The 136,949-nt window shown below is 51.8% G+C and overlaps 9 protein-coding genes across 20 annotated transcripts in view; 6 read left to right on the plus strand and 3 right to left on the minus strand.

Moving 5' to 3' along the window:
- Window positions 1-11,440: 11,440 nt before the first annotated feature.
- On the plus strand, window positions 11,441-22,183 carry SH2D2A (SH2 domain containing 2A; the record flags this gene model as incomplete). The annotated part of the gene is made up of 8 exons (XM_080648039.1): window positions 11,441-11,474; window positions 12,277-12,431; window positions 13,204-13,388; window positions 14,146-14,235; window positions 14,533-14,701; window positions 18,451-18,600; window positions 18,808-19,119; window positions 21,095-22,183. The coding sequence occupies 8 exons, from the start codon at window positions 11,441-11,443 to the stop codon at window positions 21,242-21,244; spliced, it is 1,245 nt and encodes a 414-aa protein (XP_080504165.1). The 3' UTR covers window positions 21,245-22,183.
- A 4,743-nt stretch (window positions 22,184-26,926) lies between these two features.
- Window positions 26,927-51,783, minus strand: PRCC (proline rich mitotic checkpoint control factor). The gene is made up of 7 exons (XM_080648067.1): window positions 51,050-51,783; window positions 39,566-39,613; window positions 36,774-37,340; window positions 34,225-34,320; window positions 31,897-32,040; window positions 28,888-28,953; window positions 26,927-27,355 (listed from the first exon to the last, which is right to left on the minus strand). The coding sequence occupies exons 1-7, from the start codon at window positions 51,506-51,508 to the stop codon at window positions 27,269-27,271; spliced, it is 1,467 nt and encodes a 488-aa protein (XP_080504193.1). The 5' UTR covers window positions 51,509-51,783; the 3' UTR covers window positions 26,927-27,268.
- Window positions 51,784-59,134: 7,351 nt separating this feature from the next.
- On the plus strand, window positions 59,135-68,515 carry HDGF (heparin binding growth factor). 2 transcript variants are annotated; one of them, XM_080649145.1, is made up of 7 exons: window positions 59,135-59,527; window positions 65,376-65,452; window positions 65,592-65,730; window positions 66,170-66,239; window positions 66,393-66,584; window positions 66,804-67,015; window positions 67,204-68,515. In XM_080649145.1, exons 2-7 carry the CDS (start codon window positions 65,446-65,448, stop codon window positions 67,208-67,210), a joined length of 627 nt encoding a protein of 208 aa, XP_080505271.1. In that variant the 5' UTR covers window positions 59,135-59,527; window positions 65,376-65,445; the 3' UTR covers window positions 67,211-68,515. The 2 variants fall into 2 exon arrangements, with proteins under 2 accessions (XP_080505271.1, XP_080505270.1); XM_080649144.1 differs by lacking the exon at window positions 66,170-66,239 and having other exon boundaries at window positions 59,144-59,527.
- Window positions 68,516-69,634: 1,119 nt separating this feature from the next.
- Window positions 69,635-72,942, plus strand: MRPL24 (mitochondrial ribosomal protein L24). 3 transcript variants are annotated; one of them, XM_080648284.1, is made up of 6 exons: window positions 69,635-69,716; window positions 71,530-71,772; window positions 71,853-71,948; window positions 72,152-72,255; window positions 72,487-72,617; window positions 72,713-72,942. In XM_080648284.1, exons 2-6 carry the CDS (start codon window positions 71,590-71,592, stop codon window positions 72,847-72,849), a joined length of 651 nt encoding a protein of 216 aa, XP_080504410.1. In that variant the 5' UTR covers window positions 69,635-69,716; window positions 71,530-71,589; the 3' UTR covers window positions 72,850-72,942. The 3 variants fall into 3 exon arrangements, with proteins under 3 accessions (XP_080504410.1, XP_080504411.1, XP_080504412.1); XM_080648285.1 differs by having other exon boundaries at window positions 69,687-69,852; XM_080648286.1 differs by having other exon boundaries at window positions 69,710-69,767.
- Window positions 72,943-73,755: 813 nt separating this feature from the next.
- METTL25B (methyltransferase like 25B) lies at window positions 73,756-80,575 on the minus strand. 3 transcript variants are annotated; one of them, XM_080649444.1, is made up of 9 exons: window positions 80,402-80,575; window positions 79,891-80,035; window positions 77,637-77,761; window positions 77,288-77,480; window positions 76,738-76,800; window positions 76,302-76,445; window positions 75,351-75,835; window positions 74,499-74,683; window positions 73,756-74,106 (listed from the first exon to the last, which is right to left on the minus strand). In XM_080649444.1, exons 2-9 carry the CDS (start codon window positions 79,999-80,001, stop codon window positions 73,976-73,978), a joined length of 1,437 nt encoding a protein of 478 aa, XP_080505570.1. In that variant the 5' UTR covers window positions 80,002-80,035; window positions 80,402-80,575; the 3' UTR covers window positions 73,756-73,975. The 3 variants fall into 3 exon arrangements, 2 of the variants coding, with proteins under 2 accessions (XP_080505570.1, XP_080505571.1); XR_013959513.1 differs by lacking the exon at window positions 80,402-80,575 and having other exon boundaries at window positions 74,499-74,613; window positions 79,891-80,231; XM_080649445.1 differs by lacking the exons at window positions 77,288-77,480; window positions 80,402-80,575 and having other exon boundaries at window positions 77,642-77,761; window positions 79,891-80,254.
- ISG20L2 (interferon stimulated exonuclease gene 20 like 2) lies at window positions 80,309-88,748 on the plus strand. Of its 2 annotated transcripts, none has more exons than XM_080649446.1 (4): window positions 80,309-80,619; window positions 81,201-82,049; window positions 84,668-84,868; window positions 85,713-88,748. In XM_080649446.1, the coding sequence occupies exons 2-4, from the start codon at window positions 81,315-81,317 to the stop codon at window positions 85,824-85,826; spliced, it is 1,050 nt and encodes a 349-aa protein (XP_080505572.1). In that variant the 5' UTR covers window positions 80,309-80,619; window positions 81,201-81,314; the 3' UTR covers window positions 85,827-88,748. The 2 variants fall into 2 exon arrangements, with proteins under 2 accessions (XP_080505572.1, XP_080505573.1); XM_080649447.1 differs by having other exon boundaries at window positions 80,593-80,674.
- Window positions 88,749-101,326: 12,578 nt separating this feature from the next.
- On the plus strand, window positions 101,327-106,941 carry CRABP2 (cellular retinoic acid binding protein 2). Its single transcript, XM_080648259.1, has 4 exons — window positions 101,327-102,230; window positions 105,485-105,663; window positions 105,879-105,995; window positions 106,466-106,941. The coding sequence occupies exons 1-4, from the start codon at window positions 102,161-102,163 to the stop codon at window positions 106,514-106,516; spliced, it is 417 nt and encodes a 138-aa protein (XP_080504385.1). The 5' UTR covers window positions 101,327-102,160; the 3' UTR covers window positions 106,517-106,941.
- A 13,109-nt stretch (window positions 106,942-120,050) lies between these two features.
- Window positions 120,051-129,562, plus strand: NES (nestin). Of its 2 annotated transcripts, none has more exons than XM_080648815.1 (4): window positions 120,051-120,134; window positions 122,786-122,910; window positions 124,876-124,949; window positions 125,194-129,562. In XM_080648815.1, the coding sequence occupies exons 2-4, from the start codon at window positions 122,792-122,794 to the stop codon at window positions 129,027-129,029; spliced, it is 4,029 nt and encodes a 1,342-aa protein (XP_080504941.1). In that variant the 5' UTR covers window positions 120,051-120,134; window positions 122,786-122,791; the 3' UTR covers window positions 129,030-129,562. The 2 variants fall into 2 exon arrangements, with proteins under 2 accessions (XP_080504941.1, XP_080504940.1); XM_080648814.1 differs by lacking the exon at window positions 120,051-120,134 and adding an exon at window positions 120,801-121,720.
- A 1,531-nt stretch (window positions 129,563-131,093) lies between these two features.
- The window catches only part of BCAN (brevican), a 23,448-nt gene continuing 17,592 nt past the window's right edge, over window positions 131,094-136,949 (minus strand). For 4 of the 5 annotated variants that reach the window (XM_080649266.1, XM_080649265.1, XM_080649268.1 and 1 more), the window contains one exon: window positions 136,656-136,949. This exon is cut by the window's right edge and continues 562 nt beyond it. The gene's annotated coding sequence lies outside the window, so the exon portion shown is untranslated. Of the gene's footprint in view, window positions 131,583-136,655 lie in introns of those variants that run through there. The other variant, XR_013959497.1, reaches the window with a different exon arrangement.

Consider the following 136,949-nt stretch of genomic DNA (forward strand, 5'->3'; position numbering starts at 1 on the left):
TCCCCCACCCCTGCCCTGACCCACTTGTCATTGGTAGCTGAAGCAACAGTGGCCCCTAATGGTTGCTGGCAGAACCACAGCTTAGAGGGGAAAGATGGTTCTCTCCTCCTTTGTGTTTTGGGTCTCAGAGAGGCCTCCAGCAGGTAGAAGGGAGGAGATGCTCCACACAGAAACTCGGGATCTGAGACTCACACAGAGCACACGGGCGCCCCTGAACTTGCACAGGCCCGGAGGGCCGCAGTGGGCTCAAGCCCTCTCCTCACCACCATGCCCCCTAACCTCCACAGTGCTGGACCCTGCATGCCCAGGAAGTGCAGGTCATCTGAACGTGGAGGGGTTTAAGGAAGGGATTGGATGCAGAAGGAAAGAAAGCTTCAGAAAAATTCTGTCTGTGCTCCACCTCCAAAGATGAGCAGGTGGTGGCTGGCCAAGAACTTTTTGGAGAAGGATGAAGGGATGCTAGAATACAAACTCTATTGCCAGCCATGTCCTAGGAAAGAAGGGGATTAACCAAGGTAGCAAGAGAGATGAGGGTTAGACTTCAGAAGGGACTTCCCAACTATACAGGGAAGTTGTGTGGAGGGGAGGAGGGTCTCCTCTCCCAGAGACAGCTGGAGAGAGACAATAGGTTGATCTGGAGAGGGAGGGATGGACACTTACCACAGAGGCATAAAGGGAAATGCAGAGGCTAAAAGAGAGATTCCAGAAACACCCTTCATGATTTCATGCTCTTAGGTCAGCTCCATAACACTGTGCCCCCTCCAGGTCCAAGGAGCTTGGATGGCAGGGCACCAGGTCTTAGATGCCCAGCCAGGGGCATCTCATCATTCTAATTAACTTCTGCAAAAATCATTTAGATGCCATCATGCACAAATCTCCCTTCTCACCCTCATGGTCTTCAGAAGAAAAACTTGAGAGAAATTTTTCTGAAGCATAACCAATTTTTATATACCTTAAAGATGGCAGATGAACAAGAATTTGTGTCCCCTGTGGGCATCGGGACTAGTGTAAAGACATTCACTGATGTCAGTGATGGTTCTGTCCATAAGGACAAAGTCGCTTCATCCCCTTGCCTTGCAGACAGTGAACTGAAGAAAGTCAGGGCAAAGCGATGTCTGTAGCTTCCTTTAATACGTCCCAAGAGCTATTTTTTCCTAAAGATAAATGATACCTACAAGTAATCTTATTTTTTGCCTTTATTTTTCAACAATAAGATTCATAATACTTCCCGAAACCTTTCCAGTCAACCAAATTCATAATGGCTCCCTTTGGGGGAATTTTAAAAATATTTTTATTGATTTTTAGAGAGGAAAGGAGAGCGAGAGAGAGAAAGAAACATCAATGATGAGAATCATTGATTGGCTGGCTCCTGCATGCCCCCCACTGGGGATCGAACCTGCAACCCAGGCATGTCTCCTGACCGGGAGTCAAACCATGACCTCCCGGTTCATAGGTCAACACTCAAACCAGTGAACCATGCAGCTGTGCCCTTTGGGGGAAATCTGACATCTATATAACTGATATTAATAAGAACAAGGAGGAAAAGGATGGAAAAAACACTTACTCCTTATAAGCACTTGTTTTTTCATATGCTTTCAAGTCTGCTTACCTTTTCTACTGAAGGACTTCGTTTCTTAGGTGCCAGAATGTATGTCTTCTTATGAGCTTGAGTCTGTCCAGCCAGTATAGGGTGTTGGATGGAATGATAGGGAGCAGTCGACCATGGACCTTCTCCTGCCTAGTGTGAAGGGTGCTGTGGAAGCTCCTCCTGGTCTAGAGGTTGTTTGCCTTTGTCTCCAACCTTCTGTTGGGGGTTAGAACCAGGGAGATGTCAGTACAGGGCCACGGCCCCACAGCAAAGGTCTCCTTCCTTCCTGCTAGAGGCTCCCAGGCACCACCCTGGGGCCAACACTGCCTGCCCCAGGAGTGAGAAGGTGGGTTTTGGTTTCCTCCCATCTCTGTGGGGCTGAGAGGCAGTGTCTGGCATCTCCTCACCATCCTTGTCTTTGCCCAGGTGTCAGAAGGTGTGAGCACCTGGGCCTTCTCCTGGTTGCCTGCCATGAGTAAGAGCCCCGCTGGGTCACTTGTCTAAAGGAGTCCCTAGTGAGTGGACACTAGTGGCATTACCCATCCCTGGAGAGGATGAGGGAGGATGAACACATACCAAATTAGGAATCCAGGCTGGTAAGGTTAGGATGGAGCCAGAGTAGAGGGTCTGTCACATGGTCAGAGGGGAGGAGAGGGCAGGTGGTGAGGCCTCGGGTAGACAGTCAGGAGCTTGAGGTCAAGTCCTCAGCTACCCCTGATGCTGACTGAAGTAAGGCCCAAAGACTGGGGAGGCAACGCAACATGCTCAGACTTCACAGAAGAAATCTGTCGCCGAGTGAAAGGTTTAGATTAAGGCTTCACAGACGGTATTTGCATCCGTCACTCCTCACGAAGCCACGGAAAGCTATATGAGAACAGTCCCTTTCTGTGCGCACTTGGTTTCCTGGTTTCCTGACAATACATTTCTAGATCTGGCATTTTAACCCAATCTGTGCAAAGGATATAGGTGACAACCCTCAGTCTGCTTTCAAAGGGTTTGTCCAAGTGCCTGTTTCATTTATGAATGTCTATTTGGTATGGATTTTTTATAAACTCTGAGCAGACTCTATCAGTTGCCACTGTTAACCACTTGACACTTTGGTTAAAACAGTTTTTCCTCTGCTGTAAATATGACACAGAATTAACAAGATAAAACATCTAAGTGCTTAAAGAAAACGCTTTCCTTCGCTTATGAAAACCATTATAGAAATAAAGCAGGATGTGGATATAATAGCACAAGATGACATTCTCATCAAATGAACAGGCACAATGCAGATTTCCTAAGAATGTTCACATCAAACACAGTGACTATGGTATGTTTCCTTATGGTATGGAAGAGTAAGGCAGATTTGTCCTTTATCGGGATCACTGAGAGTGAAAAAAGCCTTCAGATGAGAGAGAGAGAAGGGACCGAGGGACAAGAGAGCACAATTCAGCTTGTTTCCAGCCCTTGAGGCAGGATGGTGGTGGGAGGCGCTGGGCATCCAAGGACTGGCTATGTGATCTTAGGAAAGTCATTTTGCCTCTCAGATCCCTGACTCATTCTCTCTAAAGTGGATTTTAATACACACACACACACACACACACACACACACGTTAGAACTAGGAAGCTCTTTCCCAGCATGAGGGATTATTGATATTGGATGTTATTCTGAGTAGGTGGGGAAGAGCAGCACGGGGAGAGGGGCTCACGACCCGGGAGGGTATTTCTAGGAAAGGGAGTGGGGTGAGGGCCCAGTGGGGAGGAATGTGGGGGGAGACCTTTGGGGTATGATGGTCCACATTCAGACTGGGAAGCAAAGCTGGGCAGAGGATGGGGGGATGGAAAAGGCAAGGGGCATGGTACTGAGGAATGAGGGGTGCGTGAGAGCCACTATAGGTAGAGGCTGATCCTTCAGGGTCGGGAGGGGAGGGTACTCTCACTTTTTATGGCCCCAAAGACACTGCAAGCAAAGGGCTGTTTTGTTTTGTTTTGTTTTGGGGGGGGGCGAGGGCAGAGTTGCCGGGAAATCTCTGAGAAGTGTCTACTTTTCTCTACCTCCTGCCTGTTGTTTATTTCCCCAGACACAAAACGTGCTGCCAATCCTAAGTTCATAACAACCGACTCTGGCTCAGCCCCGAACATGGAGGAAAAACGTTCTTGAACAATGCACGTGGGTCAGACTCCGTGGTACCCAACCAGGTAGAGAGAGGGCAGAGCCAGGCTGCAGGCTCCGACCTCCCCGCCCCTGCACCTCCACCACCCACACAGAAAGGCTCCTCCTTTTTAAAGCAAACTGCTTGTTTTTCACGCTATAAATAATGTATGTGCTTTTAAAATCACAAAGAGAAGATACAGAGAAGCAAACATAAGACCTAAATCATCCAATCCCATCTCCCAGAGGTGCAATTACACTTCCAGATGTTTTCCTGAGTCAGTCCGTGTAAATGCAAACGATGGCACGCATCATATTTGTCACTTGGACACAACAGGTCACCGTGGCCATCTCTCACGGCACTGGATGGGCTCCTGCAGCATTTGTTGAAGGCTCTCACAATTAGATCACAACCACGTCCTTTCCACGGGGCTCTGCAGCTTACAAAGCGCTTGGTGCCCCTTATCAGGTTTCAGCCCGTGGCCTTCCTGAATGAATGCAGGTCTCTCCCTGCTGTGATTCTGCTTCCAAATGCGGCCAGCCCGCCTCCTCCGCCCTGCGCCCCCTCGCCCCCGGCAGTCTGTCTGCAGTCCCACCTTCATCCTTCCTGCTTCGGCAGCAGCGAACCCACCCTGCCTGCCATTCGGAGAGATGAACACGGGCGGCCCCTCGCTGCCATTGCACCGCATCCTGCCTGACTCAGCTGTCAGCCTCTGCCCTGCTGTCCACACTCTCTCCTTCCTCTGCCTCCCAGAGCAAGAGTCCCCAGCTCATTTTCTGGAGAATCTTTCTCCACCTTCTCAGAATTTCTTCCCTGCTGCCACCCTCGTTTCCTGTGCATGGCCCCTCCTTCCCTCTTCCCGCCCCCCCCCCCCCCCCCCCCCGCACCTCTGCTTACCTCCCCTCTCCTGTAAAATCGTGCATAAGGGACCAGCCTGGCACAACCTGAGAGGGAGGGAACCTGAGTGACCCTCTGCTCCCTCCGGATGTGCCCCGCCCCCAACACAATGTCTCCATGCTGTCTCCATGACCTTACTCACTGGTGGGGGGTGGGGACACACCCAAGAGAGCAAAAAGGCAGGTGGGTAAGAAGTCCTGAGGTGGCCTCTGAGCTTCCATTGCAGCTGCTCAAAGGGGGTCCAAACTCCTGTCTCCCTGCCTCTGTCTCTCCCACACCCCCCTCTGTCTGTTTCTCTCTCCTCACTGCCTCTCTAGCATCCCATCCTTTCTCTGACATTTGATTTGAGAACAACCTTGGTGACTGAGAGCTGCAGCCACTGGGGTGGGTGAAGGTGGGGACAGGGGCAGGGAGGAATGTCCTGTGCCCTGAATAAGCGCTCCTCTTTCATCCTAGGGTTTCAGTCCACATCTTTATCCTGGGAGTACCTCCCTTCTGCCCATTGGCACCATTGGCTCACCAGGGCCCCCCCATCCCCTCCCCACCCCGCTTCTCTCTCCTCCTCTGCGGTGGGAGTGATGACGACAGGAAGAGAAGCTCCTGGCCTGCTCAGTCCGAGAGGCCAAACTCTTCAGAGGTCCTGCCTTCCCAGGACGCAGACGAAGGGCATAGCTAAGCTGGGGCTGGAATATCTACTCAGTCAGCCAAGGGCTGGGCAGGCGGCTCCATCTCCTGGCTTTGGAGAAGGGCAGCTACCCCTGAGTTAGGGTAATCCAGATATCCAGGCAGCCTCACTCCGCCTGGCGTGGCCAGCAGCATCACCGTGCTGAGCAGCCCTCCATGAGCCCTCACAGAGCTCACTTCCCTCTGAAAGGCCCTCAGTGGCTCCCCAGTGCCAACCCGCTAAAGACACAGCTCCTGGGCAGGCTGACCCTTAGCCTCAGCTCTCAGCTCTCTGCCCTTCACACCCATCCGCACCCTCACTCACTTCGCTTCTTCCACCCCAAGCCTCCTCCATTCTCCTCCACCCCCGCTTCCCATTCATCCTGAAGACCACTGGCTCCCTTTAAGCCAGCTCTCTCCGCTACCACCTCCTCTCTGGAACCTTTCTTGACCTCTGTCCCCCAAACACCCTTACCCCAGGCGGGTGGACCACTCCTTCCTACTCCTCCTGGTCCTCCTGGTCCTAGTTTCGCTCCTGTCATCCCGAATTGCCTGGGCTTGTTTACCTGTGTATCTCTTCTGCCCTCGTGTCTTATTTTTCTTTTTTGCCCTTGAAACTACTAACACACGCCAGCACTTAATAGGTTTTCAATAGATGCTCAATGAATTAGTGACAGCAAACCAGCCAGGGGCAAAGAGGAACAAATACCGCCGTTGGAGCCAGATCGGAGCTGAATCCTAGTTCCACACACTTACTCGTCTGCTTGAGCAAACTGTTGATGATGTACTTCTCCTAGCCTCAGTCTGGCTCATCTGTCGAGTGGAAAGTCACTGCACACCCCACAGCACGATGCCTGACCCAAGACATCTGCAAGCCCTCCTGCCCCCTCGGGCGGCTGTGGGTGATGCGGTGACCACATGCGAGGACCTCAGCCTCCAGGGAGGCCCCGAGGAATCTGCAGGACTCGCTGCCATGACTCCTCCTCAGCCGCCATCCACACTCCGGACGCCGGAGGAGAGAAAGTGGGAACCTTAAGCCTCCACATCCCCTCTAGCCCTCGGGGCCCGGCCCCCAGAGTCCATGAGATCCCGAACTCTCCTGAACATATTGTCCTGACCCCCACGTTTCCTGGGGCCTTTGATGTCCTTAGCTTCACAGATTCCTCAGAACATCTGAGCTTCCTTGGGGTCTCTTGAAACCATGAGGATCCTCTACACTTCTCCACCGGCCTCCCTTCCTGATCCCCTCCAAGCAGTCATGGAACCTGACTCGAGTCACCAAGAACAAACTCTCTCTCTCTCTCTCTCTCTCTCTCTCTCTCTCTCTCTCTCTCTGCAGGCTCCTAGCCTACCTTGTCTCCTTCTCCCCCTACCTCTGGGCACTGCCAGCTCTAACCCCGGCATAGGCCAGCTGGCTGCCTGGCGCCGGCCCCCGTCGCAGCCACTCCCGCCAGCTCCGTTCTCCGCCGTGGTGCATGGTGTGACGCGCTCTAGCAGCAATTCAGCCTGAGAACTGGCAGTGCACACGCTCCCCGGTGCCCAGAGCAGGGACGAGGAGGAGAGAAGCGGAGACTGCAAACCGGTCCAACCCTGTGTGTTCTTCACACGCCCCAAGGCTTGGCCCAGACTGCCCCTGTTCCGAGGGCACCCTGTTCACCCTTGACCTCTTATCAAGGTTCGGCCCAGATGCCCCCAAACTCTTCCCTGAGCCTCCTTCCATAGAGGTGATCTTTCCCATTTTCCAGGTGAGGTGCTTCAACGTGCAGAGATCAAGTAACTCACCCCGAGGACCTTGGCACAAGGCGGAAGGGGCTGAAATACAAACAGGGGTGAGAAGCAGTCACAGCCTCAGAGAGGCTCCGGCTCTCCAAGTGACACTCGTCTGATGAAATGTGGAGACACACGTGAGGTTCCTGGCAGCCCAAAAGCCTGGCCTGCGTTTGGACAGGGCTGCCGTGGGATGGGTCAGCTGCACCTGGGACTGAGAAAGCCCTCCACTTGCCAGTGCTGCTGGCCTGGGCCCAGGCCTCCAGACAAAGAGAGAGTGATTCCATTTTAAAAGTGAAAAATGCTTCCATTGCAATTATCACAAAGTGGTAGGCCGTTTCCAGAAGTGGGCTGTGCAAAGCGTAATTCCAGCCACGCAGAGCATCGCAGAGCAGAGCCCTGGCATTTCAGGGGCTGCACTGAGATGGCCCCAGCCTCCTGCCCATCAATTAAATGGCGGGTGATGGAAAAGATGGCAATCTGTGATATGAAGTCGGACCACCTTGTTCTACTGCCCCCTTCCCTACTGCGTGACCTTGAGCAAGTTGCTTATCCTCCCTACCAGTAAGTCTCAGATCCACTGTCTGTAAAGTGGGAATGGTAATGAGCACCATCATCGGCCTGTTATAGGGTGTATGAGCGCATACTTGCAAAGCACTTGGCACAGTGCTTGCTCACAGCAAACACTCCCTCCTCACCCACAGAGCCTAGAAGTCCTAAGCGGAAGCCCCTAGTTGAGACTAATGTTCTCACCCTGCGACTGAAGCTAAGTCTGTTGGCCTTGATCTCAGTTCTCCTACTTGTAAAGTGGTGCCAGGTAATCCTCAAAAAACACAAGGCCAGCCCTTGGCAGTTATTTATAAAATAGTCATTTATCATACAAGGTAATAGCAGGCTATTGGTAAAGTCTAGACACAAAGGACGAACTGGTAAAAACAAAACCACATCAGTTTTGCTCCCTGACAGCAGATAGGAGGAGCAAAAAAGCAAAGAAAGGCATTGGTTCTATCCGTAGCGTGCATCATCCGAGCTACACTGGACACAGATCTCAGATGCCCTTGATCACCACCTCCTTTCCAAAAGCCCTGGTCTGCACCTTGCTGACAAGGACAAGATGTTGCACCCTGCAATTCCTAGCACTAAGAAAGGGGCACAGCATTCACTTGGCCTCTGAATTTTGGAGGCAAGGTAGGCTGAGCTTGAGAATACCACTTCCAACTAATTATTGGGAACACCGAAGGCTGCCAGTTTCAAGCGCATCCCAGATTCAGGTGCCCCTGCAGCCGCTCCGGGCTGTGAACCAGCTGCTCCGGTTCCTGGGCCTTGTGACCCAGCATGTCCAGTGGTGCTAGAAATGCCGGTGGCAGAGAAGGATGCTTTGTGGAGTCTCTGGCAAGTTCTGATGGAGAATTGCAGCACATCCCCTGAGGTTCTGGAACAAGGTCATGCCCTCTCTGACAGAGAATTACATCTGAAAAATAGCTACTGGTATTCAACCCGAGCTGTCCCTCATAAGCTGAATGTTATCTGATCCGGAGTAATAAAGTAGGACAAGCAAAGCAGGGACTCACCATGTGATACCTCTGGACCAGGCTGAGCTGCTCCATAATGTATAAATAAGTTGCATGAGGCATCGTCCCAATATGCCACGGTTGCAGGTTCGATCCCTGGTCAGGGCACATACAAGAATCAACCAATGAATGCATAAATAAGCAGAACAATAAATCAAAGTCTCTCTCTCTCTTTCTCTCCTGCTTCCTCTCTCTCTAAAAATCCTTTATTTTTGCCTTCCCTTCTCTTGCCTTTGGGGTCAAATTCATAAAATGTTCTCTATGACCAAGGTCCATAAGTTTAGTTCTTATGTTTTCTTCTATGTACTTTATTGTTTCAGATCATATATTCAGGTCTTTGAGACATTTTGAATTAATTTTTGTACAAAAGGACAAACTATAATCTAGTTTCATTCTTTTGCCCAGCGCCATGTATTGAAGAGGCTTTCTTTACTCCATTGTGTGTTTGGGGCTCCTTCGTTGAAAATTATCTGTCCATATAATGTAGTTTTATTTCTGGGCTCTCAATCCTGTTCCATTGGTCTGTGAGTCTGTTCTTTTGTCAATACCTTGCTGTTTTGATTATCATAACTCTGTAGTATAATTTGAAGTCAGATAGTGTGATACCTTCAGCTTCATTATTTTTTCCCCAGGATTGCTTTGGCTATTCAGGATCTTTTGTGATTCCATACGAATCTGACAATTTTTTGTTCTATTTCTTTAAAAAATTACATTGGTCCCTAACCGGTTTGGCTCAGTGGGTAGAGCGTCGGCCTGCAGACCAAAGGGTCCCAGGTTCGATTCTGGGCAAGGGCACATACCTTGGTTGCAGGCTCCTCCCTCGCCCAGGCCCTGGTCAGGGCATGTGCAGAAGGCAACCAATTGATGTGTTTCTCTCACATCGATGTTTCTCTCCGTCTTTTCCTCTCTCTTCCACTCTCCCTAAAAATCAATGGGAAAATATCTTCGAGTGAGGATTAACAACAACAACAAAAATGACATTGGGATTTTGATGATTGTATTAAATCTGTCTATTTCTTTGGGAAATATGGCCGTTATTTTTTTAAATATGTTTTTATTGCTTTCAGAGAGAGGAAGGGAGAGAGAGAGAGAAAAAAAATCAACAATGAGAGAAAAATCATAATCGGCTGCCTCCTGCACGCCCCCTACTGGGAATGGAACTTGCAACCCGGGCATGTGCTCTGACCAGGAATCGAACCCTGACCTCCTGATTCATGGGTTGGTGCTCAACCAGTGTGGCTCACTGGCGGGGCTGGCCATTTTAGCTATGTTGGTTCTTCCAATCTACGAACACGGAATAGCTTTCAATTTCTTTAGGTCTTTTTCGATCCCTTTTAGTGATGCTTTGTCCTTTTCAGCATACAGGTCCTTCGCGTCCTTTGTTACTCTTTCGGTTGCAATTGCAAAAGGAAATCTTTTTTTCATTCATGTTTTGAAGTTTCAGAAACTTGTTAGTATATAGGAAAACAGTGGATTTTTGTACATTAATTTTGTATCCTGCAAATTTACTGTATTTGTTTATTGTTTCTAATAGTTTTTTGGTGGAGTCTTAGGGTTTTCTATATACAGAGTCATGCCACCTACATCTTTTTTTTTTTTAATATATTTTATTGATTTTTACATAGAGGAAAGGAGAGGGATAGAGAGTTAGAAACATCGATGAGAGAGAAACATCGATCAGCTGCCTCCTGCACACTCCCCACCGGGTATGTGCCCGCAACCAAGGTACATGCCCTTGACCGGGATCGAACCTGGGACCCTTGAGTCTGCAGGCCGACGCTCTATCCACTGAGCCAAACTGGTTAGGGCGCCACCTACATCTTGAAAAAAGATCCTTTTTCTCTCTGTGTTCTTTGACACAGTCAAGGACCGTTGGCCTAAATCACAGTGAGATTAGGAAGAGGTCTAGATTCTATTCCAACTCTGTCACCAGCTTCTGAGACACTGAAAAACCCTGGCTAAGGCACTTCTCCAAGCTTCAGTTTTCCCTTCTGGAAAATGGGGATAATGTTCCCGGTCTCCTTCTCATTTGTGAGGGATCAAATGAGAGAGAAATGGGATAGGTCCTCTAGTACAGCAGGAGACACAAGCCCACGGCGAGACACCAGCATTGAAGTTATTAACAACTGCTAGTAGTGTTACTACTAACGACAGTCTGTCTGGTTGGAGGGAATTCTCCCTCCTTCCTCCAGGATTGCCTGGTTTGCCCTAACCCACTTCTGTATCTGTTGGAGGATGAAGCCAGGCCCCCTCCTCCCTACCCTTTGTCTCACAGATTTCGTATGACCTCAAAATGTCCTTCCAGAAGTCTGACCTACATCCTTCCTGTTGCAGCCCTGCCTGCTCCCCTCCTCATGTGTCCTAAGAACATACTTCTGAGTCTAAATCTCCAGGGAGTACGAAGCCTGAGCACCTTATAGGGCTTGTCTTTCTAAGGTTGATATCCCCACTGCCACTGCTCAGAGCAGAAGCTGAGACAGAGAGAGAGAAAGGGAAGTCCCAGTCTGGAGTGAGGGAGTAAAGAAAGAATCAGGGGGGATCGAGGTCAGATAGCAGTATGGACTTCCTAACACCCAGACACAGAGTGACTGACACAAACACCCACCACCACACCACCACGACCTTCAGCTGCCTGGCTTCCGGGGGAGGGACAACTGTCTTATAGCTTTCCATGACGTGGGTGCTCTGCTAAGGCTAGGGTTGTGGGTAGAGCGACATTTCCTGCCAGGGGGCAAGGGGGAGAGGAGAGTTGCTGAGTGTGCACACCTTTTGAGAGCAGACACACACCCGGCTCCTGGGCTCCTTCTTAGGCTGCCCCCATGGAGCTCCACCTGGCCCAGATAAGCCCCCAAGGTAAGTGTGATGTTTAAGAATGTGGGTGGGAGGGGACAACGAGACCCCTACAGGCTGCTCTCTCCTGGGCCAGAACCCTACCCCAAGCCAGAGCTGGCAGGGGGCCCACAACCCCTTCTCCTTCTCTGGGACTGCAGGTCCCCTCAGCCCTGAGAACAAAGGTGACAGGGTCTGCTGTGTGCTTCTTAGGGAGGAGGGATGGGGGAAGCCAGGGGACCCTAGGCCAGAAGAGGGGCTGCACAAAAGAGATCTGCCTAGCCCGGCCAGTGTGGCTCAGTGGTTGAGCATCGACCTATGAACCAGGAGGTCACAGTTCAATTCCCAGTCAGGGCACATGCCCAGGTTGCTGGCTCGATCCCTGGAGGGGGCCTTCAGGAGACAGCCAATCGATGATTCTCACTCATCATTGATGTTTCTACCTCTCTCTCCCTCTCCCTTCCTCTCTGAAATCAATAAAAATATACATTTTTTTAAATAAAGAGATCTGCCTCACCTCCCTGATTTTGGGACTGACTTCCAGGCCACCCGAAGACCAGCTGACATCCACCTTCTTTCCTGGTGCTGTTTCCCCAACAAGCCCCTCTGGTGCCTCAGCCCCTCTTCGCCTCATTGGCTCCATACTCCTCTTCCCTGATAAACTCCCCCCCCACACACACTGTCCTACCTGCATTTCTCCTGCTGTCATGACTGTCCCTGTTCTCCAGGTCTCTGGTCAGAGGGACCTCTAAGCCTGGGGGAGGGGTGGGCAGCAGAGAGAGGCAGTCCCTCACTGAGAGCCCCACTGTCCTCTTTGTGCTAACAGGAAGTCACAAAACCCCCACTCCAACCTTCACCACCTTCCACCCCTTGGACTTGACTCGAAAAAGCTGCCAGGTCTTGCGTAAGGAGACCAGACTCCAGGCCTTGCAGGCTGAAGAGGCCCAGTTCAGCCCCAGAGCCCCAGAGGTCCACGCTGCGGTGAGTGGGAACCTGGGGTACCGCTCCTTCATCTGCTCTCAAGCCTCCCATGGGTGAGGACACACAGATGGACAATGGCCAATGGGAGAAAGCAAGAGCGGTCTGGGGCTGCCTACAGGGCAAGGGCGCACAGAGAGGAAAAGGAGATGGGAAGTCCCTCCTTCGTGTGCTGAACTGCTCCTCTGTCCCTGGGAAGCTCAGCCGAGTCCCCAGGTGACCAAGGTACAGTGAGTGTATCAAGTCCTGGAAGCAGGCAATGGCATCTGTATCCGTGGCTTCTATTTGCCTGGCACATCCCCATCTCAGTCCTTCCAGCCTACCCAGTGGTTGGAAGATCCTCCCTGCTAACCTGCTCAGTCCCTCCTACGGTAGGGTGAGCTCTCCCTTAATCTGGTTTCTGGGGTGACCTCCGGCATCAGCTGTCTTCATCCTCCAGGCCAGGGTATGACTTCCTGTCCATCTGGAAGACTTCACCCCCATTTAGGCATAACTTAACAGCTTGCTGCTACTGGTTTAAAGGCCAAGAGGGAAGTAGAAAGAAATTTCCCAGAAACCAGAACAGCTGGAGCTGAAGACGGGATTTAAGTTACACCTTGGGAAGGACTTTCTGGGCAATTGTACTTAAAATAGGCAACTGGGATGGGGGCTGGGAACTTCCTCCCATGCCCAGGAGGGTCTGGGGATAAGAATGAGAAGGTGGCTGCTGGCTTGGAGTCAGGAGAGGGCCCACTAATCATGGCGACTTTCCCTCCTTGAACTCTTCCCTAACCAGGCATCTCCCCAAGCCCTGGGGGCTGCCTCCAGTCAAGAGGACACTGGAAAGGCTGAGGAGGTGCCTAAGGAAGGAGGCCAGGCCCTGCAGGCCGAGACCCGGGCTTGGTTCCAGAAGACCCAGGCCCATGGGCTCCTGCAGCACGGGGCAGCCCCTCCTTGGTTCCATGGCTTCATCACTCGGAGGTGAGTCACCGAGGAGGAAACAGGCCCAGAGACGGGCAGGGGCAAGGCCTGGGTCCGCAGCCAGTCGGGCGTAGATTGGGGCTACAGGTCCAGGCCATGGCTCCTGGAGGCTCCCAGGCCACTCCCCAAGGCATCTCTCCTGGAGGTGGTTGGAGAGGCTCCAGTCCAATCCCCTCTGTGCCTCAGTTTCCCCTCTCTAGACTCAATTATCCTCCTGTATCTAAGGCCTCTAATCCTCATGGTTTCCACCTGTCTCCCAGGCGCTCTCCCACGCCATCTTTACCTCTGGCTTGCCCAGCCCTCTCCTCTTTCTTGCCTCCCTTGCAGTTCCTACCTCCTCCTCCATTTCTTAGCTTCACTTCTGTCAGCTTGACTTTTGACATCTGGAAATCTATTACCATCCCCGTTGGTGCGGCTGCAGCACCAACACCAGAACCACCACCACCTCACTCCCCGTTCCACCACCTCCGCCAGCCCCACTCCTCCCACCCCGCCAGCCCATAGCCAGCTGTCCTTCCAGGATGGGGTCGGGAGGGTGCAGGGCTGGGAGTCGTCCTGGGTGGGACCTCTGGGTCCCGTCCACGCCCAGGCCCTACAGCGCAAGAGCAGTGCCCACATCCTCTCCCTCCCATCCCCACCTTCTCTAGCCACTTCAGTTCACCTGATTTGGGGTAGGGTCCCCCGTGAGGGCCCGGGAAACAGGGGTCAAGGCTGGAAGAGTCAGCGCCCCGTTCTGTCTCTTCTCCGTCACCCACAGAGAGGCCGAAAGGCTGCTGGAGACCAAGCCGCAGGGATGCTACTTGGTGCGGTTCAGCGAAAGCGCTGTGACCTTTGTGCTGACTTACAGGTGAGGGGCGGGGCCCCGCGGGGCCCCCACCCCGCGACCCGGAAGCGGGCTTCGGGCCGATCGGGCTAATCAGAGGGGCGGGACTGGGTGCGGGCGGAGGTGTGAGGGGCGCAACCGCTGACCGCTCGCAGGAGCCAGGCTCTTCGCTGAGCCCCTCCTTCAGCTCCTCCCCATCCCACCATTGAGAGCGGGACACCCTGGCGCGGGGTGGGTAGGGGTCACGCCACGTGCTGGTGGTCCTGGCCGGGAGGGTTGGGGGTGTTGGGGAGCAGGTCTGATCCCGACTGGGCCCTCCAGGAGCCGGACTTGCTGCCGCCACTTCCTGCTGGCCCAGCTCCCGGACGGCCGCCACGTGGTGCTGGGCGAGGACAGCGCCCACGCGCGGCTGCAGGACCTGCTGCGGTACTACTCGGGGTCCCCGCTCAGCCCCTACAGGGAGACGCTCAGCCAGCCCCTCGCCCGCCAGGTACGCCCCCCCTACTTCCGCCTTGACCCTCACCCTCACCCTGACCAGCGCCCCTTCTCACCAGGCACTTTCTCATGCGGGCAAGACTGCCCAGCCGCGCTCTCCTGCCCCTCTCCGTGGGAAGCCCTTCGAGAAAGGCATTCTGGGGAGGGAATCCTTGGGAGACCAGCCCAGCCACAAAGAGACGTGACCTTCCGAGAGTACCCAGTCAGGCACATGGGTCATTTGTGGGTTTTATTTTGTTTTGTTGTTTTAATTTATTAATTTGAGAGAGAGAGAGAGAGATATCGATTTGTTGTGCCACCCATTAATGCATCACTGGTTGATTCCTGAATGTACCCTGATCAGGGATCAAACCGGAAACCCTGGTGCATCAGATGATGCCCCAACTAACTGAGCCAACCAGTCAGGCAGGTCATTTGTTTTGCCTTTTTTATTTTTATTTTTTTAATTAAAAGATATTTCTTGCCTGGCCAGTGTAGCTCAGTGGTTGAGTGTCAACCCAGGAACCACGATGGATGGCAGGGGCACATGCCCGGGTTGCAGACATGATCCCTAGTAGGTGGCATGCAGGAGGCAGCCGATCGATAATGTTTCTTTCTCATCAATTTTTCTCTCTATCCCTCTCCCTTCTTCTCTTTCTAAAAATCAATGAAAACATATTTGAAATATATATATATATTTACTGAATACCCAGCATGTACCAGATGCTGGCAGGCTCTGGAAATAGCACCATGGACAGACAGATGGATTCCAAATCCACAGTGGTCAGCAAACTCATTAGTCAACAGAGCCAAATATCAACAGTACAACGATTGAAATTTCTTTTGAGAGCCAAATTTTTTAAACTTAAACTATATAGGTAGGTACAATGTTATTAACTTAATTAGGGTACTCCTAAACTGGCCTTTGCTAAAAACTCAAGGGGCCAACGAGCCGCAGTTTGCCGACCACTGCAAACCCACAAAGCTTACTAACCAGCAGAAAAGAGACAAATAATGGGAAACAAGTGTGAGGGTGTGATGAGAGAGGAGAGCTGTGTCAGGGATTAACTCCCTGAGGAAGTTCAGGCAATTCTGAGGGACCACTCTGTGCCAGGCATTGGTCTGGGAAAATAACAGTAAACAAAACTGACCAAAATATCTCTGCCTTCGTGGAGCTTGCCTTCTATGAGAGGAGACAATGGATACAAGGTGTAGGCATGCTCTAACAAGAATTCGCTGTGAGCCCTTCGTGGTTTTGTTGTTGTTGTTGTTGTTGATCCTCCTCTGAGGACATTTTTTTTCCCCCCAATGGTTTTTAGAGAGTGGAAGGGAGGAGAGACAGAGAGAAACATCAATGTGAGAGAGACACATTGATTAGTTGCCTCCCACATGCAGCAGGGGATTGAGTCTGCAACCAAGATATGCGCCCTTGACTGGAATCGAACCCAGGACCCTTCAGTCTGCGGGCCCACGCTCTGCCCACTGAGCCAAACCAGCTGAGCACTGTGAGCCCTTTGTCTTGAGGCTTCTTATCTTTCGTTGGAATCCTAGGGAAGGTCTTAGGAGAGGGTCTCAATAGAATATTCATTAGCTTTTCAGGTGTGTCCTTCAATATATTGATTCATCAGAATGTGAGATAGAGGGGTCAGGGGTTAGTTTTACTTTTAACGAACATTATTGAAGAGGGACCGGACCGAGGCTGGTCTGCCCAGGACAGTCCGGAATGTGTAAACCATTTGCTCCTGTGTCCTTGGTTAGGGAAGATAAAACCTTGTGATTCATTAGCTTGTTGTAATTTGCCAAATTGTTTGGCCTTGTTTAATTATTTTGTCTCAGTTTCCCTTATTCCACTTGTCAAGGAATTTCCCTAGCTTCTTCCTATCCTGCCACAAGAGGAGGAAGCTATAGGAGGGGCAAGTCTGGGGGCAATGGAGATCAGGAGGTCAATTTTGACATGTACAGTTTGAACTGTCCATTCGATATCCACGTGGAGACGTCAAGTAGGCAATTGGAATACACGGGTCTGGAGTTTGGGATAGAGGTCTGGACTGGAGATAAATATTTCAGAGTCATCAGCATGTAGCCGGATTGATTCTGAAGCCTTCAGGAGGGGTGAAAACTCACTCAGGAGTGAGTGCAGATGGAAAAGAAAAGACTACCAAGTCTTCAAAATTTAGAGTTTGGAGAAATGAGGGAGAACCTACAAAGAAAACTGAGGAGGAGCAGACAGAGAGAGAGGAAAAGACCAGGAGAGTTGATGGTCTGGAAGCCAAGGGGGAAAAAAAGCAAGTCAGGGAAGAGCAAGTGCCCAGGGGTCCAGACCACTGAACTTAGCCAGAAGTCATTGGGGACCTGGGCAAGAATGGTTTATTGGAGCTTGACTGGAATCAGGTAAAAAATAGTGGGGTCGCTCTGGCCGGTGTGGCTCAGTTGATTGGGTGTCATTTCATGCTCTGCAAGATTGCTGGTTTGATTCCTGGTCAGGGCACATGACTGGGTTTTGGGTTCAATCCCCTGTAGGTGGTGTGCAGGAGGCAGCCAATCGATGTTTTGCTCTCACATTGATGTCTCTCTCTCTCTCTCTAAATATCAATAAAAATATTTTGTTAAAAGTGGGCAACTCTTGTGGAATTTTGTGAGGAATAGGGAAGACCTGAAGATTCTGGAGCAGTGAGAACGGGGTGTAGGGAAGTCTGGAGGTGAGGGAACCAGCTGGAACTGACAGAGCGGAAGGCAGAACTGTTGGAGACCAACCTCTATGATGGGGTCTCAAAGGGTCTTGTCACTCAGACTCTTTGGAGTTTGGACTTGATCATGGAGCAAGGGGCAGCCACCGAAGGATTGCTAGGAGAGTTTCTGCAGGCTCGCGCACATAGAGTGGAGAATGGGTTGAAAGGGCAAGATCACACAGGGGAGGACTGAAGAGGCCTGGACTGTGTGGTGACTGTGGCATGGAGGGAGTGTGCAGATGTGAAAATATTTAGGCAGTGGAAGGAGCCGGGCTGTGTTCCATCAGATGTGGGGAGGGAGGGGTCAAGGTTGACTCCTAAGGTACTGCTATGGCAGCAGCGGGGAGGTGCTACCTTTTATTCACAAAGGGAATGCTGAGAGAGGAGGAGGATGGGGCAGGGAATAAGAATTCTGATTTGGATCCAGGAAGCCTGCAGCGCCTGTACACCTCCAGATGGAGGCGTGCACTTGGTGGACTGCAGGAGCACAAGGAAAGCCTAGGGCCTGAGCCACCTGGGAGCATCCATGACCCAGGGCGAAATGCTGAACTGAAAGCACACCTCTTGAGGGAGGGAAGTGCCCCACTGTAAGGCTCGTCTCTGAGGCGGTCTCTCTGCCCTAAAATATCTAGCTGATATCTCCAAGAAGTATTCCTCTGGCACCTGCCGAAATAAATGTAAGCTCAGCAGTCTTGGAGATCTATCATGCCAAAAAAATGTTGGGCTAAAGACTTCGCCAGCCTTGTTGCATGTTTACAACCACAGGCACAAACGGAGACCAGCCTGGCCCTGTGTTCCAGGTGAAATTACGTTTAATGCTAGAGATTGCCTGTGACCAGAGCTACCTCCCTTCCCCCTGGTCTCCTTGCCATCTTTGTGCCCTCTTCTTCACCCAGGGAACCCAGGACAGGCCGATTTCTGTGCCCCTCGCCCCATCCTCCACCTGGACTGGTTTATTTTATCCTCCTGGATCACCTGCCCACCCCCACCCACTGTCCCTGCTCAACCAGGTCCCTCAAGCCTCCTTTCCCTGCAGACTCCTGAGCCAGCAGGACTTTCCCTAAGGACTGAAGAATCAGACGCTGGGAGCAAAAGCCAGGACCCACACCCCCAGTACAGCCCAGTCCTCAAAAAGGAGAAGCCTGGAGCCCTCACGCAGAAAGAGCGGGGCAGCGAGCCAAAGGAGGTATTGGGCTGGAGGAACTGGGAGGAGGCGGGGCAGAAGGGAGGTGAGGACCCAGGAGACAAAAAGGAGGCATGGCCAGTGAGGAGTGGGGCCGCTGGGAGGGGCGTTCTGCAGAGGGCATGAGCTCTGGCTGGGCTCCGCCTCCTGCTGTGACCCTACCTGGTTGCTCTGACCCGCTCTCCTCCCTGGCGTCACTTTCTCTCCTAGCCCTCCCAGCCGCCGAGACCCAAGCCTCCTGTCCCCGCCAAACCTCTGCTGACCTCCGAAGCCTACACAAGCCCAGCGCCAAGACCCTGCCGGGCCCTGCCCTCCAGGCCCTCCAACCCCATCTACCACGAGCCTGATGAACCCATAGCCTTCTATGCCATGGGCCGGGGCAGCCCTGGGGAAGCCCCCAGCAACATTTATGCCGAGGTGGAGGTGGAGGTGGGGGTGCCATCAGGGGGTGAGGGCCCACCGTGCATCCTCCGGCACTCGGTCCTCCGGAAATGCCGGTCCAGGCCTTTCCCAGGAAGCCAGGTAAATGGGGGTGCAGGGAAAAGCTAGATCACAGGAAGGACTTCCTGAAAGCTAGTTTGGGAAGGGTTCAGATTGGATGCTTGGGTGAGGGTGAAGGTCAGCGGTCTGAGGTGAGATGGGGAGGACAGAGTCCCGGCTGCCAGCACTCCTTTTGCAGGCCCAGAGATTGCTCCCTCTCCTCTTCCTGGAGTCACTGGGACCCTTTGCCAAGTCCCCACCCCCTTTCACCTCTCAGCAGTTCATCCCTTCCTAATTCACAGAGAAAACAGAAGCCCCAGCAAGCCCCCGAAGGCCTTCCACCACAGAGCCTGTGTTTTGGTTGGTGTCCATCTCACCCAGCTTGTCTTCTTTAAACCCACCTGAGACTGAGCCCAACCTGTGCCAGGAATCTTGGCCCCACCCATCCTCTCCTTCCCAGTCTGAACTTGGGCTCCCTCCCCTCAGCCTTTATCAACCTGCCCATCCTGAAGAAGAGACTTGTGTCCTCTCAGATGAGCACGTGCCCTCCACCCCACCCCCACTGCACACTCCCCTCTCCCTTTTCCATCCCTCCACCTCCCCCGTCTTCTTACTGGTCAATTCAAGTCAGTATGTCATGGGCTGCTCCCACCCTCTCCCTCTGCCACCCCCACCTCAGGCCCTTTCCCACTCTTCCTGCTGGTGCCCCAGGCTCCTCCTCAGCCCTCGTATCTGTTCACACTCACCCACACCCCTGCCACCTGCTGCCATCCTAGAGCTGATGTCACCAGTCCGTGTCTCTATCCAAACTTCTCTTCAGGCTTCTGCTCAACTCCCCAGTGTCCCACGGCCTCTCAAACTCAACACAGCCAACACTGCCCCAACCTTTTCCCCAACTGCTCCCTCCCAGGTGCCCTGTCTGGATCAATAACCCTCCAGCCACCCAACCACCCAAGTCAGAATCCTAGGGCTCCTACTACATCTTCCCTTATCACCCCCATTCCCCTATAAGTCACTGGTTTCTGCTGGGTCTCTTCCCAAATATATTTTTCCTTCCCCCAATTTCAAGCCCCATTTCTCTCGTCAGGACTTTTCCAAGAGCTTCTTCACTGGTCTCTAACCACCAGTCTTGCCACTTCTTCTTTTTTTTTTAAAAAAAATATATTTTATTGATTTTTTGCAGAGAGGAAGGGAGAGGGATAGAGAGTTAGAAACATCGATGAGAGAGAAACATCGATCAGCTGCCTCCTGCACACCCCCTACTGGGGATGTGCCCACAACCAAGGTACATGCCCTTGACCGGAATCGAACCTGGGACCCTTGAGTCCGCAGGCCGACGCTCTATCCACTGAGCCAAACTGGTTAGGGCCAGTCTTGCCACTTCTGATCCACTGCACCCCAAGGAAGCCAGAATGGTCTTTCTCAAACGGCTTCCTGGCCCATGAGGCCCTCCATACTCAGAGGGAGGCGTGCGGGGAGGGTGCCCCCTCCTCAGCTTTATTGCCCACCCTCCCAGAACTGGTCATGTTTCTCCAAGTACACCAAGTGGTTTCAAGCCTCCTGGGGTTTGCAACACGACAGTCCCTCTGCCCATACCAACTTCCTGCAAGACACCCTCCTGCCACTTGAGAGCTTTCTAATCATCCTACAAGACTAGCTTGCCTTTCTCCTCCTCTGGAAAGACTTCGCTGACCTGACCACAGAGGTGTCCACTGTTTTATACACACCTGCCACGCCATTGAGCAGCCGGGACACTGGCTTCCCCTTGCCCAGCAGAGTGTGAGTTCTCTGAGGGCAGGGATTGGGACTTACTCATTCATGTTTTCCAGAGCACCCAGCACAGTGCCTGTCAGAGCAGGTGCTTAGGACATGTTTGTTGAATGAACAAGAGGGATTTAGCCCTCCTCTGTGCAGGCCAATGTCCGTTAAGACCAGATGTCTTGGTCTGTAAGGCTGCAGGTAGGCCTAAAAGGCAGAGGGTAAAGGGTGTGACCTAAGACTGTCCTTCTCTCTCCAGAATCCAGGTGGCCAGCAACTGCATTCTGAGAACTCTACGGCTGGACAAGGCCCTCCCGTGCCCCGCCCGCCCCTGCCTCTCTGGGGACACAGCCTCCCTCACAACCTAGACAGGAGTTCCAGGACAGAGGAAAGACGTGGCTCTCCCTAGGGCCTCCTCAGTAGCCAGTGTCTGAGCTGCGGGAGGCTAACCTGGAACATCAGGTCCAGAGAACTTCACACACACCCAGGTGCCCTTCTAAGGAAATGTGGATGGCACAAGGTGATTGATCAGCTCTGGGAAGGACCTCAGCTGTCATCTGTTGCAAAGATGGCAAAAATGTGTCACCTCGTATCCCAACTCCAATGCATTGGTCCTTGCTGCCTAAGGCTCTAAGGCGCTGCCTAGGAAAGGATGTTAAGGTCATATCTGAACTCAGCAGAAAAGAGCACCATGATTGATTAGTGATGTCTGCTGTGGGTGAGGGAAGGAAGAGGAGCAGCATCTTGTTTTGCCCTTATTGATCAAGTCCAACTCCCTTGCTGTGCAGATAAGGAAACAAAGCCAGTGGGATAGTGACTTGGCTGAGGTCAAGGACTAGGACCCAGGCCTCCTAAGTCCCTGGTTTAGTGCTATGTTCCTGACCCCACATCCACTGTCTTCACAGGAAATGTCAGAAATTTCCTTAGATAGGAAATCTGGTGGCTTTCCTGGGTTCCACCGCATTGGGTCCTGGGTGCTGGTTCCCTTCCTCCAGATCCCAGCGTAGCCCTGTTATCCTGACAGGTCTGGGCCTCCCACAAAGCCCGGAGGTCATAGGAGCAAATGTGGAACCCACTTCCTTTTAGGGACACACTCACCGACTCCCTCCCAGAGTCCTCAGTGTTTGGTGCTCCTCTGAGGATGTGGGCTAGGAGGGCCTGCTGCCTCCCACTGCCCTGGCCTCTCCTCGTGGAGTCTGATTTCCTTGGTCCTCTGAGCCTTTGGGTCTGGGCCCTGGTCCAATACTGCTGCTTTCTGAGGGTTGGTTTGGCGAGAACAGATGTTAGAACTTGTTTGTTGATTCTTGTCTGGCTAATAAATCATCACCAACCACCTCCCCCTACAGCGATCCAGGTACTCCAGGCTCCTTCTGTCTCTGACTTTCTCATGTTGTGGAAGTGCAGGTGATTGACCTGCCACTACAGAAGGAGGGAGAGGGGTCTGGGAGTTGAGAGACACCTGCACAGGGTCACAGATCTGTTGGCAGGAGGCACTAGACAAGAGACACAGACTTTCTCTGTAAAGTGTACCTTCCCTAACTGGGTTGGGCTGGGCAGGCAACCAGGGCCAGAGGGTGGCTCTATCTCCTGTGATGCCAGGAGAGAAAGAGGGGCAGGGAGGGAAGTGGTGGAGGGTAGCCCCTGCACCTCCTTCCCCACACCCCTGCCAAGCACAAGACTGGGAAGGGGGAGAGTGCACTGTCAGCCTGTGTGTGAGCCCTTAGGCTGAGAGGACGAGGAGTCCCCTACAGCAGCTCCAAGACTCTTTTGTGTCTTCCAAGCAAGACCAAGGCCACCGGCCTCTGCCTCAGTTGGAACCCAGTTCTCTTCCCTGTCCCTTTTGTGAAGCATCCTCTGCCCAGACCTACTTCAGGGCAGCCTCCTGCCCCAGGGCAGAACCCCGTATGCTGGGCTTCAACCACCTGGAATAATCTGCCCTGGGTCTTATTTTTGTCTCAGACTGGGGGCTCTTCGTGGCAGGACTGTCTGCCCCTGGATTGCCCTCAGGGCTCAGAACAGAGACTGCCCCCAACTCGCCCCAAAGCCACTCAGGCCCAGGTACTCCAGTAGTCCCGTCTGTGCAGCCTGCTCAAGGCAACCAGTGCCCAACAGGGCCCCTTTTCCTGCCAGAGGCACAGAGATCCCCCAGGCCCGTCCCTGAAGCCTGTCTCCCAGGCCCAGGTGCTGCAACCATCACACCACCCCCAGCCTGGTGCAGGTGCCAGCTCCAGTGACAGCGAATTCCCCTCCTTTCCACTCCAGTGCTAATCAGCTTAAGGAGAAATATGGTTGCTGAGTCAACAGAGCTGGGGTTCCACTTCCTGCTGCCTGTAGGTCTAAACCCCCTCCTGAGCAAGAGGAGAGGAAGGGAGGGCAGGGAGCAGATGGTTTACATACATCAGAGGCCGAAAGTACAAGAAAGGTCTCAGATTAGACTCAGGGAGTCACCTAGTGGCTGCTTCCTTGTGGCAGGGGGAGGAGGCAGAAAAAGGAGTTCACTGTATAGCAAGAGCTGAACATCAGAAAGTCAGAAAACAGGCTGTAACAGAATGGGCAGGTGCTGGGAGGAGGCAGGACTGCCTAGTGACCCACTTGGTGTTTCTGAAGGAGCAAAGCCTACTAGAGGCGGGCAGAGTGGGACCCAGTGACCCTCCGTCTCCCTCTCCTTCACGCAGCTTGGGTTGGACTCACCGAGGGGTGGGGGGTGGGGGGGGAATCCAGATGGCATCCAAAGCCCTGGGTTCCGTTGTGGCTCTGTGCTAACTGGCTGCATAACCTTTGCAGAAAACCTTTTCTCTGCGTCCGTCCATTCCCCACATTCCTTTGAAATGGAAGCAATGCCTCCTTATTTGCACACAGGGCTGCTGTACAGATCAGAAAGACCATCAGAATGAAGGGCTTGGCAGAGCCGGGCTGCTAGGGCTAACAGGGACCTCAAACCCTTTGTGACTGACTTCGGTTCAACTAAATAGGAAACTGAGGTCTAGAAGGGGAAGTGACAGGGAGTTGGACACAGTCAAGCCCAGATCGTGTCATCCCAACCCAGGGCTCTCCCTTATACACAGGGCCCCTCCACTAAGCAAAGGGATAAGGTCCCCATCCTCCCGAGAGCTCCAGCTGCAGGCCCAGCCCTGAAGACCGAGGTGGTGGGGCCTCCTTCCCCTCAGCAGAATCATGGGCCCCAGCACCATCCTGCTCGCTCACTGCCAAGCTAAGGTCTGAGGCTATGGTGGGACCTCAGGATGAAGGTAACTTTTATAGGAAAATGAGCTGGAGCCATTGTGCTGAGGGTGGGGGTGGGGGGCATTTCCCAGCTAATCTTCCCATGGCCAGTCCATCCCTCTGCTTCTCCAGGCAGGGCTTTCTCTGGCACAGCCCACTCTCAGGTCTGAGGGGAGTCTCCCACCTCCAGCCCCAGGTCCCCTTCAGAGCCTGAAGAAAGGCCACACCTTCCAGCTCCAGTCCCTTCAGCACCATGGCTGACCCTGATGACTCTCCATATTGTCCTGCTCCTGCCTCCCCTAAGCTGCCCCTTTCATCCTATCTGCTCTCTCAGCGAAAGCAGAAGACAATCTCAGTAAGGTGTCCTATAATCCTGGCTCAGGGGTGGGGGGGGGGGGGTGAGAAAAGAACTCCATAACCTTAGCTATCCCAATTCCACAGCACATCGCTTCCCATGAACCCACTCATCACTGAGGCCCCACCTTCAACTATCTCTACTGGCCTGAGAACACCAGACCCCACTTGAAAGCTGAGGGAGAGGGTAAAAAAGGTTAGAAGCAGGTAGCACAGAGCTTCCCAAGGCCCCACAGGACTGCAACCATTCCCTCCAAGAGACTGTGGCTTCTTGGACAGCAAGCTCAGCACTCAATTGGGGTGAAGACCTGGCCAAGCCCCTCCCCAGGGCCAAAGGCCATGGGGCAGAAGCTGAAAACCCGACAGCTTTGCCGTCTCTGTGCAGTTTCTAAGTTGGATCCTTGTATAGCTCAGCTTCCTAGGCTCTATGGTCTGGTCAACACACTGGAACGGTGCCCCAGCCCCTCCAAAATCTGCCAGGCCACTTGGATCCATTTCCGACCAAGTTCTTCACCCCCTCCTCCCTCTGCCCCCTGGTTGCTGCCTGCCAATTTTAACCAAGTGCCATCCCTTACTCCTCCTCTCTCCCTCATCCCTGTCTGCTCTTTCCTGTTTGTTTACCAGACTTGAGGCTACTGCCACCCAGATGAAGTTGTCAACTCTCTAACCTGTCAAATTTCTTTTTGTGACCAAGAAATTCCACCCACTAAATAAATTGTCATTGATAGAACTAAAAAGTGGCTTTAAAAAAAAAAGTGGCTTAAAATGACTTGCAGAGAATCAAAGGAGGAGGAAGGCAAAGGGAACCTTAAAGATATCTGGCCTGTCATTCCCAGAAGACACTGGGCTCTCCCTACCTACCATGTCCTGCCTTCCAGCACAGAGCCCTTCCCGCTACATCACGATGCAGCCCCAAGAATGAAAGTTGACTGCAGTCCCAAGAGTATGGCACCTCAGGAGCAGGGCTGCACCTGTAGCATAATGGATCCAGGAAAGAGCACTTGATTCCTCAGAACAGACTGTTTGGCCCTGTTAAACCTGCCTCACCACCTAAGACACCCAGAGGGGCGATCTCAGTCCCCAGTGCCTCTGTGGATGGTGGGAGTGGTGGGAGCTAATGCACCGATTTTGACAACTGCAGCCTGAAGGTCCCTAAGGGATCCAAGAGCCCTGTCTGGCTCCAACCCCAAAGTAGGTCAGATTTCAGATAAGTGGGTGGTTTTCCTGTAAGTGATGAAACCCTCCTCTGCACTTAATGGCAAACAGACTCAACTTACCCAGCACACAGGACCAGAAGGATGGCGAGAGGCCACACTGCTGCCTCTCCCTCTCAGCCCCAAGTCCCCACCACACACTTAAACTGCCCCTCTGGCCTTAACCTTCCTGTCACCAGGACTGTCAAAAACCAATTCCTCTGTATATTCCCTGCTCCGAACCTGCAACTGGAGTCAAGCATCTCTGTCCAATCACTGCTCCGCTGATTGGCACCCAAGGCCTTTCTTCTCATAGGAGTTTCTTCAACATTCTCTTCCTATACGACGCCATTGCGGTTAAGCCCTACAGGAGTCCCAGTACCCTCAGCAACACATTTCAGGAAAACCTGCACACAGTTTTGTGACCAGTACACGTACCTTCCCTCCCTCTGTGCACCCTTCCCTGGCAGGGAGGAACCATGCCTTCCTTCTATCTTGTCACTCTGGGCATCACTGAGCCTGAGAGCTAACTGAATCCATAGACCCCACCAGCTCCCTTCTCCAACCACCCACCCAAACCACCCCTTCCTCGCTGGCAAAAAGCTAGGGATCCAGAAGCCTCCCAGACTTGTTTAGCCCCCCCAAGCTCTATGCAAAGCTTCCAAACCAGTCTAGGCCAGTGGTCGGCAAACTGCGGCTCGCGAGCCACATGCGGCTCTCTGGCCCCTTGAGTGTGGCTCTTCCACAAAATACCACGTGCGGGAGCGCACATACAGTGCGATTGAAACTTCGTGGCCCATGCGCAGAAGTCGGTTTTCAGCTCTCAAAAGAAATTTCAGTCATTGTACTGCTGATATTTGGCTCTGTTGACTAATGAGTTTGCCGACCACTGGTCTAGGCCAACTTCTAGTATAAACTTAAATCATCTTCAGGGAAGGCATTTCACCACTTTACCTCTTGCTGGAATGAATTTTATGTCTAACAAATCTTTCGTGTCACAGAAAGAACCTCCTGACTTCCCCCAATCTCCAGAGACACCCGAGAACAGCAACATTTCCCATGTTTGGGTTCAGAGACTCCTGCCCCAAACACAATTTACATACAACTCCTGGGTCTTCAATGGCCACGAACCTAGTTTCTCTGTACCTAGTTTAGGTACAGAGAAAAAAAGGCAAGGTAATCATCAAGGCAACTCACGAAGGTTGGGGAGTGCTTTACACAAGGTGCAAACAGACACAAGGACAGGATAACAAATGAGATAGGTCCGAAACGAAAAAGGCGGCCATACTGAAAAGTAGGAAAGGGGGAGGGCAGGCAGCATCTGTCAGACTGAATGTTTTATTTCAACAGACATCCCTGGTTAAAAAAAAAAAAAGGTGGAGGGAGGGGTTCAACATTTCATCACACCCAATAGGGAGCAAATTCCCATCCAAGAACTCTTAGCCCCTTCTGAGGCATCATTCGAGTCTTTGCTAGCTCCAAGACAGAAAGGAGCTGAGTTTTCTAACTTTTGTAAGAAAAACCTATCAAATATGTTCATTCTCGCCGAGGCGAGGGCTAGATCCTCAAGGAAAGAGGTCCTGGGCTCGGAGCAGCCGGGGTCCCAGGGGGGCAGGGCCAGCGGGGCGGCTAAAGACCCTGGGATGTGCAGTCAGGTCCGGAGCCTAGAAACCGTACTTGGCTTGGGTCTGCCGGCGGCTGAGCTTGTTCTCGGACCAAGTGTTCTTCAGCTCCAGCTCTCGCTCCTTAGCCTGTGGCAAGGAAGAAGGGACAGGGGAGAGTCACACTGAGGTGTTTTTTTTTTTTTAAGAATATTTTTAAATATATTTTTTTACTTATTTTAGAGAGGAAGGTGGAGGGAAAGAAAGAAACATCAATGATGAGAGACAATCACTAATTGGCTGCCTCTTGCACACCCCCCACTGGGGACTGAGCCCACAATCTGAGCATGTGCCCTGACAGGAATCAAACCGTGGCCTCCCAAACTAGACAAAACATTAAAAAAAAAAAAAGAAAATTATAGGCCAATATCACTGATGAACATAAATGCAAAAATCCTCAACAAGTCTGGCCAGTGTGACTCAGCAATTGAATGTCGACCCATGAACCAAAAGGTCGCTGGTTCAATTTCCAGTTTTGGCACATGCCCAGGGTTGCAGGCTCGATCCCCAGTAGGGGGCAGCCATCAATGATTCTGTCATCATTGATATTTCTATCTCTCTCCTTCTCCCTTCCTCTCTGAAATCAATAAAAATATATTTTTTAAAAAATATAATAAAGTACAGCACAGGGAATATAGTCAAATCCATATATATATATATATATATATATATATATATATATATATGCGACCAAATGACCGGTTGACCAGTCACTATGATGCACACTGACTACCAGAGGGCAGACGCTCAATACAGGAGCTGCCCCCTGGTGGTCAGTGTGCTCCATAGCCAACCTCCCGTGATCCCTGCCCCCCCCCCCCCCCCCCCCCCGCCCCAATAGGCCGCGATCGGGACTGGGTGAGATGGCCCCATTCAGCCCCCATAGGCGGCCATGCCAAGGAACCCACCCCCCTCCCCGCCCCCAAGCACAAATTTGTGCAACGGACCTCTAGTATTATAATAACTATGTATGGTGCCAGATGGGTACTAGACTTATTGGGGGAACCACTTCATAAATTACATAAATGTCTAACCACTATGCTGGACACCTGAAACTCATATAAATTAAACTAAAATATCAATAAAAATATATTTAAAAAAATAAAATAAAAAAGCCCTGGCCGGTTTGGCTCAATGGACAGAGCATCAGCCTGCAGACTGAAAGGTCCCAGGTTCAAATCTGGTCAAGGGCACATGCCCAGGTTGCTGGCTCAATCCCCAGTAGCGGGCATGCATGAGGCAGCCAATCAATGAATGATTCTCTCTCATCATTGATGTTTCTCTCTCTCTCTCCCTCTCCCTTCCTCTCTGAAATCAATAAAAATATATTTAAACTAAAATAAATTAATTTTTAAAACACTGTGATAAACTATTTCACTCCCCTACATTTATGTTTTGGACATATAGTTTATTTTAAGCACCTGTACCTGAGTCTTACATGAAATGAGAATGACACAGAGCAGTAATTCTGAAGGACACACACACTCCTAGTGGCCACATGGAGAATGGCAGAGGATGCTTTCCCAGAGTTGGTGCCTGGCACCTGGGCTTTTAGCTCAGCCTTTAAATTCTCAGGTTTATAGGGATCCTGCCAGGCAGGCCAGGGCTCTCAGCGCTCTCACCTGATGAATCAGATATGTGATCTGGTGTTTCCGCCGCTGCTGGCCTGTTGGCTGCTCACCTTTCTTCTGCAAGGGAAGAAAACACAACCATTAACCCACAGGAAGAAAAGCAGAAGTTTTTCAGGGGCCCAGATGGTGCAATGATGGGGAATGGGAAACCAAAGACACTGCCCAAGTCCTGGGGGAGAAAAGTGCGTCTGGAGCTGTTTTTATGCCTATATACTTACAAAGCAATTATTTTTATTAAAGCTCTTATGCAAAAAAACCCAAGCTCAGAATACTTGCCTGAAATAGCCTGCTAATATCCCCATTAGACTGGAAATACTTTGTCAGAACTGTCTTCTATTTCTTAATAACCCCATCCCACCCCCAGCACCAAGCTCTGCCCACAGTGAACACTTGACACCAATTGTATTGCCTATAGTCCATCTAAAACAGCTTAAGTGCCAGAGCATAGGCCTCCCTCCCCTCCCACAACCCCTCAAGCCCTGTTCATCTCTGTCCCCTACGCCCCAGTCAGTCCAGATATCTAGCCTGTCTCTTACCTACTGTTTACCAAACTCTCTACCATCAATCACCTTTGGCTAAATCCCCACCTCCCCCATCCTAGTAAGTACCAACAGCTTCCCTGGAACTAGAATTTTCACCATCTCTCCACCTCTCTCCAATCATCCAACCTCCACCCGTAACTGCACTGAACCCCTAACCAAATTATGATGCAAAAGATCTGTCAAAATCTGTATTGGTCTGGGCTTTCATTCTGTGCTTTTTCTGTCCTCTGCCAGTGTTGTCTCAGACTAGAAGCTTCCTAATTAGCCCCACCCAACTCCCAAACTCTCTGGAGTCTCCTCAGCACTTATGTAATCAATTTGCACTGTAATCATTTACACTCAAGTGTCCTTAAATCTGTTTTCCCCAACTGCACTGTAAACTCCGCAGGGACAAGATCCGCATCTTTATCTTCGCTTTTATTTTTACTTAATTTTTTTAAATATGTTTTTTATTCATTTCAAGAGAGGAAGGGAGAAGGAGAGATAGAAACATCAGTGAGGGAGAATCATGGATTGGCTGCCCCCTGCACGCCCCCTACTGGGGATCAAGCCGGAAACCTGGGCATGTGCCCTGGTGCCCTGACCGAGAATAGAACCGTGACCTCCTGGTTCATGGGTCAGCACTCAACTACTGAACCACACTGGCCGGGTTTATTTTCATTTTTTCTAATCCTCATTAGACAATACATTTGTTGATTTTAGAGAGAGGAAGGAAGAGAGAGACAGAGAGACAGAGAGAGACAGGGAGAGACAGAGAGAGAGAGAAACATCAATCGGTTGCCTCCCGTACATGTCTCAACTGGGAACCAAACCCACTCCCAACAGGAGACTGAACCCACAACCTAAGGATGTGCCCTAACTGGAAATAGAACCTGCGACCTTTCGGTGTACGGGATAACAACCAACTGAGCCACAATGGCCAGGACCTGTCTTCTTTTTAAAAAATCTAGCTCAAGCCCTAACTGGTTTGGCTCAGTGGATAGAGCGTCGGCCTGCGGACTGAAGGGTCCCAGGTTCGATTCCGGTCAAGGGCAATGTACCTGGGTTGCGGGCACATCCCCAGTGGGAGGTGTGCAGGAGGCAGCTGATTGATGTTTCTCTCTCATCGATGTTTCTAACTCTCTATCCCTCTCCCTTCCTCTCTGTAAAGAATCAATAAAATATATATATAAAAAAATAATAAAATAAAAAATAAAAAAAAAATAAAAAATCTAGCTCAATACAATGAGATGGTGGAAAGAAAACTTAGACCAGGAAAAATAGCAAACTCCAATTCCTTGCTGCTATTTAATGTCATTTAATGTGACAGTTAAAGATGAGAAACATAAAACATCCAGTGCCATTCTTGGCCCACAGTGAGCATTAACAACAGTCGCTATTACTATGTGATGGTAACTTTCTCCACCCACAGTTAGTAGAGCATGCTCTAAGTGGTTTTTCCAGTAAACAGTGATGGATCTATACTGATCTAACCACTATCCTTTGCTCTGTCCTATATGACCGCCAGCATTCAGTTAAAACAAATGGCTAGGGCTCAGATGGCCATCTGTGGCTGCAAATAAAACAAATGAGAGAAGAAGGGAATAAGATGCCCGACCTTGGCCTTGCTGGTGCTGGGCTGGAATCCAAGGTTTCCCCACATTCTCCCCCTATGACAGGCTCTAAATGTCCACATTTGCTGTACTCAGCTACTAGGTGAAGAGATGGTCATCATTCTGAATGAAGACAACTAGCCCAGAGAAGATGGGAGTGTGGTGTGGGAATGTGAGGAATATAGCATATGAAAAGACCCCCGCAAGTGGCCCTGGCCAGTGTGGCTCTATTGGTTGATTGTCATCCTGTGCTCCAAAAGGTTGCTGGTTTGATTCCCCATCAGGTTGTGGGTTCAATCCCCAGTCAGGGTATGTGCAGGAGGCAGCTGACATCAATGTTTCTCTCTCTCCTTTCTTCTCTGAAATCAATAAAAACATATTTAAAAAAAAAAAAAAAAAAGACCACAGATGGCTACAATAAATAATGGAAAGGAGAAAGGAGGGGTTGCACACTGAGAACCTAGGACCCCAGGACCTCTGAGCTCTGTGGTGCCCATACCTCAAAGATATGCTGAGCCGGGTCCCAGCTTAATGGGATGGAGAGAGGGCACGGCAGTAGGGAGAGGGTAGGGAGGCTATGGATTCCATCCAGCCAGGGAAGGGGCCGCAACACATAGTAGCATCTTCCCAACTAGGAAACTGCTCCACCATCCATCTCAGCAACCAGACTCCACCGTCCAGATGGAGAGCAATGTGCTGCAAAGTTCTGGAAGCAGGAGCAGTATCTGTGAAGCTCAGTGCATGCTCTAATACCACTGACAACAGGTGCTTGCTAAATGTGTTGCTGACAGTAACAGTAAGGAGCAGGACCAAATTTTGCTCTGGGACCTCCCAAGTTTGCCACTCAATAGACCTTTCCCACTTACTTTGCTGAATGACTTCATGGATTTCTCTTCTGTCAATGACTTGGTCATCCACTGCTGGGCCCCACTGAGCTGGTCATCACCTTTGATCTCCACAAAGTTGATCTCCTCCCTCCCTCGGTTCCTCTTGCCCTGCAGCCGCTTAAACTGGAAAAGGAGAAAAAATGCAGGAGTGGGGGATTAGGATTAGGAGATGTTGCTAAGGACCCATGTTATCAAATGGTTTCGTGACTCCCCAATTCCACTGTATCCTCATTTCCCCTCTGTAATATATTATTTCACCCTGCCAAGCTGCCCTGATGCCAGATGCATGGCTACTTCTCAGTTCTCCTGGACTCAGGGAAAGGAAGGTCAAGAGACATTTCCAAACATAAGTGAGTACTGAGAATAATTTGTATGAATTTGCACTCATATTACTATAAATTGTATCTGCCTAAAGGATAGCATAGTTTTCTTTTCTTTTCTTTTTTTTTTAATATATTTTATTGATTTTTTTACAGAGAGGAAGGGAGAGGGATAGAGAGTTAGAAACATCGATGAGAGAGAAACATCAACCAGCTGCCTCCTGCACACCTCCTACTGGGGATATGCCCGCAACCAAGGTACATGCCCTTGACCAGAATCGAACCTGGGACCTCTCAGTCTGCAGGCCGACGCTCTCTCCACTGAGCCAAACCAGTCAGGGCCAAGATAGCATAGTTTTCAAATTAACAATTTGGGATACAAAAAATCTAGGAATTCTCCTCTGAAAATCAGTTCTTCTTACATGTCTATTCCTCCTTCTCACTGGTTTGGTATCACCAGTTCAGCAGACCCCACACCAGAACAGACATCAGAGAGGGAAAACAGGGAGCTGCATAGAGAGGGAGTTTCATAGGAAAAGGCCTGGCAAATTTTCTAGGAAACCACTCACTACTCTTTCCTCTTCCTTCTCACGAAGCATATAGATCACTTCACAGTCACCCAAAGATGTTCCTGGAAGGGAGTGTGGGTGCTGAGGAATCAAAACATTGGACTTCAGTGAGAGCCAGGTCCTTGTTTGAACATTAATGAGGCCTCTAGGGTCACTTTACCCACAAAAAACTGACTTTTGCCACTGGATGAGCAGCTCTCTGATGCCTCTTAGGCTTAAAACAAAAAGAACCTAACTATGGAACTTGTCAAGAAGGACATACAGCCTGGCCGGTGTGGCTCAATGGTTGAGTATCGACCTATGAACCAGGAAGTCATGGTTCAATTCCCAGTCAGGACACATGTCTGGGTTTCGGGCTTGATCCCCAGTGGGGAGCGTGCAGAAGGCAGCCGATCAGTGATTCTCTCTCATCACTGATGTCTCTAGCTCTCTCTTCCCCTCCCTTCCTCTCTGAAATCAATAAAAATATATTTTTAAAAGCACTATTTAAAAAAGAAAGAAAGGAGGACATACACAATATTAACCACAGGCAGGGAAGTATGCAAAGGTATGCACACCTTTCTGTGAACAGGTAAGTAGAAATTGGTTTTTATTGTTGTTGCTGCACATGCCGGCCGGGCTAGAAAAAAATTTTTTTTAAGAACCTGCATGCAAAGAGGAAGCAGCCTCTATTTCCAGCCGCCCCCTCTATAGGCTATGACAACCCTATAGATAAAACAATACTTTATAACCTGAATGGCCTAATGGCCATAGGACATAGGGTTTTTATATTCCCTTGTGCTAAGCAGCAGGGGATCCAGTTACATGAAACACAAGGGGTTATTTAGTGTGGCTGCTGTTCCCCCCCAAAATCCATTCCCCCCTTCTCCTGTCATGTGAATGAACCCAACATTTTGGCTAGATACATTATCACCCAACTAAAGGACTACATTTCCTAGGCTCCCCTACAACCAGGTAAGGCCATGTGACCAGATTCCAGTCAATGAAATAGGAGTGGAAGTCAACTTAGAAACTTTTGGGAAGTCTCCTAAAAGGGGAGGGAAAATGACTCTCCTCTTTCTTTCCCACCCAACTGCAGAGGGCTAGATGGAATGCAGATGTGACAGCTGTAGCCTCAGCTGCTATCACTGACCATAAGAATAAAGGCCACAATCCAGAGGTGGCCAAATAATGATCAGAAGGGACTGGACCCCTGACAACTTTGTGGAACTGTCCCACCAGTCCTGCCTGGCTTGCCTACCTCTAGTCTTCTTTTATGACGAAAATAATTGCCTTCTCTTACAGAAGCCCTATTATTTGGAGATTCTCAGTTATGTGCTACCACACCCAATCCTAACTGAATCGTTTTAAAGAGAATTTCCTTTAGCTTCAGATTTGCCTGTGGGTCAAAGATGGTCACTTGTGCTTTGTTAACTTACTGCTTCATCATCGATAAAGGAGGCATCTGAAGCAATTTCCTGGGGTGGTACCAGGGTCGGGTCCTGTACAGGATAGTAGCCACCACTGTAATAATCCTGCAGCCAAGGAAAGAAAAAAGCACATCAACTGAGGGCACAGTGGAGAGGGGACAAGGTCTGCTCCGGAACCAAGAAAAGCCTCATCAAAGAGGTAATGGTGACGCCCACACTACAGAGCCCTCAGATGGACCAGTTAAAGGCACAGATCCTAAGGACCTCTCCCACAATTCAAGAACAATTTCTGCCGCTTTTCTGATATGCGGCATCCAGACAGATGGGCATTTTTAGGAAAGGGTGACAAAAAATAAAGATGTTCTCTCCTGCTTCAGTTTACACCCTGCTCCCTCAGCTGCTTCCCAAGAGTGATTCCCACCCTTTACATCTACTGTGCCCCCAGCTCTGCTCCTCCTGCTCATAAGACCCTAATAAGCTCTGATGTGAGAGGGGGCAGAAGATGCGAGGGCATGTCATTCCTGCTCCTCATCCTATTTAGGGCCTCTAGTCACAGGGAGACTGCCTGTAATGAATGGGCAGGAAGGCTTCCGGATCTCTGATGCCAAAAACAGCCACTATATGGCGGTATGGAATTCACAAAGCTGGGAACAAAGCAAGTTTGTGTTACAGGATTTTTGGTTCAGGAATCTGATGCTTCTCCCCTGAGGGGTGAGCTGTGCAGATGTCGTTGTGGGCCCTAGAAGAAGGCAAGGCCCCTGCTGAAGCCGAGCCAGGCAGCCATAGGGCTGAGAAACTGTGTCTACCCTGCCCACACTTTTTCTAATCCTTCTACCTTTGCCCAAAATTCCAAACAAATGCCCTGTAAGAACATTCATTTTATAGTGAGCTAAATGGAAAATAAGGTTTCATAATGACTAAATCCAAATACTCTATAAAAACCCAGAACGATCAGGATTTTACATGGAAGTACAGTTGGCCCTTGAATAACAGGAATTGGAACTGCATGGCTCCCCTTACATGTGGATTTTGTCCAACACTGTGGAAGTATTTTCTCTTCTCTAGCTTACTTTATTGTAAGACTATAGTAGTATGTGATACATATAATATACACAATATGTGTTAATCAGCTATTTATGTTATCAGTAAAGCTTCCAGTCAACAGTGGGCTAACAGTAGCTAAGTTTTTGGGAAATGGAAAGTTGTAAGAGGACTTTCGACGATGCAAAAATGGGGGGTGTCAGCCCCCTAACCCTCTCCTTGTTCAAGGATCAACTGTATTCACAATAAGATATTTACATTACAGGGTCCCCTAGTGTATTTAAAGTGCCTGAATTTGCATAGACTGCCTCAATGATTTTTATAACTGGACACAGAACTCCATTTTGTTATTCATTTGCTGGATGTAAACAAGAGGTTTCTGATTTAAATAGCATCTTTTTTTTTTTTTTCCCTAAAGAGGTCAAAACACTCTCATCTTCTTTCCTTCTAACAATGTTTAGGGAAGATAGATTGTCCCTGATTAGCTATGGGATACAACAAGGTTTAACAGCCAATATCCAGGAAACACAACTGTTTGAGTTCCTGATCTGAAAAGGGTCCCTATTATGCCCAAACTGAAAATAAGATTAACACTGACCAGTCAGAGAATCACAGTGGTCGAAAGGACTTAAGCCTTCCAACCATCCCAGGCTAGCAGGAAAACTTTCTACTGCTGCCCAGCTGGGACCAGCCTCTGCTCCCCACCCCTGCCTCTTCAAGTCCTCACACTCCTGGGATCCCACTCCATCTAAGGAAGCTCTGGCCGCTGGGAAAGTCTTCTTAAACCTATTTACAAGCCGGCATCCTGTACTCTCACTCTCACTCTCTGAGGCCACACAGAACCTAAATAGCTAATCCAAATGACATTTGAATAAGAAGTTATAACATTTATTGAGCATTTACACGTTCCAGGTACCATGTTAAGCTAATGTAATTCTCCCAGCAATCCTATGAGGTTGCCATTGTCATCCCCATTTAACAGCTGAGGATCTGAGACTCAGAGACAGTTAAGGGTTTGCCCAGACTCATTCATATAGCTTGGGAGTCAAACCCCAAACCACCCTGACCTCATTCTCTATCACAGCCCAGCTTATAGCCCCATAACGTCCCCTCTCCAGGGCCTTACTGGTCCTTTCAACTTCTCATGACTCAGTCGAGGCCTCTCACCGATCTCCTTATTCCCCTTTGTCATTCAACAATCCAGATTCCCTCCTTCCTTCCCAGTCCCACCTCTCCCCTTCCTGACTTCTCCATATATTCTCTCACCAGCTCCCACAATAAGATTTTGTTTTCAGAATAAAGATGTCAATTATGTGTGGTTCTACCTGTCAGACTTTAAGACTTGGGAAATTTTAGAGCAATATGGTTCAGAATAAAAGTAGTATGTTTTGAGGCCTGATAGGTATAGGAAAACCACTAGACGATTTTTTAGTTCAGCCAAAGGGATGCTCCAGAGGCTATATCACTGGCTCAAAGCTCTCGCTGACGGCCATGCTCCAGCATTCCCTCCTACCCACCTGATAGTAAGCACCAGCGGCATTGGCATCGCCGTATGTGGAGAACTGACAGTAGCTGTAGTCGTCCCCAGGCTTAGGCATCCAAGGGGCCCCACTTGAGCCTGCCGCCATCTTGAATTCGAGGGGTGCATTGGCTGCGTCATCCTGGAAGGCGGGCTCTGGTTCCGTGCCTGGAGGCAGCTCTTCAGGGACAGAGGGAATGGGGTAAGGGTATGGCTCAACTCCAGGTGGCTCAGCCTTGTCAGGGAGGGAGAAAAAGTTCTCAGGGGCTACTTCCTCATCACTGTCGTCCTCCTCCTGTGTGATCTGCTTCGTCACCTGCAGGGCAGCACTCTTGGCAGCAGCCTTGATGGCGGAGGGCGACGGCGTGGTAGTTGTGGTGCCCACAACAGGGGCAAGAGAGGAGGGCTTGGTCTTAGAAGCCTGTCTGGAGGGCTTAGTGTCAGAGGAGCCATCCGAGGGTTTCCGAGAGAAGGCATGGGGCAGGAGCAACCTGTTAGTCTCTTTCACAGTCAGGTTTTTAGGTTGGGGAAGCAAGGCAGACAAACCAGTCCCCTGGCCAGATCCCTGGTGAGCCCGGTTCAGGAAAGCAGGAAAGAAAGATGACAAGTGAACTGTTATGATATGTACTGCTAACGTCAAGAACAAGAATTACAGATATGTGCTCGAGCCTAAAATCTTATCAGCCCTGTTGCCTTCTCACCTTCACCTACTCCAGTGATCCAATCTGGGCCTAACTCCTATCTCAGGCCCTTCTTTTCTGCTGGCTGCTTCTCCCAGGTAAGATGTCATCCCTATTCTGCTTGGCTCTACCCCTACCCAGCTCCACTGCTCTGCCACAGAGCCTCCCGACTGTGTTTTTGTCAAATATGATGCTCTTAACCTCATCATCCTTCTTCCCAAAAAGCCCAGGGCTCTCTCCAGCTATTCACCTAACCTCTCTCCATGTCCTGAAGGTTCCTCTTAACATGGGAACTTGCTGCTGCCTTTGGATTGCTCTAAAGTCAAGACAAGGCTCTGTCCAAAAGAGACATTCATACATGTTGCCAAATGGTCCCTTCTTTGCCCAGAGAAAGCCCTAAAGATGTGTTATATTCAGCTCGTTTATGTCAGAGTCAAGCAGTTAACATATAGAATCTCTCAGATTCTGCTTTCTGTATGCTATAGGGCCAGCCTGGCCTGACTGTAAGGCTGAGGGAAGGCCAGTTTGAAAAAGGAGAATGGAATAAGGTCACTGGTCTTGGAGGACCAGTGTACTATATCCCTCTCAGCCAAGAAATGCCCAGAACACATAAATAAGATTTGCAGTCAAGCAGGCCAGGCAGAACTTTTCATCCGGAAAATGGGGTCCTTTCCCTGCTGCCTGTGTTCACAGGTTTGAGTCACTCCAGAGGCTCAGAGTCACAGGAACCGGAATGAGGTTCCATATGGAGCATATCCTCAGGATACCTTTGAAGGGTTTGACTTCTCAGATGACACCTGGATTCATGGCTACATCCCTTTGCAATGATGGGTCCCCACTCTGCCGTAACAGTTCAGAGTTTCTTTAACCACTCATCTCTTCCTACCACCCCGAAGACTGCTCTTTACACTCAGGTGCCCTCTGATCTGAGCCAGTGTCCTCCCATCACTTCCTATGCCCGTCCACCTCCCCCAGGAAGCCATGTTAATAGCACAGTCCTATATGTGAAGTATAACAGCAAGAAAAGCTTGGGAGCCAGAATAAAGAAACTGGACGGGGGAAACAAAGAAAACAGCAGAGAGACCACCTCCTGGCACTGTCTGGTTGAGGACCTCGGGTCTTGACTACGGAACAGCAGCCAAATATAACAGTTAGGAGCTTGGACTCCATAGTCAGACCACCTGAGTCCAAATCCCAGCTCTCCAGCCCTGCCTCGCCGCCGCCCCCCACCCCCCACAACTGTCTGACCGTCAGCAAGTTCTTTAATCTCTCAGTTTCCTCATATGTAACACAAGATGATGATAACACTATGACAGGCAATATTATAAGGATTAAATCAATTAAATGCTACTAAAGCACTTAGAACAGTGCCTGGTGTACAGTAAGTGCTACTGAAGTGTTTATTTTCCAGTTTAAAAATGAGACAGGGAGAAGATGAATAATTTTAAAATACAGATGTTCTCGAAACAAACTCATTAATACAGAGAACAAATGGATGGTTGCCAGATGAGAGGGGGGTTTGACGGGCTGGATGAAAAAGGTAAAGGGGTTAAGAAATACAAATAAGCAGTTATAAAATAGTCATGGGGATATAAAGTACAGCATAGGGAATATAGTCAATAATATTGTAATACCTATGTATGTCAGGTGGGTATTAGAAAGGTGTGATCGTTTTCTAAGTTATATAAATGTCTAATCACTATGTTGTACACCTGAAACATAATACTATATGTCAACTTTAATGGAAAAATTAAAATTTTAAAAGTAAATTACAAATGTTCCCTAACATCATTTTGACCAATCCATTGATTCTATCTTTCCTAGATAATCCTTTTACCTGAAACATAATGTCAAAATGAGTTCCAATTCATCTCCCTACCACTACCTGTCCTGTAAGAGGTAACACTACCACCCTAAAGTGAGGAGAAGGCAGAGAAGCACAAGGTCTGATATTATCAAAGAAAACAAAATCGTACTGACATAGTTGGGCCTCAAATGTCTGCGTTTGTTCTAAGCCTGACCTGGAAACTGCCGAGCATCGCCAATCCTGTCTTTTAGGAAGTAATATGGGAAGAGAGAAAAATGGCTGCTACTGTGTCACAGAGCTTACCTGAAGGACAGTTTTCTTCTTTGTGGGTTCATCTTCCTCGGAATCTGACTAAGAGAAAAAGAAATGGAATAAGGCCTCACTGTTTAAGGACAGTGGGGGAAACATTAAAGAAAGCATGTGTGAAGGGCTGTGTCGCACCTCAGTGAAGGGCACACCTACCCTCGGCCCAGCCACCAGCAGAGCTCCCGTCCTGCTTTCACACACCTTCAGAGAACGGGGATGTGCTGACCTCCCCTGGTCTTTCATTCTCTTACCCTGTTGCATCAATTTCTAGTTCTTTATATTAAAACCATTTTCTCCCATTTAGTCTTTGATGGAAATAAAAAGCTATACCCATTCTTCTTCCTATAAATCTGTCCACTAGAAGATGAATGGGATTTGGCCCACAATCTCACCTAATCTCAGCTTCATTTTTAAAACCACTTATATAGACTACATAACCACAGGGCCAGGCAACTCCTGTGGGATTAAGTGGTGTGTTAACTACTCTTCTATGAGGCATTAAAGGTCAAAGCCATTGGAGAAATCCATTCCCTCTCCAAGTATGATCTATTATCTGCTGAACAGTTGTTCGTGTCCAGAAAGAAGGCAAGCAATGATGACTGTGAGAATTTGGGCAAGACAGAAGGTCATCTGTATTATCCCTCTGACTCATCAGAACTGTTTCAAGCTCTCACACTGAAAAATGCCTTAAACTTTTAACTCAATACTAATTCTTAGTATCTTCAACTACCAGAAAGATGCAAGGCATATGAACAAGCTTTAACATTTCATTTTTAAAAGTAATCCCAAACCAAGAACTTTAAAAACTTTCCATTTGATCGCAGGACCTTGATCTGGGCATCTATAAATAAAGATGATTAGGCAGGAATCACCTCCAAGATTCTACACAAATTCAAATCCTCTGCTTATCTTTTTCAACTGACCTTCCCATCTCTCTTTCTGGATTTGTCTGCTATCAGATCTTTTTTTTTTAAATATGTTTTTATTGATTTTAGAAAGAGAGGGAGAGGAAGAGAGGGAGAAACATTGATATGAGAGAAACATTAATAGGTTACCTCCCTTATACACCCCAACTGGGGATCAAACCCACAACCTGGGTGTATGCCCTGACCATGAATCAAACTGGTGACCTTTCGGTGGATGAGATGACGCTCAATCAACTAAACCACACCAGCCAGGGCTACCAGGATATTTTAATCATCATTACTGAGAACCTATTATAGGGCCTGGCTGAGTAGCTCTGTCGGAGTGTCATCCTAATATGCCCAGTTTGGGGGTTCAATCCCTGGTCAGAATCAAGCAATAAATGCATAAATAAGTACAACAAATCAATGTTTCTCTCTCTCTAAAATCAATCAATAAAAAGAACCTATTCTATGCAGGACTGAGTGCTAGGTGGTGTACACAGGGCTTCCTGACTGGTGTCCCATGGCTGGGTTAAAGCTGTGATATGGGTCTGCTAAGCGCACAGGCACCTGGCAGGGCTTGGGGTACACAGACTACAGAGGCAAACCCTGGGCCATTTAGTCCAGTGTGCTTCAGAGGTTTTCTGTATGTGCCATGATATCAAAAAAGTCCCTTCCCTCAAGGACCTTCCAGTCTGGTAAGAATAAAGACAAGCACCCAGCCCTGGCTGGTTTGGCTCAGTGGATAGAGCGTCACCTGCGGACTGAAGGGTCCTAAGTTCGATTCCGGTCAGGGGCACATGCCCAAGTTGCGGGATCCATCCCTAAAAGGGGGCGTGCAGAAGGCAGCCTATCGATGATTCTCTCTCATCGTTGATGTTTCTATCTCTCTCTCCCTCTCCCTTTCTCTCTGAAATCAATAAACATATATTTAAAAAAATAAAGGCAAGCACCCAGATAACTAATAACTAAAGGCAGTAAGAGTTAAGGGCATCAAGTGTGGTTCAAATATGCCTTCAAAGAGTCTGTTCTTACATCTGTGCTTTCTTTCATGTAAGTCCCTCGCCTTCTCTCTCCCTGTACCTCTATCACTACCACCACCCACTCTCCTGTCAATCTGCACCCTTGTGCTTCCTCATTCAAAACTCCTGAGAAGTCTTCCGGGTGAGTCTCACCTTGTTCTTTTTGACTCTTGTGTTATTCATTTGTTGAGGTGGGAACACACTAACCCTGATTTATTTGTGCTTGCTTTGGAAATGTTACATTTTTCATGTGCATGTTCTCGCCTTGCCTTGCCTCTGACAGCCAAGGCCCTATAGTTCAATATTGCCTCACAGTAGTCAGTACATAATAATTTTTTTTAATTTATTGATTTGAGAGAGAGGAAAGGAGAAAGAGAGAGAGGGAGAGAGAGACAGAGAGAGTTAGAGAAACATCGATTTGCTGTTCTACTTATTTATGCATTCATTGGTCGATAGTTGTATGTGCCCTGACTAGGGATCGAACCCTCAACTTTGGCATATCGAGACAACACTCTAACCAACTGACCTACCTGGCCAGGGCCATAATGATTTTAATTATTAACTGCTGCCAAATGTATAAAAAAATATATCTTGGTACTTAAATGTAAGGGATAAGATAGGGTGGTAAAGGAAAGGACAGCCATCTGCTGAGTCCCTGCTATGTGTCAGGCAATTTACACACAATCTTTCATTTAATCCTTACAATAACATTTCAAGGTAGGCATGAGTATCTCAATTTTACCGGTAAGAAAAGTAAGGCTCAGAGAGGTAAAATATGACCATCAGTTCTGGCTCCCATGTTTCTGCAACAACATCAAGCTGAGCTGTCCATGTTTGTCCAGGTTTGAGATCCACACTGACCAGATCCTGCTAGATTCCACAAGACGCAGCCAAGAAAGCACCAAGTACAAAATCAGAAATACAGGTTTGAGTCTCCGCTTTGCCACTTACTGGCTAGGGAATCCCCCAATAAGCCATTTAACTAACTCTCTAAGCCTCAGTTGGAAATACTTATCCATGTCACAAAGATGTTCTAGATATTGCATGAGCTGCTCTGAGAGAAAATGTATAAACTAAAATTCTAAAGAAGTCAAGGATTATTCTCTCTAGTCTGCCAAGATGTCAAACTCAACCAAAGAAAAAGCCTTAAGTCCCAAACACCTAAGCATTTTCAACCTTTTCTCTCAGTTCCAAATTCCCATTGCCTCAGGGGTGCTTCCTGATCATCTCCCATCTTTAGACTGTGAAGGTTTATCTTCCAGCAGACCACACAGTATCACCCATTATGAGGTATATGAGTGTCTCATGAAGTCCCCAGGCACGTTTAAACTTTAACATCTCAGCCCTAGCCTGTTTGGCTCAGTGGGTAGAGCATTGGCCTGCAGACTGAAGAGTCTCAGGTTCGATTCCTGTCAAGGGCACATGCCGGTCAAGTAACCCATACAGAGGAAGTGCAAAGGGTTAGAAGGATCGGGAAATGAAACAAGGACCAACTTTTGCTCCTAGGATAAAGTTGGCTAAATTACATAACTTGCTTTGGCCAGTGTGACTAGGTTGGTTGAGTGTCATTCCATGCACCTAGAGATCGCTGGTTCTATTCGCGATCAGGGCACACACCCGGGTTGCAGGCTCAATCACCAGTAGGGGGGCGTGAAGGAGGCAGCCCCTCTGTTTCTCTCCCTCCCTCCCCGCTCCTCTCTCTAAAATCAATAAACAGTTTTTCTCTTTCCCTGACGTAGCACACAGTGGATACCTGACGTTCCTGTCGTAAGGGGAGCACATCCCCTGTGCCCTTGCGGCTTACGGCCATGTGGGTCTCCACACATGGACTAACAGACTTCAATTAGCTTGGATGCTGAACTACTCCTGCTTGTAACATGAAAAGGAAGCTCCAGACACTGGGCTGCTCCGAACCCCAGCTGTACCTTTTCCAGGACTGGCTTTTCTCAATAAACTTCCGTTCCATTAAAATAAACAAACAAACAAACAAACAAACAAATAAATAAATAAATAACTTTAGCCAAATCCATCATAGAAAAGTTTGGAAACATGGAACTTCCTGGTTCACTATGAAAATAAGTATAACCTAGCTCAGCTGGCTAGGGCTTTGACCTAGCCAAGGTTGCAGGTTCGATTTCCTGGTCAGGGTACACACAAGATTTCAACCAGTGAATGCATAAATAAGTGGAACAACAAGTTGATGTTTCCTCCCCCAACCCCCGAATCTATAAATAAATAAATAAATATTTAAAATCCATAAATTATTTTAAAAAAACAACTTTAGACCTAGCCTGTTTGGCTCAGTGGATAGAGTGTCAGCCTGCGGACTGAAGGGTCCTGGGTTCGATTCTGGTCAAGGGCACATGCCCAAGTTGTGGGCTCAATCCCCAGTAGTGGAGTGCAGGAGGCAGCCGATCAATGAGTCTCTCTCAACGTTGATGTTTCTATCTCTCTCCCCCTCTCCCTTTCTCCCTGAAATCAATACAAATATATATTTAAAAAGAAAAAAACAAGTTTAGATACCACTCAAAACACTTCTGGGCATGTGGGGGCCTGACTGAAAGCTAACAGGAAACAGAAGGAAAGCTCAGCAAGGAATTATCCAAATATTCACAAAAGATAATAAATTTTGGTTTAGAGTTCCAAAAAGCAGAGAGATGAGTAATCCAAATGATAAAAGATGTGTCATATATTCTCCTGTCACCCTGGGAAGGATGGAGGGAGGAGGAAATACAGCTGCCTTGGAGCATTTTAAAAAAAAATCAATTCAGCTTCTATCAAGAACTGGCTAGAAGCAATGGGCTTAGCTTAGGCCCACAATACTTAATTTAGACTCAAGGAGAACTTCCTTGATGGTGAGAGGTACAGAAGCATATTGGGGGGTTTTCTTTATCATAGTAAAATACATGTAACATAAAATTTACCATTTAACCATTTAAGTGTACAATTAAGTACGTTCACAATGTTGTATAACAAACACCACTATTTCCAGAACTTTTTAAAAATATTTTTGTTGATTTCACAGAGGGAGGCAAGAAAGAAACATCAATGATGAGAATCATTGATAGGCTGCCTCTTGCACCCCCCCACCCCACCCCCCAACCCCTGGGGATCAAGCCTGCAATCCAGGCATGTGCCCTGACCAGAAATCGAACCATGACCTACTGGTTCATAGGTTGATACTCAACCACTCAGCTATGCTGGCCAGGCTTCAGAACTTTTTCATCATTCCAAACAGAAACTCTGTACCTACTAAATGACAACTCCCCATTTCCCACTCCCCACCCTCCAGCAACTGGTAATAATTCTTCTACTTTCCATCTCTATGAATTTGCCTATTCAGGTTCCTAATGTAAGTGGAATCATACAGTATGTGTCCTTTTGTGTACAGCTTATTTACTTAGTATAAGGTCTTCAAAGCCCATCCATGTTATAGCATGCATCCAAATTTCAATCCTTTTTAAGGCTGAATAATAGTCCTTAGTATGTATATATCAGACTTTGTTGATCACATCTGTTGATGAGCACTTGGGCTGTGGCCATCTTTTGGCACCTGTGAGTAATGCTACTGTGAACAGTGGTGTACAAGAACCCGTCTGAATCCTTGCTTTTAACTGTTTTCACCGAGGAGTGAAATTGCTAGATCACATGGTCATTCTAATTAACTTTTTGAGGAACTGTCAAACTGTTTTCCACAGGAACGTATTAAATGGAAGCTGTGGAGCCAACTCCTATAGAGTACTAAAGACCAGCGAATGGCAATCTAAGTGGGTCTGTGCCACTGGACCCACAGAAACGGGTAATGCTACAAATACCAGGGCACCCAGGGCTGGGAGAAGTGTGCAGGGCCAGAACAGGCACTCCCAAGTTTTGGAGGCACAAACTGATATATTCTCTCTCTCTCTCTCTCTCTCTCTCTCTGGCTAATTCTCACCTGAGGATATTTTTCCATTGATTTTTAGAGAGAGTGGAAGAGAGGGGAAAGACAGAGAGAAACATCGATGTGCGAGAGACACATCGGATTGGTTGGTCCCCACCCCCCAAGATCAAGCCTGCAATGGAGGTACATGCCCTTGACCGGAATCGAACCCAGGACCCTTCAGCCCACGGGCTGATGCTCTATCCACCGAGCCAAACAGCTAGGGCTCTTAAGAAGAAAGTACTGTATTTCTTCTTGGCCTCACAAGAGCCTGAACCTCAATGGCCACCACTGTCCTCTCCGCTCCAGCTGCCAAGAGTGACAAGACACACACACCCCGAGACTGCTGAGCAAGAACGGAAACAGACACTTTCCATTAAGCTAAGCCCAGTGGGATCTGCTAATCTATCAGAGCCTCATTCCCCATGGCAGCCTCTCTCTTATCTTCTCAGGCTCTGGTTCTCCCAGACTGCCTCTCCAAAAAGCAATCACTAGTTGCTGGGGCCAGGAGCCAAGGAGGAAATAAGGGCCCAAGCTCAGACAGAGACAAAGAGACAGTCTCTCTCAGTCTCTCTCTCTCTCTGTGTCTCTCATCTGCCAACCCCACACACACCTCCACTCCAGGCTCCAAACTCAGATCACTACTACACTCCTCTCTGCTATTATCCCAATCAGCTCGATTCGCCAACGTTTTTTACTCTTTGGTCTGAAATACCTTCTGCTTACATCTGCATTTTAGTTAGGTTATCATTTTCTCTCCCACTTTGCACTCCTCATTGCATTGCTTTCCTATTTCTGTCTGCCCAAGGCTCTTCCATCTTTTCAATAGCCAGAACAAAGCCTATCTGGGTGCATATACGACTTCTGCTACCACCAAACTGTGTGATTTTAGGCAAATCACCTCTGTTCTCTAAACTTCTATTTCCTCATCTATAAACTAGGAATAATACCTTACAGAGTCACGAAGTGCCTAGCCAATGTCAGATGTTAAGCAAGTGCCCCACTATTGTTAGTGGGGCACTCTTTCCCTTTCTATTCAGGGCTAAAACTCAGCTTAAACCACTGCAGTCAAGTCTTAATTATTTGGTTAACAATCAATCTCATAGCTTCAACCTTTCCACTATCGGAGTAGACAATCTGAAAGTATGGGTAATACTAATCCAAATAAGCATAAAATTCCTGTTTGCTTTGGAATGCACATTCTGTCAGAAAACTCTTCCAGTAGACTTACTCTCCCAATTTTGGTTTTCTATATTCTATTTTAGAAGTCTACATCCTCTAAGCCCATGAAATCAACAACTGACCAATGTCTGGAGGTAGCTTGGGTGGGAGCAAGAATAAGAAGGGAAAAGAAGAGGACCAAGTATCCACTTCAGGGACCATTCCTAACTCCTCAGATAAATCAAAAGCTGAAATCTGATTCTGCAACAGCTGGAGACAGAATATGGTACTAACCTATCCCAAATGCAGCTAATTGATGAGTGACTGAAATCAAACCAATCTCTCCCGCAAAACCAGAATTGGGACTAAGATTGTAGTTCAATTTGGCTGACCACTAAAAGGAAGGAAATGAAAAAACAAGGTGTGGGTGGCCATCTTTCACCTGCAGCAAAGACTAATAAGAAGCAGAGGGAAAAGGTCTGCAGATGAATGAATCAAATGTGCAAGAAGCTGTGTGGGTCCCAATTCCTGATCCGAGCACTTTCTGAGGTATCTCAGTATATTTGATGCATTACTATTTAAAGTAGCTTGAGTTGGTTTTTGATACTTGCGACCAATTAAATCTAACTAATTCCCAATCTGCTCTGCCTCTTTTATTCCCCAAATAAATAGCATCAGTACTCTCCCAGTGGGCTGAGCCAAAAGGCAGGGGGTCAACCTTGAATCCTCACCTTGACCCATGATAGCCAATCAATCCCCTAGTCTTATCACTTCTACCTCCTAAACAGACCTGGAGCCTCCTGTTTTTTCCAGCCCTGCGACTCCCTTTTCCAGACGGCCATCATCTCACACACTGTGTCTCTGACAGTCTTGCTCCCTCCAGGCCCTTCACCATCTGTGATCAGAGAATTCTTGCTCAGCCTTTAAGGGCTCTTCACTACCCCAGAATAGAAAGGCCTTTGCATGGCATCTAAAGCCTATTATCATCTGGCCTCAACCTTTTTCTCTCTGTAACCCCTTTTTTTTCATATATATATATATATATATATATATATATATATATATCCCTTTATACACATACACACACACACACACACACACACACACACACACACACACACATATGTATATATGTATTATTTCAGAGAGGAAGGAAGGAGAGAGAGAGAGAAACATGAATGATGAGAGAGAATCATTGATTGGCTGCCTCCTGCCTACCCCCACTGGGGATTGAGCCTGCAACCCGGGCACATGCCCTTGACGGGAATTGAACCCGGGACCTTAGTCCCCAGGCTGACCCTCCATCCACTAAGCCAAACCAGCTAGGGCTGTAACACCTTCTCTCATCACTTCCCCTGCCCACCCATGGGCTCCAGCTGCTGTACCTTACTCACTTCTCTCACCTCTAGGCTTCTGTACGGTTTATTCCCTCTGCCTGATGTGCTCCTCCCAGCCCACCACCCTTTCTCTGGCTACCTCCTACTCATCTGTCTTACCTCTCTCCAGCTATCTCCTCTTTCTGGAAGCCTCCCCAACCTCTGGACTGGTGTGCTCCCATGGCACCAGCTCTATCCTCTGACTTGACCTAAAATCTATTTCCTTGTTGGGCTCCTCCAATAGACCATAAGCTCCTTTTGAGCAGGGTCTATCATGTTCACTGCTATACTCTTAGCTCCTGGCAGAGAAGTAGCTCAATATTGAATTAATTTAATTAATAACAGTTCAGCGTTAATTACTTCTACTTTAGCACCAAACTCTAAGGGGAAATTATTTAAGGAAACCTAATTCATTTATTTAAACGTGTACTGAGAGCCTACTAAGTGTAAGACACAAAGCTCAGATGTAGAGGGGCTGAGAACTGGAGGGGCACGATTTTAAAGACGAAGGTCCCCCTCACCTGACCATCTTGAATACTCTTAGGGCTATCTTTCTTTCCCAGGAATTATGTGTTCAGAGAACAGTAATAACTTGAACAGAACAAAATGGGAAACGGAGCCAGCTAAAGGCCAGCATGTGACTTAATTTTAACGACCCATGTCACACAGTTCACCTCAGAAATTTAGTGAATTAGACTTACAAAGAAGGGATAGAGTTGGGGGTCCTCAGTGTTCCGCCATTTCAGCCAGCCTAAAGGGAAGACTCTGTAGTCCCACCAGCAACTTTTTCTACTGCTTCCCTTACAGACCTACAAAGGAGCCTTCCCACGGTCACTACGGAAGGCGGCAGGCTGGTTCAATGCCACCTTCCCCCAGATACCACCGTTAGGCTAAGATACAGTTTGGGGAGAGAACTGTGAAGAGGGGAGAAAAGAGAATGCCAAGGAAATGAACCTATTTTCCTCTGTCATATTCAGGGACTTCCCTTTGTTTCAGATTAAATCAAGGTCAAAGTAAATTTCAGTGTGGCAACAAGAGGCTTTTTTGGACCCTAGACTTAAAAATGACAGACTCAGGTAAGAAAGAAGGAGGAAATAATCTAGAAGAAAGTTTGGAACAATTAGGGAGGGAGATTCTGCAGCCCCCCATTTCCATGAATAATCCGTATTTATCTGAGTTCATTCACTCAGAAAATACTTAGTAGTACTCACTATGTGCCAAGCATTGTTTTAAACCACTAGAGACACAGCGTGAATAAAATAAACCACAAGCCGTGCCTTTGTGGAGCTTGTATACCAGCAGAACGAGAGAGGCAACGCGGTTCAGTGGTTGAGTGTCAACCTATGAGCCAGGAGGTCACCGCTTGATTCCCAGTCAGGGCACATGCCCAGGTTACAGGCTCGATCCCGTGTGGGGCGTGCAGGAGGCAGCCGATCAATGATTCTCTCTCATTATTGATGTTTCTATCTCTCTTTCCCTCTCCCTTCCTCTCTTAAAAAACAAACAAACAAACAAAAAAAAAACAACAAAAAAACTAGATAGTATATGTTAGGCGGTGGTAAGTGCTATAGAGAAAAATAAAAACAAAGAAAGGGGTGGGGAAGAGTGGGTGATAGGAAGTTACAATTTAAATAGGCTAGGAAGTCCTCACTGAAAATATGTCTTTTTAAAAATATATATATTTCTATTGATTTCAGAGACCGAGCCCGCCACCTGGGCAAGTGCCCTTGGTCAGAATCAAACCCGGGACCCTTCAGTCTGCAGGCCGATGCTCTATCCACTGAGCCAAACCGGCTAGGGCAGAAAACATGTCTTTTAAGCTAAGAACTGAAAGAGATGAGGAAGAGAACATTAGGATAACTGGGGAAGAAACCCAGGGACCAGTAAGAACTAAGAATGGAAATGGCCCCTAGGCAGCGTTGGAGGTCTGAAGAAAAGGGCTAAGAGCAAGAAGCTTCTCTTGCGGGGGAGGGGGGGCGGGCGCGGTTACCGAAGGTAAACCAGGGACTGACCAGTTAAGTTTTCAGAAGAGAAAAGAAGGAACTCAGGATAACTCTAAAACACTACCTGCCCAGCTGGTGTGGCTCAGTGGTCAAGCACCAACCCATGCACCAGCTCCATGACCAGTCAGGGCACATACCCAGGTTTCGGGCTTGGTCTCCTGCAGGGGATGTGAAGGAGGGAGCAGATGAATGCTTCTCTCTCATCCATGTTTCTATCTGTCTCTCCCTCTCCCTTCCCCTCTCTGAACTCAATAAACACACACACACACATAAAACACTACCTGCCCCTATCCCCAAAGTATTCCAGAAAAGGCCTTCTAGTTTTCTGCTCTAATATACAGAAAATATAAGCCTGGCTGCCTCTTCTAGAAATAGTCCCCAAGCGTCCGAATTCACCTAAGCTTGACAACACCTAAATGGTGAAACCGAGTCACAGACCTGCGGTTCAGACAGACCCGGCTCTTCACCACACTGTCCTTTACCAGGTAAGATCTTAAATGCTGAACAACTGTTTCTCAACTGTAAAAATTCGAGTTGTCATACTTGAAGGGTCAAAGCCTGCCGAATGATCTGAACTCAACAAATACTCAATTTCTTCCCTAACTCCCCTCAAAAATAGAATCCAGGACCCCTACCCTTTTCCTTCAGACCCTGATGCTTTCAAGTTCAGGGGCAAAGGGAGAGGCTAGTCTCGAGTTCAGCAAGGGCTCAAGAATCCTATCTCCTGTCGCTTCCCAGGTACCAGATTTTATGCTGTTCTCAGCATAAGAGGGAAAACAAAACAGAGCAAAAAACCTGGCCCGAGGTAGAAGATGCAACAAGAGGGAGCAGAACCAAGTGTCCCTAGGCCGGAGCCTGGGTCTCAGGGCCAAGTGATGGTACGTGGCCCTTCTGCAGGCGGGTCCAGCTTCGAGAAGCCTCACGCACCAATACCTTAACTCCCCGAAGTTGGCAAACTTCAGCTCAATTAATTGCACTGTAGTAGGAAGCCAGTGGTCTGGAATCAATAGAAGCATTAATAGGAGGGAATCCTTCCTACAGCTGTGCCCATGCCCAAACCCGATGGAGTTAGGGGTGCCCTCCTCGGATACTCACATCCCCCTTATGCAGCTCCGGCGCCGCAATCTTCACGGGCTCCGTTCTCTTCTTTGGCTTGGGAAGCCCCAGGGGGGGCCCGGCACCGCCGATAGGGGGGGGCAGACTGAGGCCAGGGCCAAGGGCCGAGGGCAGCCCCAATCCCAGACCCTCCCCAACTCCCGCAGCTTCAGCCGGGCTCACGCCTGGAGGTGGGGGGAAGCCTCCCAGGCCGAAGGGCAAGGGGGGAGGAGGCTGGAGCCGGGGGTCTCCGCTGGGTGGGGGCAGCAACAGCGGAGGAGGAAAGGCTGGGGCTAGCATCTGAGGGGGCGGAGGCAGCAGGGCCGGACCCTTGGGTGCGGGGAGAGAAGCGAACAAGCCCCCTAAAGTAGGCCCAGATGTAGGTGCCGCCGCCGCCTCCTCCGGCTCAGCTTCATCCGGCTCACTTTCATCGCTGCTGGCGTAAGCAACCAGCGACATGGCGCCTCCGCTTTTGGGGCGCCCTTGCCGGCAGACTAGGCCTACTTGAGACCGGGGATGCCCGGAGGCCTAGTGGGCCCCGCCACTTGGCGGGGCGGGGAACCGTAAAGTCCACCTTCTCCGTACTCTAGGGCTAGCCCCGGTAGTAGCCCATCGCCACAGCTGATTTCCACCGAATAAGACTTCCCTCTTCACTTAAGCTCCCAGTCCCGGGCAACTACACACAGCTAATGGCCGCCGCGTCACTCCGCCCCCTCCTTCCCTCTCTGAAATACGAACTACAACTCCCAGAAAACTTTGGACATAGCCCCATTCACTGCCGCCGGGAACTCGGTGCAAGGCACAGCGGGAGTTGGAGTCCGAGGAAGGATTAAGGGGCGCGCCGAAAGACAGATAGCCCACCCGCCTCTGGCGCGATGTCTTCTGGACTGAGTAGTTTTTTTTGAGGGGAGATGTCTCCGGACAATTCCTAGGTGACTACCAGCCCCGTCGGTCACCGCGGTAATCACGGAGGCAAAGAGGAGAGCATTTCGGTTCTTGAAGTTCCCTAGGGTAGCCTCTTGAGCGCTAAGATTTATGGGAGATATAGTGCTCTTCGAAACTGCAAGTGATGTCGGGAATGAGAGGGAGTATGGGAAGGTGGCGGGTTGGGGGCAGGAGGAGAATAGCTTAAAGAGAAAGTGACACGGAAATAAACTGAAGTTCCCCAGTGGCTGAAACCGGAGTTGGGATCAAACACCCCAAAAAGAGACAGGGCCCAAGAGACCTGTAGGAAATTGGGCTGAGATCTAGAAAGAGGCGAGATTTCAAGCTTAACAATAAACATCTGAAAGCTGAAATAAATCTGACATAAGAGGGAGGAGGTGATCCCCCTCCTCTTGACCAAGGTGCACATCCCGGAGCAAACCTAGCTCTTCCAGCCTGGGGACTGGCCTCCCTCTGCAGCAGCCAGTGAACAGAAAGATGTCGGAGCCGGTATCAGGCTACTCCCTTCCCCTCAGCCCAAAGGAGCCAGCTGCAGCTCAGCCCCCTTCACAGATCTGGGGCATCACCTGCGGCCATCTGTCTGCCATGACTCCCACCTGCCCCTCTGCACCTGCCCTCCATATCGGCTCTGTCGGTGCCTGGTGTTTATCCGGCCTTTGTGTGTGCCCTTTAGGTGCCCACGGTTCTGTACCTGTCCTTCCCTGTCCATCTGTGTGTGACCTTGTGTCCTATTCTTGTTTATCCATCTTTGTCCCTTCCTGTCTGCCTGTGACTGAGTGCCCTGTACTTGTCAACTCTGTCTCTGTGTGTCCTTCACATGCTAATCCACCTCTGCGTGGGCGCCACCCTCCCTGCTCCCAGAGAGCAGAAGATTCTACTTCTGTTGAAGTTTGGGAAGGAGGCTAAAGAGGAAAATGGAACCTGGCCGGTGGCACGGTGGTAAGCGTGGACCTATGAACCAGGAGGTCACTGTTCGATTCCTGGTCAGGGCACATGTGGGCTTGATACCTGGTGTGGGGCGTGCAGGAGGCAGCAGATCAATGACTCTCTTTCATCATTGATGTTTCTCTCTCTCCCTCTCCCTTCCTCTCTGAAATCAATTAAAAATATATATATATATATTTTTTTTTTATATATATATGAGGGGGACAAGGATGATGACAAAAATGAAAGGATAGTGGAAGGCCCAAGCTTGAATCTTCCCTAAAGCCTGCTTATGGCCCCCTCTTCTGTACCCTCTCCATGTGTCTAAAGCTCACCCTGCCTATATAGACAAACTCATATGCCACCTTCTCCATGAAGACTCATTAAATATGTTTGCTCCCTGCTCTGGATGTCCAGAGCGGCATTTTTTCTGCATATCAAGTCTTAAACTTTAATGCACCTGAGATCACTAGGAAAGCTTCATATATATATATATATATATATATATATATATATATATATATATATAAATTGATTTCAGAGAGGAAGGGAGAGAGACAGAAAGATAGAAACATCAATGATGAGAGAGAATCCCTTATTGGTTGCCTCCTGCACGTCCCCCACTGTGGGGGATGGAGCCCGCAACCCGGGCATGTGCCCCTGGCTGGAATCGAACCCAGGACCCCCCAGTCCATAGGCCGACGGTCTATCCACTGAGCCAAACTGGCCAGGGCTTGGAAAGCTTCTTAAAAAGGAACATTTCTTAATTGGTGCTTAAGAGATTCTTATTCAGTAGGGGTGGGGTGGGGCCCAGAGTCCATTTTTAAGAAATTAATTGCAAAGCAGAACCACTCTGGGAAACTAGACCTTCCAGTCCTGGTGAGCTTTGTACAAGGCTGACTTCGAATGCCTGCTTTCCGAATCCAGGTCCCCCAACCTATTTTCTGGTGACTTTGGGCGGTCACCTGTCTTCTCTGAGTCTCACTTTTCTCCTTTGAAAAATGGATAGAGTATTAAGGAGCCCTGTCCCACTTCTGTGAGAAACACCTGCTATTAACACACAGTGAAACGACTTAGAACCCTAGGAGAATAAGAAACTTTTAAAGGGATGTGACTATCCTTGTTCCTTGTGAACACATCTGCTGCCCGGCAGAGAAAAGAAGCCCCACAAGGTCAGGGACCTATCTTTGAGAAATATTTTCTAAGCTGGTCCTCTTACTCTAAAGATTGATGATTCATCTTACTAAGTATATACCCGGCCCTCAAATGGCTATTTTTATACAAGAAACTGATAATAGAAACTTCAGGGTGCCCTAGCCCATTTGGCTCAGTGGATAGAACGTCAGCCTGTGGACCAAAGGGTTTCAGATTCGATTCTAGTCAAGGGCACCTCAGTTGCAGGCTCCTTCCGGGCCCAGGGCCTGGTCGGGCCTCATGCAGGAGGCAACCAATCGATGTGTTTCTCTCACATTCATATTTCTCTCTGTCTTTCCCTGTCTCTTCCACTCTCTCTAAAAATCAATGGGAAAAATATCCTTGGGTGAGGTTAAGAATCTGATACGGAAAAGAAGGAAGGAAGGAAGGAAGGAAGGAAGGAAGGAAGGAAGGAAGGAAGGAAGGAAGGAAGGAAGGAAACTTCAGGGCATGGGTGGGTGGGAAAGGGATTTATTTCTCATGTGCACTCTTTCATACTTTTGGAAATTTGTAACCTGTACATGTATTATCTATTCCAAAAGTAGGAATAGTAATAAAGCCTTCCAGTAAAAGATAGTGAATTGAACATTATCTAATTGGATTCCCTCCTGAAATCCCGCGAAAACTTCAATAAAGAAATTTTTGTGTGAAAAGGCATGAAAGACCATTTTGAAAATATGTAAACCCACAAAGATGGGATGATGAAAAGAGGAAAGCACAGTTACAACATTTTGGAAGATGGGAAGCAAATGGCCCAGTGGTAACTGACTTGGCGCATCCAAGAGAGCTGAGACCCAAGTTGGCCGTGGGGAATGTGAGGGTCAGTATGAGCTACTGGAGAGCCTCCAAGGGCTCAGGAGGACCTCTGGAAGCGAATGAGACACCAGGCGGGAAGGGAACAAAAATGAGGCCTGGTTCAAAGCTGTTTAAGACACAGCTGTAGCCTCGCCCCCACTTCATGATAGTGGGAAACAGGCTCTCCCCAGCCCCAGACAAGAATTAAAGAAGGCTAGCCCTGGCTGGTTTGGCTCAGCGATTAGAGCCTCAGTCCGAGGACCGAAGGGTCGTGGGTTTGATTCCTAGTCAAGGGCTGGTCAAGGGTACATATCTCAGTTGCAACCAATCAACCAAGTGACCTCTCTCTCTCTCTCTCTCTCTCTCTCTCTCTCTCTCTCTCTCTCTCTCGATCTTCTGGTGTGCAAGATGACACTCCAACGAACTGAGCCATACCAACCAGGGCAGTGATAACCAATTTTATTAAACACTTACTGTGTTCCCAGGCTCTGTTGGAAGCACTTTAAATATAGTAATTCATTCCTCAATATAACCCATTTTACAGACATGGAAACTGAGACACTCCATTTTACAGACATTCAAACTAAGACTCAGGTCAATTAGGTAACTTTCCTAAAGTGACACAGTGTGTCAGTGGTGGAGCAGGTGCTCAGACCCTGTTCTCTCCGATTCCTCCTAAAACGCCTAACAGCATGGCTGCTCTTTTGTTTTGGGTGGCACCCGGGAGAGGGGCAATAGAGATACTGTTCTGAAAAACCCTGGTCTAAACTACCCATCTTCCTCTCCTAGTGGGGGTACTGGGCGCCAAGAAGTGGTGATGGGTACGTCACACAGCCCTGAGGGCGGGGGCCAAACCCTCTACGCTTTCTTGGGAGTTTAAAGGGAAGAAACTGACATTTCCTTGGAAACTAATGAATTAGTGAGGTTTTTTTGTTTTTGTTTTAATATATTTTTATTGATTTTAGAGAGGAAAGGAGAGGGAGGGAGAGAGAGATAGAAACATCAATGATGAGAATCATTGATCGGCTGCCTCCTGCACACCCCCTACTGGGATCAAGCCCACAACCTGGGCAAGTGCCCTGACCAGGAATCAAACCGTGACTTCCTGGTTCATAGGTCGCCATTGAACCACTGAGCCACACCAGCCGGGTGCGTCTATGAGGTTTTGATACTGATGATCTCCTTTACCACCTCATAACACAGCTATTTGCATTTACATTTTTACAGTGGAAGAAAATTTTGTTTAGAAGTTCAAGTCACTTGCCAAAAGCAAGATTCAAACCTATGTCCCCTGAAATACAAACCCAGGTTGTTGCCACTAGCTCACACTTCCCCTTCCCTAGTACCCTCGGCCCCATCCCTCCTGCTGCTGAGTCAATCTTCCTTCCTGATATGGACAGAATAAGTCCACCCCCCTCTTCCCTGACCTTGCTCCTTCAGAACCCCACAGCCAGATCTACACTCACAACGTCTGCTCTGCGCTGGGGCCTCAAGTCCCCTGACTTCTGTCCTGACCTCCCTCCCAAACAAATGCAGAAGCAAGCACCAGCATCATTTCACTGAGACGTTTGTGAATTGGTTCCAAGCTGCACTGGCAGTCGGGGGCCTGTGACCTGTGTGCTCTCAATGTTACTACTCAAAGGGTCGGTTAAAGCAGCTGCGGCACCTTGAGGCTTGTTAGAAATGCAGGCACCCCAAACTTCCTGAATTAGAACTGCTTTTTAAGAGGATTCCCAGGCGATTCGGTCGCACATTAAAGACTAGACAAGCACTAAGTCAGACCTAATCCCAAGGGACGCAGGCTTGTGCCACCTGCCCCTGTAACTGACCCTCTTCTGCTCTTGACTGGGTTGTTAGGGGCAGCTGGGAGCTGGTCGATGTTATTGTAAAGAGAACTTGGATATTAAATTGCATCCAAGGCCGGGGAGATTACAGCAACAAAGGGAACCCTGGTTGGTTTATTGCAACCAGCATCTGCATGGTGGACTGAGACAGGCCCAAGAGATTTGTTGCAAAAAGAACGCAGGATCCTTATTGCCACCTCCAAACAGGATTTGGTGACACAACGAAGTGGAGAAATGGATAGGACTCTTACCTAAATTGGTGTGTGCTAAACTGGAAAATAGTTTTAAATGTTTGTTGCATTGAAACTGTGCATGTTTGTAATACTGGCCTGGGCACTAAAAGAAAACCTATTGTGACACTGGGTTTACTAAAATATCTTTAAAAATTTGTGACAAGAGTCTCTCTTAACAACAGTACGAACAACAAAGGAAAACATTAGCCTGACAGACACTGGACTATCACACTGACTGACTGGATTTCTAAGGAGAATGCATCGTAGAATAAACGCCTACTGGAATCGAGCTGCTCGGGTGCAACAAGTTTGGATTTGCCATTGAACAAATCTACAAGTCCCGGGCTGGAGACATGCTCTGGTCTTGCAACAGGACCTTGCAGAGCGCCCCACTGTGCCAGCAGCCTGGGGCCCGGAGGGACTCCTATCACCAGGGGGAATGAACGATGCCGAGGGCACACTGTTCTATAGGCAAGACTTGTGACTCGCATTGCCGTGGGCGGGACAACCAAATGGCAGAAGGACTGTAGGAACTGCAGGCCTTCGCCGATGATAAGCACCTAGTCCATGCTGCTGACGCTGGCAGGGCAGCAGTGTTACCCCACCTTACGGTTGAGGGCACGGGAACTCCAGAGTTTTAAGTTCAGGGGGTCGTCCAAGTTCTCATAATGGGCGAACAGCAAGCAGAGGAGGATGTGGACCTGGGCCTTTTGGCTACCTCCTGCCCTTCCTTGCAAGGAGACTACATATGCTTTGAAGTAGGATCAGGAAACGTGTGGACAGAAAAACATGCATATTTTACCTTTTCCCAACCTAGAGTATTTTGTTGCAAAATTTTAAGGATCTGGACACGCTATAACAGATGATTCAAATGCCTTATTTCTTTTGTTGTTATTAATCCTCACTCCAGGACATTCTTCCATTGATTTTTAGAAAGAGTGGAATTAGAGAAAAACATCACTATGAGAGAGACACATTGATTGGCTGCCTCCTGCACACCACCCACCTGCAGGGATCCAGCAAAGGAGGTAGTGCCCCAGAGTGGAATCAAATTCATGATCGTTCAGTCGGTGGGCTTACAACTCTACCCACTGAGCCAAACTGGCTAGGGCACAAATATCTTATTTCTAAGAGACCACAGGTATCTGGAATTTGGGCAAATCCAAGACCCATACAGTGACAGCAAATCAAAGATGTATTTAGAATAAAGTCTTGTTTGGCTCAGTGGGAAAAGGCCTGAGTTCAAGTTTTGTTCTGTCACTAGGTAAGATACAACCTTGGCTAAAATGCAGTCTCTGGAATCCAGCAAAATCACACCCTTTCTTTAAGACCCAGCTCTGGTAGCCACCTTTGTGAAGCCTCCCAGATTCTCTCCCACTCCCACCCCCAAGAGAGGTAGGGCCTGGCTCCCGGTCTTCACAGCTTACTAACGATTTGGGACTTACTGGCTTCTACAACCTCTTCCCGCTAGAATAGAACTCATCTTCGAGGGCTTAGCTAGCCTAGAGCCCAGCTGTCTTTTGCCAGGAACTAGCATAGAGAACTGACATCTATCTAATGCACCCGGAACGTGGCCACTTCGTGCCACAACCCCTCTGCCACCTCCTGGCTACCAAACTCTTCAATAAAGACCGCAGTGAGGAGCAAATCTCTGACGTTCCCGGGGCCACCGACTGTAAGCACGTGGAGGTCCAGAGCAGACCTCTGCGCGCGCAGCGGCACGGTGCGCACCCCTTGCCCCGGCGCCCAGCAGGCTGCGAAGCCCGGCGGGCGCCGAGCACAGGCTCCTGGTGGGGATGGAGCAGAGGGCAGAGGGCAGGGAGACACTGCGAGAAGTCGCCACTTGACTGAGTGGAGGCCACGGTGTGAGCGCCCCGCGGGGCCGGGGGAGGGGCGCCTAGCCGCTCCGTCCAGCCGGGCGCCAGCTCCTCCCGCCGGGCGGGCACCCACCGACCGGGGGCACACAAAGCCTGCTCAGCGAGATCGGCAATCGGCTGCCCACGCCTGTGTCGCCGCGCGCCGCCAGGGCGGCTTCAGGTTGGGCGTCGGGCGGTGGCAGGCCCAAGCGTCCGGAAGCTGCGCGCATCGAACCTCGGCGGGAGGGGGTGCGGCGGGGGAGGAGGAGGGGTGGGGGAGGAGGGAGCGGGAGTGGGGACCGGGAGGGGGGTGGAGGAAGAGGCCTCGCGCAGAGGAGGGAGCAATTTAATTTCAAACACAAACAACTGCACGAGCGCGCACCCACCGCGCCGGAGCGTCGCCCCGGATCGGCGCCCGCCCCGTCCGTGCGGCGCGCGCGGGGAGACGCCGTGGCCGCGCCGGAGTTCGGGCCGGGGGCCGCCATCGAGGCGGGGGCCGCGCGAGGGCCGGAGCGGAGCGGCACCGCCACCGCCACGCGCGCCAACTTGGGCTCGCGCTTCCCGGCCCGGCGCGGAGCCCGGGGCACCCGGAGCCCAGCCATGTCGCGATCCAACCGGCAGAAAGAGTACAAATGCGGGGACCTGGTGTTCGCCAAGATGAAAGGCTACCCACACTGGCCAGCCCGGGTGAGCAGCGCGGCTAGCCGTCCGATCCCCCCTTCGGGCTCGGGTTGCATAACACCGGGGAGGGTGCGAGCGGTCCGCGAGGAGGGTGGGGGCAGGGGTCCGAGCCTCTGACTTTTCCCCCAGCGCCTTCAAGCCCACTCGCGGGTTATATAATGGGGAGGCGACCGGGTGGGGGCGGCGAACACCTGGCAAGACGGCGTCCGAGCGTAGAGGCGTGTGCGCGGCGTGGGGACCCGAGGGCGCGGGTCACTTTCCGACTTGGCTGTGCGTGCTCAGCTCTGCTCCCAGCCCCCGTACTCCCAGCGGTTTCGGACCCGCTGCCTGGGTTTGGGCCGGTCTTGTAACTCCACCCCTCACCCCCCCAGGCGCCCCTTTGGGACCCCCTTAGACGCCCGGTTTCTTCATTGATTGTTGCCCCAAGCTCAAACTCCTTCCTGGGTTAAATGATTAAAGAAGGACTTCAGCCCATGAAAGGAATAGATGGAGGCGGAGTTCACTTCTAGAAAACTTTGGTTCAGGGCGTCCTTAAGAGGTCTGAAGTTGAGAGGGTCGAGGAATGGTTGGGGACGGTGTGGGAGGGGATCTCCCTGGTTCGGAAATTATCCGCCAGAACCCTTCTCGCTCCTCATCCCCACGAAAATATGCCTCCATATGCTGCCAACTCAAATTTGGGCCTGAGGGCGCATGGCCCCGGTGGGGCAGGGAAGTCCACTCCATCCTGCCTCTTCGTGGAGGCTGGAGGCGAGGCGACGAGGGTGGAGAGCCCCAGTTGCTTCTACACCTCCCCCCACCTCCTACCCCCACCCCCACGTGAGCCTCGCGTGCCCCAAAGGCCCAGTCTGCCATGTGGTGGATCAGCCCGCCAATATGAGGGCCCCTCCCCCCTCCCCTGTCCAGCACCTGGCCAGGTGGGAGGGTGGGGCCCAAAAGTCCTGGGTTTGTAGTCCTGTTTCCCCTGAGGGCCGAGACGGGTGAAGTAGGAGGGAGGAAGGTGGCCAGAGGGAGCTGGAGGAGTTTGGGGATGGTGCCTCTGGCAGCTTATTTCCAAGTTGGTATGGGGTGGCCTTGGCATTCGGTGTGGGCGCCTAGAGGGCAGGACTGGTGTAGAGTGAAGTCCAAAGGCAGAGAGGGGTGGAGGGGGAGGGCATCTTCTGGGTCAGGGGGCCGCGTGCAGAATTCCCTTAAGGCTGTGGTTGGTCTTCATGGCGTGAGTCTGTGTGTCTTCATCTGGCCCAGATCCTGCTCTGAGCTTAGGAAGTTAGCCCAGGCTCCCTGGTGTCCTGTTCAGAGTGTCAGGCCAACTTTGGGGTCACTCTGAGGAAACCCAGAAGACCCTTCCTCGTTCTGTACTCTCTTTTGAGGAGTCTGCCTAATCCCATATGCCTTGAGCTCCTTGTTTCCTGAAACCTCTAGATGCCTGGCCTCTGGAATGGGAGTGACGTACAAAAGAGAAGGACTCTCCCCGACTCTAGGGCCTCCTAGAGGACTAGGGGAGGCAGTGTGAGGTAGCACCACAGGGGCCTTGTGTGTGCATGTATGTGTGTGGCATGTGAACACTCATGTACTTTACCCTGCACCTTTGATCCAACTGGCTTCTTGGCCTGGATGCCAAGGCCCCGGTGGGCCGGGCAAGAACTGAATCCAGGTCTTTATTGCTCTGCCTGCTGGGGTGGGACAAAGTCCAGAGACTGGGCTAAGGCCTGGGGAGGGGTTACAGCTGGAATGTGGGTTTAGAGAACCCCTCAGCATCAGGGACGAGAGAAGGGACCAGGAGAGACACAGATGGGCCTACATCGACCCTGTGAGGAGCCTGTAGGTTTTTGGTGGCCATCGTGGCGAGGGCAATGCCTAGGGCTGGGATGCCATTTCATCTCTTCCCACTGGCCTCCAGGGCTGAGGGTGGGACCCGGAGGCAGAGCCTCTTCCTTTGTTGATGCCTGGGCCTCTCAGATAAAGTTAGGGCTGGGGGAGGAAGACCTGACCAGGGTCCCAGAGCTGGGACTCCACCCTTTGCCTGTGCTCTGGCTCTTGATTATCACAGTTGGGGGGGAGGCACTACACCCAAGTTAGTTCTGACATGCACCCCCCTTAAACACACACACACAAACACAGACAAATGGGTCTCCTCACCATCCCCTGGATGTGGTCTTAGTCCCTAGAGTGGCCCGGCCCCTCCTGAGATGAAGAGCAGGGGACCACGCTCTGCCCACTGTGTGGACTTTCCTTCTGGGTAGCATGGCTGATTCTGGGTGAGACTAGAGCAGCCCAGTGCTGGGAGAGTCCAGCCAGAGGGCCACGTGGTAGGCCCTACCTGGAAGGAGGGTGTGACTCCATCTTGACCTTCTCCTTTCCCTCTTCCTCCTGCCTGACTTCTTGGGGGATCTCCAAGCACTTAACAGTTAACCCCCAGGACTCAGGGGTTTGCCCCCCTCCCCACCCAGGTTCCTTCCTCCTTTCTCCCTGTTTCACCGTCCCAGACAACCGAACCTGAGCAGCCAGAGGGCCTCACTCCTCTTTCCTCCCTCTGCCCCTCCCCCACACCAGGCACACTACCTTCTCTTTTCTGCCTCTTGGGTTTGCCACACTTTCCCGGCCCCAACTGTCTCCTGCCCCAGATTTTCCGGTTCCTGGGTCAGGTGGGGCCTGGGCCCTGGGTGTGGTGGTTAGAGCCCTGGCTGGCAGGCCCTGTGGGCTTGGCCTTCCCTCTTGCCTTCCTCTAACTGCTCAGGCCACCCTGGGCCGGGATTTGGTCTGAGGCCTCTCCCTCACTTCTCACCTGGGAATTTCTGATCCCTCTTCATACTTCAGGGTGCCCATGGGCTCTGGGAGGACAGGATTTCATATGCGAGGGCCTGGGCTGAGAGAAAAAGTAACTTGCCTGGATTCTGGGATGGCAGAGAAGTAGCAGACCCCGCTCCCCTGTTGGGCCAGTGGAGGGGGTGCAGTGGGTCTCCAGCACCCATCTGGCCCCACCCACCCTGACCCACTTACCCTTGACTCACTTGTTGAGCCACAGCCTGGATATAAAGATATAAAGGCACCGCCTGGGAGACATATGTCTGTATTGGGGGTACAAGCATTCTCAGAGACCTCATGTCATCTTCCAAATGCTTATAGTGGAGGGTCCACTATAGAAGGGGTTTCTCTGGGCGGTTGGGGGAGGTAGAAATTCCATTTAGTGGAAAGAATGTACCTCCTGGCCCCTTCCCCACAGGTGTCTACACACAAGGTGAGGCAGAGGGGTGGGGTGAGCCTTTAGGGGTAGATGCCCATCTGCCCAGGCCCTGGTCTCTTTTCTCCTCTAGACCCACCTTTCATTTGGCTGGAGGCCAGCAGGGCGGGTCAGTCTGGTGTGTCTCATTGTCTATTTTTAATTCCTAGCCATTCTTTTATGTCTCTCCCACCCCCGAGGTTGGGCAGCAGTGGCCTCCTGGGTCCTGTCACACCGGTCAGCGACTTATCTCCAAGTTTGCTTTCCCCGGGAAAGAGCCCGCTGGTCAGGGGAGCTGCTTTGCTGTTGCTGTGCTGGAGAGAACTCGCCCCACCGCCTCTCCTAGCCTCAGTTTCTCTCCTTTCATCACGCAATTCCTAGGAGCATGCTCATGCCCTGGCTCCGGGGTGGCCCTGAAAACGGGGAACTCAAAGTTCGCTGCTGAGCTCTCAGCTGGGACCCTTAGATCCCACCCCTGCCCTGTTCCCAGTGGGAAGCAGCTTAGGGAAGGGGCTATTGTTGCTATTATTGTACCGGTCTCCTGGGATCTCTAAGCCCTGGAGGCTCTCATTTTGTGGTGTGTTTTTTTGTTTGTTTGCTTTTTGCTTCTCCCTCCGAGAAGAGGGTGGGGAGCTAGCTGGTAACTGGACCCAGGTGTCCTGGCTGAGGACGGGATCCTCCGCCTCCACCCCCAACCCCTCAGGTCCTAACTTCCTGAGAGGCCCAGGCCCTCCAGCCCTAGCTGTAGCTTAGAGCACTCCCTGGGCCCCTGGAGCCAGACTCCAGGCTTGTGGGTGGGGTGTGTGTCAGAGTCCCCTCCTCCCCGATCCGGAGAGAGGGCCTGGGGGGAGGGGTGGTCACATTCCTGGTTGCTGAGTGGCCCCGGGGGGCGGGGTTGGGTTGTCATGGCGATGGAGATCGTGTGTTTTTTGGGAGGGGGGCGGGGGGAGACAGTGTGCCTTTGCACCTCCTGCATTCACACCTCAGCGTTTCCTGGTCGTGGGGAGGGCCCAGTTGGTGCCCGACCTTCCTGGGGGGAGGGACTGGAACTCTGTCCCCAGAGGCCACAGGGCAAGTGGAGGAGGTGCCCAGGAGCTTGAGGACTCCATGTCTGGAGCAAGATGCCCCTCAGATTCGTGCCCAAGGGCTCCACCCTCTCTCCTGGGTCTATTTTAGCACATTTCCAACCTCCCAGCTTCCATGTCTCCTGGGCCCTCAGGTACTCTGTTCCAGTCTTGATGCGTTAATCACAGCCTTGGCCTGTCTGTCTGTCTCTTTGCTATCTGCGCCTGGGGCCCCAGTCAACATGGCCACCTGGCCTCTGTCCGAGGGAAGCCCGGTAGCTGGAGCTGCTGCAAGTGCTGCTGGGAGTTGTAGTTTCTCCTCAGTTCAGCTTGTCCTGGGCTTCCAGGGCTGATCTGAGAGGCTGGCTGGGCCACTGCCTCTGCATTTCCCAGACCTCAGACCTCTGTACGTTCACCACACATTGCTCCAGCACCCAGGACAGGCGGGCAGGGCACCAAGTCAGGAGGTCTGTTTCCAAGCCCGGGCCCTCACTAACTTGCCCTGTTATTTGGGCAAATAACTTTTCAAAGTGTTCCCTAGAAGCCTGTTGTGGCTACTACTGAGGGGGAGAGGGGTGAATAGGCAGCCCCTTGGCCTCACCCCTCCATTATAACCAGAGCGGTGTGCGTTCGTCAATTTCAGAGACTCCTTCAGCAGCCTTTACTGTGCACCCCCTGTGTGCTAGGCACTGCAGGGGATGAAAACAGACCTCCCTGATCCGGGCATGCATAGTCCCCATAGACATTAATTAGATGGTAACATGAATAAGTTGGAATTGTGAAGGGTGCTGTGAAGGAGAGGTGCGAAGAGAGTTTTATCTGGGAAGCTGACCAGGTTGGGAGAGATGGGGGACTTTCTGGAGGAAGTGATGGTAGGGCTGAGGTTGGAAGGCTGGTCAGGCGTTAGTGAGTACAGGAGGCTGAAGGATCCGTCTGACTGGTTACGATCCTTTAGTTCTCACAACCCTGTGGCTTAAGTACTATGACTACCTCCATTTTAAAGATGAGAAAACCGAGGCAGAGAGGTGCCATCAGTTGCCCAGCATCGTACAAATATCGGTGGCAGCAGTGGGGTTGAGACCTGGACGTTATGGAGAAGAGGTGACGGATCGATGAAAAGCCATTGAAAGGTTTCCAGCAGGGGCAGATGTTCACTGGGAGCCAACACTTCAGAAGGCCGCTCTGGCTGCGGTGGGGAGGGTGGGTTGTAGTGGGGCAAGAATGAAGACAAAGGACATAGATGCTGTGGTTTTAGTCCAGGCAAGAGGAGACCATGGTTGGACCAGGGTGATAGCAAAGATGCAGAGTGTGTAGATAGGATCTGGGCATTGGAGGGCAGAGTGGGTGCTGTTTGATGTGTGAAGGAGAGGGGGTGACTTGACTTCAGGGTTTCTGATGGGCTGTCATGTCTAGCTTTGTTTGAAAAGTTCCACTGCTAAGAATAATTCCAAAACCACCTTGGTGACCTCTTGAGTCCCTCTCAGTCTTACTCAGATGCCTTAGAGGCCGCCCCCCACCCAACTCTGCAACGCAGACCTCCAGCTCAACTTCACTTCTCTCTTCTTGCTCGCAGATCGACGAGATGCCTGAGACTGCGGTGAAGTCAACAGCCAACAAATACCAAGTCTTTTTTTTCGGGACCCATGAGACGTGAGTGAGGGGGCAGAGGAGGGGAGGGCCACAGCAGACCGCTTTGGGGAATGGGTGGTTGTGGCGCCCCTTCCCTGTTGGGTTGCACAGCTCAGAGGCAGTGAGGGGCTCGAGAGCACAGTCTCCCATCTCTCACCAGGGCATTCCTGGGCCCCAAAGACCTCTTCCCTTACGAGGAGTCCAAGGAGAAGTTTGGCAAGCCCAACAAGAGGAAAGGGTTCAGCGAGGGGCTGTGGGAGATCGAGAACAACCCTACTGTCAAGGCTTCTGGCTACCAGGTGAGCTGCCAACTGCCCAGTAGACCCCCTGGAGAGAGGTGTGGCCACAGGCTCTGGACACCCCGGGCCCACACAAGATGCTTAGTCTTCAGGAATGGGTCTCAGGAAAACCAGGGCTTTCACAGTGGTAGCTCAGAGGGCAGAGGGGCAGGCGGGAGGGGGTCGGGGGGCTTCTGGCAAGAGGATATGGGGTGCTGGTGTGTGGTGTAGCTGTGAGACCAGGGGGGCAAGAACAGGATGGAGGCGGTAAGTGGGGAGGCCTTCGTTGGGCCCAGGGTGAGTGTAGAACTTGGCCTTGACTCTTTCACAAAGGCTTCCTGGAGGAGATGCACGTGAGCCGGGCAGGACGAGGCGGGAGGGTGGGGGGCGGGGGTTGGCGGGGAAAGGGTCCTAGCTCCCTTTGGGAGAAGTTGACCCGAGGTTTTGCCTCCTGCTCCAGCCCTCCCCCCTCCTGCACAGAGCCCTGCCTGCCCGGCCAGTGGGTTTACCCCGGGGCTAATCCGACAGAGGTGGGTCTCAAATCACTTGTGAGACTGGGCACCTGGGTGGGGGTGGGGGAGAGGTGGGAAAAGGAAGGAGTGAGTGGCTGAGGGAGGGGTCTGGGGAGGGGGCCTGGCATGGCAGCCACTGGTGCCACTCAGCCTCTGCTGTCACTGCCACAGTCCTCCCAGAAAAAGAGCTGCGTGGAGGAGCCGGAGCCGGAGCCAGAGCCGGAGGCCGCAGAGGGCGATGGTGACAAGAAGGGGAACACCGAGGGCAGCAGTGATGAGGAAGGGAAGCTGGTCATCGACGAGCCCACCAAGGAGAAGAATGAGAAGGGGGCGCTGAAAAGGAGAGCAGGGGACCTGCTGGAGGTAACTGCCCCTCCCTGGGGCCCAGGAGCTGGATTCCAGTCTGAGAGAGGCCTGGCCCCTGGTCTTAGGGAGGCCCTTGCTGAGAAGCAGAGGGCGGAGCAGGGACTGGGATAAAAGGAAGGAGCCCCTGGAGAAAGGAGGGGGAGGCCCAGGCAGGCGACTGCCATCCTCCCTCTCTAGCCTCAGCCCACCTCATCCATCTCGACCAATCCTGCCTAGGACTCCCCGAAACGTCCCAAAGAGGCAGAAGATCCTGAAGGGGAGGAGAAGGAGGTGGCCAACTTGGAGGGCGAGCGGCCCTTCCCTGTGGAGGTGGAGAAGAACAGCACCCCCTCTGAGCCCAGCTCTGGCCGGGAGCCTCCTCCAGAGGAAGAGGAGGAAGAGGCTGCCAAGGAAGATGCTGAGGTCCCAGGCATCAGAGATCATGAGAGGTGAGGGAGCCCTGACCTGGCAACTGGGCTGGGAGGGCTCAGCCACCTACGGCGAGGAGGAGGTGGAGGTCTGCAGCTATCAGCCTCTCGGGAGGCCGGGTGGACTTTGCCAGGAGATGGCACTGGCTGGGGCGAGGGCAGGCCAAGGCCTCATCATTAACCCTTCTCCCTCTGACCCTCCTTCACAGCCTGTAGCCACCAATGTTTCAAGAGGAGCCCCTGCCCCGTTCCTGCTGCTGTCTGGGTGCTACTGGGGAAACTGGCCATGGCCTGCAAACTGGGAACCCCTTCCCCACCCCAACCTGCTCTCCTCCACTCACTCTCCCTCCCAAGCCCAGTCCCTGGAGATTGACCTGGATGTGGCATGCCATCTGGCCCCTGCCTCCAGGTCGCCTCCATGCCTCCACACCGCTGGGATGTGAGTCAGGGCCATGTCTTCTGCTCCATGGAATGAGATGAGGCCATTATGTCCCTCCCTGCCTGGAGCTGTGTCCCAGGGTTTCTGGACCCGCTGTTTTCATCTCCTTACACCCTTTTGCCCCTCCCCCAGGCATTCTAGGTCTCTGGGTTGGTTTGGATCAGAGTTGGGAGTAAAAAGGATGGAGGGTAAATAGCAAGGGTGGGCTTCTAGGGCCTGAGAGGGACAGTCCTCAGATCGGGGTGGGGAGTGAGCAGGAGGTTGGCATCTTCTTGAGCTCCTGTCCCTTCCTCCGACACCTATTATCTCAGCTGCCTAGATTCAGGGAAAGTGGGACAGCTTGTGGGGGAGGGACTCCCTTGATGATGGATAACACCCATTTTTCCCTTTGCTAATAACCCCAGGAGTTCTAGGAGTTGTAGTTATTCATCAAAAGATTTTGGGCTTCCTGTTGTTTGGTCCATGGACGTGGGATCTGGAGGGCTGACGTCACCCAGCTTCGGTGGGAGTGTTGGGGAGTAGCTTCTCCTTTTAGATGGTGGGCCAGAGATGTGGTGCCCTGGGGAGATCCCTAGCTGCCCTTTCCCTCTCCCCACAGTGCTCAAGGCCAGCCTGCAGTCACATGTCACCCAGACAGAAAGGAGAAGACACATTTTTTAGGAAATGTTTTTAATAAAAGAAAATTTAAAAAAAATTTAAAGATCCCTATCCCTTTGTGTGGCCCCCACACTGCTCCTTTCTTCCTCACCGTTGCCCTCGTTTCTGAGGTGCGCTGGGAGGCTCCCCTTCTGCTAGGGCTTGATGGCGTTCCTTTTGTAGCCGGGGCTTTGGTGTCCCTTCTGGTGTCATTTCCTCCACATGCTCCCACCTGGCTCCCCGGTGTTTCACCAGGTCGGATTGTACCCCACTGAGGACAGGGAAGTGAGTGCCGGCTCCAGCCTCTTTCTCGTGGTCTCTGCCTCTTCCATCTCCTGTCCCTCCCGCCCCCTCTCCTTAGGGCTCTGATGAAAAATTGCTGACTAGTTTAGCTCTGAGAACCGTAGACAATTTCAGTTCTAGGAAAATAAACCTGTTGATTACTACATTGGATTCTGACTGATTTTTGGGGGGTGCATTGAAGAGAGGGAGAGGGGAAGGGAATACAAATGATTTCCAAATTAACTTTCAGATTGAGGTAGGGGGTATCAGCCTCTCCTTCATTCTCAGGCTGTTTAAAATAGCCAAAATTCTGCATGAAGGCAAAGTCACAGAATACACTATTTCGTTTTACTTCTCTTGCCCAGTCACTGTTGAACACAGGTTTCTCCATAAGCGCCTGGAAATGTTAAAAAAACAAAAAAAGTGCCCAAGATGGAGGGTGTAAGTGTCAGTATCAGTCGAAGGCCATGGAGTTGGGGGCATTTGGGTTGGTTGTAGAAGTAACTGACACCCAAGAGCTAAGTAAAAAGGCACCTTAACTGGCGATCAGAGGCGAGGAGGTTGGTAGGGTGGAATCTTCCCAGGTGGATTAGATCAGATCATACGCGGTTCCTTCCAGATTTGACACTTCGTGACTAGATCTTTGGCTGGCATTGAAGGGTCCACGTTACTTTTTTTTTTTTTTTAATATATTTTATTGATACTTTACAGAGAGGAAGGGAGAGGGATAGAGAGCTAGAAACATCGATGAGAGAGAAACATCCATCAGCTGCCTCCTGCACACCTCCCACTGGGGATGTGCCTGCAACCAAGGTACATGCCCTTTGACCTGAATCGAACCCGGGACCCTTCAGTCCGCAGGCCGACACTCTATCCACTGAGCCAAACCGGTTTTGGCCTATGACAGTTTTTTAATCTGTCTCGGCCGCCTCCAACAGAGAAGGGCGTGTGGGAAGAGTATTATCTGTAGCCTTGCCTGGAAAGGGTGGCCCTCTGCTTTAAATTGGAAGCCACAGTCATCTAGAAAATGGAGCCATCGTCTCAACTACAATTCCCAGCAGCCCACACAGCATGATCAGGAGCGTGCCAGGTGCGGCAGCCTATCCCGCTTTGCCTCCAACGTCCGTGGTGCTTCACGGTGAGCTTACGCTTCCTTGATTTCCCACCCGACCCAATTTCCTGTTTCAGCTTGCTTCGTAGCGGTGGACTACAACTCCCAGCATGCAGAGAGGCTAGATTGATTGAACTTCCGCTCTACGGTAAGACTACATTTCCCAGAAAGCCGAGGGACGGAGACGGGCGGGACTTGGGGCCCACGTGCAAGAGGTAACTGGCGGACGGGCTACGGTGCAACCGGTAGTGGAGGTGAGGCCCGCACAGCTTGGGGATGTTGTCAGCCTTGGACTCGTGGGGGAGGTGGGTGCGGTAAAGGCCTTCCTTTTCCCGGGCTGTTGCTCAGTGGTATCGTCTGGATTTGCTCTGCACCGGAAGCTTGGAGCGGGTGGGTGCTGCCGACTGCTGGGACATCGCCGGCACCTGGGATGGGGCTGGCGGGAAAGCCTTTGGAGCTGGGGCCTGAAGGGCAGACGTTCCGCCAGGCACTGCCTTGCACAGCGCTTTACTGTGAAAGGGACCCCAACCACGCCAGTGTATGGAGGGGGAAAATGGAAAGGATCCGTTCCGGGGGGGGGGGGGGGGGGGAGGGGCTCGCTTTTGGGATCTCCTCCCAGAGCTTCAGATTTAGAATGGCCGAGGCTAAAGGACTTCTTGCAGGAGTCACGCAGGAGTCGTGGGTAAAACTACACATGATTAAGAAATGCAAACGTTATGGCAAGGAACAGATGGAAAGTGACAGCCCTCCCAAACTGTTCCTCTCCCCCAAAACTCGAGTTATTTCCTAATTCCTTCCGATAAATCTTTATGCCTGTACCGGAATATATGTATATATTTTTTAATTTGCCCAAAAGGGATAATACTATTTACATTATAAGTATTACAAATAATTTGAATGACACCAACAACCCTGTGAAGTTTTATGGATGATGAAACTGAGGCTCAGAAGTTAAGTTGCCTTGGGTCACAGAATAAGATGATGGTGAAGTAGGAACTAGAACCTAGATCATCTAACTCCCAGTCCAGAGATGTGGATGCCATTACAGTGCACTTTATTTGTACCTGGAAGCTAGGCTTCATTCTTAGCTCTAAAACAAGGTTAATGCTCCCTTCTTTCTTAAATGATGTGATACAGGAAAGCACTTAGCATGGCACCTGGCAGGTAGCAAATGCTCAATAAACAGAAGCACTTATTGTTGCCGTCAGCTCACCACCTTGTGGATTTAGTTCATCTAAAGTTGGGAAGCTTACAGTACAGACTTAGTTGGGAAGTTTAGGACACAGTAATCCTAGAGTCTGGCTCTGGGTCCTTTTCTTTTAGAAAAGAAGCTGTCTTAGGAGTAGTCTTTTCCTGACCAAAGATAGGAATTGGAAGTAATGTAGGAACATTTTAATAACAGTTTTTACCTCTGTTCCCTGTTTGTTTGTTGTACTTTAATAACTGCCTATTTTTTTTGGCTAGTGTTTTGTTCCATTACCTGTTTGCTTCCCATCCTGCTGTTCATGTTCTTAATAACTTTTTAAAAATATATTTTTATTGATTTCAGAGAGGAAGGAAGAGGGAGAGAGAGATATAGAAACATCAATGATGAGAGAGAGTCATGGATCGGCTGCCTCCTGCACGCCCCACACTGGGGATCGAGCCCGCAACCCAGGCAAGTGCCCTTGGCTAGAATCGAACCTGGGACCCTTCAGTCCGCAGGCGGACGCTCTATCTACTGAGCTGAACCACCTAGGGCTTAATAACTTTTTATTGAGTACCTACTATGTGCCAAGCTCTACTGAGATCTGTTGAATTCAGGGGTGAGCTAGATAATATGATTCCTGGCCTCAATGAACTTTTTGGACTTTGAAGTCAGATATATGTGGGTTTGAATGCTGATTCTCCAGCATAGTAGCTTTACAACCATGGGCAGGTCAGTTAACCTCCCTGGATCTATTCCCTCATCTGTAGAATGAAGGTAATATTCTGTGGGGATTCAGCAAGATGAACAATGGAGTAAATACTTACAAAAAATTCCTTCCTTTGCTTCTTTGTCCCCTTGTTTCCACCTGTCTACTCCAGAGCTGACTAGGAAGGTTCTGGGTCTTTCCCTGGCCAGGGGATTTCTCACAGCCTCCAGCCATGCGTCTCTCAGCCCTGTTGGCCTTAGCATCCAAGGTCACTTTGCCCCCCAACTACCGCTATGGGATGAGCCGCCCAGGTAGCATGGCAGACAAAAGGAGGAACCCACCAGGGATCAGGCGGCGCCCCGTGATTGTGGAACCCATTTCTGATGAAGACTGGCATCTGTTCTGTGGGGACAGGGTGAGAACCTCAGGGGGGTAGAGTGGTGGTGGGGCTCCTGGGGAAGGATCTGCCTCCCTGACCCTTATGTCTTGCCACAGGTGGAGATTCTAGAAGGCAAGGATGCCGGGAAGCAAGGCAAAGTGGTTCAAGTTATCCGGGAGCGAAACTGGGTGGTCCTGGAGGGGCTGAACACAGTAAGTGAAGAGTGGGGTTGCGGATGCTCAGGAAGCCTGTCCCATCTATCCCTGTCAGTAAGAGTAGCACAGGGCCTGGTGCTAGCTGAGGGCACGGGGAGGCCACTGAGCCTTGTTTTTCAACATGGACTGGATGCGCAGAGCCGCAGTAGGCAAGTTGCTTTCATTCCCTTTGGTTTCTGATAACCCCCTCTTTTGGACAGCATTACCGCTATATTGGCAGGACCAAGGATTACCGAGGAACCATGATCCCTAGCGAAGCACCCTTGCTCCACAACCAGGTCAAACTTGTGGATCCTGTGGACAGGCAAGCACGTGGGGTTCTGGTCAGATGGTTTCCCATCGTTTGAATGGTGGTTTGGGTGCTCTGGGAATTGAGAAGGGTCATCTTGTGGAACATGACCCTATAGGCAATCCCAATACAGAGATAGCAGTGAAACAAGATGGTGACCTTAGTGTTTCCAGCCATTGAATTTTAGGTTTCAGAGTAGCAGAGTCACCTGGCTCCCAGGCCAGGCTCACCTCTTCCATCCACTAGGAAACCCACTGAGGTGGAGTGGAGATTCACTGAGGCAGGCGAGCGGGTCCGAGTCTCCACAAGATCAGGAAGAATTATTCCCAAACCTGAATTTCCCAGAGCGGATGGCATCGTCCCTGAAACATGGATTGGTGAGGCTGGGTGATGGACAGGAAGATGGCGGTGGGGTGATAAAAGTGGGAATAAAAGATGTTAAGACCTCCCACTTACCTTCCTTCCTCAATAGATGGCCCTAAAGACACATCAGTGGAAGATGCTCTAGAAAGAACCTATGTGCCCCGTCTAAAGACACTGGAAGAAGAGGTGATGGAGGCAATGGGGATCCAGGAGACTCGGAGACACAAGAAAGTCTATTGGTATTGAACCTGGGGGGAACTTTTCCCCCTCCTAGTCTTAGCCTTGAAGGCTGGGGCCACATCATCTTCAGACATCAATAAAGAGCCATGATTCCTCCTCTCTGCGCAGCTGCTGTCTTCTGGCACCCCTAACCCCACTGTACCTGTTTCAGGGACTAAAGGAAGAGAGCATCTGTCCCAGTGTTACTGTGGAATCCGGAATGGAAGTTAGCTAGCCTTAAGGTGGCCTTCCCAAGTGGCAGGGCTTACAGATTCTGGGATAGAGACCAAAGGGAGAGAGGTTCCCTCCAATGGAGACCTCTGAGTAACCGAAGATGCCACCTGTTCTGGAGGGCAGTGGAGTTTGGGGGTGTAAGATCTGATTGTTGCACCTCTGCAGGATCTAAGTAGGCAGGATGCACATGTCCTTTTCTATACTTAGTAGAAGTGGAAGGGAAATAAATATTGTAATTCTTTTTTTTTTTTTTTAATATATTTTATTGATATTTTACAGAGAGGAAGGGAGAGGGATAGAGAGCTAGAAACATCGATGAGAGAGAAACATCGATCAGCTGCCTCCCGCACACCTCCCACTGGGGATGTGCCCGCAACCAAGGTACACGCCCCTGACCGGAATCGAACCCGGGACCCCTCAGTCCGCAGGCCGACGCTCTATCCACCGAGCCAAACCGGTTTCGGCTGTAATTCTTTTTTAGTAATCCTCACCCAGGGATATTTTTTCCATTGATTATTTTAGAGTGTGGGGTGGGGGGACACATTGATGTGAGAGAGACACATCAATTGATTGTTTCTCACAAGCGCCGAGGCTGGGGATTGAACCTGCAACCCAGATACATGCCCTTGACCGGGAATCGAGCCCATAACCCTTTGGTGCGCGGACCAACACTCTAACCACTAAGCACACTAGCCAGGGCAAGATTTAAATTTTTTAATAAGTTAAAAATAAGTTTATACATAATATTACAAATATTACATAGCACATGGAGGGAGAGAGAGTACGAAGCTGAAGGTCTGTGGGACACCATGATTCCGGGGAGGATGCAGGATGCTGCTTCTCTGGGTGAGGAGTGCAGACTCTGCCACCCACTGTGGCACCTGGGTGGTTTCAGATGGGGTACAAGATGCGCCTTTCCTCAGAGTGCATCAGCGTCTTCAGTCTCCAGAACAGAGAAGGCCTGACCCAGGGGCCTCTTGGTAGCCACCAAAACCAGGTTTCTGGGAGAGAGTTCAGGGCTGAAGATGGGCAGGAGCTCAGAATGGAAACCTGGGAGAAAGGCAGGACTACTAAGAAGGGTAGAAATGAAGGCCACTCAGCCCCACTTCTTGCCCAGGCTGCAGGCAGGCATAGCCCTTCCCCCATGGAGGCTCCAGGATACTAAGGAGACCCGGTTCTCTACCAGGAACACCGGTGCCTGAGGTACTGACTGGGGAGAAGGCAGTCCTGGGATACTCACTTAAACTACACTTCAGGAATGCACGCCAGAGGCTGATTCAGTAGGAATCTCTCTTTACAAGTCCCCCACCCCACTTCCATCCCACTGGTGACTCTGAAGCAGGTGGTCTAAGAATCACCACAGTGATGAACTGTAGGACCCGAAGGAGGATCCCCAAGATCCAGCCCCTCTAGCCCTAGGCCCTGCTGTAGGCCACCCTCACCCTGCTCCTGAAGGTACAGCAGCCGGTCCAGTAGAATCAGTGTCTCCACCAGTGGGGCGAGCAACAGGGCCAGGCTGAAGAAAGCTACCACGCGGTTCTCCTGGGCCTGGTGGGCCTGAAGAGCAGCCAGATTCAGTGGCAGCTGGGGATCCAGCCCCACCCGCTGCAGCCCCCGCTGGACATATCTGTGGGTCAGCCACACAGCACTCAGTTGGTTTTAGAACCTCCACCTCCCACTCAAACTGTCCACTCCTAATTTGATTCCAACTTTGCTTGATTTGCTACCCCAATTTGTATTTTTCTTTTTGTTGTTAATTGATTTTAGAGAGGGAGGAAGGGGAAACATGATGTGACAGAGATACATTGATTGGTTGCCTCCCGTACTCATCCCGACTGGGTGGGGATCAAACCCGCAACCTGCGCATGTGCCCTGACCGGGAATAGGACCAGGGCCTGCTTTCTGTAGCCCTTCGGCATATTCCGGTGCACAGGACGACCCTCCAACCAACTGAGCCACACCATCCAGGCAGGACCTAATTTGCACTTTTAAATGTTTCTCTGGCTGTGAGTTGTCTATCCAATAACAAATTGATCCAAAAATGTATTTTCAGCCAGACCTGTCCAATTATTTTGCCATATTCTTAACATTTAAGAGTCTTGATAGTCTACTGATAAAAGAATGACAACTCCCTTTTAAAGAAATTTTGAGAAGCTGCTCCAGTCAGAGAACTCAATCACTCCCCTGGCAGCATTTCGCTTCACTGTAGGACTTGCTAACAAGCGAGGGTGGGAGGGGAATCGGACCTCCAGTGGGCTCCCAACACCCATTCCCCCAACCTCCTCCAGCCTCACTCTTCAATCTTGAGCTCATGGACCCTGGGGATCCCCTGCACGCCTGGCCGACGGAGCTTGGGCTGGACATGCCGGATGACCGTCTCCAGTGCTGCCCGGTAGCAGTGGGTTCGGAGGCCAGGGCCTGCTTTCTGTAGCCTTTCAGCATAGTCCTCCAGGGCATGGCAGGCCCCCTCCCGCAGTCTGTAGGACAGTTCATAGCCAGGCAGCGCAGCCACCCACTGACTCAGTGGGTAGCCGCCAGGGTCACTCAACTTCATGTAGCAGCAGCCCACTGAGGCCAGGGCCGCCACCTCAGGGCAGGACGAGAAATGCCTCAGCAAGGCGACACTCAGGTCCCCACAAGCATGGAGCCCTGTCAGCAGCAAGCGGGCCTCATTCCGAGGTGAGGTCTCCAACGGAAGCAGAACCTCCTCACACAGGGTCCTGGGATCTACCCACTGAACCACATGGTGTGGGGAGCGGTGAGAGTGCATTTGCACCATCTGTGGGGGGAGAAAAGGACAAGGCAGCTGGGAAGCCTGTTTGCTGTCCCCATGCCACCTCAGGCTGCAGGAGGGGTCTGTCCTCTGTGTTCCCTCCTAAGGAAGAAGATGGAGAAGAAGATGGGGCATGGGAGAGAGCTAGACCTTGAACCAGAAGGGATAAACGATGGAACTGTCACTATAACTGCAAATTTTTCATGTCTGAGTTCCAATTTCCTCATTTGTAATGAGTCTAATACCCAACCGGCCACTTCACAGGTGGTTGTGAGATGGACGTACCCGTGTGGAAAGCACTTTGGAACTAGAGAGTGCCTCTAAGATGTGAAGAGGCTTTGGCGAAGGGGAAACCTGGGGGAGGGGGAGCGGAGATAGGGACCACACCATCTCAAGCTGAGAAACTTGAAAGAGGGAATCTAGCCAGGCAGACCCCGCCGCTGCAGTCCTGCTGCAGTAAGGGCAGGCCTACCTGTGGGTTCCTCTTCTCCTCTTTTTCCAGAGCCTGCAGGAGCTCCTGGTCCAGGTGCTGGGCTCTCTCCACCAGTCTCTGATCCCCTTCGATGCTCTTCACCTTCAGTCCTAGCCCCAGAGACATGAAGCGGGAGAGATGGCCCTGGAGTCATGAGAGGGAGGGTAGAGACAGCCCTGTTCAGTGCTCTTATCTGCTGTCACCTCTTTCAGTGGCCTAGACACCTGGGTCCCAGGTTCCCAGAAGGCTTAAATTCTACCCTGTTTACTTCTATCACTCCTTGGTACCTGCCTCCCTGGGCCTAGGCCTGACACCTGTTGCCTTCCAGCTGTTCTATCCCCACGACCCAAACACCCTACACACACACACACACACACACACACACACACACACACACACCCCAACAAAAATAAGAATGTTAGGATGTCTGGCTCACCTGGCCTGAGCCTACATCCACAACCTGGGTGCAGCCTGTAAGGTCACTCAGCTTTTTCACCAACTGAAAGAGAAGGGAACAAAGGTCTCTTGGCCATTGGTTCTTGATTCCCAGGACCATCAGCCATAACGAGGGTGGAGAAGATGAAGCTGGCAGAGGAAGAGGGGTAGAGGGTGCCATGGGAGATATGAGATAGGGAAACCAGAACAGGGGTGCTGACTCTGGGCTCAGGCCACTCTCCTCACTCCTCTAAGGTCAGTGATTCAACCTCCCCCAAGAGCAAGAAGAGCCCTCTGTGAAGCCATGAACACATTAAGGTGTGAACACAGGGATGAGACAGTGACTCAGACAAGGCTACCAACCAACCCAGCAAAAGGATGAAAAACAAAACAAAAAACCACAAATCCCCCAAACCAGCATCAAGCTAGGATTTCCGTATGCCTGCCAAGGAAGGGACCGGCCGATCATACTAGGTGCCCACATCTCTCTAACGCACTGGCTTCAGTCCCCAGGCTCCCAGACACCACCTATACCCCAGGCATCGCCTCACCTCTCCCAGCCGCCGGATCTCATGCTGCTTCTTGGGCCTGACATGTTTTCGGAATGGAGCCTTAAGTCGGGAGCTCTGGCTGGGGTTCTCCCAAAACTCTGAGGGGGTCTGAAACTTAGGTGTCCGGGTAAAGGCCAAGGCATAGGCTGTGGACTTCAGGGCCAGCAGGGTGAGTGGCCACACTGACCTGTACCTGAGATAGCCCGGCCCCGAACCCCAGTGAATAGTCCCATTGTATCCTGGGTACACCCGTTTACAACCCAGGAACCCCCTGGGAGACCCTCTGAGCAATGACTGGCTACAGGGTTCAGTGCCAAGTCCCCCAGCACAGGGCCCCCCTTGCCCATACCTGACCTCTTCTCCTTCCCCAGGCATCCCCAGCAGCAGGGTGGCCAGCTGTGGTGGGTTCAGTCCATCCAATGCTTCCTGCCATGAGCGAGGGAGTGTGCCCCACAGGTTGTCTGTAAAAAATTCCTGCAGAAGGGGAGAAGCAATCAACAGGCTACTACCTTTCCCGTCCCTTCCCTCCCCACTCTCAACACAGGCCACTGGCTGCAACCAGCAGGTACCTACCACTCATCCGAGTCACCTCTTCTCTAAAGCCCGCTCCAGCCTCCCACTCCTCCTCAGAGCCCAGACTGCATTCCGAACACACCTCTCCTTTTAGAAATTTCCCACTTATTTGTCTGTTTTCTCCATTCAACTGAATGAAGAACCTAAGGGCAGGGATGGTGTCTTCTCACAATCCCATCCATAACACCCCAGTGACTAACAGGCAGCATTAATATGTTACCATTTAGTAACCTACCCATATATATGTCAGACACTTGATATGCCAGAATGTATTTTTATTCATTCATTTGTTGAACACAAATTCTGGAGTTTTGGGTATGCACCACGTTCTATTCTAGGCTCTGAGGACACAACAATGAACCAGACAGACAAAATTCTTACTCTTGCACAATTCACATGAAAAAGAAATGTTTTTCAGAACATCACATGACACATGGCTAATAAAACACTAACAAAATAGTAGGAGATGTTGAGACAGTACTACTTGAGTTAAGAATAATGAGGGAAGACCTGAGTTGACACTTGAGCTGACACTTGAATGATGAAGAGGAAACAGGTATGTAAAAAAATTATGTAATCGCCATAACCGGTTTGGCTCAGTGGATAGAGCGTCAGCCTGCGGACTCAAGGGTCCCGGGTTCGATTCCGGTCAAGGGCATGTACCTTGGTTGCGGGCACATACCCGGTGGGGAGTGTGCAGGAGGCAGCTGATCGATGTTTCTCTCTCATCGATGTTTCTAACTCTCTATCCCTCTCCCTTCCTCTCTGTAAAAAATCAATAAAATATATTTTTAAAAAAATTATGTAATAGCAAACACTTACTAAACACTTGTAATATGCTAGGCACTGTTCTAAACAATTTATACATGTGTATTAACACATTTAATCCCCAAAAGAACCCGATGAGGTAGGTACCATTTTTATCCCTCATTTTACAGATAAGAAAACTAACATACAATTAACTTGCCCAAATAAAAAAGCTAGTATCAGAGCTGAGATTTGAAATCAACCTGACTTTAGAATTCTTGCTTTTAACCATTCTACTCTATAGCCTTTCTGCTGAGGACAAACATTCCAGGAAGATCTGTAAGAGCGAAGACCCAGATGTCTGCCATATTTGTGGAGCAAAAATCAGGCCCCTGGAGCTGTAGCAGGTTTGACTTAGTGCAGTGGTCGGCAAACTCTTTAGTCAACAGAGCAGCAAACCGCAGCTTGCGAGCCACATGTGGCTCGAGAGCTGCAGTTTGCCGACCACTGGCTTAGTGGATAGAGCACCAGCCTGGGGACCAAAGGGTCCCAGGTTTGATTCTGGTCAAGGGCACATACCTCGGTTGCAGGCTCCTCCCTAGCCCAGGCCCTGGTCAGGGCTCATTCAGGAGGCAACCAATTGATGTGGTTCTCCCACATATAGCCCACAGGAATTGTTGAAGGATGGGACTATAGATCAGTGAAGGAAAGAGCTGAACCAAGGATGGCTTCTGGGTTTAGGGGCTGAACAATTCAGTGGGTGCTGGTGTCACTAATACATCAGCTCATTTATTCTTCACAATGACCCTTCAAACAAGATTCCATTTTACAGCTGAGCAACCGGGGCTAGAAGGGATTTTTATTTCATACCCATGTAAGTTAACAGTAGGGGAGGCAGGATTCTAGTTGGAGCCTGCCTAATTCCAAAGTTTACATTTTCCATTACATTACAAAACCAGGAACTTATTCAAAGCGTGGATGAATAAACTTGTGTGTTCTGGGAATACCTCACATGTTCCTAGGACAGTTCAACGAAGCTACAGCATGCGTTTTATTACTTTGGTTTTGGAAAAATAACATAGATATTAGAAATATTGTTTGTATCATCTAAAAAAAAAAAAAAAAGGAAGAATCTCCCCAGTTTTAACCCCTTCTTGAAAAGACAGACTGAAAATCATGAAAGAAAAGAGATGAGACGCTAACTCTCCAGATTCTCTCCCTATCGTGGGCACCTAGCCAAGCACACAACCAGGAGCACCCCGTCCCCAACCCCGTGGCCTCACGATGATGTAGGCGTCCAGGATGGAACGGTAGAGAGACAGGACACGGGTGAGATTCACAGCTAGCTGCCTCCTCTCCTCGAGAGAGAGGCCCCGGGCGGAAACTCCTGGCATCGGGGTCCAGTCGGTGGCGCCTGGAGCGAGAACGCTGTGAGGAGGGAAGCAGGGTCAGCACCACGCGGATCCAGGACCCGGGCTGGGTTCAGCTCTGCAGGCGGGACGAGAAGAAAGCGCTCTGCATTGGCCCGAGACGCTGCCTTTCCCAGGTTCCAGATGGAGGTTTAAGACCTGAGGTGTCCTCCTGACATCACAGGTCGCGACGTCCAGAGCGCGAAGGTGTCAACACGAAAAACAAGTGGGGTGGGGTGCCCGACTGTGACGCCACAGAGGCGGGTCGCGGCGTTCAGGTCCCGCCCATCCCGTGCACTTCCCGCCCATCCCGGAAGTGGGGCTCGGGGCCCTAGCGCGCGGCAGTTGCCGTTTGTCTCGGCCGCCCCACACCTTCGAGTTGTACCTCCACGGGGCTAGAGGGGTCGGGGAGCGTACCCCGCCCACGCCGCGCTGCAGCTGCTCTAGCACCCGGAATCCCTGACCTCGCTCCCAGGGGCAGCGGTCCTACGACCTCTGGCACGTTCCAACCCGCGCGCGCCTGCCGGCCCCGGGCTCGTCGGCGAGCGCCGATTTCCGTATCCGGTTCCAAGCGTTTCCGTTCTTAGTGGGCACATCTGGGAGGTAGGTGGTGATGGTGAGGAACGGGCTTCTTGACCGCCAAAGTATGCTCGCCGAGGTAACTGCCCCCGGCCTCGGCCCCCTACCACCCCCTCCGCTGCTATGTGTTGTAAACGGTCCTTTCTCGGGAGAAGAACTTGGGTGAGAAGCACGTGGAGGTGGCCTCCACCCGGAAACGGGGGAAAGGGGTACCTATTCGTGGGACCCGCACTGGGGATGCCTGGCAAATCTAGATGTCATCTACTCATCACTGGTTTCGAGCCTACTTAGACGTTCTCCCTGGGCCGATGTAGAGCCCACCTATTCTGGCTTTCCAGACTCGGAAAGAGAATCAAGCTGGTTGGCCCTCCAACCCCCTCCGTTTACAAATGGGACAGATCTAGACAGGGGGATATAACCTTCCTAAGGCCATAGGACTGGTGAATTATGGGCTTGTCTCCTTCCGTCATTTCACAGTACAGATTTGTTCCCCCTCTATCTGGGAGGTTGCTCTGATTTATTTCCTACCTTAAGTTCTATGGAGGTAGGTCTTATTGTTCTCCCAGGCCTTTGGGATCTGTTATCAGGTTCACTTTCTTCCCCAGGGTATACTACAGACCTTCAGATGCTGGCCTATGGGATTCAGCAGAGGATGAGTCCTCTATCCTTTCATTGGTGAGCCACTCTTCCCAACTGCTCTCCTACCATCCACCATCCTCATGTCTACCTTACTCCTCAATCTGGATTTTGGCGAACCTCCCCCAAAAAAGACTTTAGAAGGGAATGCTAAGCACCAAAAATTTGTCAAGAAGCGGCGGTTCTTAGAAAGGAGAGGCCTTCTAAATAAGAAAAAACAGCCCTCTAACAATGTGCCTAAGTTGCACTCAGAACCTGCAAAGAAAGGGGTAACTCCTCAGGTGGATGGCACCTGGAAAAATTCCCCCCTTCCAAAAAAGAAGAAGACTGCAGACTCGAGCCGTGGGTCAGAGCGGTCCCTGGACAAGAAAGCTTCTGTGCCTTGGCTGACCCCTGCCCCTTCACAGAAGACTGGTTCTGTTGTGGCTAAAGCAGATTTGCTGGAGGAGTTCCAGAGTTCCCTTCCAGAGATTAAGAGCCCCCCAACCCGCCCTCAGAAGAAGCATCCCCAAAAGAACCCTATCCAAAAGAATCCACCACATAACTCCACCCTGGCTCATTCAGAGAACAAATGCTCCGGAGCATCCCAGAAGACACCAAGGAAGATGGTGGCAATTGACTGTGAGATGGTGGGCACAGGACCCAAGGGGCATGTGAGTTCCTTGGCTCGATGTAGCATTGTCAGCTACAACGGAGACGTGCTCTATGATGAGTACATCCTTCCCCCCTGTCATATTGTGGACTACCGCACCCGGTGGAGTGGTATCCGCAAGCACCACATGGTGAATGCTACACCCTTCAAGATCGCTCGGGGCCAGGTGAGAGTCATGGGGCACAATGATAGCCACCAGTGGGTGGGGAGAGGTCCAGGTAAGTGTGGACCGTGTTGGTGGTGGGAGAAGGCAGAATGTTTTCAGAAGGAGCTGGCGATTATTTGTATAACTGGAACAGGTAGCCTGCAGTGAAGGGGATAAAAGACACAGGGTTGATGTGTCAGATTTTTAATTTCACCCATTGAGCAAACCTGCTCATTGTAGCCCTGTGCACAACAAATGAACAGGAAAGGAAGATGAACCAGAGGAGGCCTGCAGAGGGCGCCCTTGGTCCACCTCTTTGTAATTTCAGCTTCACATTCTTTGCCTTCTCTAGACACCCTTCTCTGTTCCAGTGATTGCTTATATGCCAAAACAGTCCATTGGAGGAAGCTTATCAGAGGTGAAACAGTGAAGATTTTTTTTCAAACCATAAGGGAAAGTTTAATTAGGAATTCATAGAGGTGAAGTGAGTGTTAGAAGAAATGGGCTCAGAAAACAAGTTCAGAGGCAAAAAAAAGCGGGGGGGGGGGCCTTGGAGCTTAGGAAAGAGAAGGGTAAAGAAAATATGCCTGGGGGGGAAGAAGAGGAGGAGAGGAAAGGTGTGGGTGAGCTCCCAGGAGGGGAGAGCGTCTAGTCTTCAGAACAAACTTGAAGAGTTGAAGAACGTTCTCTTTGTTAGGGGCACAGCTGAACAAAGGCTTGGGAGAGGCAAAAGGTGGGGTGGGTCTGAGCAAATCCACTCAGCTTTAACTAGGGCTATGTGTTGAAGTTAATGCGAAGTAAAGGTGTTAGTGGACAATAAACTGGAGGTGAAATCAAGAGCAACTAAATACTTAGTTGATTACACTACACCTGGTTTTCATCATAAATCACTTCCCCAGTGCCCAAGCTGGGTATGAGACTAAGGTCTATCCAGACGAGTCTGGCCCCTCTCAAGAGGTCCTGTTGGAAAGCCATGCACTGATTTTTCTAGGACTATTGCTCTTGCTCACAACCTATTTGGAACTCCATTTTGGAATGGCCTTCAGAGCTCATGGCATAGTTTTTGGTTGTCCTCACTGGTAGTATGTCATACTTTAGGATCCTAGAGTCATGGGAAGCTATTTGGTTGCAAGTCTGGTGTAGATAAGTTTTCTGAACAGCTGGTAAATACCCTTTGGTTATGAGCAGGAGGAGCTATACAGCAGTGAAACTGACTTTCTGTTAAAACAGCACAAGCATGGCCTGGCTGCTATGGCTCAGTGGTTGAGCATCGACCCATGAACCAAGAGGTCCCTAGTTCAATGGGCACATGCCTAGATTGCAGCCCGGTCCTCAGTTGGGAGCGTGCTGGAGGTAGCCGATTGATGTTTCTCTCTCATCGATGTTTTTATGTCTCTATCCCTCTCCCTTCCTCTCTCTCAAAAAAAACACACATTCAAAACAAAACAGCACAGGCATGGGTCACCCACTTCCCTCTATAGCCTTAGTCTGTTAAGTGATTCTTTTTAAAAAAATATATGTTTTTATTAATTTTAGAGAGAGAGAGGGAGGGAGAGAGAAACATCGATCTGTTGCTCTCATATGCACCCCAACTGGGGACCAAACCCGCAACCTGGGCAGGTGCCCTGACCTGGAATTGAACCAGCGACCTTTCTGTGCACGGAATGACGCTGAACCATCTGAGCCACACTGACCAGGGCGAAAAGTGATTCTTAATCTTTTATGGTTTGTAGACCTTTTGAGAACATGATGAAAGCCATAGTCTCTCCCTGCAAAAACAAACTCTCCCCCCCCTCTCTCCCTCTCTCTCTCTCTCTCTCTCTCTATATATATATATATATATATATATGTATATATATATATATTTATATATTTATATATATATTTATATATATATCTGTAATTTGGGGCTTCTGTCACCTCCCTGGAGCCCATCTTTGACTCCCTTTGTCCCAGCCTCTGCCTAAGATCAGCATAATGATAATGTTTAAAGAACTTCAAGTAGCAAGCCAGCACTGAACTATATAGTTACATAAACATCTTGAATGTGAGTGTGATTTAAGACTGTAGCAAGTTAATCTGTCATTGGAGTGGAAATTGCTGAGAAGGTAAGGAGCCGCTGACGATGTAAGTCCAAAAAGGGTTACACTGAAAAATATCTACTTTCAGGGAAGGGGGGTTTGGGGACTGGGTGAAAGAGGTGAAGGGATTAAGAAACACAAATTGGTAGTTATAAACTAGTCATGAGGATATAAAGTACAGCATAGGGAATGTAGTTAATGATATTGTGATAACTATGTATGATGCCAGATGGATACTGGAAATATCAGGCAGAACACCTTGTAAAGTATATGATTGTCTAATGCTGTACACCTGAAACCAATACAAAATAGTATTGAAAATAAACTGTAATTGAAAAATAAAAATAATACATACACACACACACAAATACCTACTTTCACTTTGTGGGGAGAAGGTAGATTTTAAGTGAAAGGAAACTTGTGGGAGAAGGCATTTCAAGGAGGAAGGAGGTGGGCACTTAATGGAAAGAATCTGAAAGGACCTAGGACCACGATGGACTTTTAGGATGCAGGGCTCCACCTGAGTCCTACTTACCACCTCTTCCACGCCGATTTCAGATCTTGAAAATACTCACAGGGAAGATTGTAGTGGGACATGCTATCCACAATGACTTCAAAGCCCTTCAGTACTTCCACCCCAAGTCTCTTACCCGCGACACCTCCCATATCCCTCCTCTCAACCGGAAGGCTGACTGCCCAGAGAATGCTACCATGTCTCTGAAGCATCTCACAAAGAAGCTGCTGAACCGGGACATCCAGGTAACATCTCCCCAAATGCTGCCAGGCCCCTTGCTTGCACACTGGGGGGCCATTTCTTACTGCCTCTCCAGGCTCTGAGCCTAGATTTCCTTTGTAGAGAAATCGAGGCAGGCTGTTCTTACAGGAAGAGCTTTGGGCTGAGAGGCCCATTGATCTCTCCATGTGTACATAAGGATAATAATTCCTGTTCACTACCAGTGTTCCAAATTGTTCTTGGGAAAGGGAAAAAAAAAGCCTTAAGTGGGTGTAAAACCCTAAGAAACCAGGAAAGCAGGTAGTGGTGGTGGTCCAAAGACCTCAGTGGATGCAAGGACCTCTCAGGTATTTCACATATTTGGCATTCAAGAAAGGGGTGACCTGCCTGCTAAGAGGGTGTAGGCACGTGTCAGAGAGAGTTAAGGAACTGGGGAAAATGGAAGACTTAGGAGGCCTGGCTGTGATCTAGATGTCTTGTCTCGACAGAATGTAGAAGAATATGGCATTCACATGTTGCCACAGAAATGATTGAGGCAGATAATAGCAAAGACTTCCTAGGAGTTGAACCCTTGAAATTAAATAAGGAGTAGTGCCCTACCATAGTTCTACCTTTGCAGCCCACTAACTCTGCGGAAACAACTGTTTATATAAGGGGTTAAGAGGCGCTGGTAGGGAAGGGGGAAAAAACACTTTTTTTTAATCTTTATTGTTGAAAGTATTACATATGACCCCTTTCCCCCCATTGCCCTCTCCAACCCCTCTGCCCCCCCCCCAAGCCTTCACCACCCCATTGTCTGTGTCCATGGGTTATGCATATAAAACAACACTTTCTTATAGCTCAATGCTTTCCTCTTCCTCCCTCATTCAGGCTGGAAAAAGTGGGCATTCCTCTGTGGAAGACGCTCAGGCCACCATGGAGCTGTACAAGTTGGTTGAAGTTGAGTGGGAACAGTACCTGGCCCAGAATTCCCCTAAAGATTAGCAGCAGTGGGGACACCGGTGGTGAAAGGAGAAACAGGGCAGTGAACCAATGGACGGCTCTACCTGCTCCGCACCTTTGGAAGCTAAAGTTGTGGGGAGAGAGGCTCTACCCCAGACTTAATATCCATTGAAATCTCACCTCAGGTGTTGTGTTCTGTGTCTGGTTAAGTATCCCATGGAAGGAGGAAGTTTCCATGGCAGCACCCAGCCCGATACTGTTTACCTCTTAAATGGTGCTAACCACAGGTCCCAGAGTGCTTTGTTCTAGTCAAGCTTTTTTACTTTCAAGGGCAGCGCATACTGGGAAATTTAGTCTCCCAAACTGCCTTATCCGAGGGTGGCCGTTGTATGCCTTTTGTTCTCAAGTGGTTAATAGCAACCCCTTTCACTCTCAGAAGTATCCTCGTTGGATGATAAATTATATGATCACATTACATATCAGAGTCTACATCTAGTTTGTGTCAGGACATTGCCTGTTTATCCCACCCTGACTTCCAGAGAAGCCATCCCTGGTGAGGTTTAGTTCGTAGGAGTACAAGGCAGTAGAGGTAAGAGTGTGACTTGGAAGTCAACTTTTATGATTTAGGAAAGCTGTCTCTTTCCTAAAGCATGAGAGGATTTATTTAACTTAGATCCCACTTGGTAGGTTAAAAGATTTAAAATGTTTAAATGGTCTTAGTCTTTTTTTTTTCCTGTCAAGGGTAAAAATTTTATTTTTTATTTTTAAATAAATTTTTTATTGTTGATAGTATTACAGATATCTCCCATTTCTCCCCTTACCCTGTCCTCCCAGAAGTTTTTAGTCTTTTACTTTGCTAAACCAAGCTTCTAAAAACTCAGATTATTCCCATGATAAATATTTTTCTTGATAAATTTTAATAATGGAAAAACAATTATGTGGTGTTTTGTTTGTTTTTTTAGAGAGGAAGGGAGAGAGAGAAAAACATCAAAGTGAGAGAGAAACATCGATCGGTTGCCTTTTGTATGAACCTTAACCAAAGATTGAACCCACAACCTGGAACTGTGCCCTGACTGGGAATCGAACCTGCCATCTTTTGTTGTACGGGACAACACTCTAACCCACTGAGCCACCCAGCCAGGGTGTGGTGTTTTCTTATTAACTTTACATTAAACTTTTGTTTGTCACGGGTCTTGTAGGGCTATAATTCTGTAAGGGGGTTCCAGAGTCTCTGGGTGGCACTAACTAGGCCTTTGTTTGCTGGAAATCATGGGGAAGCATTGGCCAAGCCTTTTGTGTAGCCCGTGTGCTCTGGCGCCTTGCCCTCACCCTTACCACATGTCAAGGACTACACCTCAAATCACACCCCACGCCATTAGAGTATCTTTACATGGAGTGCATGTGACCAGGAAAGTGGCTTGGAGAATGGGCACATGGGAGTGATGGGGCAAGAGAGGAAGGGTGCTTGGTGATGCCAGCCTGGCTGCTCCTGCTAGCTCTGCCTTGGTAGTTGCACACCCTCATTTTGGGAATGTGAGTCACAGGTCTAACCTTGTGTCTGGGATCACTGTCTTGAGGAAATGCAGACTCCATATATATACCAGGACTTGTGCCCTCCTGAGTGGCTGATTTGGCTCCAGGGGGCAGAGTCATGGTCATGGCTGCTTGTAGCAAGGAATTTTCTGCGGCCACACCAGACTCAACATGGTCTTGTCACGCCCTGTGCTGCAGGATCTGCTTGCACAGGCAGCTGTTGAGTTCTGAGCAAGTTGGTTCCTGCTGAGCCCAACATGAAATGTCCATGACACCTTATAAAGAGGTGCCAAGTGTCCTATACCTAGGAAAGCCACGCCCCAAACTGGGAATACACATGAAAGCACATTACATTGTGCTTACATATACATTATATTGTGATCCGTAAACTAGGAAATTCTCATTTGAGTTCAGTTTTTAGAGTACCTGTTGGCTGAAACAAACCTGCCTTTGTGTGTATCTTGGTAAAGTAGCAACTGGCTTTTATGCTTCATCCCCTCACCCCCATGTTCTGAAGGGTCCCTGGTGTCAGTCTAAGGTTGGAAAGAACTCAGTCTTACTTTGTTCCCTAGGAAGAACCTGGGAGGACTAAAGAACCTTATAACCATTTCCTCACTTTTCTCTCACTTTCTGGTCAGAGCCCAACTTGCCCTGCAGAGTGCCTGGGGATGTCCTGTCGTTCAGTCCTCTTCTCCACCTCTCTGTCCCCAGGATCCTGGCTTCAACTGGTAATAGAAGAGCCCCATTGCAGATTGCTGCCTGAATCTCTGTCAACAAAGTCCTATTTGGCAGAGTGGACCACATGCATGATAAACACAAGCTCTTCTAATATTCTCTTCATGGCATAGTGATGTTTTCTAATGCTAAGAGGTCCCCTACTGCAGGTGAGCATGGGAAAGGGCAAAGATTGAGAACTGTATATGCCAAACATAAACTTAATAGTCTAAAACTTCATGTAACCAAGTGGTTCTCAAAATAGGAAGGGGGCCCTGGCTGGTTAGCTCAATTAGAGCACTGTCCTAATACACCAAGGTTGCAGGTTCCCGGGTTAGGGCACATACAGGAATCAACCAATGAATGCATGGGTAGGTGGAATGGCAGGTCGAAGTTTCTTCCTCTCTAAAATCAATTTTTAAAAAAATTTCAGATGATAGCACTGTTTCTCTCTCCACCTTAAAGAACCAGAGATCTAGTGAAGGCTCCAAGGAGGAATCATTTAATTCCTAGTTTAACAGATGATTACAGCTGACAATAGGAAAGATCAACAGTATTGTAATTATGAACTTGCCCCAAGGCATATTAGCCCAAGTCCAAGTTTAGAGAAGAATATCCATGTATGCAATAATGCCAGGTACATCTATGAATACCCTATATCTACAGTCTGTCTTATTCACAAAGCACTTCTTTTTAAAATAAATCTTTATTGTTCAGATTATTACATATGTTCCTCTTTTTTTCCCCCATAGCTCCCCTCCACCTGATTCCCCACCCCACCCCATGCCCTTACCCCCTGCCACTGTCTTCATCCATAGGTGTAAGATTTTTGTCTAATCTCTTCCTGCACCCCTCACACCCCTTTTCCCCTGAGAATTGTCAGTCCACTCCCTTTCTAGGCCCCTGATTCTATTATATTCATCAGTTTATTCTGTTCATCAGATTTTTTTATTCACTTGATTTTTAGATTAACTTGTTGATAGATATATATTTGTTATCATTTTGTTGTTCATAATTTTTATCTTTACCTTTTTCTTCTTCTTCCTCTTCTTAAAGAATACCCTTCAGCATTTCATATGATCCTGGTTTGGTGGTGCTGAACTCCTTTAGCTTTTTCTTGTCTGTGAAGCTCTTTATCTGACCTTCAATTCTAAATGATAGTTTTGCTGGGTAGAGTAATCTTGGTTGTAGGTTCTTGCTGTTCATCACTTTGAATATTTCTTGCCACTCCCTTCTGGCCTGCAGTTTCTGTTGAGAAGTCAGCTGACAGTCATATGGGTAGGTAACTAATTGTTTTTCTCTTGCTGCTTTCAAGATTCTCTGTCTTTTGCCCTTGGCATTTTAATTATGATGTGTCTTGGTGTGGTCTTCTTTGGATTCCTCTTGTTTGGGGTTCTCTGTGCTTCCTGGACTTGTAAGTCTATTTCTTTCACCAGATAGGGAAAGTTTTCTGTCATTATTTCTTCTCATAGGTTTTCAATATTTTGCTCTCTCTCTTCTTCTGGCACTCCAATAATTCGGATGTTGGTACACTTAAAGTTGTCCCAGAGGCTCCTTACACTATCTTCAAATTTTTGGATTCTTTTTTCTTTTTGTTTTTCTGGTTGGGTGTTTTTTGTTTCCTCATGTTTCAGATCTTTGGTTTGATTCTTGGGGTCCTTTGATCTACTGTTGAATTTCTGTATATTCTTTATTTCAGACAGTGTATGCTTAATTTCTGACTGGTCCTTTTCCATTCTTTTGGCATTCTCATTAAGATCTTTAAAGGTCTCACTAAGTTCCTCAGAGGTTTTTAGCAGATTCTTGAGTAACGTTATAAATGTGGTTTTGAACTTTATGTCCAGTAGTTTGCTTTCCTCCATTTCTTTCATTCGTGACATGTTTCTTTGTCTCCGCATTCTGGCTGCTTCCCTGTATTGATGGAGTGGCTTTGTGTGGTGGGTGACCTATAGGGCCCAGTGGTTCAGCCTCCCCAATCACCTGAGGTGGATACTCTTGGTGCACCCCTTTGTAGGCTAAGTGCACAGTTTTGTAGTTAAGCCTTGATTGCTGTTGGTATACTGGGAGGAATTTACCTCCAGGCCAATTGGCTGTGAGGACCCGCTGTGTCTATAATGGAAGAACTGCTGTGCTGGAGACACTCTTATGGGGCATGACTTGTTTCAGTGGGGCTTTGGTGCTCACTGAGTCTGCCTCTTGAATGTGTCACTTATGGATGTGAGAAGTTGAAATCTGGTGTCGTCTCACACTGACCACTAGGTACACTGGCTTCTGGATCTCCAGTGGCATGCAGGTCAGCTACTGTCTGAGGCCACCCAGCAGGAGCTACAGCGAAGTCTGACCAGAGCTGCAGTTTGTTAGGTTAAGCTGCAAAAGGACAGGCCATTTATATGCAAAAGCCGCTGCACTCAGTTTGGGTGGGTTTGTAAATTGGACGGAGCAGGGTCTCAGGGAGTCACTAGGGCGTGGTAGACATCCATGGCTGCCAGTCAGCCATCTCTGCGTCTTCACGTTTCCAAGTCCCCGCGTCCTGCGCCCCAGTGCAGTAAACAATGATTCCTGCGCGCAGCTCTGCAAGAAAGCCACCCTCACTTTCCGACCTGATGGCAGACAGTCCAGCTTCTCCCCGTAGGGGTCTGGGTCCCCAGAGTCTCGCCAGAAACTGGAGTTCAGAGTAATGGGGAGCTGTGTCTCCCTTCGGGTTGAAAGAAACAGCACACCCAGTCGCCAACTGCCAGCCCGATTCGTGCGCCTGCGTACCTCAGCTTTTCCGCGCTTGTGCACATCTCAATGCTCTTTTCTCTTTCCTTCTAGTTGTAGAACTTCTACTCAGCCAGCTTTCCCGTGGTTCTGGGTGATAAACGTTTTGTCTTTTAGTTGTAGCTTTGGTGTGGTTGTGAGAGGCAGCAAATACAGGTGTATACCTTATGCCGCCATCTTGGTTTCTCCACAAAGCACTTTCACTTACCTATACTGTAGAGTAAGTCCTCCAAACAGCTGTGTCGTCATAAAAAAACATACAAACCTGTCGAGACTAGGAGTTTATTTGAGCCAAATGGACAACAAATTCCAGGAAGCAAAATCTCAATAAATTGAGAAAATGCTCCTAAGAATGGCAGTTTTACAGCTTATTTTATACATTAGAATCAAAGGAGGAGACATAAGGGCTGGGGGGTTACATGAAATTCATTATAGATTAGGGAGACAGGAGAAAGCAAAGGGGAGGGGATCTCTGAGATAGTATAAAAAGTAAAACTTCTTTTACATTGGTGGGTATAAGATAGTTGACATTTACAGCACATGGACATGGTACGCAGGGGAACAAGGTAACAGTGAGGGATTCTGTAGGATGCTCTGATGAGGCAGGTATCCCTGAGGTCTGGAAAAGGAGATTGACATTCCAAGGGTATGTTATCTTAGATGCAAAAAGACAACAGACAGGCTCATTTAAACTGACCTTGTCGCCTTGGCTGGTGTGGCTCAGTTGGGTGTTGACCCATGCACCGTAGTTCGATTTCAGGTCAGGGCACATGTCGAGCTTTTGCTGGCTCCATCCCCAGTCAAGGCATGCAAGAGGCAGCCAATTGATATTTCACTCTCACATTGATGTTTCTCTCTAAAAATCAATTTAAAAATAATAATAAAAAGATTGACCTTTGTCAAGGAAGCTACAGTCCTAGGACGTGACTACCGCCATACTAGCTTTTGGTTAGGAATTTTTATGTTCAGACTACCCTGTGTGGTTACTTTTGGTCTCTTAAGTTTATAAGCCCCCCCTTGCAGGCCTCCCCTGAGCTTGTCAGGTTTAGTATATGGCCCCTTTTTCATCCACAGCTGTATAGAGCAGTGGTCGGCAAACTGCGGTTCGAAAGCCACATGTGGCTCTTTGGCCCCTTGAGTGTGGCTCTTCCACAAAATACCACGTGTGGGCGCGCACGTACATTGTGATTGAAACTTCGTGGCCCATGGGCAGAAGTCGGTTTTCGGCTCTCAAATTTCAATCGTTGTACTGTTGATATTTGGCTCTGTTGACTAATGAGTTTGTCAACCACTGGTATAGAGTAACAACGTTACCTTGCTTGACATTGGGTTTTTTTGTTTTGTTTTGTTTTTTAATATATTTTATTGATATTTTACAGAGAGGAAGGGATAGGGATAGAGAGCTAGAAACATCGATGAGAGAGAAACATCAACCAGCTGCCTCCTGCACACTCCCCACTGGGGATGTGCCTGCAACCAAGATACATGCCCTTGACCGGAATCAAACCCGGGACCCTTCAGTCCACAGGCCGACGCTCTATCCACTGAGCCAAACCGGTTTCGGCTTGGGCTTTAAGTTTGATTTTACCCCGTGCTAAATTTGTGACATTGTCACTTTGCTTCTTGGAGCCTACTGGTTCTAGCTTCAAAATCCTGGGTTCCTTTTTTTTTTTTTCTTTAATCTGTATTTTAAATTGATTTCAGAGAGGAAGGGAAGAGGAGAGGGAGAGAGAAACATCAATGATGAGAGAGAATCATTGATCGTCTGCCTCCTGCATGCCCCCCACTGAGGATGGAGCCAGCTACCCTGGCATGTGCCCTTGACTGGAATCGAACCCAGGACCCTTCAGTCCACAGGCCGATGCTCTATCCACTGAGCCAAACCAGCTAGGGCCTGGATTCTTTTTTTTTAATATATTTGTTTAAATATATTTTATTGATTTTTTACAGAGAGGGAGAGAGAGTTAGAAACATCGATGAGAGAGAAACATCGATCAGCTGCCTCCTGCACGCCCCCTACTGGGGATGTGCCCGCAACCAAGTACATGCCCTTGACCGGAATCGAACCTGGGACCCTTGAGTCCGTAGGCCGACGCTCTATCCACTGAGCCACACTGGTTGGGGCTGGATTCTTTTCTAACCCTTTATGTTTAACTGATGATGGGCAACTCTTTATTGAGTGCTTCTCTGTGCCAGGCACAATGCTAACCCCTTTACGTTCATTTTCCCATTCTCTGTAAGAGAGGGGGTGGTATTCTAATTTAACAGCTGAGTAAACCAAGGATGACAAAAGGTAAGAAATCTTCCCCAGGCCAAAGAGCTGGAGGTTGGTGGTGCTGGCACTCAGACCTGTCAAGTTTGCCAGTCTGTAGCCTCTGCTATTAACCACGCCCTACTCTGCTATTAACACATCCAGGTGGCATCTGGTGAGACTTGGAATCCTTCCACTCAAATTTTTATGAAGCACCTGCTATGTGCCAGGCATTTTGCTAGGCATTAAGAGAAATAGCATTATCTTTGCCCCCAAGTTGCTTACAGCAACGTGAGAAGAAACCAGGTCCTGCTCACATTCACTGAGAGATTTGAAGCAGGGGAGTAATACGATCAAATCTGTGTATTAGGAAGATGACGCTGGCAGCAGCCAAATGGAAACTGGATTGAAGAAGGGCCAGGAAATGAGTTCTTGTCTGAGTAATTTGGATGAGCAATGACAGAAGCCTGAATCAATGAAGTGGGAAGATGCATATGAGCATCACTGAGGAGGTAGAATCAACAGGACTTGGAGATTAGGGCAAGAGGACTAAAGGTAGACTTGATATCTTTGAATTATAGTGAACAGACAACCATGATGCCATTCACCACAATAGAGAATATGGCAGTCAGAAGAGCAGGTTTTTGAAGATGAATTGGGTATTGATTGGGTTGACTTTAAGCTGCCTAAAGATAGCCAAAGGGAGATATCCAGCCAGCAGCTGGATACCAGACTGGAACTTAGCAGAGGTAGTAAGTGGCCTAATTGGTTGCAGGTTAATTTTACACATGCAGATGACCTTTGATGTGGTTGATCCTGAGCCAATGTTTAAATCAGAGTCGATATCTTTGGTCTTTCAACTCCCAACCAAGTTCCTGTACACACTGGCTTCGCAGAGTGCTCAGGGAGTGCATGTGTGCCTCAGAAGTGGGGACCCGCCAAAACCGGTTTGGCTCAGTGGATAGAGCGTCGGCCTGCGGACTGAAGGGTCCCGGGTTCGATTCCGGTCAAGGGCATGTACCTTGGTTGCGGGCACATCCCCAGTAGGAGGTGTGCAGGAGGCAGCTGATCGATGTTTCTCTCTCATCGATGTTTCTAGCTCTCTATCCCTCTCCCTTCCTCTCTGTAAAATATCAATAAAATATATTTTAAAAAAAAAAGAAGTGGGGACCCACGTGTGCTTGGGGATGGAGATTTACTGGGTTGCATGCTCTTTGGTTATCAAGGCAGTAACTGAATAGATAAGTGACATGTAGTGGCACTGCAGAGGGGAGGGGTCAAGGTAAGCCAGGTCTCACTCCCCAGCCCCCTGTGCACCAGTCCCTGGCCTTTGTGAATTCCTACATAGACCTTTGTTCTGGTGTCTTCTCTGCCCTCCCATCACTTAATTGTGCTGACTTACTGGTCTTGTTTCTTTCTTTAATATGTACGGCTTCTGGCCTTCTTTAGGGACACCATCAACTATGCTTTCTTTGAAAGAATATATATAACACATAGGATTTTGAGAGGCAGGGTGTGCGGAGAGAGAAGGTGTTTTTAAGAATGTGGCGTGGAAAAGCAAGCATACCTTAATTCTCTTCCGGGCTCAACCAAATTCCATTCTGAAATGTTTAAGAGCAAAGCTTTAGAATCAGACCTAAGCGGCACAAGGAAAGCTCAGCCACGCCTCTCCTCTCCCAGGCCTGGGTATTGAGGGTTGGGCCCTGCGCCTGTGACCTGACCCCTCAGTCTCAGTGCACAGCAGCGCCAGGAACCCAACTTGTCTGGCATCCCTCAGCCAGAGGCAACGTCCCCAATGGCCAGGCCCTTCATTTCCTACCACCCCGTGGAATCCTGTTTGGTGGCCTCTTTGGAAAGATTCCATGAGAGGGATCCAAACCATAACCCAAGGAGGAAGAAGGCAGATGCCCTTGCTCTGGGAGCTGGAGCCCACACCCAGGACCCACAGGGAGGCAGAGGCAGATAATCCAGCCCGGCAGCTTGAGACCTGAGGCTGGGCTGACAGAGTGGTGACATCTGGGAAGCTTTCCTGAAGGAGAGGAGGTGGAGCAAAGGGGCCCGGGCTGGGGGAAGAGGAGAGTATTCTGGAGGCTAGAACCGCGCCCCTACACACAACCCACCTCTGCACACTCTCCACACTAAGGCAGGGACTGACTCCTCACAGCTTTGGAATCAACTCCCTGAGTCTCCTGGAAGCTGGCACCAAGGGGTCAGGGAGCATATTAGAGGAGACTGGGCCCACAGAGACCATGATGCCCACAGGCAGTGAGAAGGGCCCATCCCAGAGAGTATGCTTCCCTATAGGTTGTGAGCTCAGTGGGAAGACTAACTAACCAAAAATCCAGATCATCTGGAAACCTGTGGCTGACAGTCCCAGAGCTTTGGGATTTAGGAGGTGTGAAACCATGGCCAGGGGGTTGGCAACTGTGAGATCCAGGAGCTGCTCTCTCCTTTGATCCCCCAGGGACATGTCCCTACGGATTCCCAAGTGCCGAAGCTCCCACTGGGATGTGTTTCCCAGGTTGGTAGAGGAGACACAGGCCAGGGAGGCTGGGAGCTTCTCGGGGCAGTGCGCCTGCTCAGCCTGGCTAACTGAAGTTCACAGGTGCTAGCCCAGTGCCCTTGGGAATCCAGGCAGGCTGAGAGGCCCTGGTGGTTGGGATTGGGTAGGGGGTACTGGGCAGTGGGAGGCGGAGACTGTTCATTCTCTCTTTGACAGCTAACATTTTCCAGAGCTGGCGCCCGCAGGGGAAAGGAAATCGGAGCTTCCCACCTCACACATCTTTTTCCCATTTTGTTCAGGCTGCCCAGGGAAAGCCATTAGGGCTAGGTCAGGCTGGGGCCTCCCCACCACCCATCTCTGCAGTCTATTACAAGGAGGGGCTGGGGGGGGGAGGGTCACTGGAAGGACAAGCCGTAGCCTGCCTAAGGGGCCAGACTCTGAACTCATGGCCCTTCTTAATTCCCTGCCCGCTCATGATGGAAGGGTGGGGGCAGGGGGCCAGGAATCTGGGCTCCTGGGACCTCCCTTGCTCTTCTTAAATCCCCCTGCACCCCTTATTCTGTCTCTAAGGAGTCTGGCCCTCTGGCCCCAAGGGCCAGGGCCTGGTCAGCAGCAAGAAGCGCCCTGGGGTTGGGGAAGCTGGTCCTTATTACTTCACTCCTAGGACTCCAGCCTCCTCCTGGAGCTGCTAGCACAGCTGGATTCCATCGGCCCCTAGGAGCCAGGCTAGGGAGCAACTATTGTGTCTGGAAACAATAGCTGCATTTGGGGGCTGGAGAGGAGGAAAATAAAAGCACTCAAGAACCTTGCAGATGAGTTCTCCCCTAGCTGCGTGACCTTCCTAAGGCTGACCTGCCCTATCAGCCCCTTACCTGGAACCCTCCCCGCACCAACAGTGAGTCAGTCCATGACCCTCTTTTTATCCCTATCCAGGACCTCACAGCTCAGACCTGGGACCCCTCAGTGTCTTCTCTGGGACCTTGCCTTTCCCCCTTCCCTCTTGCCTCTTTCCTCTTCAACCTTGGAGTCTGGTTATCTGGCCCAGTGCCCACCTTCTGCAGTTCAGGCTAGAGGAGGCACACAGCACACACCCAGTCTGCAGCCCTGCTGATTCATCGAGCAACTCCATCCAGTTCATCTCAATGAGGAGAGGGGTTCCTGGACCCCGGCTCTTCTTCCATTCCCCAATCTCAGAGAGTGGAAGAGGTGGCATCTGGGCAAAGGCTTGGGCTCCCTGGGCCCAGCACCTTGGGCAACAGTAGCAGGCTTCGAGGCTAGACCACAGGCTGTCCACCACTGTCCCCAGGTGTCCATCCTGCCAGACTTGTCATAGCTACAGCCTTCTCCCTCGTGCCCTGGACTGCCAGGGGTTAAAGGGCCAGTGCAGGGCAGGAGGTGGGATCAGCAGAGGAGTCTGACCCAGTCACTAGATCATAAAAGACAAGAGGAGTTTAACTGCAGGTCATGTTGCTGATTGATTTCTCCATCCAGCAGTGCTGCCCTCGAGGGGAGAAGGAGCCACAGCTGGCCAGGGTCAGGCCCAGGTCTGTCCAGCTTTAGATGTGGACTGCCCCTAGCAGTCCCAGCCACACTAGATCCCCATCTCTCCCTGGAGGTTCTCTGAGAAGCAGGGAGGCCAGGAGAGAGGGGGGTCAAACTGGTGCCTTTCACTGTAGTAGGAAAGGAAACAGCAGGGGCCTGAGTGGGGAAAAAGATGACACCCCCCACCCTCGATGCCCGACTTGCTAGAAAGCACCAATCTGGGCGAGGAAAAGAGAAGCAAAGACCCCAGGGTCAGAGAATAAGATCAGTGCAGCAGCTGCCAGCACCTGTTTGAGGTCTCCAGGCTCTTCAATGACTACCTGTGTACTGTCCCCCCCCCCTCATCCCCGCCCCCCCACCAAGAGGCCAGCGGAGCCAAGGGCCTCTTTCAAGGGACAGAGATTCAGTCCAGACACATCCTTGGTCCGTTCATCCCCACCTCCTTTTGTCTCCCTTGCTCTTCCGTTGGTTCAGCCTGACCTGCTCAGCGTGCTGGCCCAGCCCTGAGGAGAGCATTGGCAGCTGGAGCTGGGAACCAGGTGGCAGAGCCAAAAACAACAGAGGAGCCGCCTGGCTGCCTCGCCCAGATGCTGCGCAGCCCATTCCTGGTCTAACTGTAACACCTCCTATTGCAGCTTCTACCTCCTGTGGTTCTGACCCTACTGGGCCACACCTGCCTCCTTTGCCAAGGCCTGGAGCTGGCCCTAGAGGTCAGCCAGGTGTTCTTTGAGTCCAGCTGCCCATACCTTCCCTAGTTCTCGTGGTCTCTCCCCAGCACCCAAAGGTTTCTGGGAAATGAGTTGCCTATTTTCTGGATCTCAGCTTGCTGGAAGTTCTTTTTGATTCCATCCATCCTGCTCAATGGCAATTTTATTTGGGAGAGTCAGAGCCTTATCAGATTTGAAAAGGGCTGGTCCCTGAATCCAGGGAGACAGGAATGGAACATTCCCATTGGTAGGGAGGATCAGACCAGACCAGGAGGCAGGATGCTCAAGTCCACACTGTGCTAAGTGAAATACGGAGGGTTGAGGGAGACCAGGAGACACAACTGTTCTGGCCCAGCCATTCCCAACTGTTGGGTCTGATTGAATAATTGAATCAACACCCCTCCCCTGGGAACTGACCTTTAGGCCACTTCACAATGGGCATTCCCTTTCACTTCCATCACATTCCATTTGCTAAGACCACATTCCACTTGCTAAGACCATTATCCTTCCCCTCTGGACCTTCCTAGGATCCGGACCGCCCAGAGAATGCTCCGCCCAGAACAAGCCTGCCTAGAGTCCTTTAAAACCTCTGACTCCCTGTCCCTGGGTGCTGGCGCCATTTTGGGGCTCAGCCCATCTGGTATCCAGATGACCTAATAAATTTATAATCCCTTACCATTTTGACTGCATGCGTTCCTCCTTCGGCAACCCTAACACCAGCTCCTTTTTTCCACTCTCAGACCTTCCACCCACTGTTCAAGTCCTGCCTTCTTTGCTACCCCTACAAGGAGTCCCAGAGACTCAAGGCCCACCCCCACCTGGGTTTCATTTCTACATGACTCCCAGCCAACAAACTCTCTGACCCAACAGATGCAATAACACGGCTCAGGGTGAGGCTCTTCCACAAGTGCTGAATTTGGCCAGAGCTTCTCTTTGGCCCCAGTTGGGGGTGAGGGTGAAGGGTACATGACTCTCCCACTCTTCCCATTCCTTCCCCCACCCAGCCTAAAGGGAGTGATAGAGGGGTGGGGGTGTCTCCTTTTCCCAAGGCCCAGACCCCTTAATCATGCACACAGTATATCCACTCTCCCTCACACTTCTCCAGCCATGCAGATGTCTGCTCATCTCCATTCCTTCTGTTGCAAAACCAGCCACTTTCCTCTTAGCCATACTACAATGGAGCAGTCCTAGAATGTTCCTTTCCTAATTCTCTCTCTAGCCTGTTTCCTTCTCACCCCACCCCATCCTGCCTCTGTTCCCCCAGCTTTTCTCACCGACTTTGCACCTTCCCCAACTTGAGTCTTCAAATTCCTGGGAGAGCCCCAAGAGGGATATGGCCAAGGCTCCTAGAAAGGCGGAGCGGGTTGTCCCCACCAGATCTGGTCGTAATTAAAAGACCAGCGACATTGAGAAATTCCTTATTGATCCCGGCCGGAAATTAGAGCCAGTTGTTTGGGACTGAGCTACTGATGCTGACTAAGCTCCTCCCCATTGCCAGGTTCCCTGGCTCCTCTCTCCTAGGCTCCCCGACTCTCCCATTCTCCTTCCATTAGCCCCCTTTCCCCTTACCACCCCCACCCCAGCCGTCTCATCCCATTCCCTTTCCTTGACTCCCTTCCCCAGCATCTTCCCTAAGCTCGGCACCCACCCACCCCGGCCTCACCCCTGCACTTTACAACGGGTTAACGGGGCTGCTGGAGGCTGAGACCTCCAGCCTAGCTTGCTCAGCACCCTCCTCCAGACCCCTGGACCACCTCCCTCAGCCAAGGTTGGGGTGCAGGGGCTGGAGCTCAGGCCCAGAGCTGCCAAACCACAAACACATCTGGAAAAAATTCCCTTCCCAGCCTGACTTCCCTTTGTCTTCTGTCTTTTTGGAAATTCTGGCCGGCTAGTCAGTGGGGGGAATGAGGAAGTAAAGGGAGGGGAGTGGGCCCAGGCCTCTCTGCCCCCACCCCAGGGAGCTCCTGTCCAGCCTCCCCAGTGTCCTCAGCCAGACCACGTCCCTCCTTCATGCTACGGTAGGTCTAGGCTCCCTCGTCCAGGGGATCATCTTCTGGGCGAGGTTTTAACATCCTCAGTCACCAGGCTTGTGGGGGCGTGGGCCGCCCCGGCCCTTCTCTTTGCAGTAGGCTGTCTATGGAGCAGGAGACTGGACTGTTCTGGCTGGGGGCTCAAGAGGGCTGGAGTGGAGTGGAGATGGACATAGTGATTTGGGTGGAGGAGGTAGGGGGCAGTGAGGGGGAGGGAGGCGGTGGGAGTCTGGTTTCAGCCATGTTCCCTCCCTTTGGCTGGGAGCCCGATTTCACTGTCAGAACCTAATCCCTCTCCCTTTACCTACAGCACTGCTGGAGCCGCGGGTGGGGGAGGAGCACAGGCAGAGCCTGCAACTCCGGGGCCAAACATCCCCCAGGGACACCCCCTCCTTGCTACCACCTCGGCTTTTGTCTGTCCTTCCTCAGAGATCTCTACTTGCTGCCCTCTGCCTTCCAGAAGCCCAGCCCTCCCCACCCCAAAATAAGCTCCTCCGCAAAAGCCAGACCCCTAAACAGGCTGAAGCCTCCAGCTCCCTTCTTTAAACCTGACAAGTTTATAAGGTACCAGCCGAGGCCCCAGCCACAAGTCCTTTCTACAGTCTACCCTCCATCTCTCTTGCTCCAGAGTCAACTAGATGCATTTTCCCCTGCACATCCATTATTCAGAGAGTTCCCTCCTTAGGGCACAGAGGCTCCACCCCCAGTGCGTCCTCCAGCCCTTATCCTTTGGTTCTAGGCCTCTGGACTCCCCCCAGCTAAGGCCCCCAACCCTCTAGACGGGTCCAGGGCTCAGAATCTCAGAGCCTGTCTTCTGCTCCACCCACGGCCACGCTGGCAGGGAGAGACCAGGGCTGGGACCAGATGTGGGGTTTCTCGTCCCCGCCTCGGAAGGAGCTGGGAGGCTAGTCCGGGAAGGGTGGCGGGGGTGGGGACGTACGGGCTGCAGGGCCCTGTGCGCGGATTCGCCAAAGGCACCTGAGCTGCAGCGTCCCCCCGCGCGGGACAGACCCCGCCCGCTCCTCCCGCTCCAGGCGCGGCATCCCGCCCCGCTCCGTCCCTCGGCTTGGGCAGTCTCGGGTCTCCAGCCAGTCTCCGAGGCTCCCAGCCTGGCCTCCATTTCTGCTCCCCGGCCCCCCGGCCCTCTCCGTTGGGGTCTCTGCGGGAAGCCATGCCCTGCCCCCTCCTTTGATCTCACACTTCAAAGCCTCTCCCTAAGGGGCGGCCGCTCCTTCCGCCCGTTTTACGGCTGAGAATGGTGACACCTGAGACCCTGCTCCGCCTCCTCCCTGGGGCACCCAGCCTCCTTCCCACCTCGGGGCTCCGCGTCGGCCCCCGCCTCTCCCAGAGCCTACTGCGATCCCCTCGGGGGTCTGCGGAGCCGAGCGAGCGGCGGAGAAAGCGCCTCAATAAAGAGGTCGTGTCAAGTGATTGGCTGTGACCTCTGCCCTCCCCAGCCTCGCGCTGGGAGCTCCTCCTTAACCCTTTGATGCACGCCCTGCACTTTGAGAGGGACAACTCTCCCTGCGCCAACTGCCAACGTCCCCAGATGGCACCGGAGCCCGAAACCCGGTGGGGAGTCGGAGGGGGTGCTGCTCGCTTTCCAGCAGGGGGCGTCGTTGCCTCAGTTAAGAGCCTACCCAGAACCCCTAGGGCCCCTAGCGGGTCTCTGAGTTCGGAGTGGTCACTGGGGATCCAATTCAGGCTTCACTGGAGCCGAGCTAGGGCGCGCCTTCTCTCCTCCAGCTCCCGCCCGCGAGCAGGGCTCGCCCGCTGTGATGCCTCCAGGTTCCGACACAAGGAGTTGGGGAGCTGTGGGGAGCCCGCAAGACATCACCCTGGGGTTCGGACTGCAAGACCTGAGACCTGAGCATCTGCTCCCGGGGCCTGGCGCCCCACGCCCCTCTGGCTGAGATGCCAATCATAGTCCTCGCTCTCCGTTCGCTTCCCCATCCAACCGCGGGCGCGGGGCAAGCTCTCTCGGTCCCCAGCAAACCCTGGTCCCGCCCACGGGGCCAGATAGGAGGCAGGGGGCTTGGGACTGGTGGCTGTGATTCGGGGCCAGGGCTCAGGGCCCCCCAGGTGGGGTGGAGGGCGGGGCGGGAGGAGGGGCCACCTCGTTTTTTGTGGGGTTTTTTTGGGCAGGGGCGGGCCCGCACAGGCTATAAAAACTGCCCGCGCGGGAGCCCAGGCCAGCTTCGGGGTTGTCCTGGGACGTGTCCTGCTTCCCGAGCCTCACGATCCGGCGAAGGCGGCGGCCACATCTTTTGACTAAAGGACTCACCGTCCAGTGCTCCAGCAGAAGAACCTAAGGGTCCGCCACCAGCGCCCGCACCATGCCCAACTTCTCTGGCAACTGGAAGATCGTCCGATCGGAAAACTTCGAGGATTTGCTCAAAGTGCTGGGTAAGGGGCTCGGGAGAGGAGAGGGGGTGAGGGAGTATTCGGAGGTAAGAGTAAGAAAGGAAGGGGGGTAGAATCAGGGCTTAGGAGGCTAAGCCCCTGCATCCCCCAAGAAAACGGCCCTTACACCTGGGTCCCGGGGTGCTGGGCCGGGACACCTAAATCCTGCTTTCTCTGGCGGGGCGCCCACCGATGCCAGCTCCTGCAGTGACTCAGCCTGTGAATCAAGTAGAAACCAGAAGCACGAGGTCGGTGTCCCTTTGGGTGGGGAAGAGGGGCTCTCCAGTTCAGAAGCTGCAAACCCTGCATCCAGGCAGGGAGCCTGGGACCCTATCCCTCCCCGCCTCCCCCCCCCCTCCCTCCAGCCCCTCGGAGACACTCTGGCCTCCTTCCCTTGTCCCCACTGGTAACCCAGCCCAGGCAAGTTCCTTCCCCCATGTGCTGCTCTCCACCCACCAGGTGATGGCCAACCCAGCGCCCCCTTGATCCTCCTTCCTTCCCCCTTCAACACTTTCCACTCTGCTCCCTCTTCAGCCCCATCTGTGAGACAAGTATTTTCCTACAGCGAGTTCCAGAAACCTAAAATTGCTCTAGATAATTATCACTTTCTTCGATTTCAAGAAATGGCTTTGTGTGGAACTCTCCCCCCCACCCCCCTTTTCCCCAATCTGAGTTCTCGTCTCCCTTCTCCCTGGATACCCACTACAGCCCAGCTGGCTGTACTGGCTAAAGGAAGGGAAAACTGTACCCACCCAGATGGCCCTGCCCAACTCTTGTGTGCCCTCTGTCTGGGGAAGGGGTGAAAGCTAGGAAATGGCTGGAGGGGGTGGGGGGCTCTGGGAAGAGATGGAGATTCGTTAAGCAACTGGGGAGCCACCTGGGAGACCTGGAGCCATCCATTTCAGGACTGAACAGAGAAAACCCAGTTGGGCTGGGTGGGGAGGGGCACCCAGTGTGGGGCCAGGAGCTGTAGGGGTGAATCTGAACCTAGGAAGGGTCCGGAATGTTATCCAAAAAGCAGGGATTTCCAGCATTCCTTGCTGTTGGTTCTTCTTGCAGTCTAACCACAGTACTTCCAGTCATGTCAGTGTTTCTTGTTTTTCCCTTGCTGAAATGAAAGACCAAAAGGATAGGAAATTTCCCTTCAGAAAGCCTAGGTGTCATTCCCTCCCCAGCTCCAGATTTGGCTCCTCTCCCCAGTGGATGAGGCACCCCCAGGACCCAGCTGGAGAATAAGACCCAAAGCCCAACCCTGTTGTGTGTCTATCTTCATCTGTTTGTCCTCCCTGCAGGGTCTCTCAGAGCCACGTGCCCTCCTCGGGTCCTGCTGGGAGACAGATTGAAAACAGACCCATTAACACAGTCCTGAGTCAGCCAAGGCTGGCCGAGGCTAGACCCAGCTCCAAGGCAGCAGAGGCTGGCTGGAGGGGCGTCTCCGCTGAACCCAGCAGCCTTGCCTCCCAGGAACCTCAGTCACTTCTCACCCTCCTTTGCCCTAGTCAAGGGTCCCTCTCCTGTGAGGGATGCTCAGGTGTTTGGAGGATAACTGTCCCATGCCGTGTGATGGCCATGGCATGTAGGAGGTTCTGCTCCTGTAACAGGAAAGATGGATGTTAGACAGCAGGATGGACTTCCCAGGCAGCAAAAGAGTGAAGTAGTCCCAGTGCAAGAAGATGGAGTGGGACGTGCCTCCTCTCCCCAGGCAGCTGGACCTGGAACCTCAGCCATTTCTCCCTGGGCCTGAGACCAGCAGTCAGGAACTGGGCTCCTGGGCTCCTGAGGGCCAGGGCTCTCTCCATCCAACTCCCTCTTTCTGGCCCAGAGTGGGTGTGCCGTGATGCCAGGGGGAAAGAGAATGTGTTTGTCTAGGAACCCAGGGCTGGAGGAGGGACAAGGAGTTTGGGCAGGATCAGGAGTAGGGGAATCCCGCTCACCTGGCCCAGCCCAGCTTGGCCCCCTCATCCCCACCAATTGCTTCTCTGAGGGGTTCTGCTCCCGTCAGGGCAGGAGGCTAGGCCAGGCAAAGTGGTGTGAAGTTTAGACCTGGGCCCTGGCCAGAGGTGCCTCCCTGCCTGCTTGTCTTCTGTCAGGGGGGTGCTCTCTCCTGGCTCCCCCACCCCTCTTAATAATTGGGGAGCAGAGAGCAGGGGTTCAGTCTGGGAAAGGATATGCGGACAGACACGGGGACTCTGAATGAGAAGCACTTACCACTGAGGTGGGGAAGGTGATCCTGGAGTCAGGGACACATCAGGGGAGGGGAGGGCAGTACACCTTTCCGTCCTGTGAAGGGAGAAGGGCAGGCGTGGGAGCCTCCCAGGAGGCAGGTGAGCAGGAGTCTGGTGCAGAGAAGGCCTGAGCCGCAGCTTATTCTTTGCCTTCCTTTTATCAAGAAAAGTACCAGCAACAGTAAGACTAGCTACCGTTCCTTAAAAACTCAAAGGTGTGCCTGGCACTGCGTGCTAGGTCCTAAACACACCTACCTCATCCCACTGGCCAGGCTTTGGAAGAAACTATTGTCTCTATTTTACAGTTGAGCAATCTAAGGCTCAGATAAGTTAAGCCATTTGCGTAGGGTCACCCAGCCTACAAGGGAGGCTGAACCAGGTGGAAATCGAGGCCTAATGGATCTTACTCCAGAGCCTTTAGCTCCCCAGCTGTGGCCACCTCTTCTCCTGCTGAGAATCCCTGCCCCTTCTCATGTTGGGGAGGGACAGAGATTGGGCAAATGAAGGCCCACCTAGCACCAGACAGGGGAGGGGGGTAGCACAGGGAGGGAAGCGGTCCCTACCTCCAGTACAAAGAGGGGAGGCCTGGCCTGGGAGGGTCTGTCCTGCACGTGGCCAGTGGTGAGGACACAGTGGCTCTAATGAGCCTACCCAGCAGAGGGTCTCAAGTAGGGTAGACAAAGGGCCCAAAAGTGAGGTGGACAGAGCCAAGGTGAGCCCATAGCAGGATGCCTGCTGGGTGAGGGGAATGGGGAAAAGTGCCCCTGAGCTGAGTTGGGGGGGTGAGGGGGGGGCTAATCTAGGACTGCTGACTCACCAGGTGGGGTGGCTGCTAGGAGCAGGATCCTTAAGGGCAGGCACTGCCTCTCTGCCCTCCTCCCTAAACCCCACCATTCATTAGGGCTGCACCACCTGCCCTGTCCTTCATGAACTTTCTTGGAAACTAGCCAGACTGCTCCAGCTGTCTCATGGGGAGGATGTAACACAGGTGCCTGGAGCACCCCAAAAGGTGAGCCTCTCTCTCCTCTGCAGGGGTGAATGTGATGCTGAGGAAGATCGCTGTGGCTGCTGCATCCAAGCCAGCGGTGGAGATCAAACAGGAGGGAGACACTTTCTACATCAAGACCTCTACCACCGTGCGCACCACGGAGATTAACTTCAAGATTGGAGAAGAGTTCGAGGAGCAGACTGTGGATGGGAGACCCTGTAAGGTGAGTGCCAGGGAGGAGTCCCTCAGGATCATGGCTTCTATTGCCCTGCCTCTCAGCATGCCATTTTCTAGTCTTTTCCTGGATCCCTTTCTCTTTTTCTAATGGAGAAAGTCCCTAGGTAGTGGTGGTGGGTAGAAAGGGGGTACATCCCCTCTCTCTCTTGCTACCTTGTCCCTGATGGGGGCGCAGCTCACTTGGCCACGTCTCCCTTGCAGAGCCTGGTGAAATGGGAAAGTGAGAACAAGATGGTCTGCGAGCAGAGGCTTTTGAAGGGAGAGGGTCCCAAGACCTCCTGGACCAGAGAACTGACCAATGATGGGGAGCTGATCCTGGTGAGTCCTGCCTCCTCCCAGCTAAGCACAAGCCCACTGCTACCTCGGGGGATGTTCTGGGGCACTCCAGGGCGCAGAGGGTTCGAGGATAGTCATGGTTGGTTTCCCACGTCCTGTTGGGGCTGCTGGGGTGTGAGCAAGCTGTCCCTGTCCACACAGTACCCTCACGCAAATGAGAAATGGCACCCCCTCTGAGTGGAACAATGGACATTCACTGAGAGGAGTCAGCAGTTCTCCAGGGGAGCCCCCTGGCTTAGGGATGAGGATATAGGGTAGACCCCTAGGGCTCTGGTGCCATCTTCCCTCCCATGATGCCCAGGCATTTGGGGACCAGCTTCTGACTGTTGGTCCTGAACCAAGACGGAGGTTTGGGCCTAGAGACAAAGTTCCTTTGTTCAACCCTCCTCCTCTTCCCAAGCCACAGGACCAGGGGCCTCCCAGGCTAACAATGACTTCTATCCTCCTTCCAGACCATGACGGCGGATGACGTTGTGTGCACCAGGGTCTACGTCCGAGAGTGAGTGGCTGTGGGTCTGACAGATGCCCAAGCCCATCCCCAGCCCACGTTCCTGCCTCACTGCCTTGTGGGCCGTCCCTCCCCCATTCCTTCTAGGCTAGCTCTCCCTTTCACCCATGCCACTTCCCCGGGGTGCTGGGCTGCCTCCTGCAGGGGCTCTGCTTTTTTTCTTTTCTTTTCTTTTTGCCCCTCCTCTGCTCCCCTATACCAACAAAGAGGGATGGATTGCAGGGGCCCAGATCACCCATTTTGGAATCACTCCCCTCACCCCCCAAATAGGCAGTCCCAGCCCCAAACCAGCCCAGAACCGTCTCTTTCTGTGAGGGGACCTGAGGGCCTGAGAGGGAAAGACAGCCCTCTGGCTTCTACTTTGTCCCTGTAGCCTATACGGTATAGAATATTTATTGGTTAATTTTATTAAAATGTTTTAAAAAAATATAACCTGTCTCTGGCTCATTGGAAAGGAGGTGTGTGGGAGCTGAGGTTTCAGTAGCAGGGATATGAGTTGTGATCCTTCCCTTCATTATTCTCACCACCACCCCTTCATTTGCTGCTGAATCTATGAGCATCACCCCCACTTCCCCTCCTCCAACCTCCTTGGTCCCCCCCAACTCTGACTTCCAAGATCACCAGGGCCTCATCCCCCTGACCTCTCAGAGGGCGCTTGACACTGAGGAGCTGATTCCTATCTTCTCCCACCTTCTCCACAAAGGTGACCCAGCTTCCTCCTCCTACAATTGTTCCTTCTCTCTCCTCCAACCTCAGTCTGTGGGCGACCCTACGCCTGGCCTTGGCCTCCCACACATTCCCGATGAGCTCATCGATGCCCCCAGGCTGGCCTTGCTCCTGCCCCGTCTCTGTGTCTGAGACAAGCAGGTCTCTGCCTTGAGATCTCTCACATACCCCTTCTGCCCTGGCTCCTAGATCTCCCAGGCCCCTTGGGTCCTTCGCCCACCCATCTTCCTGAACCTTCACACTCAAGTCTATACCGTTTCTTCCCAAATTCCAACCTGATCTCAAATGCTTGCCCTCCTTCCCAGGCCACGCTAAAGGGAAATGAGCACAAGTGTTGGAATAAGAGAGTTTTGGATCCTGGTTCTGCCACTTGCTATTTGTGTGACCTCAGACAGGTTAGTTGCTCTGAGCCTTAGCTCTTCGCACAGCCTGAAGTGGCCTCTCCCTGCATCCGTGCTGCCGCCAGTGGGCATGCTTCATTGCCTCTGTGTCAGCAGGTGAGCTTCCTCTCCCTGCAAGACTAAGCTGCCCTGGGGCCAGGGCCTATGGCTTCTGCCCCATGAGAGGCCACATACTGCACCTGAGGGCAGAGGGTCAGGGCCAGGAAGGCGGGGAGACAGAGTCCAGAGTCTCCTCAGAATGTGGGGTGGGGGAGGTGAGGGGTCCTTTCATTTATTCATCCAACTATCGCTTCCTGAGTGCCTCCTAGGAGCTAGTACCCTGCTAGGTGCTGGGAACACAGATATGAAAAAAGGGACAAGATCTCTGCCCTCATGCGGCCTGTAAGAGGGAAACAGACCTTTAATGGGGAAAGATAGACAATTAAAAAATAAATGCACCAATAAATAATTGTATATTGTGCAGGTTCTATGAAGGAGAAAGGGAGAGAGCATGATAGACTGGGCTGGGCGGAGATGGAGGAGAGCAGGTGTTTGGAAGACAAGCATTTGGGGGAGGGGGATCTTAAGCACCTAGTGGGACAGAGCAGGGGAAAAGGTGCTCTAGGCACAGGGCCCAGCAGGTAAAGCCCTGAGGACAGGTTGGGGCTGTCCGAGGTCCTGTGAGGAGTGCAGGGCGGCTGGGGCTGTCAGGAGCTGGATTGACCTGAGGGGCACAGTATTTCTTATTTTATTCTAAGTGCAATGAGAAACCACTGAAAGGCTTTTAAAAGATGTGGGGGGGGGGGCATCCCACTTGTGGGTTGTTTGTTTTTGTTTTGTCTTGCCAAAGCAAAGCCTCCAAAAATTAGGTTGCCTCCCCCCCAAAAAAGTGGGAGAGTATACATTTGTGTTTTTAAGAGGTCCTTCTGGCTGCCAGTGGAGTCAGAGAAAAGCAGGAGTGAAGGGAAAACCAACAGGAGGCTAGTGAGATGCTCAGCAGGGGATGGGGGGCGCAGAGGTGGAGGGTGCAGCCTCAGTGATACATTAGATGGGAGGGGAGGGGAGTGAGGGAGAGGGAGGTGTCAAGGTGGCCCTGGGCTTCTGGCTTGGGCCACTAGGGGAGTGGTAGTATTTTCAGAAATGGAAAAAATAAATCAGGATGGGCTTTCTGGATGCGAGTTTTCTATTTGTTGTAATCCAGAAGAACCCTAACTCCTGGGCCTATGCCCCTGCTTCATCTCTTTGCTGCATCACCTCCTCTCTTCTCACCTACCCTTGACTCCAGTTCTGTCGGACCTCCATCCAGGCTGCTGGCTCCCAGCCTATCCTTCCCACCTTAACTCGACTCCCTCCCCATCCTGGAGAGACCTTTCTTCAGGCCCTCTGGCCCCTGCCCAGATCCTGGCTGGAACTGTCTCCAGTTTGCTCTGAGCACCTGCTCATTTCTCTGCCTAGTTTGTCTCTTTCTGGAACCAAGATGTTGAGAAAGGCAGAGAGAAGAGGCAGATTTCTCTTTCTCAGGAGATCCCAGAGGGCAGGGGCTGGGTCTCCCCCATCAGAGGGGGGTGCTCCCTGAAGGCAGTGGCTCCCAGTAGGCAGGGCCTTTCCCCTTGGCTCTGCTTCTCCAGTACTTCCTTGCCCAGCAGCCTGAGCTGACAAGGAAATCACTGTCCTGAACCTACAGATTGGATCAGGGAGGGGCGCCTCACCCATCTGATCCAGCCTGGCCCAACCCTTGAAAAAGTCCCTCCAGCCCCAGCCGGGTGGCTCAGTTGATTTGAATGTCACCCCGTACACCAAAAAGGTTGAGGGTGCCATCCCCAGTCAGGGCGCATACGGGGAGGCAACTGATCGATGTTTCTCACATTGATGTTTCTCTCTCTCTCTCTAAAAAAAAATTAATAAACATATCCTCAGGTGAGGATTCAAAAAAGAAAGAAAAGTCCCTCCAGCTTCCCTTCCCACCCCCAAGTCCCTCTTGGGCTCTTCGGCTTCCCCGGGTCTTCATTACTCAGCAGCACGTTTGGAAGAAAATGCACAAGAAGCCCTATCCCCTGCCTACATCCTGAAAATTCTGTGCGAGTTCCATGGGCAATCTTCTCTAACGTCCAAGCTCAGAACCCAGCCACTGGAGGGTGAAAGGGCTCAGGCAGCAGAGATGCCCAGGCCACTGAGGCCCAGGACAGGAAGGCAAAGACAAGGGAGGGGGCATGTGTGATTGTGCCCTGGGGTTGGGGCTGACAAACATGGCGGGGGCACCAGCAGGCACTGGGAGAGTCTGTGCCAGAATCTGAGGGAAACAGGTGCCTCCAAGCACACACACCCTGGACGAAGGAGCGTGGAGCTCAGACAGAGAAAGGCCTGGTAATATCAAAACCAAGAGGACACGCCGAAACCGGTTTGGCTCAGTGGATAGAGCGTCGGCCTGTGGACTGAAAGGTCCCAGGTTCGATTTCGGTCAAGGGCACGTACCTTGGTTGCGGCCACATCCCCAGTAGGAGGTGTGCAGGAGGCAGCTGATCAATATTTCTCTCTCATCGATGTTTCTAGCTCTCTATCCCTCTCCTCTCTCTTCCTCTCTGTAAAAAATTAATAAAATATATCTTTAAAAAAAACAAAACAAGAGGACACGTGATCACGTGCGACAAGTCATGCGAGGACGAAGGAGGGACCGCGTGAAGATTGAAGGGATGTGGCCAGGAGCCCCCAGAAGCTGAGGAGGCAGGAAGGACCCTTCCCTGGAGTCCTTCCAGGGAGCACAGCCCCAGACATCCTGATTTCAGATTCTGGCACCCAGACGGGGAGAGCACTTGTTCCTGTTGGTTTAGGCCGGTCTGTAGTCATCGGAGCAGCAGCCTCAGGAAATAGACCCCTCCTTGCCCCTCTTTTGAGGCTTTGATCAGGTTCTGGGAACAGCTGAGCCCTGTGCCCCGGCAGGGGAGACCCCCTAGACCTCTCACTGCAGGGCTCACAGGAGATCCATCCCTGTGTCTGTGCCTGGGCCCTGTCTCCTGCTCCCCCGGGCTCCTCAGCAGTGACAGTGCAGTGGGCACACCTGGGTAGGCTGCTTGGTGGGAAGCGCAGCCCATGTGGCTCAGGGACTCCCTGCTGCCTAGCCCAGCCCCCAGCTGCAGGATGATGCAGGGCACTCCCCAGCCCTGCCCTTACCTCCCAGCCCCGCCCTTACCTCCCGGGCCTTCCCCTAAGGAGTCCTGCCTGGGCCTGGGCTTCCTGGAGCACCTGGGTTGACAGGAGCCCACAACTGGGTTGCCGTGCCCATAGTCTAGATGCCAAAACTGAGGCTCAGAGAGGGGGAGCAGAGGTCCCTACCCCCAGCCCACCTCCCCCTCACCTCAGCCCAGCTCACAGGTGGCTTCCCCAGCTGCCTCCCGGTTGCCATGGTGTCGGAGGAAGAGGAGGAGGAGGAGGAGGAGGAGGAGGAGGAGGAGGAGGAGGAGGAGGAGGAAGAGGAGGAGAGGAGGTGGAGGGGCAGATTTCTGAGAAGCAATCCCAAAACACACACCAGCGGGTCCCTCCTTCCTCACTCCCTCTCTCCAATGTCAAAGCATCTGTTTGTGCAGCTGGGCCGGGGCCTCTTCCTAGCCGGGAGCAAAGGAGGTCAAGAAGGCAGAGGGTCCAGGGAGTGGGTTCTGGGACCCCAACCCCACCCAGCAGATCTCCTGGACCCGGGCTCCATCACCCTCACACAGTTCCCAGACCAGGCGGGCTCTTTCCTGCCTCCCTGCCTTCGTGCATGCAGTTCCCTCCATCTGGAAAGCCCTTCCTCAGCCTTCAGGTCCCAGCCGGCTTTAACTCCACTGGAGAATCTTCCCCGAGTCCCTTGGGGCTGCCCCTGCATCCTGCACCCACCGCAGTCACAGCCATTTTCTTGATGATGCTCTCACGGGGCGGTGAGGTCTTGGGGATGCTGGCTTTGCCTTTGTACCCCAGCGCCTGGCACAGACAGGTGCTCAGTAAAGCCGGAAGGAAGGGAAGGAGGGAAGGGAAAGGAGCAAAGAAACACCTCTCCTAGGATTGGAGAGGACCTGGGCCCTGAGCACCTGGCACAGGCCTGGGCACGGAGCAAAGCCCACTCCCTTCCTGCCGCCTCCACTTGAGCCTGGGCTCCAGCACCTTCTGCCTCATCCCATTTGGAGCCGGCTCAGGGGTCCTCTCTATACCCACAGGCCTGTGTCTGTTGTCCATTTGGAGGCAAGGTAATCACACCAGGATGCAGACGTGCACTTGACTTCATAAGGAGCTCCGTGTGTTTGGGAGAATTGGGAGAAGGCCTCCATTCTCCCAAATCCAGGACCATGCAAGCTTACAAGGCCAGAGGGCTGACCTTGAGCAGGGGACTTCAAAGGGTTTTCACACTGAGTACTTTCTGCAAACTATGCCTTACCTGATGGCCATGACATAAAACAGAAGGAAACTAAGCTGCTTGGGGCGAAGTTGTGGGTGTTGAAGGCACTGGGAGATGGGACCAGAGTCCCCTTTCCCCTGTAGCTCTGGGTACCGGGGACATGGGGGTTGGGGTTGGTCCTGGCGGTGGGATGGGGCAGCCAGGAGAGAGGGAGAGCCCTGGGGAGAGTCCAGTGGCTGACATTTACTCACTGGTACAGAAGGGCTTCAATCTCTTCAGAACTGCGTGTTCATGCCAGTGTGGCTGGGCCAACGAACTCATCCTTCACAGCAAGAAGTCAGTCTATACAAACAAAAATGAAAGTATGTCCTTGGAAAAAATCATGACTTCAATCTTTAATGTTCTCAGTTTTTTGTTTTGTGTGTTTTTTTTAATCTTGAAGGGATATTTTAGGGGAAGTATCGTTTGTCTAGAGGAAATATTGATATGAATTCAGCCATTCCATCAACTTCTCTTTTTCTTTTGTGAAATTCAAATAAAATTAAATTTAAAATTGTATCCGGAAAAAAAACAAAACCAAAACAAAACCCAAGAAATTCAGGGCATAGCTGAGACCTGAGAAGAGAAAGCCTAGGGGGAGCCCAGGGCCAGAGTGGCTTTGAAGCTCCCAGAACCCAAGGGCAATTGCATGCCTCTATGTGGCAGGAAGAGCCAAGTTACAGGGAGCCACATGGGAGGACCTAGCAGAAATCTGGGCAGAGACAGGGAGAGAGAGAGATGCAGAGGGAGAGACCGGGGGAGGAGACACGGGGAGAAAGTTAGTGGCGGGGAGGGGGAGGAGACCCAGACCAGAGAGGAGTGGAGGAGGGGGAAAGAAAGGGCCCCGGGGTGCGGGGTCAGAGGAGAGGGGGTCTGCTGGTCAGGCCCTCTGACCCCAGGTCCCTACAAAAGGCTGCCTCAGGACCTCCACAGGCACAAGATGGATGGGACCGGCAGGCCCTTTGTGGTGGGAGGAGGAGGGAATGTAGGAGGTGAAAGGGAGCAGGCTCTGAGACGAGTCCTCTAGGGTCCCCCACCTCTTGTTGGCTTCCTTTTCCCTCCCCACGGTGACCTCCGGAGCCTCCCAGAGTTAGTGGGGGATGGGGGAGAGCCTCAGGGGGGAATGGGGAGGAGGGGAGGAGAGGAGGAGCGGAGTCCAACCAGGTATTTCTCCTGGCTGGGCCAGCCATACCTGAGAAAGATGGGGGACAGAGTAGAGGGACAGGAGGGACCTGGGGGGCGGGGGGCGGTCACTTAGTCTATATAGAAAGTGGATCAGAGCGTCCTCCCAATGCGCCAAAGTTGTGGGTTTGATGCCCAGTCAGGGCACATATAAGAATCAACCAATGACTGCATAAATGAATGGAACAACAAATCTCTCTCTCGTCCTCTCTCTAAAATCAATAAATAAGGAAAGTGAATCAGTCATGTGCAACTAAGACACAAACACAGTGCCTACAGTGGCCCCAGCAGCGGTGGTTGAGACTATTGTCTGAGTGCTGGTCAGGGTCCCCTGTCAGGTCCTCCCACCTCTCCTTCAGGCCTGCCACTGCCCTCCTGACCTCTTGGCTTCTTCCTGCCCCTGGCCCCATGGCACTGCCAGCTGCCAGTAGAGAAACCAGTTCTGTTTCTGCCCTGGATAAGGATCTCTGGGCTGGGCTCTTCCCAGGCAGTGGCAGAAACCTGGCAGGCCAACAACACCCCCGCCCCTACCCAGGGCTGCCAGGGTTCCCCACTCGAGGCCCACCGAGGCCTTGCTCCTTCCTCACATCTCTCCCCTGTCCAGCACCACCTTCCTCTGGCCCCGGGCACACCCCTTGCTGTTGCCTTGGTCTCCCCTGCCTCCCTCCCCTGCCTCTGAGGGCTTTGTATCTTACAGAGGGACCCTGAGGAGCTCCAGTCCCCAGGAAGTCTCCAAGCCCCTTCTTCTCTTCCAGTGACACTTGGACCCTCCAGAGTCCCTTGCCCAGCCCATTCCCACTGGAGGATCAGTTCTCAGAGGAGACGTCTGTTCCTTGGCTTTCCCCTGGGTGTCCATCCCCACCTCCATTTGTCTCACATTGGTCTGCATGGCCTGCCCCCCTCTGCCCCTCCCAGCCTGCCCCCTGGCTCCCCGCAGCGCTCTGACAGTGGCTCCCACAGCAGGGTCAGCCCCCTGCACAGTCACTGGCACTGAAGGGGGAGGGGGAGACAGAGTTGACCCCACTTAACCCCAGTCTATGGACTCCTCTGGAACCATCATTCATTTCCCAGGGCATTCTGGTCCCTTTCTCATCCCCTGGAGCTGCAGCCACCGACCCCTCCAACTAGAAGGGACTTTAAAGGGCCAGATCCTCCATTCTTCTGCTTCCTCGTGGCTGCCTGACCTCTGCCTCTGCCCAGTGCCCCAGAAACCTCAGACTGCTCCTTGTTCCTGTCCCAGCCTGCCATAGGGTTGGCCAGGCTCTCCCAACCACTTGCAGGGTTGGCCAGGGCTCCAGCCACTTGCAGGGAGCAGCGAAGGTCCAAAGGCAGAAAGGAGGGCAACCCTGGCAGCCATCAGGGGAGATCTGGGGGTGCCCAGAGGAGACTGGACTCAGACCTCAGCTCCTACCTCCACCCCTTGGAGTGAGCAGGTGTGACAAGCCAGGCTGGGATTCAAGCAGGTGACTGAAGCTGGAGCAGCCTGACGCGTTCTCAGTCCTCAGCAACGAGCCTCCCTTCTGGCCATCCCACGTGGGACATTAGAAGCTGGGAATCCTGAGACCAGAGAACAGAGTCCCCAAAGAAAGGGCCCTCAGGGATCATCCCTCTCCTTCGTTCCAGAGGAAACTGAGGCCCCCAAAAGGGCGTGGCTTGCCTGGGGGGGGGGTCACTGAGGTGGCAGGAACAGAGAACTCACTGGTAACATGAAGGGGCTGCTTGAGTTCCGCACATACTGGCATGGTCACATGGCTGTCAGCTGGATCCCTCCAATCCTTTGCTCTCTAGTGAGGGCAGCAGGCTTTCCAGCGTGGAGAGAAATGTTAGTTCTCCCACAGTCTAGCTTCCATCTCTCAGCCTGGAGTGGGCCCAGCCTGTGCCCCTCTGGCCCTCTCGTTATGAGGCCAGAACAGGTGTGGGCCCTTCAGGTCCAGGTGGGGATTAGGAGCTAAGGTTTCAGCAGGGGCTAAGGCATGGGATCCTGCACCCAGCTGGGGAGGAACACTGAAGGAGATTCTTTGCAGGGGTGGGGAACCTTATTTCTGCCAGGGGCCATTTGGATATTTATAACATCATTCTTGGGCCACACAAAATTATCCACTTAAAAATTAGCCTGCTATATTTGGTCAAACATTTAATTAACTCACTCCTAATGCCTTGGCAGGGCCAGACCAAATGATTTCGCAGACCTTATATGGGGGCTTGTGGGCCAGACGATCCCCACCCCTGCTAGAGCCTCCTAGCCCCTAACCCACTTCAGCCTACACAGGTATGAGTCCGAGTATAAGGAGAACCAAGGCCAGGTCACTGCCTAGTTGGCCACACTGGGCACAGGCGTCATCACGGCTTCTGGGGGTGCCTATAAAGGCAGGACCTGGCCCTGGGCCCGGCCCTGGGCAGAGGGGCAGCTTTTATTCCCTTGACTAACGTTGACAGAGCATCGATTATGTGCCAAACACTGTGGTGAGCGGGGCCAGTGCAGTCCCTGACACAGAGCTTCCATCTGTTCTTCCATCCAGTGAGGAAATAGTCACCAGTCACAGAGCTCCTATCATGTGCCAGGCATGTCGCCCCACACCTCTCCTCCGTTCCAGAGCCAGGACAGGACCTGCACAGCCAGCTCTGTGGGACACGGTGTCCAGGAGGGCCCTCTCTTACCATCACCAGTCTCTGCCGTCGGGCTGCTCAGCCTCAGCTCCAGCCCCTTTCCTCATCGCTGTGTACAGAGGCTAAATCTTTCAGCAAAACTTTCCTGTAATTGTCCCGTCATCGAAGCTGGACTCAGAAGCCAGCCAAGGAACCGTAGGAACACAGACGGGAGAGTGAGGTCATCCTGTCTGGCAGCCTGTCTCAGGGCAAGAGCATGTGCGAGTCCCAGGACTTACCAGAGAAGGAGGGAACCCACCCTCCCACGACCTTCCCATGGTGCCCTTCCTCCCATTCCTCCGGAAAGTCCTTGCTGAGGGCTAACTTCATTGCCTCCTGCTGTAACTTTAGCTCCGCAGGAGAACTGAACCCAGAAGAAAGGCCCCTTTCCTCAAGTGGCTTCAGGGACCAGGAAGGGGAGGAGCGTGTTGCACCAGGTGGGGCGCTTTCTCCAGCTCTGTCACCTTTCTTTTCTTTTTCTTTTCTCCGCCCCTCATTCTCTCCCTTCCCTCCTCTCTCCTCAGTCGCCTGGCTGGAAGCCAGCATTGTTCCTGCCTGGCTCCTGCTCACTCCTCCTTCCCTCCTTGCCCCCTCTCTCCAGCCAGCCCACCAGCAGGCCCAGGCCCTGATGCACTAGCCCCAGGCAGGAGGGGAGGAGGGGGGGGCCACTGTAGTCCCACCCTCTGCTTCCGCATCACTCGGCTCTTCTAGTCCCCACGGGTGGCCTCCACCCCAACATAGAAAGCTGGGAGCTTGGGTTACTCAGGGCTCTGGTTATTTTTAATGCCACCAGCTCAGAAGATAAATTTACCACCCCTTCCCCCCAGCTGTCCTGGGCGCCCCCCAACCCCCCTCCCCCACACAGATTCCCTTCTTCCAATCTCCTCAGACTTTCCTTGCCTCTAATCCTCCTCACATTCCCTCCTAGTGGGTCCCCCTGGACATTGGACTCCCAGCAGGAAAACAGCTTGACCCCCAAATCCCATAGGTGAGGCGGAGGTGTCCTGGTGTCATGGCTCCACCTAGTGCCTTCTTGAGACATCACAGCCAACAAAAGGCTCTGGTGGGCGCTTCCCCTTCGATGGCCCAGGCTGGGGCAGATTGGTCTGCCTCCTTGGCCCCAGCCTCGGTTCTGGGTCCCTCTGTTACTTGGGCAGGGAGAGGCTGGTGGTAGAGAGCACGCTGCCTCTCCCTCTCCCTTATCCCACTCCACTTCTCTTTGATCCCACAATGCAAGCAAGTTCTTTCTGGAATTAATTCCCAGGCCTTTTGTTTTGGCCCAAAGAACCCTCTGGCAATAATTCAGGGCAGGAACTGCAGCTCTCCAGGGAGGACAGAAGAGGGACAGACCCTGGGGTCAAAATGTGTTGCTCATTCCTAAATTGTTGGAGTCCCCAGGATTGAAGAAGCCACCAAGATCCACTAGGACAGCTCCAAAAATGAGTCAGCCTAGAGCGGGCAGCCAGCCTGCGCCCCAGTAACAGCATTCCCTCATCTGGTGGCAGCCTGCTCTGTTCAGAGACAAGTCTTGCAACTGTTTCCTTTGGGCTGGCATCTGGGCCCCATCCTTTCCACCCATCACCCTGGCTCCGTTTCCTGGATCCACATAAGAAAAGTCTGGGCCCTTTTACCCTAGACCTCTTCAGACACTTAAGATGCCCCACCCTATGAATTTATTTTCTAGTCCTTCACGTCCTTTATCAATAAAGAATTCTATTACACACAGTGGTGTGCCACTCCATCCCCCTTGCATCTCCTCTTCCTCCCCAGACAGAATCACGGTGCTCTGTGACTGTTATCATTATTTTGCCTTTCAACAATATTTTTACTACGTATGCACGTATCTCCAAAAAACACATTGTTTTGCAGGGTTTTGAATGTTTGAGAAACGCATCTGCCGTGCATATTTCCTGCAGCTGCTTTCCTTCTCAACGCTCTGGCCTCGAGCCTCAGCTGATGTGCTTCCAGTTATGCTGAATGAACACGCTGCAGATTGTGAAAAGTTTAAAAACCGGATAGTTCTTGGTCAGGGCACATGCCTGGGTTGCAAGCTCAATCCCCAGTAGGGGGCGTGCAGGAGGCAGCCGATCAATGATTCTCATCATTGATGTTTCTATCTCTCTCCCCATCCCTTCCTCTCTGAAATCAATAAAAATATGTTTTAAATTAAAAAAAAATACACACACACCAAAAAACACACATTATAACAGTCAGGACTAAGGACAGAACCCAGTGGGACAGCCCAGGGCCCTCCTCGGCTTGCTCATAGATATCTCTGGGGACAACTACTGAACTTTGTACCCACCACTGTAGTGTCACATGGCCCATGTGTCCTGGGCCCAGAGACACCAGGAGTGCCGCCAAAGACCTCACAAAACCCCAGTGATCCAATGCAACCCCTGGGGGAGGAGAGGAGGACACTTGGCCTAGGAGTGCCTGTTGAGTGCCTGCTGGCCCCCAGGCAGGACCTCATTTTTCTCAGTTTTTCGCTTCAAATACCAGTGATCTGCTTAGAATCCGCTGAGCATTGATGAAGCTCTGTCAGGCTGTGTTTGCTAAAACCCACCTTCTCCTGCCTTAGGAAAATAAACACCGTCCTCTTCTCTAGCATGCTAGATCATCTCTGCTTCCCACGATCCCCAAAACTCACCCAGAGTGGTTCATGGGAGGGCAGTTTGCTCCAGCTAAATGGCTTGGTAGAAAGACGCCCCCACACCTGGTCCTGTTTTTACCCAAGTAAAACTTATGGGAATGGGTGTTAACCTCCGTTACCAAACAGGTAAACTGAGGGTCACCCACAGAAGTTATGTGACTTTCCCTAGGTCATTCAACTGGAAAGTTCAAAGGTCAGACCCAGTGGTCTTTGCACGAGACACAGTGCCAAATGTCTCCCCTCTGCATCAGAGGGAGTGGCCAGGAGAGACATTCACCTCTTTATGCCACCCCACCTCCCCAGGGGACCTTCGTAAGGATTCCAGGGACCCCAAGTATGCAGCATCTCTCTCTCTCTAGTGAGGAAGTGAAAGAGGAGGGAGAGAGCCCAGTCAGCTCTCCTGGACACAACTCTTGGGGAGCCCCCAGCCCAAACCAAACAGCAGAATTTGTGAGGTAATGTGAGGAAGGAGAAGCCTCAGCCTCCCAGTAGACACTAACCCTCAGTCGCTCCCCCAACTCCACACCCATGGGTCCTGCCAGTCTCTGTTCCATATATCGGCAGTGAATTCCAAATCCCAGCCTGCCTGGGGCTGGGAGGGAACGGGTAGGCATGGCCTCCAGGTTTTCTGGTTTGCTGTAACTTAGAAAGCCCTCTTCATTTTCTGTGCTCCCTCGACTCTCTACAGACACCTTGGGAGCTAAGAGGGGCAATAACCTTATTATGTCCACTCCCATCACCAGACTATGAGCACTCATCACTGGTTGTTTTTGTTTTTTTAATATGTTTTTATTGATTTCAGAGAGGAAGGGAGATGGAGAGAGAGAAAGAAACATCAATGATGAGAGAGAATCATTGATCAGCTGCCTCCTGCACGTCCCACACTGGGGATTAAGCCCACAACCTGGGCATGTGCCCTGACCAAGAATTGAGCTGTGACCCTTCTGGTTCATAGGCCGACGCTCAACCACTGAACCAAGCCGGCCGGGCTTACTATACTTTTTTGTTGTTGATAGTATTACAGATGAGCACCCATCACTGTTGCTCTCACATCACCCAGCTCCTCCAGGGCTGGGACTGAATGCTGACACGTAGTAGGTGCTGATTAACACTGTAGAACTCAGTTGGATTCATGTGAGCAGAAATTCCTTCCCTAAGATCCCCCCGGTTTCATTATCCCTGACTCTCCTCCTTGGCCCTGCTTCCCCTTTACTCTGCATATCCCAAGCCCTACAGTCTCTCACTACCCAGGAGGAGGACCACTCCTCCGCAGAAGGCCTTCCCAACGACTCCCACCCTCCGTGAGCTTTCTGCTTCCTGAAATGTGGAACCATCAAAGGGATGCTTGAAAGATTAAATCAGACAATGTAAGTAAAATCGTCAGAGCATGCTTTGGCACATCACAAACGCTCAATCAATCTGGGTGGTTGTGATAAAGGGAAGAACTGCTTCTTTCCGCTTCCTCTTCTTGGCCAGGCCTGTAGGCCACCAGGGGGCGTCCTCTGCCCAAAAGTCCCTGACACCTAGGCCAGGATGTGGCGCCCTTCCCTGAGACGCGGGAGGCCTCGGACTAAGCAACGTGAACCTCAGGTTTTGTGGAAGAGCAGTAGGAAGCGTGGAGGTGAGTAATGGGGAAAGTACCCTTTCATCTGACCTTTCCATTTTCTGGTGGACACAGAGGCAATAGGGTGTGTGTACATTTGCAATCTCCCAATACAACGTGTCTTCTTTTTTCCCAGGCAGTGTCTCTCTTACTGCTCTTTGCAATTCTGCCTTCTTCTAGTATTTTGGGGTGCGGGGCGGGGGGGGGGGCATTTGCAATTACAAAAAACACACACACAAAAACAACCATGGGATTTCCATCATTGCTCCCATTTTATGGATGAAGAAACGGAGTCTTAGAGGAATTCAGTAAGTGATACCTTTCTTGGGTGTGCTGAGTAACTGAGACTGGAATCCTCTCCCAGGCCCCAATGCCCTGGCACCCCCTGGACCGCTAGTTCGGTGCATAATCTACTTTTATCAGGGGTTATGACCCTTCCTCACAGCCTCCTCCCTCCGAAAGCCACCACCCTGGGATCAGGTTCTCCAGGCATGGCTTTTCCTTTAAAAGTTCCACTTAAAAAGAAAAAATTCCACTTTCCATCTAGCACACCAGGCCGCAGGGGCAGAGGATGCCGCTGCTCCTCAAAACTGAAGGGGTTAAGGCCTAGGCCCGCCCCCCGCCCCCGCCCCTGCCTGACTGGCGGGAGTATGAATAGCCTCGCTCCCACTCCCGACTCCCTGTCGCTCAAGCCGCTCCTCACCCTGTCCTGTCATTGTCCCCATCGGTCTCCTTTTCCCTTTCATCCTAAAAGCTTTAAGAGCTGCTGGCTTCTCCCGGTGCCCAGCGTCTCTCCATCTTTGGTGGGTCAGACGTGCAGGATGGAGGGCTGCCTGGGGGTGGAATCTTTTCAGATGTGGGAGCTCAACCGTCGCCTAGAGGCCTATCTGGCCCGGGTCAAGGCGCTAGAGGAACAGTACGAGCTGCTCAGCGCGGAGCTCGTCGGTCTCCGGGCACAGTCCGGGGACGCTTCCTGGCGGGCCCGCGCCGACGACGAGCTGGCAGCCCTGCGGGCCCTCGTCGACCAGCGCTGGCGGGAGAAGCACGCGGCCGAGGTGGCGCGCGACAGCCTGGAGGAGGAGGTGGAGAGCGTGGCGGGCCGGTGCCAGCAGCAGCGGCTGGCCCGCGAGCGGACGGCAGAGGAGATGGCCCGCAGCCGGCGCGCGGTGGAGGCGGAGAAGTGCGCCCAGGCCTGGCTGAGCAGCCGGGCGGCTGAGCTGGAGCGCGAGCTGGAGGATCTGCGCGCGGCGCACGAGGAGGAGCGCGCGGGCCTGACCGTGCCGGCCGCTGGGCCCCCGTGCCGCCCCGGTCAACCCCGCACGCCCCCGGCGCCCGGCCCCGAAGTTGAGGAGCTCGCGCGACTGCTGGGCGAGGCGTGGCGCGGGGCCGTGCGCGGCTACCAGGAGCGCGTGGAGCGCATGGAAACGGCGCTGGGCGAGGCCCGCCAGAGGCTGGGTCATGCGGTGCAGGGCGCCCGCAAGGGGCACTTAGAGCTACAGCAGCTGCAGGCCGAGCGCGGCGGCCTCCAAGAGCGCAGGGCAGCTCTGGAGCAGAGATTGGAGGGCCGCTGGCAGGAGCAACTGAGGGCCACTGAGAAGTTCCAGGTGAGGAGGCGGGCGGGGGGCGGGGGGGCCTGGGCGAAACAAGGCTTCGAAAAGTCCCTACGGGGCTCAGAGACCTTCTGGGGAAGGGAGTGGGAAGTGCGGTGGGGGTGGCTGCCCATTCAGGGACCACTTCTTAGAAAACTCATAGTTGGTGCCAGAGGCCCTAGAATTTCAACTCCCGCTTAATAGGGTGGAAATGGTAGGGGTCGGAGCCTCTCAAATCAGACCCCCTGGAAGGGCAGACAGGCCCAAGACGGGTGTAGCACCTCCCCACTCTGATGGCCTCTGGGCCCCTCCCTAGACTCCGCTGTCACTGGCAAGATGCCCAGGACTTTCCTTCTCAGTGCTGCTGAGCCTCATGTTCTGCTACTCAGAATCTTCAAAGTTCCTAACTGCCCTCATCCCCCTGACAGGTGGAGGTGAGGGGCCCTGCATGAGGGACCAACAGCCCTTGTCCCATGTCATGGCTTCTTAACTCCCTGAGCACATTCCAGAAGCCTGGGACAGCTGCTCCCCCTCACACTGCACCAGCAACTGAGAAAACAGCTCCCTTCCTGGGCCAGACAGAGGTCTCACCATGGCCACCTCCCCAACCCTCCTCTCAGAGGAGACAGATTCCAGAACATGTGGGAAGTGGAGGGGATGGGGGTGAGGAGCAAAAGACAGTGATCAGGACTAGGGCAGTTTTGGCTTCCAGTGCTGCGGGCTCCAGGCTTCTTGATTAATCGTTTTTCCTTCTGCTTCTACTCCCCCTCCCCTCTCCTCCTCTCTGTAACCATCTCCTCCCCTCCCTCATGTCCCCCTTCCTGTGGCAGTTGAATTCTGAGCAGCATGTGCAATCATTTAATCAGCATCCTCAGAGAAGGAGCCCCATGGGAAACACCCTTGTGCTCCTCTTGGAGTCTCCAGAAGGGGTTCTCTGGGCTGGGAGTGGGGTAGGGAGGCAGGAATCTGCTCAACAGAGAAGTCAGGAGCAGAAGGCGCTATTGCAGCAGCCAGGGGGATGCAGGTTAGTCAGCAGGCAGGACCCCACCCTTTACTGACCGCCTCTGGCTTGCTCTGCAGCTGGCCATGGAGGCCCTGGAGCAGGAGAAAAAGGACCTACAGAGTCAGATTGCCCAGGTCCTGGAAGGTCGGCAGCAGCTGGCACGCCTCAAGATGTCCCTCAGCCTGGAGGTGGCCACATACAGGTACAGGTTGACCCTGACTCACCCAGATGAGGCAGAAGGGCCTCAGCTGAAGGGGTCCAGAGCCATGGGTGGTGGCAGCTCTACCACCACCAGGTTCTGTGACTCTAGGCTGATCCCTTTCACACCAGCATATTTTCCACCTAAGCCCACTTAATCTCCTATGGGTTCAGGACCAGAGAAGTATCCTGTGCCCAAGAAATCCCCCAAGGAGCCCTAACCGGTTTGGCTCAGTGGATAGAGCGTCGGCCTGCAGACTGAAGGGTCCCAGGTTCGATTCCGGTCAAGGGCATGTACCTTGGTTGTGGGCACATCCCCAGTAGGGGGTATGCAGGAGGCAGCTGATCAATGTTTCTCTCTCATTGATGTTTCTAACTCCCTCTCCCTTCTCTGTAAAAAATCAATAAAATATATTAAAAAAAAATTTTTTTAAAAGAAATCCCCCAAGGAGAGGTGATATTGCTGAAAAGGAGAGAGGGCTGGACACATGTGGGGTATCTGCATCCAGACTCTTACCCCAGGGGGCTGAAAAGCCCTGTCTGTGTGTGTATTCTCACACCAAGGAGGTAAGTTCCTTGGGTAACCTCAGAAAGGAGGACCTGCAGGTGTGGGTAGGTGGCACTGGTTTGCACTGGCAAGTCTCCTTGTCTGGAAGATGGAAGCTGGGCTGGGTAACCTCTAAGGCCCCTTCCATCCTGAATGTCATGGGGCCTGACTACTCTCAAATCCTAGTCCCTTGACCCTCCCCAGCCCTTCTGCTAGCCACATTTCCCGGCCCAGGAAAGGCTGAGGCTGAAGAGGTGCTGCTTCTCTGGCTGTATGGCCTTGAGTAAACTTACAGCCTCTTCCAGGAAACTGACCTGGTTGGCTGAGGGTTCAGTGACAGAGCCTGAGGAAGGGGCTTTGCAACCATGAAGGGCTTCGTATACAAGCCCACTGTGAGAGCCAGGGTTAGACAAGCTCTGAAGACAGTGCCCCCAGAGTCCAACACAAAGGCAGGGCCCCAGGACAGGTTCTGGAGAGGAGGGGAAGCGGTGCCCAGAAAGGAAGGTCCGTGAGGAGCCAGGGATGAGGAAGGGAGCCGTTGCGTGAGCTCAGAGGGCAGGATGCTGCATGGGGAAGGATGGAGGTGAGACTGCAGACAGTACTAACCAGACTCAGAGATCATGAGGAAGAGCTGAGAGTTGATGTTCAGCATAACCTGTTGAATTGATTGTTCCCCCCTCCTATTGGTCTCTCTTCCTCAGTCCCCATGGGGTATTGAGGCAAGGGCATGAGCACAAAGACCTCCATTGCCTTGAGAGGCTTGGGACCCAGAACACTTAGAGATCCCAAGATGAGGGCCTTAACCCTAATCAAATCACTGAGGGAAAGGGTCCGGGGAAGGCTTAACCTCTGGGGTTTTGAGGCCTGAGAAGGATTTAGATGAATTCTTTTTTTTCTTTCTGTGACTAGCTCCTGGGGCCCTGGGGGAGGAGGAGGGAGCCTATCCCATGGGAACAGCCTGAGAATTCCCACTTCCCCTGGGAAGCCCCTCCTTAGACCCTCCAGATGGTGGTGTGGACAATGGCATCAATTAGCATGAGAATGGGCACCACACACAGAGGATGAGGTCATTAGCCTGGGGTGGAGGGGGGGAGACTAGTCTAAGCTATATGTGGGGGTATGTACATTGTGTCTGCTGTGTGGGAATCTGCTTGTGTGTCTGTGAGCTCATCTGTGTGTCCCAAATATGTGTGTGATGCTCTGTGACCAAGTGTGTGATATCTGGATATGTGATTATGTGATTTCATGTACACAGCCAAGTATAACCCCACCTGTGGCTTTCATGTGATAGTGGTAAAAATGAAAAGGAAGGCTGCAATGTTAGGGTTTTGTTTTGTTTTTTCTTTTTTTTTTTTTCTGGCTGGTTTGCCTACTGGCCTGTGGACAGAGGGCTGACCCAGTTTTCCCTCCCTCATCCCCCAGGACCCTTCTAGAGGCTGAGAACTCCCGACTGCAGATACCTGGCGGCGGTTCCAAGGCTTCTTTCAGCTTCCAGGGTAAGAGTTGGGGCCAGGTTCCCCCTCCTCGAAACTCTACCCTTGTTTGCTTTTCATACCCCAGAGCAATTCCTTTCGTGAGAGGCACCAGTCTAAGTCTTGACTCCTTGGCTCCCAACAACCCATACAGTAGGAGGCAAGGATAGGGCCCATGGACACTCTTGCCAGAAATGGTAACTGCTCTGTGGCCCCATCCCCCCTGCCAGTACATACTGACACTGTTTCTTTTCCTCCATCTTTCCAGACCCCAAGCTGGAGCTTCATTTTCCTGGTACTCCAGAGGGCCAGCGTCTGGGACCTTTGCTCTCTGTCCTCAGCCCTACTCCCCTCTCCTTGTCCTTACCTGATACTCTTCAGACATCTGTCCCAGCCTTTCTGAAGAGCCAGGAATTCCTCCAGGCTCGTACCCCCACCTTGGCCAGCACCCCTATCCCACCCACAATTCAGGCTCCCTGCCCTGCTACAGATGGAGAGATCAGGGCCCAGGATGCTCCTCTCTCTGTGCTCCAGCCAGAGGTTGGGCGGCAACAGTTTCCACAGGCCATGAGGGCTGAAGCCAATGTAGCCATCCCTGCCAGCACCCTGCCAGGACCAGAGCAGCCTGGGGGCCAGCAGCTAAAGGCCAGTATAGGCCAGTCTCCTGAGGATCATGCCTCCTTGGCCCCACCCCTCAGCCCGGACCACCCCAGTTTAGAGGCCAAAGATGGAGAACCCAGTGAGACTAGAGTGTCCAGCAGATTTCAGAAGGAAGATGAAGGGGAACTGGCAGAGAAAGAAATAGCCATAGAGGTCAAAGTGGTAAGCAGCCTGCAGCAGCAAACACAGCAAGAAGAGGGGGATCTGGACAGGAAGGAAATCCAGGGCTCCCAGGGTCCTTTGGAAAAAGAAACTCTGAAGTCTCTGGAAGAGGAGGGTCAAGAACCACTGATGTTTCTGGAAAATCAGAGCCAAGAGACACTGAGACCTCTAGGGAAGGAGAATCAAGAGCTATTGAAGTCTTTAGAAGAAAAGGACATGGAGGTAGTGAGAACTCTAGAAAAAGAGACTCTAGAACTATTTAAGCCTATAGAAAAAGAAGACCTGCAGACATTGCAATCTCTAGAAAAAGAGAATCAAGAACTAATGAGGTCTCTTGAAGATAATCTAGAGACATTTTTATATCCAGGGAAGGAAAATCAAGAATTGGTGAAGTCTCTAGAAGGGGAGAACTTTGAGTCCTTGAGAGCTCTAGAAAAACAGAATCAAGAACCACCAAGGTCTGTAGAAGAAGAGGACCAGAAAACACTGAGAACTCTAGAAAAAGAAAACCCTGAGTCTCTGAGGTCTCTAGAAGAGAATCAAGAGTCCCTGAGATCTCTAGAAAAAGATAACCAGGAACCGCTGAGGTCTCTAGAAGAAGAGGACCACGGGACACCGAGACCTCTAGAAAAAGAGACTCAACAGCCACTGGAGTCTCTAGGGGAAGAAGACCAAATGACATTGAGACCTCTGGAAAAGGTGAAACCAGAGCCACTGAAGTCTCTTGGAAAAGACCAGGGGATATGTAGACCTTTTGAAAAAGAGAATCAAGAGTTATTAAGGTCCCTAAACAAAGAGAGTATAGAGGCAGTAAGATGTTTAGAAACAGGGAATCTAGAACCTCTAAAGTCTGCAGGAGAAGATCTGGAAATATTAAAGTCTACAGAAATTCAAGGGCCATTGTGGTCTCTGGAAGAAATGAATCGTGAGACAATGAAACCTCTAGAAAAGGAAATTCAAGAATCGCTGGGGTCTGTGGAAGAGAACCAAGAGTCAGTGAAGTCCCTAGAAAAGGAGAATCAAGAACCATTGAGATCTCTGGGAGAATGGAACCTAGAAAATGTGAGATCTCTGGAAGAGGTAGACAAGGAAAGTCAAAAGTCTCTGGAAGAGGAAGAGAACTTGGAGAAGGGAGAGAATCAAGAGTCACTGAGGTCTCTGGAAGAGGAGAGCCAGGAGCTGCTGCTGTCTGCAGATCAGCAAAGGTGGGAAGATATGGTGGTGGGGGGCCAAGAACTGGATCAGGAAACGCCCTCTGGGAGGGCTGGAGTGGATGATGAGGATGAGGCAGAACTGGACCTGAGGGAATGTGATGGAAAGGAGGGATCTGCAGAGGAGGGAGAACTGCAGTTGACTGTCATAGGAGGAGCCTGGAGTACAGGTGAGGGGCACTCAGGGAGCCCTGAGCCCAAAGAGCAGAGGGCTCCAGCTGAGGACACCATTGGGGAGGGAGTTGCTGAGGGTCTTCAGCAACCTGAAGGGCAGCCAGAGAACATCGGGGCCCGAGGCCTCCATGCTCCCTGGGGGATGTCAGAGGTGACAGAGCCAGTATTGGAAAATGAGAATAAGGCCCCAGGGGGTGGCCGAGCCTCCCCAGAGGTCACCTTGGGCCTGGAGGCAGCCATGGGTGAGTCAGCTTCAGGAGCTGAGCAGGGACTGGAGCAGAAGATGGTAGAGTTGGAGGACCTAGGCGACCTGGCCAGAGAGGAGGTGATGGACCCACTCCTGGGGGAAGAAAGTTTGGAGGCAAAGAGTGTGCAGGGCTTGGAAGGGCCTGAAAAGGACCTAGAGGAGGCAGCTGCTCTGGAGCCAGAACTTCCCATTCTGCCCAGGGAGAGCAGAGACTCTCTGGAGTCTCCTGGGGCTGGGGAGGAGTTGGAGCCTGAGGTCCCCTCGGGAGAAGACGAGGTGCTCCCTGCTGAGACCTTGTGCCATGATGCAAGTGATACCCCTCAACCCAGGCTCCTGGGGTCAGAGGAAGCTGAGAAGGTTGCAGAACCAGTGCTAGGGTCCTCCAGCCCAAGGCCCATTGAGCCCTGGTCACTCACCCCAATCCCTGAAGCTGCCCCTGAGCCCCAGCCCCCAGCAGAGGGGAACCAGGAGGCTAGCTGGGGGCTGGAGGGCAGGGCTGAGGCCCTGGAAAAGGTGGAGGGTGAGAAGGAGGAGTTGGGTCCTGGGGGACTCCCCGAGGGCCTCCAAGATGAGGAAGAGAGCAGAGATGAGAGCGAAGCTGATGAGCTGGGGGAGACCCTTCCTGACTCCACGCCCCTAGCCCTGTATCTCAGCTCCCCTGCCTCATCCAAGTGGGACCTAGCTGCAGAGCAGAGGCCCTCCCCTCAAGGGGAAGCCAGAAAGGAGGGATGTGATTTTGCTGTCCTGACCCCTGAGGGCCATGGGGCTCACCCGGAGGAAGAGGAGGAGGAGGAAGAGGAGGAGGAGGAGGAGGAGGAGGGGGAGGGGGAGGAGGAAGGGAGAGGGGAGGAGGAGGAATGTGGCCAGGACTCTGACCTGTCAGAGGAATTTGAAGACAATGTGGGGACTGAGGTTTCTGTCCTTCATGGGGACCCTGGGGAATTGATGGAACCTCTGGGCCAGGTGTCCCAGGTGCTACTGGAGCCTGCAGCCTGGGGTCAGGATGGGGAGTCTGATGGGTTTGCAGATGAGGAAGAGAGTGGGGAGGAGGGAGAAGAGGAGGGAGACGAGGAGGAAGAAGAGGAGCAGAAGGAGCCAGGGGGTGGGCAGTGGGGGCCAGGGCCCTCTGTTGACAGCCTTCCTTCCATAAGCAGCCCTCAGATGGAGAACCTCTTGGGGTCTGAGACTGTGGATGTCAGCAACCCCTGGGATGATGGTTTGAGGGGTGCAGCAGCTGATCCCACTATGACTGCCCAGGAGACTGAGTCCCAAGATAGCACTGAGCCCTCTGGCTCAGAGGATGAGTCTGAGGATGCTCCCTTGGAGAGGGAGGACCAAGTTCCAGGCCCTCTGGGGACCCTCAGTGGGACAGAGGATACCCCTGGTGTCAATGGCCAGGGCCCCAGCTTGAAGAATGAATTGGAGCATGTGAATGGGGGGTTGGTGAATGGGGTGGAGCAGTCTGAAGGAGTAGGGCAGGGAAAACTGGGGGCCCTTGACGGGGACCAAGGGAAGCCTTTGGAGGAGGAGGAGGGGAGTGCCCTGAAGACCCCTTGGGCAGGGGCTTCTCTTCATCTGGACCCAGGCCAGTTCCTAAAGTTCACTCAGAGGGAAGGAGATGGGGATTCCTGGTCCTCAGGGGAAGATTAGAGACAGTGCTCTTCCTGCACTTAGGACTTGAGTGGGGACATGTCCCCAAGCCCCCTCCCTGCTCAGGGCCAGCGCCTTAACTTATGATCTCCCAACCTGTGGTTTCTGCCCAAGAGGCCTGGCTGGCCAATGTGAAATGAGGTGTGGGAAGGGGACCTACCTGTTCTGAAAATGGAGGCTCCAGGAATGAAAACTAGCCTCTCAGACCCTGCAGAGTGGACATCATGCCTGCACTGTCCCATGAGGTTTAAGCCAACTGATTCCCTATAGGACTAGGCCCCTTTTCCTTGCACCCCCTTTCCTTCCATCCTTTTGGCTAGAAAAGGCCTGGGGCCCGGTGGCTCCTCCAAGAAGAAGGTGGCTGTGGTGGTCTTTGTGTGTGGGGGTTCACAGCCCTGTCCCTCCTCACTGTACCCTCATGGGATGTCTGGTCAGTAAGGGGGTACTCCTATATCCTGACCCCCCATATTCCTACCCTGTGTGACTGCCCTGCCCTCTCTGGCTCATCCCTGCTTGAATAAAGTAATGCTTCCACCTACAAAGTCTGGACTCTTTCTTCCCCAGTTCAGGGAGTCCTCAGGGCCAGCACAGGAGCTGGGGAGACCGGGAAGCATCAGGAGATGCTGGTGTTGGGGAGGGGCTGTTTCCTGAGGCGAGGAGGCCCTCCCTGGAGGCCTCATGGGGCGGCAGTGCAGACAGACTAAGGCTGCAGGCAGCAGTGCTAGGGCCCTGGGGAGGGCTGGGGGTCCCGATCCAGGTGACCTCAGTGCCTGAGCATGCAGGCTGTCATCATCTCTGCCACGGGGCTGATTACGGGGAGTAGTGCCACCCCCACTCTTGCCTGTCCTCCCCCCTCCGGCCCCTCAGTGCCGCCAGCATAATAAGCCCCTTTGCCCCCAAACCCAAACAGCTGTCTGGCCTGTGATGTCTGCATGGACTGGCTGGGTCAGAGGCGGGTGAGGGAAGGGGGGCGCCTGTTCTGCTTTAGTTGGGCTTGTGGCCTCGGGTCAGTGTTTATTCTCTGAATCTCAGACTCTGCCACACAGGAGGGGCACTGGGCTGGGTGACTTGGGGGGCCTCCCAATGCAGGAAAAGCAGGAGAAAGGCTAGGGGAAGCCCGAGGGCTGCTGCTTTGACCTTTAGTAGTTCTTTGCTCACATGCTGAAGCAGGAAACAGGCAAGCCAGACTTGAGGAGGGGAGACACTGAAGTGGCAGGGCTGAGCAGAAGACTGGGGCTGTGTTGATGACTGGGGTAGACAAAGGGTGAGAGGCACAACCACGGCTTCTCTCCACCCCACCCCTTTCCAGGGTCCCTGTGTCGGGCAGGGAGGGACCAGAGGTTCCTGGATTAGGTGGGGCCTGAGACCTTGAAGTCAGGATACCCAAACAGAAGCCCTCCCCAGCTCAGCGCAGTGGGGAAGGAAGATCTGGCGACACCTCTAAACAAATATACTTGGTGGGGTGGGATAGGGGCTGCCAAACAAATGTTCCGTATTTGGAGACAATCTCAAGTCTGGGAACAGGCTGAGGGCCTGGGAAAGATGACAGGATGAAGGCTCAGCCGATTTGGCCCCCACGCATGTCCTCTGGCCAAGGAGGGGTGGGCAGGAGGCCCCCTGACAGAATCCCACTGTTGGTCTCTCTGCCCATGCTTTTCTCCTTCTCCATCTAGGAGTCTCCGTCTTGGGCACTCAGGCCCCCATTTCACAGTCCACCCTGCCCTCGGGGTCCAAGATTCTGTCTCCCCTTCTGGCAGCCCAAGCCCACACTCTCCTTCCTGTACTCACCACTAACAAGGCCCTGTGTGACCCTGCCAGGCTGCCAGGCTGGAGGCCAGCACATTGGCATCCAGGCAAGTAAGACCCACTCCCTGACCCTCTAATGTGACACAGGAGCCCTGTTCGTGATCTCCCCAGGCCCTTGGGCACCCCCGCCTGGGCAAGGGACCAAGGACAGAGGCCAAGCCAAGAGCAGTCCTTCCCTGTGCCTGGGTGAACACCCTGTCCCACACACCAGGTCCCTGGTCCCCCACAGAGTTACCCAAACCGGCTGATTTTTTTTTTAAATATTTTTATTGATTTCAGAGAGGAAGGGAGAGGGAGAGAGAGAAGGAACATAGATGTGAAAGTGAAACATTGATCCCCTTACCGGGGATCGAGCCCGCAACCTGGGCATGTGCACTGGACGATGCCCAACCAGTTGAGCCACACTGGCCAGAGCCAGGTTTGCATTTTAAATAAAACCTTCTGACTGCTGAGAGCATGGCCTGGGATGGACAGGCGTGCTTCAGGGAGGCTACTGCAATAGTCCAGGCAGGGGGGATGGTGGCCGGGGGGTGGACAGGAGGCACAGAGGGCAGCAGAGTCTCAGGACTTGTGATCCGCTGTGGGAGAATTGGGGAAATGGCAGTGGAGGCTCCCAGGGTGTCAGCCTGGGCGGCTGGGAGACAGTGGTCCCATCTCTGAGCTGAAGAATCCAGCAGGAAATTGTGAGCGCCAAGAGAGGCTGCTCTGGGGGAGGGTGGCATGTGACGCTCAGGAGAGAGGACCAGGCTGGAGACAAGAAGTGGAGGGTTGTTGGCTTAGAGATCACCCAGACAGAGCCCCCAGGGAACTCCTGGCAGAGAGGAGACACTTGGGCAGGGGCAGGAGGAGAGACCAGAGAATAGGAGGACCAGGGGACTATGGCACCTGGGGAGACCCTGTTATCGTAGAAGGCAAGGCCTTTGTCCAGCCCAGTGTCTGGGGGCCTGGGGGGTGCTCAGTGACTTTGGATTGGATAAATGAACTAATGAAAGAATGAGTGACTAATGAACTCTGACAACAGGAAGCCCTTTGGAGGGTGGGGTCCCCTCCAAAGGAGGGAATGAAGAGGCTGCACCCTCCCCCCACCAGCAGGACAAGTGGGAGGTTATTCTGGGCCTCCTCTGGGTAAACATAGCCTCTGAGTGGGGTGGGGGCAGGCTGGGCCCCCCCAGGTGGCTTCCTCATTTGTTTGGGGCACTTCCTTATAAGGCTGTGCAGGCTGAGGGCCATGGAGGGTGAGGTCAGGGCTGAGCTCTCCATTCAGCCCAGCCCGATGCTGTCCCTGTTGTCCCTGTGGCTGCCAGAGTCTCAGAGGAAATCAAAGGCTGAGACTTTGGGCTGCAGCCAAGGAGCTCAGAGTGGGGCCTCTTAAAGGGCCCCTGAGCCTGCATGTCTGCTGTGGGAGCCCAGTTCAAGGCTGGGGAGAGGGTGTCCTTCCAGGGTCCTCTCGGAAGGTAGTGCTGGGGACCCTGGTTTTCCCATCTGTATGATTGGCTCACCCTCTGAAGCTATGGACAGCTCTGACACCCTGTGGTCCCACCTTTGTCCCTTCTGCTGCAGGGTCTGCCCCACTTGCTCTGATCTCTTGAGAGCAGACTCATTCATTGCTTCCAAAGGCCCTGGTTCCTCAGCTCCCCTCAGCTCCCCCTTCTCAGCCCCTCTTTGGGGAACCAGCTGCTGCCACTTGACCCTGTGGTGTCACAGCTGCTGTCAGCAATGCCATCCTTGCTAGGCAGGGAAGGAGGAATGTGATTTAATTTCCGCTGGAATGTGCCCTCTGAGGCTGCCCAGAGAGAGGGGAGGGGATGTAGGCCACGCCACGCAAGCTCAGGAAACCCACGAGGGCTCTGTGCTGGGGACAGGCTCCTGTGTCCTGTGTCCCATGGGGGAGGCTAAGTTCCAGGAGGGGCCCTGCAGCAGGGTGGGTCTTCAGAGCAGTGGGAAGAGAAAGGGCTTCTGGTGAATGTCCCTGAGTCCACAGGCCCCCCCTTAGAAAGGTAGGAGGAGAGTCTCGTCACCCAATCGGGGAAGGGACGACTGGCTCGGGGGCAATGGGGGCAAGAAGAGAGACAGAATGGCCTCGGGTGAGGGCCCACAGACTGCAAATGGAGAGTAGAGGAACGTTCTAAGATCTCACACGCTTTCCTTCACCCTGGGGGCCCCATTCCCTCTCCCCTCTTTCTTTTTTTTTTAAAAAAATATATATTTTATTAATTTTTTACAGAGAGGAAGGGGGAAGGGTAGAGAGAGTTCGGAACATCTATCAGCTGCTTCCTGCATACTCCCTACTGGGGATGTGACCACAACCAAGGTACATGCCCTTGACTGGAATCAAACCTGGGACCCTTCAGTCCACAGGCCAACACTCTATCCACTGAGCCAAACTAGTTAGGGGCCCCTCTTTCTTTAAAAAAAAAAAAATTTTTTTTTAATTGATTTCAGAGAGGAAGGGAGAGGGAGATAGAACCATCAATGATGAGAGAGAATCACTGATTAGCTGCAAGCCCCACACTGGGGATCAAGCCCGCAACCCGGGCATGTGCCCTGACCGGGAATCGAACTGTGACCTCCTGGTTCATTGAGCCACACACACAACTGGCCCCTCTCTCCTCTTTCTAACCCAGCACCCCAACACCAGGTCAAGCTTGCCTCTTTGCCAACATTTCAGGAGCAGTAGACTCTGCCTCCTGCTCCCCACTTCTTCCCCAAGCCCATTATTCCAGGCTCTCCTGGATGTCTCTCCTATCACTTGACACCTATTCTGGATGCTATAGCACCAATCCCTCTTGCCCCAAAAGGGGTGGACCTCCGGCCCCAGAGTCCCAGTCCTAGAGCCCTCTTCCCCTAAGTATCCTCCTCTCCCAGCTTCAAAGTCCCCTCCCTTCAGCCCCATTCACCCTCCCCACCCCCATGACTCAGCTGTGACTCCAGAAATAAACGGAGGCAGGAGCCAGGGGGCCACTGTCGAGGAACCATGTCCCAGCAGCTGTGGGCTCAGCTGCTGCTAAGCCTGAGCCACAGAGTCCCAGGAAGGGTGGCTGGGAGACTTCAGCGGTCGGTCGGGTGATGCCCAGCTGGCTTGGCCCTCTCCTGGGACCCCATCCTCCCTGCTAAGGAGAACGCTCCTCCCTGGCAGCCTCACTCTCCACTCATTCTCCTTCCCCATCACCTCTCCTGTCTTCCACCTACTTTTCTCCCTCCTCTCTGGTCTCTTCCAACTCCTGAATCACTTGGTGTCTCCTGGATCTCTTCCTTCTCTTCTCATCTCATTTGTCAGGAAGTTGTATGTCAGAGCTTCAATTCACCGTGATGGGGAACTGAGGCACCAGGAGACAGCCCTTGTCAATGATACTAAGAGTCCCCAGATGCCAGTTGGAGTCCATAGAACGTGGGCCAAGTGGCTGTGGGTTGCTCCCCTTAGGTGCTCCAGTCCAAAGTGGTCAGTAGCCTTCCCTCGTTAACAAGCTACCTAGAGACTAAGGAAGGACCCCCAGGAAGTAAACACAGGGGCCACAGAGTCGAGTCTCTCACAGAGGATTTTCTCACATCCTCTTCCTTCTCCCTCTTTTTTCCTCTTCTCCTTCCCAAGCCCTTCCTTGTGCTCTGCCCTGAATCTTTTAGTTCTTCCTTCCCAGGAGGAAGGAGGTTGCTTGGAGCAGGCAAGGTGGCAGTTAGATCACAGGGAGGACCTCTAGTCTGGGGAATAGGAGAGGGATCTGACTGCAGCCCCCATGGAAAACCCTCCCCCTCTCCCCCCCCCCCCCCCGCCCGCCACAGGGGTCTGACAGGCAGAGCATTTTTGGAAGTCTTTGGGAGCTGCTGTGTCACAGCAGGCAGGCAGGACAATGGGGCCCTTTTCCTCCCTGCACAGGGCCAGGCCCACAGAAGGCCTCAGGGCTGGGACAAAGGCCCCAGTGAAGTCAGAGCAGTGTGTAGGGTGGGGAGGTGGGAAGGAATAAGGTGATGGGGTGTGGGTCAGAGCAGCCTGGGGGGAAGCTGGGGACCCTGGCAGCTGAGGTCACTGGGCTCTTAGGCTCCTCTGCAAGGCCCAAGCCCTGACTTCCACCCAGGCTGGACCTCCCCTTCCATTTATTCCAATGCACGCTCTGACCTCCCTCTTGTCCTTCATCCCCAGGGGACCCTGTGGGGGACCTCACTTTAGACATGTATGAAAGGCTGAGGGGTTAACCACATAGCCGGGGGCTTGCAGATCTGTGCTGTGTCCTGGAGGCAAAGGCAGATACAGGGGTACCCCAATTCCAGCTTCCCAGAGACTGACACTCCACGAGGGGTCAATCCCCTCTCCCCAGGCCAACACAGGCCCCTTTCTCATTCCCCCTCCCTGGGCCAGGGATGGATTCTCTGCAGGGTGTTGAGTCACCCTGGTCCGCTCTCCCTTCCCCAGGAAGCCCAACAAAGCCAGAAGGCTTCCGCTTTAGGCAGTCATGCCCAAGCAGCCCAGGAGGTGTCCGGAGGGAGGAGGAGTATTCTAGTTCTAGCCCTGTGTCAACCTCTGGACCGCTCCTCCTCCAGTCAGAGCAGATGGCGGACCCCTGCCGACTACTGTGGGGAGATTCAGTGAGAATGTGTTGACTAAGGGGCTGAGACCCCAAAGCCCCTTCCAGCTCACCCCTAGGGTCTCTCTGGGAAACACAACCTGCTTTCTAAACTCCATCTCTGTGAGGACACAGTTCTCAGAGAACCTCCCTAAGAACCCAAGGACAGACACTGTGCCCTCTCAGCCTTCTCTTCTTGAGGGGCTATGTTCCAAGGCCCACCTTGGTCTTGATCCACTCATGATTCCAGCTAAGTTCCATGACATGCCTAAAACGGCAATTGAAGGGTAATACAGGACAAGGGGGAGGGGTTCCCTACTGAGGTCCCTAAATCATCCTCTTCCCTTTAACTCCTTAAGAAACAGCCTTACTCCCTAGCTGTGCTTGGCTGGGTTGTCTGGGGAGGGCAGAAGGTGGGACAGGTGAGCCCTGGGGTGAGGAGAGGAATGTGGTATCTCAGAGACCAGCTGGTTGGGGGTTGTATGCAGGGTGGAGAAGGTCCAGGAGCTGGGCAGGGATGGCCTAGGAGAGCCCGTTTTTCTGTCTTGCCTCGCTGTCTCTGGGTTTTTCCCTGTCACTCTCAGCCTTCCGTTCCTCTGATTCCGTTCCTCTCAGAACCTGATTCACACACACACACACACACACACACACACACACACACACACACACAGCGCTGGTCATTCTCTCTCCAGTTCTCAGAATGACCTCACTATCTCAGCCTCCGCTGACTCACAGCCCCCAGGCCAGCTCAGGCAGGCGGAAGTCTGACCCCCCTTCCTCCCCCCTACCCCTCACTCCAGCCAGCTGCCAGACTTCCTCACCCTGGACAACTGGGGGTGTGGGGGTGGGGGTGTGACCCCGCAGCGCCCTCTGGCGGTATCCTACGGCTCCTCACGCCTGGCTCCACTCACGCACGTGCACACAGCGCCTTCTGCTGGCTACAGCCTATGAGACCTGCAGGTCATTCCTCAGAGCCCAGCCCACAGCAGGGCTGGGGATCCCTCCTCCGCTCTGATCGCGTGCCCCTATTCCTGCATCTTGGCCTTTTCTGCTAGAAGTACGCCATCCTGCAATCTAAACCCCAGACCTGCATTCCCTTCGCCCTCATCCCCCCATGCCCAGTGAACCCCCTCAGGAACCTCAGAACTGGGACACCTCTTTGCTTTAGCCTCTGGGCCCTCAGCTCCCGCCCAGACTGAACTCGTCTAGGTCTGTTTGGGCGCTCAGGGCACTCCAGCTCCTTCCTTTCTTTTTTCTGTTTATTGATTTCAGAGAGGATAGAAAGGGAGAGAGATAGAAACACCAGTAATGAGAGAGAATCACTGAACGGCTGCCTCCTGCACACCCCCTACTGGGGATGGAGCCTGCAACCCAGGCATGTGCCCTGATGGGGAATCCAGCCGTCACCTCCTGGTTCATAGGTCGATGCTTAACCACTGAGCCACACCTGCGGGGCTCCAGCTCCTTTCAAACACCCTTATGCTGTCCCCCCAACCCCTGTGGGCTCCTTCATTCCATAAATACTTACTGGGCAGCTATTCTGTGCTAGTCACTATTC

Source organism: Plecotus auritus, assembly GCF_963455305.1.
Source record: "Plecotus auritus genome assembly, chromosome: 12".
Classification (NCBI taxonomy): domain Eukaryota; kingdom Metazoa; phylum Chordata; class Mammalia; order Chiroptera; family Vespertilionidae; genus Plecotus; species Plecotus auritus.

Bases quoted from the DNA above. Each gene is read 5' to 3' on its own strand.
- PRCC (XM_080648067.1), bottom strand. From the start codon at position 51,508: ATGTCGCTGGTTGCTTACGCCAGCAGCGATGAAAGTGAGCCGGATGAA. The intron at 39,614-51,049 runs GTGAGTATCCGA...TTTTTCTCTTAG, and splicing joins CGGAGCTGCATAAGGGGGAT to TCAGATTCCGAGGAAGATGA. The intron at 27,356-28,887 runs GTGAGAGCGCTG...TCCTTGCCACAG, and splicing joins TCACATATCTGATTCATCAG to GCTAAGGAGCGAGAGCTGGA.
- HDGF (XM_080649144.1), top strand. From the start codon at position 59,441: ATGTCGCGATCCAACCGGCAGAAAGAGTACAAATGCGGGGACCTGGTG. The intron at 59,528-65,375 runs GTGAGCAGCGCG...TCTTGCTCGCAG, and splicing joins ACCCACACTGGCCAGCCCGG to ATCGACGAGATGCCTGAGAC. The intron at 65,731-66,392 runs GTGAGCTGCCAA...TCACTGCCACAG, and splicing joins TCAAGGCTTCTGGCTACCAG to TCCTCCCAGAAAAAGAGCTG.
- MRPL24 (XM_080648284.1), top strand. From the start codon at position 71,590: ATGCGTCTCTCAGCCCTGTTGGCCTTAGCATCCAAGGTCACTTTGCCC. The intron at 71,773-71,852 runs GTGAGAACCTCA...GTCTTGCCACAG, and splicing joins ATCTGTTCTGTGGGGACAGG to GTGGAGATTCTAGAAGGCAA. The intron at 72,618-72,712 runs GTGAGGCTGGGT...CTTCCTCAATAG, and splicing joins CGTCCCTGAAACATGGATTG to ATGGCCCTAAAGACACATCA.
- METTL25B (XM_080649444.1), bottom strand. From the start codon at position 80,001: ATGCCAGGAGTTTCCGCCCGGGGCCTCTCTCTCGAGGAGAGGAGGCAG. The intron at 77,762-79,890 runs GTGAGGCCACGG...CCCCTTCTGCAG, and splicing joins TCCTGGACGCCTACATCATC to GAATTTTTTACAGACAACCT. The intron at 74,107-74,498 runs GTGAGGGTGGCC...CCTTTCTCCCAG, and splicing joins GCTGTACCTTCAGGAGCAGG to GTTTCCATTCTGAGCTCCTG.
- ISG20L2 (XM_080649446.1), top strand. From the start codon at position 81,315: ATGTCTACCTTACTCCTCAATCTGGATTTTGGCGAACCTCCCCCAAAA. The intron at 82,050-84,667 runs GTGAGAGTCATG...CGCCGATTTCAG, and splicing joins TCAAGATCGCTCGGGGCCAG to ATCTTGAAAATACTCACAGG. The intron at 84,869-85,712 runs GTAACATCTCCC...TCCCTCATTCAG, and splicing joins TGCTGAACCGGGACATCCAG to GCTGGAAAAAGTGGGCATTC.
- CRABP2 (XM_080648259.1), top strand. From the start codon at position 102,161: ATGCCCAACTTCTCTGGCAACTGGAAGATCGTCCGATCGGAAAACTTC. The intron at 102,231-105,484 runs GTAAGGGGCTCG...TCTCCTCTGCAG, and splicing joins GGATTTGCTCAAAGTGCTGG to GGGTGAATGTGATGCTGAGG. The intron at 105,996-106,465 runs GTGAGTCCTGCC...TCCTCCTTCCAG, and splicing joins ATGATGGGGAGCTGATCCTG to ACCATGACGGCGGATGACGT.
- NES (XM_080648814.1), top strand. From the start codon at position 120,938: ATGGAGGGCTGCCTGGGGGTGGAATCTTTTCAGATGTGGGAGCTCAAC. The intron at 121,721-122,785 runs GTGAGGAGGCGG...CTTGCTCTGCAG, and splicing joins GGGCCACTGAGAAGTTCCAG to CTGGCCATGGAGGCCCTGGA. The intron at 122,911-124,875 runs GTACAGGTTGAC...CTCATCCCCCAG, and splicing joins CTGGAGGTGGCCACATACAG to GACCCTTCTAGAGGCTGAGA.